General features: G+C 41.0%; 7 protein-coding genes across 10 annotated transcripts in view; 4 read left to right on the forward strand and 3 right to left on the reverse strand.

The window, feature by feature from the left end:
- ptn (pleiotrophin) overlaps positions 1-1,615 on the reverse strand; it is a 45,712-nt gene extending 44,097 nt beyond the window's left edge. Inside the window, exon 1 of the mRNA XM_027004069.2 lies at positions 1,438-1,615. The gene's annotated coding sequence lies outside the window, so the exon portion shown is untranslated. The remainder of the gene's footprint in view (positions 1-1,437) is intronic.
- Positions 1,616-27,856: 26,241 nt separating this feature from the next.
- Positions 27,857-32,669, forward strand: trim35-14 (tripartite motif containing 35-14). The gene is made up of 6 exons (XM_027004063.2): positions 27,857-28,311; positions 30,349-30,444; positions 30,549-30,779; positions 31,423-31,445; positions 31,660-31,775; positions 31,891-32,669. Exons 1-6 carry the CDS (start codon positions 27,916-27,918, stop codon positions 32,397-32,399), a joined length of 1,371 nt encoding a protein of 456 aa, XP_026859864.2. The 5' UTR covers positions 27,857-27,915; the 3' UTR covers positions 32,400-32,669.
- An 87-nt stretch (positions 32,670-32,756) lies between these two features.
- On the reverse strand, positions 32,757-52,575 carry zmp:0000000711 (tubby-related protein 3). Of its 2 annotated transcripts, none has more exons than XM_027004061.2 (12): positions 52,503-52,575; positions 45,526-45,567; positions 44,481-44,532; positions 37,970-38,132; positions 36,684-36,869; positions 36,023-36,165; positions 35,641-35,832; positions 35,440-35,552; positions 35,228-35,345; positions 35,039-35,137; positions 34,658-34,829; positions 32,757-34,506 (listed from the first exon to the last, which is right to left on the reverse strand). In XM_027004061.2, exons 1-12 carry the CDS (start codon positions 52,517-52,519, stop codon positions 34,373-34,375), a joined length of 1,431 nt encoding a protein of 476 aa, XP_026859862.2. In that variant the 5' UTR covers positions 52,520-52,575; the 3' UTR covers positions 32,757-34,372. The 2 variants fall into 2 exon arrangements, with proteins under 2 accessions (XP_026859862.2, XP_026859860.2); XM_027004059.2 differs by having other exon boundaries at positions 36,684-36,872.
- Positions 52,576-65,210: 12,635 nt separating this feature from the next.
- On the forward strand, positions 65,211-89,131 carry slc38a4 (solute carrier family 38 member 4). Of its 3 annotated transcripts, XM_035534269.1 has the most exons (17): positions 65,230-65,318; positions 68,230-68,286; positions 76,950-77,138; positions 77,498-77,588; positions 77,960-78,075; positions 79,196-79,269; positions 79,421-79,513; positions 79,811-79,892; positions 80,044-80,126; positions 80,242-80,300; positions 80,610-80,858; positions 81,078-81,157; positions 81,307-81,407; positions 81,624-81,748; positions 86,700-86,844; positions 87,134-87,231; positions 87,457-89,131. In XM_035534269.1, the coding sequence occupies exons 3-17, from the start codon at positions 77,026-77,028 to the stop codon at positions 87,559-87,561; spliced, it is 1,614 nt and encodes a 537-aa protein (XP_035390162.1). In that variant the 5' UTR covers positions 65,230-65,318; positions 68,230-68,286; positions 76,950-77,025; the 3' UTR covers positions 87,562-89,131. The 3 variants fall into 3 exon arrangements, with proteins under 3 accessions (XP_035390155.1, XP_035390162.1, XP_035390164.1); XM_035534262.1 differs by lacking the exon at positions 68,230-68,286 and having other exon boundaries at positions 65,211-65,318; XM_035534271.1 differs by lacking the exons at positions 65,230-65,318; positions 68,230-68,286 and adding an exon at positions 73,294-73,373.
- Positions 89,132-110,743: 21,612 nt separating this feature from the next.
- On the forward strand, positions 110,744-117,425 carry slc38a2 (solute carrier family 38 member 2). Its single transcript, XM_027033005.2, has 16 exons — positions 110,744-111,019; positions 111,991-112,128; positions 112,373-112,448; positions 112,573-112,688; positions 113,482-113,555; positions 113,651-113,743; positions 114,010-114,085; positions 114,592-114,674; positions 114,767-114,825; positions 115,119-115,259; positions 115,355-115,434; positions 115,523-115,623; positions 116,066-116,190; positions 116,467-116,611; positions 116,744-116,841; positions 117,196-117,425. The coding sequence occupies exons 2-16, from the start codon at positions 111,992-111,994 to the stop codon at positions 117,307-117,309; spliced, it is 1,518 nt and encodes a 505-aa protein (XP_026888806.1). The 5' UTR covers positions 110,744-111,019; position 111,991; the 3' UTR covers positions 117,310-117,425.
- Positions 117,426-120,667: 3,242 nt separating this feature from the next.
- Positions 120,668-131,791, forward strand: scaf11 (SR-related CTD-associated factor 11). Its single transcript, XM_035523580.1, has 15 exons — positions 120,668-120,876; positions 122,408-122,470; positions 122,787-122,932; positions 123,366-123,443; positions 123,529-123,608; positions 123,703-123,770; positions 123,997-124,031; positions 124,160-124,260; positions 125,437-125,556; positions 125,700-125,794; positions 125,890-128,097; positions 129,881-130,197; positions 130,292-130,462; positions 130,544-130,663; positions 131,026-131,791. The coding sequence occupies exons 2-15, from the start codon at positions 122,449-122,451 to the stop codon at positions 131,134-131,136; spliced, it is 3,672 nt and encodes a 1,223-aa protein (XP_035379473.1). The 5' UTR covers positions 120,668-120,876; positions 122,408-122,448; the 3' UTR covers positions 131,137-131,791.
- A 2,479-nt stretch (positions 131,792-134,270) lies between these two features.
- Positions 134,271-144,179, reverse strand: part of arid2 (AT rich interactive domain 2 (ARID, RFX-like)) — a 33,684-nt gene continuing 23,775 nt past the window's right edge. The window contains 9 exon segments of the mRNA XM_035523529.1: positions 134,271-134,712; positions 136,389-136,480; positions 136,678-136,804; positions 138,390-138,472; positions 138,720-138,858; positions 139,414-139,586; positions 141,586-143,571; positions 143,573-144,021; positions 144,112-144,179. The exon segment at positions 144,112-144,179 is cut by the window's right edge and continues 150 nt beyond it. Coding sequence (XP_035379422.1) covers positions 134,601-134,712; positions 136,389-136,480; positions 136,678-136,804; positions 138,390-138,472; positions 138,720-138,858; positions 139,414-139,586; positions 141,586-143,571; positions 143,573-144,021; positions 144,112-144,179 — 3,229 coding nt within the window. The 3' untranslated portion in view covers positions 134,271-134,600.

Consider the following 144,179-nt stretch of genomic DNA (forward strand, 5'->3'; position numbering starts at 1 on the left):
CAGCCCTCTTTCAGGGCAGGCCTCAGCGCAGCCTCTTTTGTGTGCAAAGGATTGAAGCAGAGTTTGGTCTGGCTGGAGTGACTGCGACTCAACTGAGAATAACTATGGCAACCACAGGAGCACCAAGTGTCTTTTTCTTTCTCTTTCTATCTCTCTCTCTCTCTCTCTCTCTCTCTCTCTCTCTCTCTCTCTCTCCATCTCTGGGGGTTTTTTTTTTACAGCAGCAGTGGATCAACTCTGTATTCATCCCATTCACATTCCAGTCAGAGACGACCCACTTTATGGTCCTTAAAACACACATGGCCAGTATAAAACTGGAACAAATTATATACTATACATTGCATACATAAGCAGCCTTACATTTACTCCACAGCTTAAATATACAATAGGAAACTATATTGTACATGTAAGATGGAAAATTGTCCAAAGATAAAATCTTCTAATGTTTTAAAGCAAGTTGTAGTGTCTGTGGAAATCTCTGTGATAAGGAAGGAGCAAGGTGAGAAATTTCGTTACTGCTCTCATATTCTGCTGCAAATCCCTCAGACAAGGACTAAACAAAACGATACTCTCTACTTCTTAAAACTAGATCAGAACAAAATACAGAAATTTAAATGCATCTTGAAATTTAAAAAAAATCATCTTTAAGCACCTCCCATGTAAGAGAATGCAATTTCCTTCTTCCACACCTGACTTACAAAAGAGAACAGTCAAAAGTTGTTCTAATTTCCTTCTCAGTACCCAGACAGCTCAGCCCTCACTGACAAATAACTGCTTTCCCCTTTTCATCTTCTCAAGTTTGGTTTTGTTTTGTTTAGCTTTTGTTCATGTTGTTGTTCAATTCAGACTCTGAATTGAAAAAGAGAGGAAGGTTTGTTCTGTCCTTAAGATAAACACTGCAGGCTAACACAACAATCAGGACATCCTTGATAACACAGAGCAGAAACACGGCATGTGGGGAGAGACAACAGAGCTCTCTGGCTGATTAGAGGAAACCTGGGAGGATCTCACGCCCGCATTTAACATGGGACACATAATCATAAAGACAAGTATGTCATTTCCTAGTCCTGTCCTATCACTGATATGAGAGCAGGCCTTGAACACTCTGAAGGATGCTAGCTCCAGTGGTGGAGTGTAATGAGTTCTCTTGTGCCCCAGGTAGACCAGGGCTCGTCAGGCAGGGATGGAGAGCTGCTTGTAAGACATACCATCGAGCCGAACCTTCACATACTATCCAGAGCATAGAGACTGTCTCTGACCCCCAAATCCCCTCTGAGTTCCCCCTGCCTGTCACCTCCATGCTCAGCCATGACAAAGTATTCACAGCACACAGGTTCCCCCAGGCTGTGGAAAACCTACACGCTGTCTCCCCCTCTCTCTCACCCACTCTGCACTTTCCCTTCTACTATAGCTAACCCTGTTTTGCATGGTACTTACTTTCAGATGGAGTTTCCACAGTTTGGTGTTTCCACACTCGAAGCAGTTTTCTCCTTCTCTTCTCATCCACTTAGTGATGCTTTTTGGCTTGTCGTCACTCTGCCACTCTTACACATTCACTCTCTGGTTCATGCAAACTCTAGCTCTCTGGATCACAGGGTTGAGCTAATGGTATCTATGTGTGTGGGTGTGTTAGTGGATGGTTGGGGGTGGGGGGGGGTTGTACTTTGGCTGTCCTTGGGAGGGCATGCTGAAAGAGTTGCTCTCTGTCTCATGATCACACCCTCATTAAAACAAGGTCACCCCAGGGACAAGACAAAGAGCGAGAAAATAAAAGAATTTTTAAAAAGGTTCCAGGGTGGATGTTTGTCAATCAGAAAGATGGATAGTGTGGGAACAGTGGTAGAAATAGACTGCTCTACCCCTGTGCTATGAGTGGGAAAGCACTATATTCCCTGACAGAGCATGCCGCCTTTTATATGACGCAATAAAGAATTAACAAGATTCCAAAACCTTCTCAGAATTTCTTCGATTTTGGCATTGAGTAGCAATATTAGAAGCTTCCTGTTCCAACACAGGACACAACAAGTTAGGCTATGTATCAAACTATATTCTTTGACAGAACAGACTATTGTATGACACAATAAAGAATTCACAAAAGAAAACTTCAACAGCTTCCCAGAATTGTGGTACAGAATAGTGAGCTGGATATTCTGGTATAAATATTACTTACCCTTACTTACAAAACAAATGATCATTATTTATATTATTATTATTGCAGTCATGTAGCGTGAGTTACTTTGAATTACTTTGTCATTAAATAATTATACAGTGCGTAATCAGAATTGTAAAGCTTTCAGTGCCTTATTATCCATTTGTTGTGTTTGCTGTTATAATTTTCTTCTTTTGCTTTTGTTAATTGCTTCATCACACTGCCTGCCTTCTCTGAGAAATAACATTACCTACCTTATCAAACACATTACCTCTTTTAGGGGCAAGAGGTAATCTGCGATTCTTTTATAGTAATTTGATCAATTTACCATTTAACAGAGCACAGAAGTAGCTCTGAGGGGGCCTCATGTCTGCTTGCTGTTAACACTTAGAATTTTACATGAGCTACAGCTGTGCTACAGGAAGAAGAAAAGCCTGTAGCTGACAGATGTTACTCTCACCCAGGGAAAACCTTTGAATATGCACATTTACATATACATATACACATACACACAAAAACAACAATGATGCTGTATTTTGTCCTGTACTTTTCTGATGCAGTCACTCTCCACTAATTTTGAGGAGCTGCTGATCTATCCAAGTCCATGTTTCCTTGCATTCTTTTTTTATTATCCTTTAGGGTGTCAGACGGGGGCCGTAGCATTTGTCTACCCCGTTCTCAATCGCCTGATTACTGATTGGAGCCACCTGCTCCTCATCATTCTGTCTCCCTATTTATGCACTCGCAGGTCCCGAAGAGCAACGCTGCGCATTAGTGGCCAATGAAACTACGGATATTCCCTCGGTGCATCACACCTCGACCTTCGTAGCATCCCAATGGATTACTTTACCACTTACCGTGATTGTCATGGAAAATAAAGCGCACGTTAGCTCAACTTCGCCTCTCGCTTCTTCTGTTGCCCCCAGTGTCACATAGGGTTTAAATAATTTGATTTTACTGTAAAGCATCTTGGCAGACACCGGTTTTCTTTAACATTTGACATCAGTTGTGTGTGATTGAAGTCTCTGCTTTTACATTGAAAAAAATGCAAAAACTTGCTCTTTTTATGAGTCCAGACTTTTTGGACATTCAAATACATCCTTCAAGAGTGTTGAAAATAACTTCGAATTACACTGGTACTTCTTTACAGAAAAGGAACCCATTTTTTATTTGACAACAGAATGAAAAGCCAAAAGTTAGCTCACTTATCAGTCAATGATTATGATAAAAGATTAGAAAGTTCATTCTGCATACCATACAGAAGTCCAGGTTCAGACGAACAGAAAGAATACTTAAAAAACTTTGTAAAATCAGTTACATAAAGTGATTACAAATCATCCTGAAAGAAGAAGCAAATCCTTTCAGCTATATTGTACCCTCACTGTTCAGTGCAAAGCAACAAGAATCTAGTTTAGCACCCATCTGATGAACAAATGCAATCAGTTCAGCTGATCTACATTAGGCATTTTCATAGTGTGATTAAGCCCCATTTCTTGCCTGGAAGCGAAGCCACTAGGTGTCATTTATCACGATACTGTGTACATTAGCAGTGTGGCCAGACAGTGTGAAAAAAAAGAATGACCAGTGATACAAAATTTTCATATGCACTCCCAGCTCCAGCTAGTGGTGAGGCCACAGAGAAAGCAAGCTCTACCAGCCACCACTGACACTCACCATCATGTCCAAGGTCCATTTTCAGTGCTGATTCTACTAAAGGCACACTGAGTCAACAGAATTCAGTGGAATTTATGGGGGGTTTTGTTCTGGCAGCACAGTGTGGTGTTGCTGGAGCCACAGCATCTAGCTGGATTAAGCTGGATTCAAAGATAAGGCCTAATTTATACTAGCTGGAGTAGAAATTAGGGCTATCTTATTCTGATTGGAGTAGAACCTAGGCCTACCTTAGACTAGCTGAACTAGAGGTTAGGCCTACCTTATACTACCTGGAATAAAGACTAGGCCCATCTTAAAGTTCCTGGAATACAGGCTAAAGCCTTTTTTGGATGGGACAATTGAGTTTCTGGTGCGTTGTGTTTTCTACAAGCCTTAATGTTTGTTGCTGTATGAAAGCAATTATTTACAATTATGTTAGTGTAACAAGATATAACATTCAATCTGTAGCCCTCTTTACACTGGTGTGATCAAACCACATGACTGGTTCAAATTGTCACAACATAAAAACAGTCAAATTGAACATTTGAAAGTGCTGACTTGAAATGCCATTCTAATTTTTGTTTGCTATCAATAACCCAGGTAGAAACTATAGACAATGAAATAGTTGTATAAAGTTGTATTTAATCTCAATTTTACATTTACATTTGCAACCTGTTTTCATTTTTTTAAATGCTTCATTAACCTTTTCTATATATATTTTTTTCAAATTTGATTTAATGTGTTTTGTGTGTTTTTGGGGTCCAATATGTTTATAAAGTATTTCAAAGTGTAAAAATAGCCCATATATGTCAGGTTATATAGGTGATATTGTGCTGAAAAAAGATACCAAAGACTGGCATAGTAAACATTATATAAGTTGGTATATGACAGCAAAATCAGAAATATTCAAAAATCAGAAATATCTCGCTTTTCTCAGATATTTAAGTTTCTTTTTCCTATGGATAATACTCTCCCAGGTACCATGTGGAGTAGAAGATGCAGCTTCCATTAAATAGTTGAGCAACTTTTCATAAGCATCCTTTTTTTTTGTTTGTTTCACATTTTGGGAGCATAAACTGTATATACAGTTAATGCTCGAAAGGGTGTCTGGTGGATCCATGTGCTAGAAAACGAATAGGCTAGTAGCAGCGGACAAAACTCTTTTTTTTTCCAAAGCAAGGTGATATCTGCCTGGAAAATCATGTAGATTTTTATCTGGGTGGGACTAAAACTATTATACCAGCATGAAGTTAGGTGAAAAACAGTAGGTAATCCGGCATGTAATTTTCTGGGGGAGGAATGAGAAAAGCATAGACATGGCTGACACAGACAGAAATAAAATCACAGAGGAGCACCTGTAAAAGAAGAAATTACCCCTGGACACCATGTAAATTTTATTTAATCCAAATATGGCTTAAGATAACCTTAGACTATCCATTAACCTCACATTTAGTTCTGAGATCACTGCTCTGACAGATTACAATCCAATCAGTCAATATCCTGTCCATTAGAACTGTTCCCTCTCTCTCTGTCTCTTCCTCTTTCTCATTCTTCATCTCTCACACATAACCAGAGGCTGTTGTTGAGTATGTTTGACAGACCAGCAGCTGTGTCTCTAATGCCAGTTTTGTAGAATCACTTTCCTAAACTGCTGCAGCAAGAGTCCCAGACAAGGGCTTTACCCATCACTCATATAGGCCCCACTACCAGGCTGACCACAGAGCAACACAATACAACATAAGCATAAAAGTTGCCATAGCTCTGTGATAAAGGCACAGTGAGGCTACAGTTAACCAAAACCACCAGTGGAAAAACATACAATGCCTACAGCGTATGGCGGCGGATTCTGCTCTGAGAGAAGAGAATCTATCACACACACACACACAGGGTGTCAGACACAGCTAAAGCCTGCATTGTCCCATCTGTCTTCTCCCCATGACATCACTCTTGCCACCTCCTTCCTTCTCCCCATGACATCACTCTTGCCACCTCCTTCCTTCTCCCCATGACATCACTCTTGCCACCTCCTTCCTTCTCCCCATGACATCACTCTTGCCACCTCCTTCCTTCTCCCCATGACATCACTCTTGCCACCTCCTTCCTTCTCCCCATGACATCACTCTTGCCACCTCCTTCCTTCTCCCCATGACATCACTCTTGCCACCTCCTTCCTTCTCCCCATGACATCACTCTTGCCACCTCCTTCCTTCTCATTTCCCTTAAAACAATACACTTCATCCCTCTGCATCTCTCTAGTCCCCCTTCTCCATCTCATACCCCTTAGCCTCCTTCTGCTCTGCATATTTCTTCTTACCTTCAACTGTCTTTATCTTTCACCTCTCACCTTTTCTCCTCTCTGACTGCAGGGCCCAGTGTAGGCAGAGAGTCATATCCTTTCAATCTTTGGATGATGTGGTTATTTGTCATTATTTCAGCACCAGTATGGCACTGAAACTTGTGACATGTGTTCAGCTTCCATCTGTCTTCCCTCCTGGATTCATTTTACATCAGCGTACATCAGGGTTCAACTTGCGGTTTTCATTCCAGGCATATTAATGCACTTTCCGTCACAAGCTCTGGACATTTATCTGATTGTGTATGCATGCATGTGTGAGTCTGGGTGCGTGTGTGTGTGTGGTGAGTGATGAAACTAAATGAAATCTTCCACTCCAGCAACTGGTCCTGTGACATATAAAGCATTCCCAGAGGCCATCAAAAAGCCAGACAGACACGTAAAACACACGTACGCTGTAACATAAGAGAACTGAACTAAATAGCTGGCTGAGCTGTGCCCTTAACCCTCAAATGTTCAACATATGTGTCAAATACATGCCTTTCAGTGTCTCTGCATCTGTCTGTGCATCTGTCAGTTTGCGTGAGTGTGTTGGGGGGCAGAGAGTATAAGGTGCTATAAAAGAGAATATCCATACACTCAAAGCACTTGCTGGAAACTCTTACTTACCCTAATACCCTAATTACAACTGTAATCCTCTCTGTCCACACACACACATACACACACACACACACACACACACACACACACACACACACAAGAACATCAACAGCACACTTTTTCACTTTTTAAACATGCCATTTCTTCCCAGTGGTGATGAGGCTGGGATGCTTGATTTTTTCATGAGAAACAATTTAATTTGTTTATTTTCTTTGCCCTCAGACCACACACATAAGCTGTCAAAAGCACAGACTGCATGACTGTTTGTTTCACACTGGAAAGATTCATTCTAAACACTGCTACGAAACTGTTTAGAATGTTTTCAGAGATATAATTTGGAACTTTGTAAAATCATAGTACTGACTATCCAGATAACCATTTCATAAACACCCTGTCAGGAGAAATTCATAGCAGTACTGTAATAACTACTGCTTACATTAGTGGATAAAAGTATACTACTGTAGATGCTGTTTGGGTCTATAACCTGACCTTTTGAAATGTTACACTGACAAAATATGCAAGGAAGAGTCCATGCACAGTAAAATACTCAATTTTTCAAAATCTTTATATCAAAATGAAGCAAGCATACAGCTTACTCTGCACCTTCATTAGCATAGGTGGGTCTTGGTCAGGCCATAATTTCTCATCAACATCACTGATTGTGTTTGTTCTTGGCATTTTGAGAAAAATGCTCCTGCATGCCTTAGAAAACCCTGGATAGACTCTAAAGACACATCACAAAAGGCATCCACCATTGCCTCCAGAAGGTTCTGCTGTGCATAGGGGGTTACAATCTTACTGCCATACTGCCACTGCAAAGCTGAAAAAAAAAAATCCTCAGTTGGATTCAGAAATGGGAAATATGCTGGCCAAAAAAGAAATGGTGAATCTGGTGTGGTAATTGAACTCTCATTATCCCAAATGGCAATGTACTGGCTTGCTCTGGTTGCCCTGGCTTCCCTTCCTTTTGAAAGATGTTAATGTGTAGCTGATCTAGAAATTGAATGAGTTGTAGCATGTTGTGTGAACCCGCGTTGGCAGTGGAGAGCCCCATAATTACTAATGACTTTATATAAGGTGACATTGCCTCCCCTATGGCCAGGAACTTGCATGATGGCACGGTCTCCATGAAGTTGACTCTGTTGGAATTCCTTTCACAAGGTAAATGTTGCAGCTGCTTCGACTTTATATTGGTCTTCTGAATGATCCAGTCAATGGTGCAAATGCTGATGTCAGCTCTTTGAAAGACTCCTTGGTCCTCATCAATTTGGATTTGAATTTACATCAAACAAATGGTATTATTGGCAATTGACAAATTCACCAGGGCAGTCTCTTGCTCAGCTGTGAGAAGTCTCCACCTACCTCCAGGCTGCCTCCATTCTTTAAAAATGGCCATTACTTACCTATGGTAATCCATTACTGTGGTACAATAAAAATGTAAATAAGAAGTTGAGATTCAGTCTATATGTATCAAAGTAACAGCAAGACAAATGACCAGTTTGCCATTCTGAAAGTATGGCAATGGATGGAACCACGCAACAGCTTAGGAGGCACTAGCTGTCCTGCTTCTCTCATAGTCCTCCCATGTATGATGATGAAGTATTTGTATGGACAGTATGCATGATGAACTAGCGTGGGACCTGCAGGAATAAATAGGATGAACAAACAGGGGACATCTGATGGTGAAAACACTAATGGATGGCTGATATCTGGGAAATTATCGGGATGTGTAATTGGTGGATGTGTGAGAATTATTATGATGGCACCCAGCTCTTCTTTTCGAACCATACTCCTCCCAGTCCACCAAGTATTGAAGCCAGCCCCCTTGTCTCTTGGAGTTAAGCAAGTTGATAACTTGTAGGCCACGCCACTATCCACTTCCGGCAGTGGTGAAAGATCCGAGTGACTGGGATCCTCCAGAGACTGAAACGACTTGCTTCAGAGTATACACATATTATAGGATATTTGGTGACTATAGGATGGGGTGTTTCAGCAGAGGTCAGAAGCTTAAAATGCACTGAAATGGGGCAAGTTCAGTAGAAACATGGCATAGGAGTTTTGGGCATAATCTGCCCAGGGCAGGTAGGTGCTCCAGGTGCAATAGTGATCTTGGTAATAGAGTCAAAGGAATTTCCCAAGTTCCTGTTTAACTTGTTCTGCTTGACTGTTGGACTGGGGGGAGTATCTGGATGTAAGGCTCACCATCCCATTGTGCTTGCTCAAGAACTCCTGCCACACCTGTGATGTGAACTGTACATCCCTGTTCGAGACAATGCCCTCTGGTAGCCCACACTGGCTAAAAAGAAGTGTGGCCATTTTCAGTGTTGTAGGGAGAGCAGGGAGATGCACAAACCAAACCCTTAGAAAATCGGTAGTAGTTATAATAATTCAGATACAGACAGACACTCGCAGATAAAATGAGGTGTGGTTTTAATCACTAAGGGATAATCCAACATGGTAGTCAAAATACAGGCAAGGGTCAGAAACATAATCATAGAGGTAACAAAACCTGAGTGCATCACAAACAGGGTATAAACAGTCCTAGGTCAAAATCCAGAAAGACAATAGAATAAGGCAAATCCAAATGGGGCAAATGAAAACAGAAGTGATTACTAGGACAAAGATCAGAAATAGCAAAAGACAACCAGAAATAACGTTTGGTATGCACTGATGGTTCAAGGGGCAATACTTTGCAGAATTTGTGTGGTAATGGCAGGTATAAATAGGTAGTGTAAATGAATGGCAGGTAATATTAATAGCCTAGTGATGATGAACATGGGTGATTGGCTGGAATGCTGGGAGAAGTAGTGATCCAAGGAATTGGTTGGCGTGACAGTAGTTGTGAGTATGTGTAATAAGGAGTGGTTAGGAAGCGGATGCATACATGGAGAAGAGTGAGATTTATTATGGGCAAATCCAGAATCGTAATTAATAGATGTCACGGTAGGCAGGCCCCCTACCGGGAGGGACACGCCCACCCAAGACAAGGACTGAACCATTAACCTGCCCCGTTCACAATCACCTGCCTTTTGACAGGAGACACCTGCTCCTCGTTACCTGTCATTATATATTCCTGCAGGTTTGGAGAGACAGCGCTGGGCATTAGTGGTCAACACCTCCAGTGTTCGTCGGTGCAACGCTGATTCTACTAAGAGGAGTCGTCTTAGAGTGGTTTCATTTCATTGAAATTCTAATGGAAAATAAAGAACAAGTCTACCCTGTCTCTCGCTTCATCTATGCCACCGCCGTCACAGTAAAATAGTCCAGGGTCATAGAGCCAATGCGTAGAGTGCGAGAATACATCATACACTAAAACACAAGCAATGATAAGAACACTTAACTAACATTAGCCAATAGCAAAACAGGCAGAGAAAACACAAACAGCAGCTAGGATTAACAATGACCAGCATGAAAAACAGGGAACAAGACAGGGTTTAAATGCATATACTAATAAGAATTAACAAGACACAGGTGCTACAAATGATGGGTGGAGAATAAACAAAGCATGGAAGCAAAACAAATACATCTGACAGGGTAACCATGACAATATGGATGCTAGGAGGGGCCAAATGTGACAGTATGGTTTTGTTACCATCTGAGACCAGGAGATCACTGAAGTTAAACGCCAAGGGGCAACCACAATCTCTAGGTGAGAGACAGCTCTTGCCTACAGGGAAGAGTGTGCTGTCTTGCTCCAAGTGCATGTAGCACAAGACACAACATATTTCTCACACCAAAATGGCCCGTACATGTTGTTACATTATGGGGCATGTATAGGCAGGTCAGTGAAGATGATGGTTGGCCTGGTTGAAGTCTCAATCCAGGTCTGACTCAATGGTCCCCAGGAAGCAGAAGGCAGACAGGATGGGATCCAGGGATGTGGGTCTGACATCCACACTGAATTGACATGAGAGGGCATCTGCCTTTTTGGAACCAAGCCTGAGAAATTAAAGTGGGAGAAGACAGACAACTGGGCCTGCCTGGCATTGAGCCTCTTCACTGTCTGTAAATAAGGGAGTTATGTAGCCCCTATATTGCATCTATTGCATCTATTTCCCCCTTATTTTCTGGCCCAATAAACAGATACATTGTTGGTATCTGACTTAGGGAAAGCCTAAAGTGACAGGGTTTGTGGGGTAGGCCAGCTCAGCTTGGATGTCCTTCCTTAGTCCCTCCACGAACACGTCCATAAGGGCCACTAGGTTCCATTGCCTGATGGCTGCCACAATATGGAACTTCAAAGCAAAGTCTGCCACTGGATAAGAGATCAGTATTGGTATTAGGGCTATATTATGGCTCAACCACAAGCCCTACCCCACTTCAGGTGCCTGAATGCTGCTTTGAGCTGGCTATACCTTAGTGGGGAGTCAGTGGTCACCAGTGTGGTGCCCCAGACCTTAGCTCTCCCAGTGAGTGGACTGATGATAAACGCCACCCTCCTGATAGTAGCAACCTATTGTGCTGCCTTGCAAACCAAGTGCTTCAGTAATACACAGATTACTCACTGCACTCCTATCATTGGTCTTTGCATACTGTGACATCCCCGGGTGAGTGAGTTAAGGAGTGAGGTGCGAGTGTCAGGAGCAAACACAATTTAATTCAATAAACCAAAAACAAGGACAAAGGTGTCAAATTGAATAAATGAACACTAGTCAGGTGAGCAGGGAGAATGTCTATAGGCACAGCATAGCATTAGTCTGAATGCAGGTTAATGCAAAGCATCTGCTTGAAAACCTGAGGGAATAAATAGGGTGAAACAAACAGGGGACAGGTGATGGTGATAACACTAATAAGTGGATGATTGGGATCTAGGACGTGACCAGGCAGTGTGATTGGTGGATGTGTGGGAATTCGTTTGCCGGAGTGCCGAGTGTGGTGTGAAAGTTTTGAATATTGAAATGTGTGGAAACAGGTAAACAGTTCTTTATGGTTATAGGAAATGTGTGTGTTTTCAGGAATGACTGTAGGGTATGGGTTTGTCCTAGAGGCACCAGTTTAAGCAATCAAGAAAAACTGCAAAATATTGGAATCATATACTTAACAGCCCTATAATCGTATATTTAACAGCCCTAAATACACATTGTGGCAACTTTCAAATTTTCAAAAACTTTCTTGAGAACAATTGAGTCTAAATGTCAAGTGGGATAAGCACATTATCAGCAATACACTTAAAGCCATTAAGAAATTGTAGCCTACCACACTACTGCAATTTCACTACTGCACTACTATGCACTACCAGTATTGTGTGTGTGTGTGTGTGTGTGTGTGTGTGTGTGTGTATGTGTGTGTGTGTGTGTGTGTGTGTGAGTAAAATATATTACATGTTTTAGGTCAGTATATAATGGCTGAAATAAACACCAGGAGTTCTGACACTTATGAAGCACTTCAGGTAAACACATACACACATACATACACACACACACACACACACACACACACACCCTTTACTCTGCTTGTGCCAAAGTTTGCGATCAGTCTACATGTCTCAAAGTTTGCGATCAGTCAAACCACACCTGCTGTCCCATTGTCTAAACTCATCATCAGACTGTTCCCTGTGGAAAGTGTATATGTATCAATTGCTATCTGTACTGTAAAGGGACTGATGGGTAACATGAAAATTAACACCACTATTAAAATTACTGTCACACACAAATCTTCACCAGCACCTATACAGACAGTCACACTCATTCTGGTCATATTCTGATCATACTCAAAAGCCTTCTCTTCTCTGTCTGTCACACACACACACAATGTAGAAAAGCGGGTGAAAGAGACAAGCATAGAACAGAAGAAAAGAGAGGGGAGGGTGAACACATGTGCTCCTTTCTCCCACTTTATCGTGCTTCTCTGCTCAGGAGCCTGCCTATATCTCAATGCCTACTCGGACTTCAGTGCATCTCTGAGAGCAGGTTACATTACTGAGGCCTCTGGGGTGGTATGGGGAGCTCAAACACAACCTTCATTTGGAGCTGACAATTAATCTCCAGCCACATGCCTCTCTGGTCCTGCACTGGAGCGTGGCGTGCCTCAACCTATTACACTCTCTCGTACACATCCACAAGCATGTGCACTTTTTCTCATTAATTTATTACAAGCTTGTTCTTAGTTTAGATATGTCAGATATAGCATGCTTTCTCAGCAATGGCTTTGCATAATCAATTGCACTAGTAATCTTAAAAAAAATTAAGTACATTTTTAAAGTTTCATTTTTTATATGAAATTACAATGAGAGTAGGTGAGTGATGAGTTGCAGAAAATAAAGAACTAGTAGGCCTTTGACATAGTCATAATAAATCTGTGTGTGTGTGTGTGTGTGTGTGTGTGTGTGTGTGTGTGTGTGTGTGTGTGTGTGTGTGTGTATCAAAGCCTTACCATTCATTAAAAAAGGCATATTCATTATGAACATGCACAAGTGAGTTGTTGCCCACAAGGGTGTTATAACTGTTGCACAGAGCAAAGGCAAAATGATCACGATCAGCATGTACTAATGTACTAATATTTCATTATGACTTTATGACATGACTCAAACACTAAAACTATATATCAAGGTGAGCCAAGCACCCAGCATGAGGGAAATGCCTGTTCACACACACACACACACACACACACACACACACACACACACACACAATGCTGTGTATTGCCAGTTGTCCGGCTCTTAGAGCCTGTTGCTTGTATCTGCTCTCAAATGCCTTTGTTTCTGCATTCTCAATGCTTTTAGCTGCTACTGCTGCTTTGTCAGTTTGCTTTTCTTTTGAGTACACTCGAGTCAAGTGGTGTATGAGAATAAAGACTCTTCTGACTTTCACGTGCCTCTCACTCCCTCCTTGCTGCCAATGTCACACTATAACATCAAATCTGCTGTTTCTTTCTTTCACTCTCCCTGCCTTTTCCTCTACAGTGGAAAGGAACAAAGATCAATTCTGAAATTAATCTCCTGCTGGAGGGATTAAGCCTCAGATGAGTCTCCACATCCTAAACTCCCAGAGATATACTGCCAATACCTCACAAAGAACACGAAGTGACGGTGGGGGTTTTCTTCCTTTTTTGTGCTATTTGTTCGCATATTCCACATTAACACTCTCATTAACACATGTCCTTATGCTCACCTGTCCATACAGAAGGAGAGGATAAAACAGAGAGGCAGCTATTGTAAGATACTATATATTTAAAACTATATCTAAGATTTACAAAAACAGTAATAAAATTTCCCATAGCATTAAAAAAGCTCTATCTATCTATCTATCTATCTATCTATCTATCTATCTATCTATCTATCTATCTATCTATCTATCTATCTATCTATGTCTGTCCTTCTATATCTCTAGATTGTAAGAGGTATAATTCATTCTATATAAACTGATCTGCATGATCTGTAAAGTTTTTCAATTGTACAATTGTTGTTGTTTTTGTTTCGTTTTTTTAAGTTTATCTTGACCATGTTTTTGGGGGCACATTTTAAATGCCATATTATTAAAATATAATTACAGATATATATTAGTCTCTCTAAAATTGCATACTCAGCGACAGAGAGAGAGAAATAATTTCCATAGCAGCATAAAGTTTGGCCTTACAACTAGATGCCGTTATATCATAAAGAGAGGGCAAATTCTTCTTAAACCTGTATTTGAGTAGAAAGAACCAAAGGTTCTCCTTCTCATTTTGTCATGCCCAAATATGAATGACAGAGGTGTAGTCAGAGCATTCCGTAGACCCCCTGTAGCTAGACTTAGCATGAGTGTAGTAAAAGCGGAGTAGAAAGATTTACAACAAAACATAACCTCAGTAAGACAGAAATACCTTCATTCAGTCATGCAATTACTTGCAGAAACTAAAATCACTACAAGACTATGAATTCTAGGATGATACTGTTTAATTCATGAATAAAAATATGAATGCAATAATCCCAAATGCCTTTTCAAAATTCCAACTGCCTTTTCACCATAATGAAAATCTGTTGGAACTAAAGCAGAACTGCAGGGCTCTGCTTTAGGCTTACCTATTCATTTCTGTGCTCATTGCCTGACTGCACATGAAGCAAATCCCTGGAGGATGATGTTTTGGTAGTCAACCCTATATGTTCATTTGTACTGACAATCGATCTGAACTCAGAGGTTCATGTGATTGAATGCATGATCATATAAACAAGAAGCCCCATGGCCCAGTTCTCTGTAATGTCTAAATCTCTGACCCTTAAAATCATGCTTATTTTTGTATTTGCAAAATGGGGGGAAAAAATCAATTTCTGGAATAATGGATATGTTCATGTAAAGTTCAAGCGTAGCTTCAGCACAACCTCTCTGCTAGGCTATACCCGAATTGAGGTAGTGGATTTCTGTCTCTGCCTTTTTAGTTGCCCCTATTTTGCTTGGTTTACACAAACTGTGGCCCAGGGACTGCACTACTGCACCTAACGTATAGCTAGTATTTGCAATTATCCTACTGATACCTATAGACTACACACACAGGGGTAGCACAACTCAGGCATGTGTTTAGATGTTAGCATCTCACTAGTGAACTGATCTACCAATGGATTATACTTTCCTCACACATCGAAACTCAAGTCTCGCCTGATCTGACACAAGTGTGCCTTCCCAAAGGGGATAGTTGAGCTAAACTGCAGTATGCTCCTCCAGCCTACCTCAACAGTAGGCAGGAGAAATGGGAACGTTCAAATATGCCTCCTGGTTTTATACCTGGAAGCATGTTTGTATGTGTTTGTGTCAACGTGAGACAAATCCAGAGCGAGAGATATAGATTGTATGTGTAGGCTCCACTAATGAGGCCCAGAAAAGATCTACTTCTTAACATCAACGGTCATGATCATGTGAACTTTAACCGGGCAGTGATTCATCTGGAGACTCTCAAACAACAGACAGTCGGAAATCTCTAAACAAATACCACACAAACACATCACTTGTGCGCCTGAAGGGAGAAGAAGGGAGTGGAGATGAGGACATGCACGTGTGTGTGTGTGTGTGTGTGTGTGTGTGTGTGTGTGTGTGTGTGTGTGTGTGTGTGTGTGTGTGTCCACATGTGTGCAAAGTTTCTAAGTTTCAGAGTCCATTTAATTAACAATGATCTATCTCCAGTTATTTTTCCACTGTGAGTAATCCATTGAGGGCGCTTCACCCTTCCCCGCCAATGCGAAATATGTGATCAGGGCAATCTCTATAATCAATAGTGCTAATATCCATAATAATCTTCTTATGGAGAGGGGCTCTGCTACACATTCAATAACGTGTGACCTTCAGTGAGCCCCAGACTGACTACCAACACCAACAAAACAATTATGCCTCTCACAGGCTCTCACCTAACCACGCAGCCATTATGAACAGAAGGGAATGTAGCTGCTCACCAAACAGTGAGCTGTACAGGGATCAAAGCCCTGCCCTCATTGCATCCAATTAATAATTACAGAGCTGGCCTTCACATTTTAAAGTCTTTGTCACTCCCAATCTCATTCTCTCTGTCAACAGAACTAAAATAAAGAACATAGGTAAACTAATGAACTCCAAACATTCATTACAGGGACAATGCTTTCCATAAAAGTAAGTTGACTAAATGCTGTCACGCTTGTCTAAACATTTCAGTATTTGTTTCCATTCCTACAAACAGCAGACACGGATGCAGTGGGCCAATTTACTATCTCAGAGGCTGTCAATTCCCCCTCATCTCCCAACTTCAGTCTTGTTGTATTTTGGGAGTTAGAGAAATGGTATTACATTACTAGGAACACAGCAAAATCTCCAGTGCTCAAATAACTGGTATACTGCTCATGTATGTCGACCTGGAATTAAATGAGCACTATAGGGATCAATTCATTAATCAAGATTTTGCTGTGGATCAACATGCATTGTGCATTATGACAAACTTATAAAACATCCACAATTCATATTACACCAACACTGTTACAGTGTAAATGTAACATTAATTACAGTGTATGCACTGAGTAACCATGCACTAGAACTCTACTCTGTACAGTGTACACTTCAATACTTTATCATTATGTATGTTCAAGGTATTGAGGCACTGTTACACACTATTACACCACTTCAATACGTTATCATTATGTATGTTCAAGGTATTTGAATTTGAAGTTGTCAAAGGCTGATGAAGTATTTTGAAGCATGCATCAGTGTATAAGTACATTCACCACAAATCATAAGAAGGCTCGGATCTAACCTCCAAGGTTCACACAGTGAATCTTAAGATTATACATTTAAAAACCATTTGACTGTTTGGATATTTTTTTCATTCATTTAGCTGACACTTTTATCCAAAGCAACTTACAACTATGACTGAATACAACTTGAGCAATTGAGGGTTAAGGGCCTTGCTCAGGGGCCCAACAGTGCCAACTTGGCAGCAACCTTCCAAGAACATGTGAAGTACCTTAACCACTGAGCTACCACTGCATAAGTTTTAATGAGTGAGCCTTGGAAATTACATGAAATTATTTGGTATAATATATTAGAATTCTATTCCTTGTGTGCTTCTAGATATGATTGAATTATCTGAATAATTTTCAGGCTGCAACATTCATATCAGTACATCATTACTGACGCCCACGGGGCTGGAACATGTAGCGCCTGAGGCCTAACAGATGTAGCATTAGGCATATTGGTTTCCCCCATTTTGAAGAATCGTTATAAAGACAACATTGCCTCTACCATTCATAAAATCAACACTAATTAAGAAAGATCGATATGCCTGCTAATTTCATTCCAAGGTAGAAACAGAATAATTAAGATTAATATTTTAGAATCTTACATACTTTACCAATGAAAGCAATTAAGATTCTCTCATTAGTTGGTTTATCGGGGCTGGCAAGTGTCATGGAACGCTCGCCTCCTGCGAGGCATGTGGTTTGTTCATAGCCACACCTGCACACACCTGTATTGTGTTATTCTTTGTGTATTTAAACTCTTGTCGTTGTGTGCAGTGTTGTCGGTTATTGTTGGCGTAATGTGTGAACGTTAAATGTTTTTCTTGCCGTTGTTAAATGTAATCGTGTTTGTTTATGTTTCAATTAAATGTTTGTCCATGTCGAAGAGAGTCTGTGCGTCCACACGTTACAGCAAGAAACTAATATAGCAACTATGAGAGCTACTATCTAATCTAGAAAACTCATAGACCAATTTAATCAGAGGTCTTTCAATCAGAAACATTAGGTTTTCTTTAACCATAAAATGTTTCTGGTTAGAAATCAAATTTAGTACTTTGCCTATCACTGCAACATGTTTTGTCATTATCTACAAAGGACAAAGAAAAAGTCAATCCCATATTCTGTAATTTTACACACATCTGGAAATATATAAGGCATGATCATGAAGACATGGGTAAAAATAGGACACAACACCTTTAAGACATGTGGGACAATGATCAGGTGATAATTGAAAACAAACTCCAAAATGCCCTATTTATAATCAGTATGGGATATAAAGGAAAGTAAACTTAAATGTTAAATGTTGCTATAGAGGCCAGAGAAGGGGGAACATTATTAATAGGATCCAGTCTAACTTAGTTGTAATGACTAAGTGGTATGAACTTATACTGAATTTGTACTGAACATATACTGAAAAGACACCAATTACATTTACATTTACAGCATTTAGCAGCCGCTCTTATCCAGAGCGACATATATTACATATGTTTAATGAGGCGCTTTCTCAAATCAAGGAGCCTCATCAACAGATCCTGTAAAAAAATCAGTAAAGAAATATAAAGAACCTGCTGGACAGCCAGATTGATCCTCTACCAATGACTCTTGAATTTTGTTTTAGGGACATCACTGCTGTTCTTCTTGCTATTGCTAAGATTGTACACTAACTAATTAGATCCCAGACAAAGTCACTTCACACCATCACACAGTGCACTGTGTCTACATTATAATATTGATATATAATATAACCTCCTATTTTTTTCTTTCTGTTCCTTTTCTTTTTGCTTTCTTATGCTCAGTTTTTACAATGGCATACCAGGAAAATCAATTTTAAAATAATTAATAAAATAAGGATTGGAGGTCCTTTTCTTTAAAGAGCAGAGTATATAGCAAGCAATCAACAGTAAGTGGTTCTCATTGTTTTAATAACTTTGAGCCTCTGAACTATTTATTCAATCATAATATACTTCTCTTTAAATATGTCAGAGGGTATTCATTTAAGGACTGTAATTAATGTTTTATGTTTGAGTACAAATAATGAGAGTCATTATTAACCAAAGGGTTAATAACCTTGGAACTCCAAGGTTTCGGATGCTCAATCCTCTCTCTTGTAATTATACTTTCATATTAGTGTCAATATAGTTGATGAATAATTCATAGTACTTTCTGAATCATATGGCATTAGACTAATAACTGATAAATAACTTAAAAACAAACCTGGAAATGAAGAGGATAATGTATTATTAAAGCCCTGGATGCATCAACTGTCCCATATTAATTGCTCTCCTAGATTAAAAGGTATTAAGATACAGAAGGTAAAAACTGACTTTAGATCATTTGGTATGATCTTTCCACTCGCCCTAAATGCAACAAGCCAAACAAATTACCGAACAAATTATCCATGTAATACTGTGTCAAGCATCTGGGAACCATACTGGGAGCTTTAATTGGGAGCTGAGACATTCCAGTCCAGGACCCCTGGCAGCGTGTCTCTGTTTCTGCCACACTATATCCGCTGACGGGGACGGTAACCATCCAGTTACCTGAGCAACGACTTCCCCCTCTATTCATCGGTGAGAGAGGCTGTGAGCAAAGAGGAGCGCGAGGGTGGTGGGAGAGTGAAAGGATTGTGAATGGGTCTGCCTTCAACACCGGCAGAAGCCACTGTGCTCAGTCCCACACACAAACAGTCCCATTCAGTGGTTCTCTTTACCCACCCCCTCCAACACTGGCCCCACTGTTCACTTAATAATACCTCTGTATCTGCCCCACTGTTTACCAAATAATGCCCCAGTACCCCACCAGCACAAAGCTGAATTCTCTGGCTAGGGTTCTGCATGACCACCCTAAGTAAATCCGCTGCGACCACAGCAGGAGTTTCCGGAATTCTCAGTCCATACTTTAGCACCGACCTGCACATTTGCACACAGCTCTCTGCACTGTGCGAACGACGGCAATTACAGTATGTGTGTTTAATATTTCAGAAAGCAATAAAGCTGACCTTCATTAGACTTCACAGGCACTTCAAGAAGTCTTTTTCTTTTTCAAGGTCTGTCTGCAGGAGTCGACTACAGGAAGAGATGTACCACGCTGCACTACTCTGATGGGACCTCAGAAGCAGTGTGCACAGGAAAAACCTGACAGTCTCCCCAGTATGAAATAACAACTGCAGTGCTAAATTAACACTTACAATACTCATTTTTGTCCAGCTGGGCTTATAAGCTCTGTAGGTGTTAATTCAACATGGGGATTTTGCTGTGTGCCTTCTTCAAAGGCACAGCAGCAAGGGGAAAGGGGAAAACAGCAGCTCTCTAGAAGCTACCAATCAATGTCCCTGCTGCTCCATCTGAAATTCCAATCAGCAGCATCTGGTTCTTGATGTGTGAAGTCTGAATCTACGGAGCTTCTGCCACCAATCCACAGCCACCCAAACACTCCTCGCGCCGCCCTGGTGAAATAGCACAGGGTATCATTATTTTCAGCATGCATGCTGAGTAAAGTCAGTCTGAGTAAAGCATGTTAATTTTATATCAAAAGCTTGTTTTAGCTTAAAAACAATGTCGGTTGTATCCAGTTCCCACCCACACCACAGCACATTTTCAAGCTGCCAATCATGCAACATAGCAGGGCAGCACAAAACTCGCAGAGATGTACCAGTCCCTTTCAACTGACTAAGGTTGTCCTATATCTGCTGAGGACTATGACATACTTCACAGCAAACTACCACTGCTCTTGTGGCCTGTTGGCCAGTGTCAAAACACAAGGTCATGATTATAAAGCAGAATGTAAAGCTGAACTATTTACAAACCCCATAAAGTGCAGTTATTGTTATTTAAAACTGAAAGTATCTTAAAATGACATTCACTAACCAATGCTTATAGCACCAGTTGTATTTAAAGCTGGCATCTCTTTGGTTGTCCCTCTAGGAACATGACTGTGTTATAAACACTATAGATATGCTAATTTTAAAAAAATAAATAAAGAAATGTTATGTGGTTGATCATTCATTTAGGTTAAAATAGCCTGCTATTAATGCTACTAGTAGCCGCTTTCAGTATACTTAGATGTGTTATGCCAACATCCGTACAAAAACTAACTGTACTTTCTTTTCACTTGTCATCTCCACTGCTCCCGCCATCTTTGACAAGTCGCTCCAGACCATTCATGACACGCAGCTGGCTTGCGGAAAGGGAGCCAGCTACAGAAACATGCTCACCGCTCCGCCACCCTCACAAAACCGCCAGGTCACCTCGACATCCGCACTCCTAAAATAACCGGCAGCACTGAGTCACACGGCCCAGCCGCATTCAGTGCCCACGCGCTCGGTGAGGCGTCTGCTCTCCTGTACGAGCCTCCTGTGGGCCGCAGAGACTGAGTGCCGACTCTCCTTCTAATGGAGCCCAGTCTCACACAGCTCTTGGAGAACACACTCATCTTTACATGCTGACAGCGGACGCAGCCGCCTTCTGCTCAGATAACATCACCAAAGAGAGACAGGTGGGGAACTAATAAAGACAAAAACAAACCAGGAAGAACCATCTGATGATTATTCTGTATGTGTGTGTGTGTGTGTGTGTGTGTGTGTGTGTGTGTGTGTGTGTGTGTGTGTGTGTGTGTGTGTGTGTGTGTCTATCTATCTATCTATCTATCTATGTCACTGTTTTAAAAGAGAGATGAAATGGCACCAAAGAGTGGATGGGTTTGAATTGCGCTGCTGTTCCGGTCAGCTTCAGTTTATTCATCTGAGGTCACTCCCTTAATCTCTATTTGAAGTATTTGGTAAGGTGGGCGGGGCTTGGGGAGGCTTGTGGGAAAAGAGCACACCAAGTAACTTGGCTGTAACTGGAAGTATGGAAGCTGGAAGTATGGAAGCTTGAAGCGTGTGACTCACAAATCTGGTTCTCATCCAACCACCTAGAGCCTCCCCCAGACTTACCACTCTCCCCCCACATGTCCCTCTGCATGTGTGCATGAGTGCACACCCTCCCACCACAGAATTACAATTTTCAATTATCATGTTTGATCAGACTTCTGGTAAACCTTTTAAAATTGCTTTAGAAGGAACTTCTTAGAAATACCATTGCTTATTAGTGCTTTTTTCCTGCTTGTTCTACTTGTCCTTGGCTCATCAGATCTATCTGCCTTTGGGCAACATTGTGAATCCCTCCTCAGTTTCCAGAACTAGAACATGACTGCAATGGAGAAAATGGATCTTTAGTAAGCAGGAGCAGGTCTTGGGAAATTGTGCAATTAATCCAATTTGCATGGAAGTCTGAAATAATGTAAGATGCAGAAAAGGCAACTTGGTCTGATCAAATAGACATTTAGTTCTGGTAAGTGGGTGAAGATAGCCGTCACAAATGCTGAAATGCACAGAAATAGCATATCAATACGCTCCAATACATTTGCTAATGAGAGTTGCTTTGAATATTTCATCAGAGACTGAGTTTTGATAAGACCAACTGCCACGCCATCGCTCAACTACTAAATTAAGTACACTAGTGTGAAGAGAATCAAGAGTACACCGGTGTGAAGAGAAGCAGTTCTAGTTTCTAGTTCTAGCTCTAACCCCAGTGTATCAATAATTCCAACCATATAAATTACTCTAATTTAACTAAAGCCAGTGCATATTTTCCTCATACAGGCTTGCAGTCAAGGCGTGGCATACATTACTTCTTACAATGATCAATTTCTTCCTCTGTAAAACTTGCACTGTGACAAAATAAAAGTCATGTCATTTGGGAGGGAAAAAGAGTCAAAAGAAAATTAAAAACAGTGAGACACTGAAAGTAAACTGTGAAATTAGCCTGTGCCTGAGCGGGTTTACTCTGGGCACTTGGGGTTCCTCCCACATTCCAACGACAATGTGTTTCTAAATTGGCCTTGTGTATGTGAGTGTTCTGCAAGTGGTTGTTCTGGTTGGATCCTGCATGTGCTTCTGGGAAAGGCTCTGTGACCCTGAATTGGATTAAGTGGTTTAGAAGATGAATGAATGTGTTAGTAGACACCTCTTTCTCTGTTCACTTACTTCCTGTTTTACTTTACCTTTCGCTCCATAGGAGCAGTGCAAGTATACTACAGTTACGTAATAATAACTAAAATTGTAACAAACCTTAGTGTTACATATTTATGAGAGATGTATGCACAATAAGACTAAAGATATAACACTACCATTATTGTATTGACATTTTCTAGATAATATGTACACCCCGCCATCACACATGCACACAAACACATACACACACACACACACACACACACGCGCACACACACACACACATACACACACACACACACATACACACACACACACACACACACACACTATGTGGAGACCTTTTTTGATGCCAAATCAAGAGCCATTTGGCATGGATACACACTGACATCTAGTGGACTTAAGAGTGGTGGTTTGAAGAATACAAACCCATAAGGTTTCTTATAGCAGAGGCCTTAAACTCATGAATCCAATTTCTAGTCATGAATTTTGTTATTACTGGTAGCTAACTGAACATTTATTCTAATTCACTGCCTACACTGCCATCACATCTGACTCCTTGGTAAAGACATAAAGCTTAGTTGTTGTTGTTTTTTAATTCAGCAATAAAAGGTTAGACTGTAACAACTAGAACAAGCATGTACTGGAGCAAAATGTAATATGCAAAAGGTTATAATGCAACAAGTTAAACCAGAATGCTTTTCCTTTAAAAACAAATAGCCAAGTCTTCATGGTGAACAGGCAGACAGCTTTTTACAGATGGAACATGATAATGTTGTTTTAGTGGCCAGTTTTAATGGCTGCACAGAGTTGGCCAATAGTGGAAAATGTCTGTGAAGTTCATTTTTGGGTAATGAAACAGATGCTCTCAGTGGGGTTTAAATATAGACCTTGACCAGGATGAAACATCAAATTTATGGTTCCTTTCCTTGGTAGACCATTTGCAGATTTGCAGAAGTTAAAAAAAAAAATAGATTGGTCATATTCTGTAAGCAAGGCTTTTTGCTGATACTTTTGTAGACCCATCAAAGTGAATCAGTTCACCATTACCTTTAGTTAAAAACAACCCCATATCATGATGGCACCTCCATCCTGCTCTTCAGTAAATGGGATGCAGTCCTCCTTAAACCTTTCTCCTGCTCTTCAGAGACATCTCATTGATAGATCTCTCTATATCTACAAGCTTGACACATCTGTCCACATATCTCTGTTAAACCACTCTGGTAAAAACATTCAGATTCTGCTAAAAACTGCTATCATGGATGATTTTCTTTTACAATATGGGTTTCACTATACATTTTCTGAGCACAAATAAAGCTTTGGATATTCTTCCTGTAGTGTTCTTCTAGAAAGAGGCCTATTCTTAGATATGTCAAAGACTGTCTCTCTGTCTGTCAAACCCATGCATTTCAGCCACAGTCTAAAGTAACAGGTATTCCTTGGACTTCTAGAGCTTTATCAAGTACAATATATCTTTTTTCCTGATTGCCTAGAGCATTTTTTCTTACTTGCATGTTGCCTTGCCCTGTTTGGTAATGCTTCCAGTAAAATGAAACCAAAAACTGTACAGGGTGGGGATTTTTGCTATCACTATCCAGCTACTATTATAGAAAGAAAATAGATGGAACTGAACTCAATCGTGCTTTTAAAACAGCAGATAAGTACAACAAATATTCTCCAGTAATGGCAGAAGGACGCTCACTCCTGGAGGAGGAGTTCAAGTGCCCTATATGTTGTGACATTTTTAAGGGTCCTGTGGTGCTGAAATGCAGTCACAGTCTTTGTGAGGAATGTCTGCGGGAGTACTGGGGCACTCAGGCCGTGTTGCAGTGTCCCGTGTGTAGGACACACCAGCTCACCAGACGAGCCCACCAGGAGCCTAGCTTTCACCAGCCTCAGTGAGAACTTTAAAAACAGAAAATGTGCATCTGCGGCAGTTGACATCTGCCCTGAGCACGACGAGAAGCTCAAACCCTTCTGCTTTGAGGATAAACAGCCCATCTGTGTGGTCTGTTACACTTCAAAGAAGCATGAAAATCACAAATGTTCTCCTGTCATCGAAGCAGTCTAGGTACTGAAGGTGAGGAATTTTTGAAATGAAACTGTGGTCTGCTAAAAACTGATCTTGCATATTTTGTCAATAATTCCTAAGGATGCTGTTTATGATTCTAGGAGAATTTCAAGGAGCAAATCGGGACTCTAAGTGTAACCCTTGATGGGATGAGTGAAGCACAGGACAGTTATAAAGAAGAGGCTGAGCAAATTATGGTGAGTAGGGCTATCAATTTAGGTCCTAGCACTATATCATCAAGGTCTTGATAAATAAGGCCAACAGAGCGAGTGATAATCTTCTAAAGTTGCAGGTAGTCTTAGATTCATAGAATCTCTTTTTTTCAGGGTGAGATAAAGATAGTAGAATACAAAATCAAGATAGAATTTGAGAAATTTCATCAGTTTCTCAGAGAGGAAAAGGAGGCCAGGATCACTGCACTGTGGAAAACGAATAAAATAAAAAACGGGCACATTCAAGCCAGAATTGATAAGCTGTCCAAGGACATTTCGGCTCTCTCTGAAAATATTGTATTTCTCTGGCAGCAGATGAAGTATGAGAACATTGCATTCCTGAAGGTATTACACAGATAATCAGTGAATATGAATTAATTTGCTTCCTTTCCAAGGATTATGAAAGCACCAATGAAACAAAAAATTATTTAATCTTCGCATTAGGAAATAAATTGTCCTATCAGAAGTAATCATGGACTCTGACTAATCAAGCAAACCAAAAATTCAATGAGGGCATGTGTTCTAACTGAACATCAAAAGAAAGGGCAAACCCACAAAACCAGTATTACACTTTATACACTACTCACATGCAGTCTGACAGCATGCACCCACTGCTTCTCATTGATTAATTCATTATGGCTGGACTGCCCAAATAAGCTGACTAATAATTTTTCTCTCCTATTCTTCCGATACTATAAACTGAATGCAAATTCAAAAAAGCAATAGAGTTTGGATATGACATAATAGATCTTACATAAGTTTGATGGCAGCTTCAGTCCTCTAAAAAATCTTTGACTGATGTCAATTTATGGTATTTAAAGTTGCATTTTTACTTCGTTATGTAAAATTTGGTGACACCATGCTACTGACATTAAAGCTTTTTGTTAATGCAGTTTCCACCAAGCACACAAAATGTAAATGTATTCTCATATAGATTCACAAGAGCATTGTAACCAATGCATTACCGTTACCTTCCAGACACATTAACAGCATACAGTAGTAGGCAGAGTATTGCTGAAAATCTTGAGTTGATGCATGAAGGCCTAACATTGCACATTTTCTTGTATTTTCATGTTTTTTAGTTCTTGTAGACATACTCTGAAAACCTTAAGAGGTAAATGTGTTATCTTCTGAACAGTGCAACTGAGTACATTATTTTTTGTCTGATTTTTGCTTGTTCATGAATTTTACAATCAGTGAGAAACATAATTAATTTCAAATTGATTCATTTCTTAGTCTATTTTGATTTTAAAAAGGCCTACCTAACATTTACATATTTAATTATTGTTACAGATTAGAAAAGCCTGTACCTCTCATGCAAAAACTGGATTCAGAGACAAAGATAGATGAGATGAATTACATTCAAACCCTGTTCTTCTCGGTTTGGGCCAGAATGCAGAATCTAATTCCAAATGGTAGGTGTCTTTCACACTGTATCCAGTTTTCATTCTTTTGCCCAGTTCTTAGAAATCAATTTAACTTTCTTTTGCTTTTTACACACCACTTAAACTAGTTTATATTGTTTATATAGTTTATTTTATTGAAGTGATTTTATCAAGAGTCAGTCTCTCTCTCTCTCTCTCTCTCTCTCTCTCTCTCTCTCTCTCTCTCTCTCTCTCTCTCTGTGTGTGTGTGTATGTGTGTGTGTGTGTGTGGGTGTGGGTGTGGGTGTACTCTTCATACATGTAGAAAGAGATGGAACCAACATCCAAGGGGAAAAGGTGCATATTGAAAAAAGGCCTGATATTTTAAAAGAGTCACTATATGTGGTTGTGAAGTAATTCCGCATTTTTAATCAAGCACTAGTGTGTCTGCCTAGTTGCATCATTTAAGACGCCCTCAAGGACCACTAAGCACCATATTTTAGAGACATTCCTAATGTTTAACGTGACTGCATGTTCAATGGTATTGTAATAGACGTATAATTTAAGTATGTGGGTTATGCTGTCACCAACTTTGATAAATACAGGAAGGTCCAGTTTAGTGGCAAGAGTAACCAGCACCACACCACAAGGTGTGTTGAAAACGTGGTTTGAAAAACGATCAAAATGTATTTAGCCTGTCCTGTCACGCAGATTTAGACGCTTCGATCTCCTGTAGTTACCTCTGCCACTAAAATCACCTTGGCCATTTTTTTGTTTACCAGTGTGTCTCTTGACTTCACTACCAGAACGCAGAATTTTGTAATGGATGTTTGAAGTTGAAATAGCCTGACCAGCTATTCGTGCAAAGAATTACCAATTATGTGGCACAATTATACTCCACTTCTCTAATAAATCTAAAGGCACTTCTGCACTGCATTTTTGTAAATCGCTCTCGATAAGAGAGGCTGCCGAATGTCATAAATGTAAATGTAATTCAAAGGTTTATCTTCATTGATTTAAGGTCTCTTAAACTCATTTTGTATTTTATATATTTCGTTTGATATGTTTTTATGCTTGCATTTCTACCTGCCTAGAACACTGAATAATTACCCTGTGTAATAGAACTGTGCAAAAAAATCTGGCTTTCTCTGCTTGGTAACGCTTCCGGATAAACGAAACCCGAAATTGTATGGGGCGGGGTTTTAGCTAGCCTATCGGTAAGGGGTGGGGGTTTGCTAGCCTATCAGGATCTAGATTTTGATGTTTCGTCACACCTTTCTGTTGGAGAGGAAGGGGAAGTGTCCTGCTCCTAAAAACCAGCTTTCAAATAAGTACAACAAATATTCTCTAGTAATGGCAGAAGGACGCTCACTCCTGGAGGAGGATTTCAACTGCCCCATATGTTGTGACATATTTAAGGGTCCTGTGGTGCTGAAATGCAGTCACAGTCTTTGTGAGGAATGTCTGCGGGAGTACTGGGGCACTCAGGCCGTGTTGCAGTGTCCCGTGTGTAGGAAGGAGTGCTCACCAGACGAGCCCACCAGGAGCCTAGCTTTCACCAGCCTCTGTGAGAACTTTAAAAACAGAAAATGTGCAGCTGCGGCAGTTGACATCTGCCCCGAGCACGACGAGAAGCTCAAACTCTTCTGCTTTGAGGATAAACAGCCTATCTGTGTGGTCTGTTACACTTCAAAGAAGCATAAAGATCATCACTGTTCCCCTATTGTGGAAGCAGTGGAAGACTTAAAGGTGAGAAAGTTGGTTAAGATGCTATACCGGCAGATGGACACTTTGTACATGATAGAGGCATGTAGACCTACATGGTACTTTTGTAAGCAGATGCAAAGGTTTTGTGTTGGGAAAAGGCATACAGCAAAAGAAAACTGATGACGGACCAGAAGTTATCTTGGATTTATTTTATAATTATTAGCTGTTTTCCAATTTAGAATGTATTAGGTTGGTTTATAAATTATGGGTTTGAGTGACTAACACAAAACAACTGAATGGTGGCTAGAGAGTCCACCTGATTTTATATGTTTATACACTCTTTCCCTGACTCAAGGTTCTGGGGATTATGAAATTAGTTGATTAGTTAGGCTATACTGTCCACAGTAGCCTGAATTTGTGCATATGTGTGTCACCCAATAGGCTTTCTGGCTGCTGCTGGTTTGTTAATTTTGAGGTGAATGATTACTTGTGATATATACCTAATGGCTGTGTCAACTGAAGGCCAGGGCATAGATCCTGTTTGGTCTTGTGTCTACAGTTGTGTGCTCTAAACCTGCAAACCTCTTAGGTCCTAATTAGTGAGTCACTCTGTTTAGATGCGTCTATATAGGGTTGGCCCCAAAACTCAAATACACTTGGCTTCCAGTTGAAAAGTCCAGTGTTCTAGTATGAAATACCCATTTCACTGCTAGTACATCTTGTGACCAAAAATGAATGACTCCAGTTCCCACTCTCTCGACCATAGAGGCGTTAACTCCTATCTGCCAAGGGCTGATGTGGCTATTGGTTTTGTTCCAACCATCAAGGACACACCTGGTACAACTAATCTACTGTTTGAAGACTAAGATTAACAGATGAAGCAAGTGGATCTAGGTGTACTTCAGTTTGACTGGAAAGAACCTGTTGTCACTGGCCCTTTGCTAAATAAAATTGGCTTAGTCCACATGTTTGCTCTGTGTGTGTGTTTGATAGTGTGTGGTAGTGTGTGTGCATGTGCAGGTGCAGTTGGATTTAAAATGGGTTTGTCTATATACAATGCATATTTCACAATGTGAATCTCACTCTCAGCAAGCTTTGCAACCCCACTTATTTATTTATAATTGATTTGATTTATTTATTTTTACTTGGTTGTCTTTACATATAAATAACACCCTCTCTCAATTTCCATATTGTACTTGAAAGTGACTTCAATTAGTGGGAAACCAAGCACTAATAAGGGGTGAGATAATTTCATATTTATTGTACCAAAATATAAATACCAAATAAAAACCTTAGAAAAATAGAAGAGTGGATGAATTACTTCCTCAAGTACTTTCAGAAACAAGATTACAAGTAACTACTTCACACAAGACAATAACAATTAAAGCTTAATTTAACAAAGCTTCACCAACAATAGTTGCACTAAAAATCAGTGAAATCCTTGACTCTAAAATTTGCATTCCAGTAGTGGAATTCAACCAGATTTTCAGAACATAATGCAAAGGTATACACTCCTGAATAAAATGCAAATATTAATAATCCCAGTTTTTCCTGCTGTCTCTCTAACAAAACGTACTGTGAAATATAGTAGTAATGTTCACCACACTTTTACACCTAAAGAATTGAAAATGCTAAATTTTTAGAGCATATTACTCAGTATGTTTCCAAACAAAATATTCTAAATGGGCTCAGTATCCTAACAGGACTGCAGCAGTCAGGCATTCATGTTAACTATTGATGTTTTGTAGTCTTTGTTTTGTTTGTAGTAAAGAGATTAATTAAAATGGAGTAAAAAAAAAAAAAAAAAAAACACTAATGAATTTGCACATTTTTTATCACTTATCTAAAGCCACTTAAAATTGTGAGTGAATACACTATGAGCACCTGAGGATTAAGGGTCTTGCTCAGGGGCTCAACTTGTCACTGGTGGGGCTTGAACCAGCAACCTTCTGAGGAGTAATCACCTACCTTAACCACTGAGCTACTGCTGCCCTGGGACCCTCTTTAATCAAAGTTATCAGATTAAACTTTTAGTATAGTTTTTTAACCATGAGTCGTGTGTTTTATGCCTCATTACAGGCAGAAGTGAAGTCAGGCATTTCTGGTCTGCGGCACAACCTTCAAATTCTGAATAAATCTAAAGCAGAATATGAACTCCTGGCAGAAACTATAAAGGTACCTGCAGTTAAGATTTTATTTTACACACACACACACACACACACACACAAACAAACAAACAGGTACTTAAACAGAACCATGTCTGCTGCTACTGCTTTTAGGATGAGAGACAGAATGTGGAGAAGATGCTTAGGCAAGAGTTTGACAGCCTTCATCAGGTCCTTAAAGAGGAAGAGGAGGCCCGAATTTTGGCCCTGAGAGAGGAAGAGATGAAGAAATATGAGAAGACCAAAAAAAGAATTGAGAAGTTGTCGTCTGAAATCTTAAACCTCTCTATGACCATCCAAGTGTCCAGCCAGAAGATGGAGATGGACGAGATCACTTTTCTCCAGGTAAGACACAACTGTCTCTTAGCTAGTTCTCCTCTGGCTAGAGCATGGCTTACTGCATGTGCCTAGTCAGTCAGGTTGGACTGCAATCAAGATATCCATAGGAATTAACATCCTACTTTTTTGACCGATTTTTAAGTAATAACCATAATGAGGCCCTCAAAGCATTATCATTGCAACAGACATTCAGAGATATTCCAAATTAGTTTTAACTGTTGGTTTGCATATGGAGTATGCGTAAAGGTCATGTGGAAGAAATGATACATTATGAGGTGTCTGAAGCAGGTCTTTTTATTCAAATATATGAATGGGAGCTTCTCTGACAGAGCTGCTCAACCAAGACTACAGAGCAGAGGCTTTAAATACTACACAGGGCAAAGGCACAATGTGGTGAAATGACAGATTAAGTTGCATGTATAAGATATCCATTCAAGCCTCTTTATCCAAAGTCCCAAATGTAAGAGGTGGACGTGTAGCAACATCCGGTCAGTTCGGAATATGTAAAAGAGGATAAGAAGAATGTTCCTGCTTCTGGAATGGTAACAAAAGAAATGCACAATCTAAATTTAAAAATTGAGCAGCATTGGGGTTGTTTCCCATATGTAGTTTTAATTACTATATTTTTTCTCTTTTTTCATTATTTCAGCACTATGCCAACAATCACTATAGGTGAGTAGGGTTTATCTCTTCTCTAGTCGCTCCTTTGTACTTTTCTCTGTCTGCAGTATATTTATTCTGCTTGTAAGAACAATTTGACTACATGATGAGTAGTCTAATTTCTTAATAACTTGACATCAGACTCAGTGGCCTTACTTCAAGCTGCTCGGTGGACTAAGTTGTCATGTGTGTTGGCTACATGTGTTCTGTTCACTTTGTGATTTAGCCCAGCCAAGTACATGCTCCCTGAGCCTGACATGATCTCGGGAATAGACACAGCAAAACATCTGAGATTCCTGAATCTCAATTTACAGGCAAAGATGTGTGAACTTCTCAAAGACCGTGAGTGTCAGCGCAATGATGATGCACAACTGCTTACATCTCAACTGTTACAATTCATCCTCTAGTACAAAAGTCTAAGAGCAAATGAGGATTAATCCATGTGGTCTCTCATCAGCTCCCCAGTTGGTGACTCTTGACCCAAACACAGCTTCCAATAAGCTGGTGGTGTCTGAGGACATGTGCAGTGTGTTCTACGTGGAGCAAAAGCTGACAGTGCCTGATAACCCAGAGAGGCTGTATGTGGGGGTGCTGGGCTCTCAGGGCTTCAGGTCAGGCCTGCACTGCTGGGACGTGGAGGTGGGGGACAATGACCACTGGACAGTAGGTGTGGTCAAGGAGTCCATAGAGAGGAAGAAGCTACTGAAGATGGACCCGTGCAGTGGAATGTGGAGTATTCGCTTCACCAGCGGGAAGTATCGCGTCGGGGTGAAGGCTCGGAAGGAGCTCAGCCTGCCAGAGAAGCCACGGGTCATCCGAGTCCTGCTGGACTGTGACAGCGGCACAGTTACATTCTCTGATCCCTCCAAAGGGCCTTCTGTGTACACCTTCACTGATACATTTACAGAAACACTGTTTCCTTACTTTAATACTGCGAGTACTGTTTGCCCACTGCGCATCTCCTAACCAGGAGGCCTTACTACATTTTTTATTGGTTTTTATTTGGCTCTATTGCATCAGTGCTGTTTTTTGAAGTGCCACAAGATGGCAGCACACACAGATTTTGCAAGTGTTAAGAGAATGCAAGCCCTACTATTCCAGTGTAAACCTGAAATTTTAGATGTATATAAAACAAACAGGAATGGCAAGCAAATTGCCATTGTCCTTTGATATTACTGAAAAATCTATACAATAAAGGTGAAATACTAAGTAAATAAAATCCCCAATTCCCAGCATATACACTTTCTGAAAATGACTTCAACATGAACTGATCTGAGTAAATGCACTCAGTGATCTTTAAAATATAATTTCAGAAAATATTACTTCACAAAATAGGGCTTTTTATTTCCAGTAAACTTCGACTGATTAATCACATACAGTACATAATGTAAACACACACAAACCAGGATTACAGGAGTTCACTAATTTAAAGGGAAAGAACCGTGCTTTAGTTCCCCATGATGTGGACTCGATTGTCAATTATACTGCATCCAGGCACTCTTTGCACTACACTTACAGTTAAGGCCATTTTTAAATTATATTTACCAGCCATTATTACCAAAATACTACATTTTCTCATTGGTATTTACATTTCATGAGGGAAACATTGCACTGTATTTTACTGATAGAAAAACCTATCAAGGCCACACGAACATTTAAAGGATAGATCACAATTTCACTCTGCAATATTTGAGGCTGTCACAAGTTAACATAGGTAAATAAATATATTAAAGGGGCAGAGGGCATAAACAGGCTGTGTGTAATGGCCAAAAGAGGAAACACATTTATTTCTTCTGAAGGTAATATTCCTACAATTACAATTGTGGGGCATAAGGCGTCTCTATTAGATCCATTCACTTCAATATATGGTATAGGAGCTCTTCAGGCAGCAGAGCTTGGACACTGAAATGGCCAGGAGTCATGGTTTGTAAAGGGGAGAAAGTAAACAAAGGATTCCAGCATCGCAACACTTTAAAACAGACAGCAAAGAACTAGCAAAAACCACTCTGACACTGATGTAAAAAATGTCAGTCTTTAGAAAAGGAGTACATTTTAAAAAACAAATGTAACTTAACAACTATACAATACCATTTAAAAGGTTTTAAAAAACATAAAAACCAAACCCGTCACAACCTGAACTCTACATTTAATGGTCATGCTTTCATTTCTGTTCCCAGGAAAGGTTATTGTACAACCACGATAACCATACAAGAGTCAACACTGGTAGAAGTGATGACATTCCATTCTCTTAATTTTTGCAAGGAAACACAAATCTCTCCCTTTTTGCTTTTGACAGTTGATCATCTTATTTCCATTTTGGACATTATGCCTCTATGCCTGATTGTATATCAATAGGAACCACCCTTCCCAAGCTGTCTGAACAGCAGGACATATTTTTTTACTTTCATGAAAAGTTGACTTTTAGGAGAGTTTTGTGCTAACAGTACAGAGAGAGAAAAGGTGTGCTCTGCTGGACCGAATCTCAGTGATGACTGGGAGGAAAAAGGTCCCTGCTAGGAAATATGTGGTTCTGTGTTCAGTTGCATAAAACCTAGGAAGAATGTTATGGGGAAAGTTAAGTGAGTTGCACAAAAAAAATGATCCCCCTTATATGTTTTGTTAAAATATTCCCTTAGGTTCATCACACGGTAGCAAAAGGTTAACCTACAAGACCAAGGTCTCCATAGCAACAATGTAACATTGCTGATGACACGGAAAACAAACTTAAACACTGAGAATTGAAAGAAACTACAGAATAACACCTAAGGAATACATTTCATATGCTATAAGCAACACACTTATTTAATTACTTTGAATGAGGGAAATGTAGCTCTTAACAAATCATCCTAAGTAAAGATGATGTTTTATGCAACGGGCCACTGTTGGTCTGTGTAAAGGAGTGTGTGTGAGAGTGAGAGCATGGAGGTGGCTGGTGTGTGTCACTCGCAAGCAAGTTTGCTGTCAAAGCTGGACAGGCCTATGGCAAAGGCCTGCAGGGCGCACATGGGGTAGTTATAGTCCAGCGTGAACACGTCCTCTGCCACACGCCCAAACTGCATCACGATGTAGTCCGCTGGGGAGACACACACGAAGAGAAGAGCCTTCTCAGAATCCAAACAGACAAGGGAATACTTTAGAGAGGAAGACGGATGGGGAGGGACAGAGGGAAACAGCCATATGAAGACACTACAAAGGGGCAAATGAGCAAGTGTTAGTGAACTCACGATCGTTGTCGTGGACAATCTGAAAGTTCTTCACAGAGGCCTGCGTGACCCTTCCATGGAAGTTAAGCACGTAGGACTGAGTGTCATCGTTCCACACTGGAGCCTTATTGTGCAGCTCAATCAGATTCTCCATTGCCCGAGTCTGCCATTTGCTCAATAATGACTCCTGATCCTGTTAACAATAAATACATATAGGAATTATGAAACTATAATTTAAAACATAATCTCTCATACTGAATTTGTCAAGAAAAAAATCTGGACCATTTGCCACACCTGAACAGCCATGAGAAGAGTGGAGAGGGTGGAGAGTGTCTGTGTGAGAGTGGGTGATTTGTGCCCATCCACAATGAGGAATAGAGCCTTAGTGTATATTCAACTCACATTAGTGGGGCGAACAGGAACGCGCTCAAAGTTCATATTCATGCCAGGGATGATGACTGTCATCTTGCGTGGCCCTTTAAATCCCAGCACATTGGTCTCCTACAGAGAAAACATGAGGCACATGTGTTCATTCAGCTGAGACACTGGGCAGTTTTGTGTGTGTGTAAGTGTGTAACTACATATACTCACATAGCAGATAGCTGCTAGCTCTTGCCTTGTGTTGCTCTCCTCCAGTAACGCTCCTGGGTTCTTGCTAGGGTTTGTTCCATTATCATATACTGTGAACTTGGTCCCCATCAGATTCGACCTGTGGTGGAGAAGACGACCCATGAGATGGTCCGTACACATTGAAAGAGGGAGCAGGTAGAAGGTATTTTACTTTGGCAGATTCCTGCACTCACCTCAGTTTCCCCACAAAGCTCTCGCCTTCACGAGAGAGGTCCGTGGCATCCACAGAGATCAAATAGTTTGAGGTCTTGCTCTTTTTCCTTTTTCTACCAGCCAACAGGAATAGCTGAGAGAAAGAGAGAGGCAGACAATGTGAGAATAAAAAGGCAGAGCAGCCCGGGTGGCACTTCTTGACTACTGCATGCCCCTCTGACCTTCTTGCCATCCTCTCGCTCCAAGTGCATGAAGTAGGTGGGGTACAGGCCGCGGTCCATGCCCTTCTTATCTCTTGTTATCCGGCACTTGACAGTAATGCCCCGCGGGGCCGGCCGCAGCACAAACTCCTCCAGGTTGTCCACCTCAATGGAGGGGGCCTCCACCATGGGTGAGCCCACTGCCACACACTCCTGATGGAGGCAGAAACAGCAGGCTGAATCACCTCACAAGCATGAGAGTGTGTTTAGGTATATGTGCCATGTGGGTATATCCAGTTACATACGCACACACGGCAGGGCTTTTGTGTGTGTGTGTGTGTGTGTGTGTGTGTGTGTGTGTGTGTGTGCGTGCACGTGCGCACAAAGAGACACAGGGTCTCACAGTGCTGGACTTGGTGCTGGAGGCGGAGGCAGGACGCATGGACTCTGTGTTAGGAGAAAGTGAGCGGACTCTATCTTCAGACTCATCATCATCATCATCATCACCATCACTGACTTCATCATAGTTCATACTACCTGAGAGTCCTGAGGAGGGAAGAAGTTGAGAATGACAAAACACAGAGAGATTCTCTGATATATGCCACATCAGTGCCATATATCACTCTTAACCTCAAATATTAGAGCATTCGAGGATAATAATTTTAAAGAAGCTAGGTGGGCTTCAAAGGACAGTCTCTCTAATTTTAATCCATGGGAAACCATCCTGAAGGTTACATTTGTTTCTGCTAAAGTTTTAAACCTAAGACGATTTTTATATTAATGCACTAAGAAGTCTTTGACTGGCAGTTGCCCAATAAAAATTAAACTGCCCATATAGTGTCATATGGGGAGTATTAGGATTGAGCTGTTCACTCTGAGTGTCCGCAGAGCAGAGCTGTGTAAATGGCAAACCCAGCTAAATTGACTCACTCTGCGTACCCACAGCAAACACTGGCGGCTGGGCCCTGCAGGGCTCTGTGAGCTTCTGTGTATACCAGCAGGAGCATGGACTAGCCATTGTGTGTGTGCTGTTGAGGCATGCATGTGTGCGTTTATGTAGTCACCTCGCCTCTGTAGTAGTGTGTGTATGTCTGTTTTGGGCTCCAGCAGCGCGTCTGTGTCTCCGTCTCTCTCTGGCTCCTCAGCTGGAGGGGGAGAGGGCTTCTCTGGTTGGCTTACTGACAGCACCTGTATATTGGTCCCTAGATCAGGTGCTTCTGATCCCAGGAAGGTTGCTGGCCCATCAATACCTGCTGGAGAAGTGGATTGTTTTAACACCACTGCCTGGGTTCTCATTTAGCATAGGAGAAAGGTGTGTTCCTAGATTGATTTGGCAAACACACTAATGTTTTGATGTTCTTTTTTTTTCTTTTTTTTTACTGCTTTCTGTGTATGATTTGTGTGTGTGTGTGTGTGTGTGGTGTAAGCTTTAATATGCCCTAATGAGATAAGCTAGGAGGATGTAGAATCCCCTTGCTTGCCTGTACACTCTGCATCTCTTTGACTGGTCTGATGCCTAAAGCCTGCCAGCCAAGGAGTCTCCTGCACTACAGTAACCACCCTACAGTCCACATGCTTCAAACGTTCTCATACACACAATAGCAAAGACAAAACACCACCACACACAAACAAGCCTGTCATTTAAAGATATGTGAATCTGGTGGCTCCCACTGAGATCTCAGTGTGACGCAGATGCCTAATCAACCTCCGCTGGGCTAAACACACTCACAACCCAGACTCACACCACCATGTTCATTCCTGTTCATACCCTCTGGCTGCCGCCTAAGGCCACTTTCCTCTCTCTCATATCCCACCTCTAATATCTCTAACGTCCGAAGTTGTAAGTGGTATGAGAGGATCCAGGCTGACTTTGACTCCTCTCCTTGCTGCCTGAGGGTCCAAGAGAGTCCAGATATCCTCACAGTCCCCCCACTCCATGCTACAGCTGTGATCCTCCCCTGAGAATGGCCCTGCTCTTGCCACAGGCCTCACACCTGTCAAACACTCAGCCCTCAGTGCAGGACCCTACACTCCTCCACCCTCTACTGACTGAACATTTCTGACAATTTCAAGTCATCTCGAATAGTCTAGATATAAACACTCAGCATTATGAATATCATCAAATCATCCTAAGACATCAAAGGCTCATCTAATAGGCCCTGATTGCTGCTAGTTCATGAATGGCATGGTTTACAGATTTTGAGTTTGCTGCCATTATCATCTTAGAAAACAAGCAGCATTCATGCATATGCCATTAATTCTACCTTATAGCATGCACTACAGGTCTTCATTCAGTATTTTTGAGCTATATACAAGTAACACCTTCTTTAGTCCCTCCCCTGTCTCTCACCATCAAGGATGACATCACTGGTGACGCTGAGGCGCGACTCAACAAGTGGTGCCTGCTCCTCACTGCGGCGGGGCCGAGAGCGTCGCGGACGCACCTCTGGGTTCGGCTGCACCATCAGGGGCTCCTGGCGTTTTCGACGTTGTTTCTGCTCCAATAGCGCCCGCTACACACCGGATGGCAAACAGACATTTAACACATTAACACTCTTGTGACAGTGACGGACTGGGACCAGGCTCCTGTGTCCTGAGCACAAGGTATATACACAAGGCAGATCCTGTTTGAGAAAGCAGTGTTTAGTGAGCTGACCTAATTGTGATGTTAAGGGGAATTCTGGTTTATTTGCCGGAGACACAGCTGAAAGAGGTGTGAACCCTTATAAACCCCAGTAACCACAGAAGTGCATTGCCACGAGTCATGAGAGTCTAGAAGTATGCTGAAAACCCTGAGCTGATTCCTCTTACGCTGATCATGCAGGTCAGCGTGAGTGGAAGAGTTATGTGGTGGCTAAGGATAAAGCAAAATAGGGCTATATAAGTAAATAAATAAATAGCGTTTGGGTACATCCCTTCAGAGGTAGTACTGAAAGCAGGTACATGTTCCTATGGGAACAGACATGGAAGACTGTGTGTCTCCTTGAAATACTTTTATTTCTCTTCTTAAATATCGCTCTCTCTCTCTCCCTCTCTCTTTCTCTTTGCAAGGGCATAGTTGTACACTGATGGCCACTGCAAGGAAGTCTAAATATAAATATAGTACAACAAACATCAGGACTCTAATTCTCATCTTCTATCATTACCCAACTATAGCTGTGTACTGTGAAATCACATTGCAACCTTTGTAGCGCTAACCTAAATACTGTGGAGTTCACGGGGATTTAAAATATGGCTGGTGATTTAAGTTGCCATTATTATGGAAAATCAATAACAGTAGATTGGAACTATGAACTAATTCAGTCACAGTGAGTGGACAGGCCTATTGGGGCATTCAAGGTGTGTTGCAATGGTTTCCTATGAAAGGGATCACCTGACAGTTTTTCCACTAACGAGCTGGACTTATTCCTGGTTAAATATGCAACTTAAGACAGAAGGACAAAATTAAATAGATTGAAAGCTTTTTAAAAGTGCCTAACTTTTGTAATGTATAAAATAGAATATAATCTCCATCTGATTATCACTGTAAAATTATTTTCTCATAAAAAGTCTTGAACAACAAAGGTAAAAGATCCACATGCTCTCAGGATAAATCTCATTAATGGAAACTAAGATAACCAAGTCCATCCGGAAGTTAGGTCACAGAAAGCTTATTATTTTCAATAAAACTAAAAGAATTTAAAGTAAATTAATGAGACAGAGATGTTAGCTTCACAGCTCAGGAAGTGTGGAACTCAAAATAGAACATAAAGCAGTATACACATGCATACAAACACACTGTGCACGTTTACTTCAATCACACACACACACACACACACACACACTCACCTGATTAATTTTAACTTTCTTCTCACATACACACAAAAAAACTGGATGATTTACAATAAGATGTGCAGTGTATACATGAACGCACCCCCCCCCAGCCGTATGACTACATAAACCATCTTTTCCCACCACTCTCTTATTGAACAAGCACACATATTGAGATTTGGAGAAGTGGACATCCTGTGAGAATCAGACAGGACTGCAGGAGTCTGTCAGGCTGGTGGCAGTGCTGCGGTACGCAGGGTTACAGCCAACACTATTTTTATGTCCCCAATCTACTGAAGTTATGTCCAGCTATGCCTGTCCCTCAAATCAGCAAAAGCAGTCTTTTCCATCAGCAATCTCATGCTCTCATATTCATAGGCAGAGAGAAAGAGAAAGAGAGATGGCTTGAGAGAGCGTGAAAAAGCAAGAGACAGAAAACTGAGTATGTGAGAGAAAAAGAAAATGAATGTGGGTGTGTGTATAACTACTGTTGGCAAGCAGAAGAAAAACGTAATGCAAGCAGTGAAAGACAGAGATACGATAAAGACATCTTAGAGACAGCACGAGAAAGGAACTGAGAGAGAATCTGAATGAGAGTGAGAGCGAGGTGAAAGCAGGGGAGATGGCAGCCTCAGTCTTAGGCTGTACCATTCCAGGCACACAGGGGAGAACTAGGGTAATTTCAAACAGGAAAAGGATGCCTGCATGCAGTACATAATCAGATTAACAGAGCTGGAATATTCAGAAGAATTTACAGCAATTTCACATTCAAGCATGTATGGCTTTTGTCACTACGTATGCCTGTCTAGGGATGGTCTTTCTTGTGTAATTGTAGGTGGCAGAAAGACATGAGTCTTTTACAGGGACACTTGATGCACAGCACCAGAATCAAATATTATCAGAGAACATAAAGGGCTGGGCATGATTTAATAACTTAATTACTGGTCCAATTACATTATTCCATATTTCAATATTTTTATAAAGAATTTAATTAGTAATTGCAGTAATCACATACAGCTCTCTACAAAGCTCACTGTTATTGTAGTGTCCATTGTTGGCCAGAAGAGGATGCCCTCTTGCCACCCACCCCTTTTGAGTCCTGGTTCCTCTCAAGGTTTCTTCCTCATGCTCTAGGGACTTTTTCCTTGCCACTGTAAAGGTGCTTTGTGACAACGGCTATTTAAATTATATTTAAATTATAACTTGCATACACAAACACACCATCAGTCCCTTAACTGCCCTTCACATCCACTCCAAAATCTACAAGCAAAGCCACACTCAGAAAGGATATCATTACACAGAGAACACAGATAATAAGGCATTATCACTTTAGCATACCTGGAGTTTATCTGAATTATGAAGATAATATTAAAAATTAATAAACATCATGCTGATTGTACTGTTATAGGTGCAAATGAATAGCATTTATAAGATCCTTGAAGAGCCAGCCATACAAAAAATAACCTTGGTCGGATTTGGTGTGAATCATATGAGATGATAACTGCCAAAAGTAAAAACCCACATGGAGTTAACTTTATTAGGTACACCTACTCAGTAGCTATATCCACAGGCTACCTTTTTTCCCTATTCTTTTTTTGTACGTTCTTTTTACTTATAAGTTAACTGTCTGCAGCCAACTTTATGGCTTCAAAATATTTTGCAATTGAGGGTCAAATATTTTGAGAACCAAAAAGTAGAATCCATAATGAAGAAATCAAAAGCATTTTCATTTATATCAAGAGTTTAAAAATAAATAAAGTTAAAAATAAATAACGTTTTGTAAATCAAATATTTCATTTCTAGTATTTTGAATCCTTTTCAGTTCTACATGCGTCTCTCTGTGTCTCGTTTTAAGTCCAATAAGTTTCTTGCTTTTGACCTGCCTTTGACATGAGGTCAGGACCTAGTGGACACTAAAAAGTGACTGATGGCTCAAGGTAATGTGACCCACAACCACGGAGTAAAGGTCATTACACACCAAACATAATTTTCCCTTGTGATTTATTTGGGCGATGTCAATTCGATTGCATGTATAATGACGGTATCTTAAACGCTAATCGTAATTTTTCGGACAACAAAAATGCGATAATTTTATTCGCCCTCTATTCGAACTTTCACCAGCGACAAAAAGTCATTAACCAATCACCATCGCTTCTGGTGTTGGCATAGCAACATACAAAGAATGCAGCTGGTTTTGATGACAACAAGCTGCTAGTCGCAGCTCTGGGTCTACAGTCAAAGGTTTTGAGACTCGCACAAATTTCGGTTTTTACAAAGTTTTTTTGGTGACAATTTGCATTAATTCTAGATTGTGAAGAGTGATCAGATGAATTGCAATTAATTCCTGCCATGAAAATTAACTTAATCACAAAAATTACTGCATTTCAGCCCTGCCACAAAATGGCCTGCTAACATAATTTCAATGATCATCTCGTTAGCTCAGGAGAAAGTGTTAACGAGGACAAGTTAACTGATATCACAGTCTGGTTGCTTTAAAAGGGTGGTGGTCCTTGAAGTTTTCTTCTGTTAACCATGGTTACCTCCAAGGAAACATGTGCAGTTATTACATTGCATCAAACACAGGCAAGGACATTGCTGCTTGTCAGATAGTGCCTAAATCAACCATTTATCAAATCATCAAGAACTTCAAGGAGAGAGGTTCAACTGCAGTGAAGAAGGCTTCAAGGCACCCAAGAAGGTCAAGCAAGCGCCAGGACCAGCTCCTAAAGAGGATGCAGCTATGGGATCGGGTCACCACCAGTGCAGCACTCAGGAATGGCAGAAGGTAGGTGTGAGTGCATCTGCATGCACAGTGAGGCAAAGGCTTTTGGAGGATGGCTTGGTGTAAAGAAGGGTAGCAAAGAAGCCACTTCTCTCCAAGAAAAAACATCAAGGACAAACTGACATTCTGCAGGAAGTATAGGGATTAGACTGCAGAGGACTGGGGTAAAGTCATTTTCTCTGATGAAGCACCCTTCAGACAGCCGGACAAATGATTGTCCGGAGAAGAAAAGGTGAGCACTACCATGAGTCCTGTTTCATGCCAATAGTGAGGCATTCTGAGATTATTCACGTGTGGGGTTACTTCTCATCCAAGGGAGTGGGTTTGCTCAAAATTTTGCCTAAGAACACTGCCATGAATAAGGAATGGTATCAAAACATGCTCTAAGAGCAACTTCTCCCAATTATCCAGGAGCAATTTCATGATGAACAATGCTTTTTCCAGCATAACGGAGCACCGTGACACAGAGCAAAAGTGATAACCAAATGGCTCGGTGAACAAAACACTGAAATCCCATTGAGAACCTGTGGTCAATCCTCACAAAGAGGGTGGACAAACAAAAACATGGAAACTGTGATCAACTCCAAGTACTGATTAGGCAAGAATATGTTGCCATCATTCAAGATTTTGCCCAGAAACTGATATCCAGCATGCCAAGGCGAATTGTAGAAGTCTTTAAAAAATAAGGGTCAACACAGTAAATATGAAATCTTTGCTTAAACTGGATGCATTTGTCAATATAAAGTTAAAAAAAAAAAAAAAACATGAAATTCTTATAATTGTACTTCACTATACCATATAAACATCTGACAAAAGGATCTAAAAAAACTGAGGTAGTAAACTTTGTGAAAACCAAAATTTGAGTCTCAAAACTTTTGGCCATGACTGTACAGAGACAGCAAAACTATCCTTGTTTCTTTTTTTCCCCCCAAAATCTGATGTACCCAGTATAGGCATGTTCCTTTTTCTGTGAGCAGGAAAATAACGTCTTCATCACGTTGATATTTTGTTCATCTTGGCCATTTTTCTCCCGGCGAAAAAAAATTAACCAGACAGCCAAATTTCCCAAATAATTTGCGATGCGTTCGCTGTGTATAGTTTGTAGACTAAAGAATTGTGTATGAATATTTCACATTTTCGCTTTGCTTTTTCACTTCACATTCAGTGTGTAACGGTCTCGAAATTCACACTACCCATTACGTCAGCACCAACTTGCCACTTAAGACTACTGGAATGACAAAAAGCAAGCACATGAAATCTGTCTGTTGCTACTTACATAGGAAGCATTCCTTTTTTATTTTTAATTATTAATCAATGATACCTGCAACATTACCTCGAGGAAATGCACAGAACCTTGGCCATCACCAAGAATGAGCTGTAAATTAATATTATTATATAAGATGAAGTATCTTTAAATTATAGCAAACTAATAGAGTCCCCATTTTATTAGTCAAAATATATACAAAAACAACAAATCATGTCCACATGGTTACTGTGTGAATATTTATCTTACAAGCCTAAGCCTTTGTATGACAAGTGTTTGTGTATATTGTAAAAAAGATGTACACAGATAGGGAAAACACTAAGTAGAATCTGAATACTACAACTGAGTGTGCTGGATTACAGTTGGAACTAAACTTTGCATTGCAACAAATCTCCTGCATCAGATGTAGATACCACTTTTATTTTGTAAGAATCGATAAAGTTCGCCACCTACCTAAAGACCTAGCTAGCTTTAATATATTAGTTTTTCTAATATTTTAATTTGTACAAATAACATATTAATGTATTAGTATGGCTTACAATGCATTAATTGCTTTTTTAACAGCTGATTGACTACCTCTCACTTTTTTAGCAGCTGGTTTTAGCATCTGATTCACTAATTCCCACCCATTCTGTGAGAAGGCAGACCAAAATTCTAGCAAAAAACATTTTGTACTGAGAAAAAGCAAGTCTGAAAAACACATGTATGTAACTGACAAGGATTCATCCAAGAACAAAATTAATCATTTATGTGAGTAAATTACAAAATGAGTGGTTCAACACAGAAAATAATCTATTTACAAACCAACTTTTCAAACTCTTGGCATAGATAAATGCCCTCATTTACAAAGTTCGCGGTTATGGATTCTGTTCAATATAATCTAGACTATTTAATCAATGACCTGATCACAGGAAATAAAAAAGGGCTGGTGGTGTCTGTATATTTTATGTATATATAGATCTGATCAGTAGATCCAATCAGCGTTAATGGAAAATAAATAAATACCTGCTTCTCCAGCTTCTGCTGTCTGAGGCTGTTGCTGTCATCATCCAGTGCACTGCAAACACAAAACCTTCATTAAACATTTAACTACACTTAAGTTACAAATGCACATCCTGTGACTGCCAGTCATCTATGTCTTATTATGATGTAGTCAGCAGCACAACAGTAAGTCTTCATTGTCTTCAACTGCTAGACCACAACAGAGGATCAAAAGCATCCTCATGCATTCATAAATGTTTACTTTCAGACCTTCTGGATTTCAGACCTGCTGAATTAGTAATTTAAAGTCTTGAAGTTGTAGAGTTTATAGGATTTGTGAGTGGGGTGCAGTTTTCAAGTTGGTAACATGTTAGTGACATGCCAGTTCGGTTGCAGGTACATTTAAATGGGGATCTATGAGTGTGATAAAAAAGTGTTTGAGTATTTGAATGTTTTTGCGGTGTTAGTGGAGAAGCCTGAGCTTGATTTGAGGCATCATGAAATTGCTAGGGAGGAACGTGAGAATGCCTGAGGATGGCTGATGTATGGGCTACAGGGTGTTATGGAGTGTTTATGTTGTTATGATCATGTCAATCAATAACAGAAAGATAAGACCAAATCATCATTCTACATATAAAACAAAACCATCAAAAAACCTGACAAGCTTACAAAGTAATACAAACGTAAAAACATAATAGAGAATATTATTTCATTAGGGAGCTGACCAGTCAGTGGAGCTCTAAACTGACTTAGTGGTACTTGGTAATGCTAGTAAGTCGCTCTGGATAAGAGTGTCTGCTAAATGCCGTAAATGTAAATGTAAATGTAGTAAGCGATAGGTTTTAGCATAAGTGATAACAGATGTTACATTAGGGCATGAGCATAGAGACCTGTAACTAAAGGCAGTAATTATTTCTGGCCTTACAACCCTCAATACATCACTTTTTACAAATCATATTTGCTAATTACAAAACGTGATTATAAAGAAAATAAAGAAGTTAACTCTAGCTGTTCTTTAACTTTTAACATGAATGAGTCGGTCTAATGGACAGGTGTGTTTCTATCTCACCTGGCTGTAGAAGTAGAAGAGAAGCTGGAGGAGCTCGAGGGTCTTTGTTCCCAACGTAATGTCAGACAGACACAGAATAGAGAACACAAAATGATAGTAGGTTAGTCAATCATAGGGAAGCTATGGTGAGTATCTGTCACTTCTTGGCCCTCTTTCACTGAGGCAGCAGGACTGACATCGCCCTGTACCTCTGTGCCTTCTGTTCCAAGTCCAGCATGCTGCTCCTCAGGATGGGACTCCCCTTTAAACCTGCAGCACTAAGAGAGTCGCGTCCTGACTTAAGTCTCCGATATCTAAATGTTTCATGGTGTGTGTGACACAGGCAAGGTGGCAGAGCACGTTCCTGCTGGTGTGGCACCTACTTTGCAACAATGGATACCCATGTCAACATGTCAACATTCTGTGCAGCCAGCATCCTCTAGCTCTGACAGAGCTCTGACAGCCACTTACTTTAAACACAACACTACCCATACACCCACTCACACACTCACCCACCAACCTTTACCTATTTGCTCACTGGAAGACTAGCCAAACATTCCACAGTCATTTTGTATTTTATGGTCATTGTATAGAAAGAATAGTGAGAGTTCCAATCATTCGTATCACAATATCCTGTACTGTAATATGCCCCTATCACATATACTCTCAGTTGTACTCGGAATAAATTGTAGCCAGGGCTGAACAAAACTTCCCCTCTTCCCCTCAGCCTAGGTGATAAGCATAATAATACTGACTGATCCAGAGAGAACCACTACATTTTAGGACTAATAGTAATAGGGAGGGGAGGGGAGAGGAGAGGAGAAGAGAGGAGAGGATGAAATGGACTGTGTCCATATGTCATTGAGGCAGTAAGATGCATCACAGACAGCACTGACAAACTTCTCACCAACGCAGTGAACCTCACACTGCATGTAACCCCATAATAGTAGAGAGCGAAACCATGAGCATCCAGTGGTTTTAATGACTCTGGTACCATGTTTTAGGATAGATATCCCTTCAAATGTTATATGTGAAGACTACATTTGACCCAATACATGACCTGACCTGTGACAGTCACCAGTATAATATAGGCTCATAATTATAGTGCCAGTATAAGGTTTTTGCATTTTCCCTGCAAATAGTTATTATCCGTTTTCACATATGTAAGTTAATACAGCCAAGTGAGCTTTTCCAAGCTGAAAATGATGACTGAAGACTGCATCGTGCTGATCTCCCACCCAAAAGAGTCACAATACACAAGCATCAGTGACACAATCACTACTAAAGTGAAGACAAAGGCTGCATGTTATTACACAGAAACACACAAAGACACACAGCCTCCACCTACCCACACACAAGATCAACAATAGCTGGAGCTATAATCTATAGCTCCAAGTCATTAAATTCAAACTTCAAATCTCACTGTCGCAGTTAACTAGAGTGCATAGGTGAGTAGACATCTGACACCTGCGTAGTTACAGCAAACAAGTCCAAACCTGACACAAGTTTAGTATCCTGGTCCAAAATAAGGGACGTCGCACATGATACATGGAGACATCCAGTAAGGCAGCAATATCACATCACCCCAATCTACCACCTCCCTCTGACTCAGCAGCATCCCCCACCACACCCTGTATTGTGTATGCGGGTGTACCTGTATGACCAGCGACTGTAGACAGGCTGAGAAGGAGTCTTCACAGAGTCCATGGTGTGTGTCAATATGAGTGTGCCAGCGTGTGGAGACCTGATATGCACTCAGACTGGGTGAGGCAGTTCCACCTGTGCTCAGGTCCACCCACACCCCTACCCCTACCCCTGCAGGTGAGCTCTGAGATCTGGCAGTTGCTATGGCAACAATGCCTCTCAAACATCCTTTGAAAACCCAGGCCACCATAGAGCAAAAAGCCTTTGGTCTGGAACTGTGAGTGTAGCGAATACATCTTGTTCAAACAAAAACACATCTGACAATGCCTGTCATATTCCAACGGTCAGTTCAATAATAAAAATAGCAGGACTCAGTTTTCATGATTTAGGCTTATATCCAGTGGAACTCTGAGTTGGTGTGTGTGATTGTGTCCTTTATTCATGCTCATCATCAGTTAGGCAGCAATACCACAGGTTAGCTGTAACTCAAAGTAAATTTCAAATCAACGCCATACTCTGCCTTCAGCTATAGGACCATTAAGAGTTTACTTCTCTGTTACCTCAAACAACCTGCTATAAACCTGAGATCAACTGAAGGACAGAAGTTCTAAAATGTTTTTTTGTATCATCATTATCTAGCATATTTAGTTTAAGCATTTGTCAAATATCCAATAGTTGTAATTCCATTCATTTCCATTTAAGGAGTGCCTGAGGTTACACACAGAGGAGTGACGACATCCATAGAAGGAAACCATCAGAGGGAGCTTCACGATGTTGCTGGGATACCTGGACTTCAGGGAATATCTTTCTGCGTATGAGGTTGCATATCAGTCAATTTTTAGCATTACCTACAGACAGTCCCCTCTGGAGATAATTAACAAACTCTGTTCAAACAAAACAAGACCAAAAGGAAAAACATTCCAACAGCAGTCTCAGCAGAGTCCAAGCCTGTGGCCCCTTTGCATGCTGCCATAGCATCAGTTCATAAGAGAGAAGAAAATCAGGCTGACAGAAACTAACATAAGAGTTTCTTGTACAAAGCAGACAAGAGAGGAAGCACTCTAATCAAAGGCTAATCAAAGTATTCTCTGTTTGGTTAACCACAGAACATACTCAGATACATACACAAGCAAACTTGCTGGGCGCCACTAAGTGACTCAAGTCTGTTTACTGTACTTGTTTGGCTCTCTCACAATAGACAATGTCTTATAGCATACAGCAAATTGAAGCTACAGTGGTGTGAAAAAGTGTTTGCCCCCTTCCTGATATCTTTTTTTTTTTTTGCATGTTTGTCACACTTAAATGTTTCAGATCAAACTAATTTAAATGTTAGACAAAGATGACACAAGTAAACACAAAATGCAGTTTTTAAGTGAAGGTTTTTATTATTAAGGGGAAAAAAATCTAAACCTACATGGCCCTGTGTGAAAAAGTGATTGCCCTCTAAACCTAATAACTGGTTGGGCTACCCTTAGCAGCAACAACTGCAATCAAGCATTTGCGATAACTGGCAATGAGTCTTTTACAGCACTGTGGAGGAATTTTGGCCCACTCATCCCACCCTAACCCCCTGTTAAAACATAAATGAACTGTGGTTTATTACATCCTTGGAAAGCTAAGTTAAATTTCTCTAGCCACACCCAGGAATGATCACTGCCACACCTGTTCTGAATCAAGAAATCACTTAAATAGGACCTGCCTGACAAAGTGAAGTAGACCAAAAAATAAATAAATAAATAAATTAATTAATTAAAATAAAAAATCATCCTCAAAAGCTAGACAGAATGCTGTGAGCCAAAGAAATTCAGGAACAAATGAGATAGAAAGTAATTGAGAGCTATCAGTCTGGAAAAGGTTATAAAGCCATTTCTAAAGCTTTGGGACTCCAGCGAACCACAGTGAGAGCCATTATCCACAAATGGCGAAAACATGGAAGTGGTAAACCTGGCTGACCAAAAGGGGCTGGCTGACCAATACTACCCCAAGAGCGCAGCAACAACTCATCCAAGAGGTCACAAAAGATCCCACAACAACCAAAGAACCATAGGCCTCACTTGCCTCAGTTAAGGTTAGTGTTCATGACTCTGCCATAAGAAAGAGACTGGGCAAAAATGGCCTGCATGGCAGAGACGAAAACCACTGCTGAGCAAAAAGAACATAAAGCCTCGTCTCAGTTTTGCCAGAAAACATCTTGATCCCCAAGACCTTTAAGAAAATACTCTGTGGACTGATGAGACAAAAGTTGAACTTTTTGGAAGGTGTATGTCCTGTTACATCTGGCATAAAAGTAGCACAGCATTTCAGAAAAGGAAGATCATACCAACCGTAAAATATGGTGGTGGTAGTGCGACAGTCTGGGGCTGTTTTGCTGCTTCAGGACCTGGAAGACTTGCTGTGGTAATTGGAACCATGAATTCTGCGCACTTGGGTTCTGCAGCAGGACAATGATCCAGAATACACCAGCAAGTCCACCTCTGAATGGCTTAAACAAAATTAAGACTTTGGAGTGGCCTAGTCAAAGTCCTGACCTGAATCCAATTGAGATGCTGTGGCATGACCTTAAAAAGGCGGTTCACGCTCGAAAACCCTCCAATGTGGCCGAATTACAACAATTCTGCAAAGATGAGTGGGCCAAAATTCCTCCACAGTGCTGTAAAAGACTCATTGCCAGTTATGGCAAATGCATGATTGCAGTTGTTGCTGCTAAGGGTGGCCCAACAAGTTATTAGGTTTAGGGGGCAATCACTTTTTCACACAGGACCATGTAGGTTTAGATTTTTTTTTTTTCCCCTTAATAATAAAAACCTTCATTTAAAAACTGCATTTTATGTTATCTTTGTCTAATATTTAAATTTGTTTGATGATCTGAAACATTTAAGTGTGACAAACATGCAAAAAAATAAGATATCAGGAAGTGGGCAAACACCTTTTCACACCACTATATAACCAGTTTAGGTTACTTCAGTCTAAAATTCCTGCCATCCCTCATCACCACAGATTAGGTTTAATCATTCTTTAATTTCCTTCTTTTTTTTACTAATGATGTCAACAGGTTTGTGGAGTTAGTCATATCATTTACATTGTTTGCAATAAGAATGATTTCATTACATTTAATGGCCAAAAACAGCCATGTAGCCACTAGGCAACCAGAAACAACAGCATGATTAGAATCTATCCACTGTACTAAGAAACAGAATTAATATCCAGTCTGTAGGACTGACTGAATGGTGAGGCATGGACATTCTGGTTATTAGTTCTTTCTGACCTTATACTTAATGAATAAGGTCTGAGCCAGCCTCTCATCTAAGGCAGCTTGGTTTACCATTTCTCATTCTCTAGATGATGTTTTGGGAACTCCTACTACTGAGCTGTATAGGCTGGACTACATCTATCACTATGTCTGCTCTAAACAAATTTGAAGGTGGTACTACTGCAATGTGAGTCACCATATCAGTAGGAGGAAAAAGACAGGGGGTGGAAAAGTGGTTAAAAAATAAGACTTTTTCATGGCACATATAACTGTGCCTCCTTGGACATAGAGAACCAGTGGAGATGAAGGTGAACACGGTTGAGTGTGGTGCTATAGAAACCTCCCCATCACTTGCTCATGTACATTACTGTTCTGTTCCATACTATGAATGGACTGTCTACATAAACAGAAATTCTGTACAATTAACATAACTTTGTGCCCCTTCGTATGTTTGGAGTAAATAGAAACAACTTTCTGATGTTCTAAACAGACATCACTGCAGTTCCGATTCAAGCTCCAAGGCATAAACACTTTCTTTCGGATGAGTGTTATTTAAACCTTTTGAGCTGAACAACCAGATTGTTAGCGGGAATACACTGCCAGCATTCATGTCTAAATCATTACAGATGGGAAGACTCTTGGAGCAGAAGTAAGAAAAGGTCAAGGGCTCCAAATTTTCACAGTCCCCTTACAGGAGCTTGGACAAAGGACAAGGACCCAAATAGGGATACAAAAACATTACTTTCATGACCACCCCTGATTCTACAGATACTATGCAACATTCTCTGGAATACAAAATGGTGTGTTTCGAAAAGGCAGGGGCAATGGATAAATTCAAACCACAGCCTGCAATTAAAATCACTTTCAGCTATCTTGCATTCCATCGCCCTTCATCAGGATATGGTGTTTCAATTTTTTCCAGGACACAGCCATGTCAAAGGTAATCTAAGGACCAGCAAGAAACAGCGGCAATAAAGCTAAACTTCCTCACAGAACAGCAAAATGCATTCAGAAAATAGATACCACTAAACGGTATGCTTGCTAGCCATCTAGTCTGCTTTGTCAGCTACAAGTACCACAAGAAAACTGAATCAGGTTACACAATCATAGTTAGCTATCTTAACACACTAACCGCAAAAGAAATACAGTAAGATACTAGTTATCAAAGCACACCTATGTTCTATATTATACCTACCTGTTTCTGTTGATGTTCTATCAAAACAGCTAACCCTAGCTATCTTAGCGTTACATATTTCAAGTCATTTTGTAAAATTACAGACCAAAATATTTTCAAAAATGTTAAAGCGCAGCTGGTAATAGCGGAGCTTGACGCAACATTTTTTTGTCAGCATCTATGCTTGTATCATAGCTAGCTATGAATATGTATTAAACCAGCATCGCATTTTACAGTAATAAAAGAGTATAATAATAGCAATATGATTAACTTCTAAGTTCATGGTCTAGCTATAGCTATCTGATCTCGTTAAGTCAGACTGTTCTTTTTATCAGCTAGATAAATTAACCACAGTCAGATAGAATATCTTAACAGTCAGCTAGCTAACCAACAGTACCTGGGTTGCAAGCTATTCGGCTATGGGACTGGACGCGAAGTACCTAACCTATCGCTATCTATTAAACCTCGTATTTATAAATAAACAAATAGATAGATAGATAGATAAATAAATAAATAACAGAGCATCAGGTCATGCATGTTCGCTGGCTATCCATATGTATTTTTCCTTTCTGTACCGAGTAAAATACGTTGTTTCCTTAGCTATTGTTCTATATGTCTACATATTCAGGAATATTTGTTCTCACAAGTTATCTAGTTAACAACAGAAAAGGGCAAAAATGCTTGTAGGCTACCCAGCTAACCTAACGTTTACTATGGTTAGCGAAGTAGCTAGCTAGCTAGGATAGCAATATAGCTAGTTTAAGGTTAGCTGGACAAGCCGCAGCTTGTCGAACATGCAATAGGACTCACTGAAAAAGTTAATAAATCTACTGTAGCTATTAAGTTAAATCTCGTGATGACTCCTCATTGTGCTTTATTTTATAAGTGTGCGGAAATTCCACTCTCATCAACAAATTTGTCAGCGTTTACCTGATATAGTAACTCATGTTTATCCACGGTTGCTATGGATCCCCAGCTGTTGCCTTTCCCCTCCCAGTGCAAATAACTGTCCTTGTGAAAAAAAGCCGCCAGTTAGCTCTACTCTATCAGCAACACATATTTACAAGACACTTGGCCATTGGCCGTAGTGGAGTGAAAGACAAGTTGATTGGTTGTAGTGAATCTGTTGCCAGATCAACAAGAATTCCATATGTATTGATTCCATTTAAGATTTTATTGGGGAACATGAAAAAGTAATGCTCTTCGAGTTTTCTGGATGGAAATTATCTCAGGAATGTAGCTGGTTAAATTATAGAAAAATGGTTCAGGCTTATTTGTTATTTCACAGTAACGTTTTGTTGACATTATATTTTCAAAAGCATTTACTCGGTAATTTTTACTAATTTGGCTTAATATTTGCTCTCTTTTTTACTGTGCATATTACAGTTACAGTCTGAAGATTTCTGTGGCTCAGAAGAAAAAGGGTGAAAAGAAACTTTTTAACATTGCAAAAAATGAACCAGCTTCACGAAATTAAATGGATCCTGGTGTAAGCTAGGTGCTGACAGCATGTCCCGTTAACCCTGAGGTTACCAAATCTTTTAAACTAAAACTACCTTTCTCTCGGCACAGCTCACAGTGGATTTTAACAGAAATTTGACACAGTGATATTCAAATTATAAACTGATCAAAATATGGTCATTTTGGTGTAATTGTTGTGCATTTTGTTTTTCAAAAGTGTTTGGGAAGACTGACATTCAGATTTGTTACTCTGTTGTAATATGTGCAGCAGTCCTAGGAGAAGTATTAGAAAAGTAATAATCATAATAATTAAAGCATGATGTATAGCTAGTTTTTGTAGACTGGAGAACTCAGCACAAACTACTAGTGCTTCTTCACCTTAACAGAGAATAATATGATATTTCATCTAAAAGAATTAAGTCAAAAAGTCATGCATGACAAGTTTTCTATAATAGAAGATATACAACTACTGTTGTATGAATACAGTTGGTATTAATTGCAACACCTAATGAGAGAATACTGCTTTCTGTCTGATGACGGTACAATTGCTGATTTGAGTCTCTGGGCAAAAAAGTGTGTTCTTTGAGACTACAAGTAAAATGCAATAGGAAATGTAAATTATAAACCCTAATTCTATAACATATGGAAAGATTTTATGTTATCTGCTTTGGATTCATCACTAAACATTCAACATTCAAAATGAAGGGAATAGATGAATGTGATGAGGATAATTTAGCTGAAGGGAAACGAGGAAGGCTTATGTCTAACAAACTGTTAGCTTTCACACTGCAGGACATGCACAGCCGCTGGAGGTGAGGTGATATGCTTGTTTGTATGCCTTCTGAAACTACGCAACACTTTTTTTTTCTATTAAAATGGTGGCATAAATAATGATAGAGGTTCATGGCATAGATAAAAATACAAGCAATTACCTTGAAGCTGGAATTTTGTCTGGACGTTTGCCTATTTTTATACTGACTTTGTGAAAATTTGTTTGGGAGTGATAGCTAATAAAAGACCCTACGGGCCCGAGTAAGACCCAGAATTATTTACAATAAGAACTTGATGCAGTGGGAGCAGGCAGTATTATGGCTTTGAATGAAAGGTACCATGATACAATGAAATTATTTAGACACTAACAGAGCTCATGTCCATTCCATGCTAGACACTTGTATAAAGTGTAATCAAGGACATTAACATCATTATCATGGTTTTAAAGATGTACTTTATTGTAACTTTGCATATCACTACTGACACGTGACTGCCACAGATATAGCACAAACACACACCCACAAACTGCAAAACAAATACAAATTCTATTAATTGTTCTACATCATTCAGTGGGAGGTGTAGATAATTTAATGCATGCATTTGATGAGGGATAGTATGCAAAGGTGTGTTGATTTACTTACTTCTTTTTATCTCAATTTCATTGTTATGCCAATTCTCACCTGTTGGCTATTTGTCACGGTAAGCTGGCAGTCCAGGAGGAGGGACACACCCACTCATTCACTCACACACTCAACATACCTGCCATGGTCCCATCCACCTAACCTTTTAGATGGAACACACCTGTTCCCCATTTCTCCCACTTTTGTTTTCTCCTATATAAGCCCATAGGTTCCTACTCTTTGAACTTTCTCTTGCGCCCTCTGTGCTGCTACTGTGCCACAACACCTACTGACCCTGGAGGGTGTGACAAGCACATGCATCCTCTGAGACACATGAAGCCAAGCATCATATTTTTTCTGAATGGCTGACCACCATATCACATGTTCAGAGTGCACTTGGAAGAAACCTCTAACTGCCTTGGAGGGCACAAATACACATATGTCCATGATTAGCTGATGTTGCTGTGATTGACAGGGACAGAGTAATGCCATCTCACCCACATCTCACCCACCAACAGTACAAGCAGTACCATTCTTGCTCTCTTGGACTCCTGGCCATAGATGGCTGTGGCATCATTGGGGTTCAAAGCAGTAGACTCTTGATGGTGAATGCTTTTCTGTTGCACCACTTGGGAGCCACCTGCTTTCTTATTGTGTAGAGAGCAGATGGCTGGAGTTATAGGACCTGAGTGTTGATTGCTGATGGGATTGGTAGTTTACATTTCCTGCCATGACTGGCACAGTGTGGTCATGACAGGCCTCAGTCAGTTGTGGTTGACCAGCCAGGGGTACAGATCTAAGTTCAGTGCCATGATTGACATGCATTTTGTATTCAGTTTGTCGGATATCTTTTCTTTTATTTCCTCTATATTTATCTTTTGGCACTGCAGCTTTGCACTGGACTAGGAAAACAGTAAACCACCAAATGGCATTAAACATTTTTAATGTCCTAGGTTTTTAATCATTGCTCAGTTATCTTGTAACACTTTGGTATCAGAAGTGGAATCGGGCCTCAGCTGAATGTATGTGAGATTAAAAGAACTCTTTGCAAAATAGGTCAGCGAAACATACAATCCAGCAAATATCAGAACTTGTAGTTCGTGAGAATGGTGAGCACAGACATGGCAGTGTTGGTCAAAGAGCATGGCAAAAAAGAGGCAGCCAGGTTGGCAGAGGTCTACCTTTCAGCACAGGAGGGAGTTCGTGGCAACAGTTTCAACCAGTGGAACCCAGAACTAAGTAGCAAATTTGTTGGGAGTGATGGGGGGGTTATGGTCAAGCCTAAAGAAAATCCAACATTTATAGCAGGCCGTCAGACAGATTTATCAGACAGGAGGAGAGGTGTTACTGTTGCGGGGAGAAGAGACACACCAAGCCATATGGTCAAGTGAGGAAAGTGAAGAACACTGTTGCCTGGTATGTGCCTACACCAGACGTATCACATTCAGCTGAACCCATGTCTAAGAATTTGATCCAAGTTCTTGTGAATTTTCAGGCAGCTCATGACCTTGTAGATACTGGATGTCCACAAATTCTAGTTCTAAAGAGCTGGTATCCAGAAGCAGAAGAGAGACCAGACCTTAGTTAAAGTGTGTTGTGTATATGTGGATGTGAAAATGTTCCACACCACAGAGGTGTTTTTAACAGTTAACAGTCAAACATTTTCCAAACAGAGACAAAGAGTATAAGGGACAGTCGGTGTGAGTTGCCTTTCGCTGAATCAGTGAATGAGAATGAGCCAGGGAAGTCACCTAAGTCAAGGAAAGAGAGACACAGGAGAAGGTTGGTGGCACTGAATTAAGCCAGTTGAAGGTTTTGGAGGTAATTGCCTTATCTAGCTGTTTTCCATAGTTGGTGTACCAAGACACATAATCACTGATCAGGATATTAATTTCCATTCAGAGCTTTTCACGCAGGTCTATCAGCTGCTAGCTATTAAGGGTATTATCACCACCCCATATAACCCCCAAACATCTACTGTAGCATCTATTGTATTCTACTGTAACAGCTGTTGCTGTTGCCAACCGGGGACTAGGAAGTCACCAAATGGCATGACCCATAGGAAGTTCTTCTCAAGACAGGGAAGGTGACTTATGAGATCTGCATGCCAGAGAGGGCTAAGTAGAAACAAATATTCCATGTGAACTTTCTCAAAGAATTCCATCCTAGAGCAGAACCTATAAAGAAGAAGAGTACTTCTCTACTAGCAACAGTCAACAAGTAGGAGATGTATCATCTAGAAACAGATTAGAAACAGCAGTTGAAGGAGCTACTTGATCCAGACATGACCTGTTAGACAGCAGGTCTGGATATACAAGCCTGATCCAACATGACCTCAGTCTTACAAAGGATGCCCTGCATGTCAGAAGAGCTATCACAGCCCTGAACGAATGCTGACTGCCTTCCTCAAGTAAGTGGTGTAGTCCAGTGGTGTTGGTGACTTAAAAATATGGGACCATCATATTTTTCATTGATTTCAGACACATTATTGCTGTTTCTATAATCAATCCCTACCTCATGCCCCACATTGATGAGCCTGTGGAGTAGCTGGGGAATGCAAAGTATATCTCATCTATGTATTTGTGCAAAGGATACTGGCAAGCACCACTGAGCCAAGAGGGAAAGAATTCACTGCATTTAGGACCTCTTATAGTCTTATAATCTTTTTTGGGTTTAGAGTCTATGGCCTGTAGGGGGCACCAGTGACTTTCCAGAGACTGATATATAGGTTGTTCCAAGGCAGCAGTGTTTTATACAGCAGTATATGTAGGTGACATAGACCTCTTTAATGAGTCTTGAGAAGATCTCTGTAAGCATCAAAAACAGGTCTTGGGATGGATTAAGCATGCAGGATTGACCAGTAATCCGAAGAAATGCGCCATTTCAAATAAACAGAAATTATCTGGGCTTTATTATTGGGGCGATCTGTCCACAAGTATAGCCCAACAACAACTAAAAACAAGGTGAGGTCTTTTTTGAGGCTGGTGGGTTTGTATCACAGGTTTTTACTTAATATTTGTCCCAGAGCCTCTGTCCTTTCACATCTCATCAAATTCACAGCACCAAATAAGGATGTATGGACTGAGCAGTGTGAAAGGTCTTCTGGTACTAATGATATGGTGCTGCTAAGCCCAGACTTTAAGTATTCATTTATCCTGCAGACACTTCAGGTGTTGGCCTTTGAGTGGTGTTGCTGATTCCCAGGGAGACACATTATTCAATTATGGAACAAGAGTGTCTAGCTATTAAATGGGCACAGGATTCCCTGAGATACCGTCTCATGGTGAGGCACTGCTTGTTGGAAACAGATCACCAGATACTGCAGTGGCTGGAAAAGATGAGACTGAGCGGCTGGGGTACATATGTAAGTTCAGTGCCATGATTAACATGCAGATGTATTGAGATTGTCTTAGTTTACTGGATATTGTGACTTTTATGTCCTCTTTATTTTAGATATTTATTTATTTGGCACAGGAACTTTGTACTAGACTGGGGAAAATAATAAGCAAGGCATCACACCTTCTTTGTCCTAAACTACCCTGTAACTGTCACTCATGACAGCAATATATTGTATATTAGCATAAGAAATGTCATGCACATAATGAAAGGACTGTTATACCTATTGTGAAATATGCTGGTGATGAATTGTTAAAGTTTAGTTGCAGCTAACTCCAAAACCCTTGTAAATATGACCAGTTTAAACATCATGGAAATTCTGACCAAATCACTGTTTACATAAATCTTTTAATGTGATACATGGGGAAAAAAAAAACTATACAAAAGTAGTTGACTAAAAACTAAAGCAAGATCTAAATTGTCAGCTCATTCTTTACTTATACCCAATTAAAGACCATTGTGTAAACTGAAATAACATTCAGCACATGAAAGAAATGTTAAATGTTTTGATCATTCTGTATAGACAAATGGTTCAAGATCCCTCATACCAGCATGCCACCAGATTTGGAGGAAAATACTTGCTACTTGCTCAAACACATTTGACTTATTACAAAACAAAAAAACAAAAAAACAAAGCTTTGTGCTTAATATGTTCATACATATTCTTGTATATATAATTATCAAGAAGGCCACTCTTTTATATGCTGTATATAGGCCTGTAGAACTGCTTATGGCACCATGTGTCTGACTTCCTATAGCTGCAGGCTCAGTTCAGAAAACAATTTTCTGAAAAATATGTTTTCTGAAAACAACCTCTTTCTGTTAACTCCAGAGTGGAGCAGCACCTGTGTACACGCACTGTGACATTTTGATTCCACACCAAAAACAGTGCAGCTCCAGGGATCTTCTACCACAGCCTGCTGGAGGCCAACGACACCCCTCAAAGTTGTTATCTGGAGGACATGAGAATTATGAGGTTGAGTGCAGATTTGGAACAGTGAGAGGAAGTGGCCAGAGAGTTTTTGGGGATGCTGTTACACACAGATGACACACAGAAAAACACAGATGCTGTATGTCCCCTAGAGTCCTACTTTATTCACTCTGGAGTTTATTTGTGTAGCTATCTTTTTTTTCCACAGTGAGGCAGTTGAATTGCTGCTCCTCAAGTCCTACCTAAACATCCTTGTTAAACATTTGTGGGTATGTGAATATTTTCCCACAGAATCACAATTTTCTAATATTTTCTAACCTATACACTTGTAGGTTCCTACTATGTACCATTATCCACAGCACAACAGCACCAACAACAGAGAAACACTTTTATCAATTGTTTTTGAATAACAGCAGGCCTTAATATCACATTTAATTTTCATAACTGCCTTTATTGATTACAGTATGTCCAAAGCATTTGCAAAGTCAATACAGTGTCACAGAAAGGCTGGGTGGTGACCTAAGAGCATGTTTTCCTAAGCGCCCAACTCTGCACATACTCACAGAGAGAGACATATCAGTTGGTGTTTATGATTTGATTCTGGAAAATGACCAGCATATGACAGTCACAGACAAAGTCCCAGTGTGTAGGAGACCTCACAAGGTAGTGAGGTTATGGTGTTCCAAAAGCAGCTAGAAAACACAGCATTAGTAAAACTACAGAACTCCTGTTAGCCTGGTTAAATCACTGCTGTCCTTAAAATCAAGGGCACTGTGACTCACAACACCTTATTATGAATGAAATCCAGATCAATAAGCCATACTCTAATGCTAGGAAGGATATTTCCTAAACAAATTCTATTACAGATTGACTATTACTATGATTGTGGTTATTTCAGTAAGGCTGCTTTTTTTGAGGTCTGAGGAAAACTATAGCCCTTGTGGGCAGTAGTAGCTCAGTGATTAAGGTATATGACTAGTAATCAGGAGGTTGCCAGTTCAAGCCCCACCGCTGCCAAGTTGCCACTGTTGGGCCCCTGAACAAGGCCCTTAACCCTCACATGTTCAAATACAATTTGGTCATACTTGTATGTCCCATTGGATAAAATTGTCATTTTAAATGAAAAACTGAAATTATACTAACAGTAATGCCAGTTCTACCCATTCAATTTTCATATATAGTAAACATGCAAATTTACATGCAATTTTAGTTTCAAACAATATAATCACTATGACTATTGACTATTCAACAATTTTTTCTATCGAGAACAGCTGTAGCCTACTTATAAGACATCCACGGAGCGCTTGTGGATATTGCTCATGCCTAAAAGAAAACTCCAATATGAAGAACCTGGAGAATGCAGCAAAGCCCAATGAAACACGCTAGCATATGTTGTACACTATTTTCATCAGCATGAATGACCTACTCTGCTGCATTTTATCTAATCTCTGAAGTAAGGAATTCCATTAAATTCCTTGAATTGCAATTAAAGGACATGATGCACTCAGGTAACAGCTAATCTGCTTGGTAACTTAGATAATGTTAGCTAGCACAGTTAAATTTTTCTAAGTGTTTGAAAAAAATGTATGCATTACATTTGTTTATTTGCTTGCTTGCTTGTTTGTTCCCACCGCTTTCTTTCCGCCTTACAAGAGGTGTGACCACTATGGCACACCAGCATTTAGTAAAAGTTTAAAAAAAAAAAAGTTAGCATGGTATCCAACGGGGTTCTTTTAAGTATTCAGTTCTATAGCATTTTTGTAGTGTAAATGTCTTAATCGCTTAGTCATTGATGAATGTAGTATAGAAGTAAGCCTACACAACTTCAGAGATCCCCTGTCTCATGTTAGCTTTGCTATTTGCTGGTGCATATGTTTTTTTTCTAGAATTCTAGGACATTATAGAATAATATTATGGAGACCAATCTGGGACACAGAAGACCTGTGGCAGATGACCTATGTGTTCGGGCAGCACAGCAGGGGTGCAAGAGCTCAGCTAAATATGCTGGTACTAGACCATGTAAAGACTTGTAGGTCAGCAGCAGTTTAAACTGCATGCAAATTGGAACAGGTTGCCAGTGTAACCGGAATAAAATTGTGGTAGTATGGTCTGATTTTTTAGAGTGGAATTCTAGCAGCTGAGTTTTGCACAAACTGCAGAGAGTAGATCGTTTTGTTTTGGATAACAATGAGAAGGGAGCTACAGTAGTCTAAGCAGGATGATATGAAAGCATGAACCAAAGATTCAGAGTTTTTCATGAAGAGCAATGGGCAAAGACATATTTACATTACATTTCACATTTACATTTATGGCATTTAGCAGACGCTCTTATCCAGAGCAACTTACAAAAGGGCTTTGTCATTTACTCATAGAATACATCCTAGCCAGTAGAGTAGGTTAGAGTCCAACATACCAATGATCTAGAATACTGTAGAAATACAAGGATCACTGCTGCTGCCTAGAAGTACAAAATACATAAGGTCTATCTTAAACAATGATAAGTGCAATAAACAATAATTACTAGAGTTTGACAGACAACATCAGTGTAATAAACAATACCCCACAAAAAGTACTAGGTTAGTCAATCAATATAGGAGCACGGTCAGTGGTCATTTACATGTTCCACGACTAGAGGGGTCTGTGTTTGGAGACTGCTAGGGACTTGATGTCTGGACAGCAAGTGGAAGTTCATTCCACCATCTGGGAGCCAGGACAGAGAACAGTCTCTATGCTTGTCTTCCATGAGATTTGAAGCATGGTATTTCAAAGTCGAGCTATATTTTGAAGATGGAAAAAAATATTTTGACCAGAGCACTAATGTGAGGTTTCAAAGAAAGTGTGATTACACATCAGTGTAATTATTCTTCTTAGAGGGTCATTAGCGAAAATACTTTATCTTCTCAATATCATCAATGTTAGCTAACATAGCAGACAATCAAAAGTATGATACAAAGAAAAAGAGAAAAAGCTATCAAATCATAACATACAGATAGGCTGCCACTTGCTCTATGTTCATGCTCTCCTGCATGTAAGGATGGATTGGAAATGTACATCAGTTTTTTGGTTCAGCACACTGTAGCAAGAGTTTTTAATGTGACATGTCAACTGTCACATTTTGTTCTGACTTCTACCATTCATGCCTAGTAAACTGAATTTTTGATCAGGGAAAGAATGTGTTCCAGCTGTGCTTAGCTTTGCCATGCAGATCACACTGTTGCCGGATGGTTTTTTGTTTGGATATGATAAAGAAATGCTTGACCTGACTATGTGTGTGTGTGTGTGGACTTGCATACATGTGTTAACGTGCATGTGCATAGGCACACACTTTTGTGTTGTTTTGCATTAGCTGGAATAGATGTGTGTGTTTGAGGAACAGTATGGATCAAGCTGTATACCTGCTGTACAGAAATGAACAGGGTGTTTTTCCTGTCTGTTCTTGGACATATATCTTTTTGTCACAACAGCAGGATTACAGTTAGGAAAACTAGTTCATTGTCAAAAGGGTATCAGGTTGAGGCTAATACATAAATATAAACTTGTTATCTAGTATTAACCCATTTTTGTAGATTACACTGGTTTACTTTTTGATAAAAGTCTAACCTTAACCAAAATTAATTTAATGTTATCAATTACTCTAAAGTCTGCTGCTTTGAATATAGGCCTTGTATTCAAGAACCATAACAAATAATCTGGTTTTGGAAAACGTTTACAGCATTCTCTAGCATCATATTAGGACAAAACATGGTTTCTTTGCTAGCAAAAATGTTTACATTTCTTATTTCAGTCATTTTGGACTGCAATACGTAATGTCATATTAATTTCACTAAATGAATGCCCTACACCACTTAAATGTCCCTTTTAGTTTTCCAGCTCAAAAGGCTTCTTGTTGCAGACCTAGAAGTTTGGGTACTCTTAAAAATGTTCTCTCTAGTACTACTTCCATTTCTACCCTACAACTCTCATTCTCACACCATAAGATTTTATTGGTGGTAATTTTACACTTAAAACTGTACATCTACAAATTTTTAATGACATTTTTTCCAGTCTGTTGAATATATTATCCATTAAACATTTACAGTGGTTCAGAAAGGTAAGAACAAGCCCACCTATTAATAATTTTTATTTTCAACATGCTTAAACAATAGGTTTACATAAAAAGTGTAAACATTCACAATAAGAAGTAAATCAAATAAAAATAAAGAACTATGAATATTTTTACATTTCTTAATGTAAATGTAGTCTTTATTTTATTTAACACGTTATTTTTCTGCTAGTTCCATTGATACATTTGGAGACAGTGTTCATTGAGTGTTTTTCAGCCCCTCAGGGCAAATGTGTACCTGAACCTCACATGTCTGCTTGTGTGCTTCTCATCAAACAGATGGTTGAACATATTGTAATTAATTAATGAGGCTTTTGTTAATGAGGGCCCTCATCAGCAGAGCAGGAGCAACTACACCTCCCCAACCCAGCCAGCCATTGTCTCCTCAGACAACACACTGCAGAAAAATAACTGTCTTAAAAATATTACATAACATTACTTACATAATGGGGGAAAATACAAAGAAATCAGGGAAACAGAAGAATCACAGCAATGGACATTAGTTGCTTTCATGTGAGATGTTTCCATCATTGTTAAATTCTGACATGTGGCGTTGCAACTCTGTGCTTTCTGATTATCATCTAAGATGGTAAAAACAAAACATATAGATACTTAGAGACCTGCTACTTGATATGAGAGACCAAAAACTCATACGAACACAAGTTTGTTAACTGTTTGTTAATTAACTTTGATAGCTTAAGACCTTTCAAACTGCCCAAAAATGTAGACAGACTTAAAAAAGGGCAACTATCAGGTACTGATTATGCAGAACAGACAAATGGCATCAACACAGAGCATGCAAAGTGCAGACACAAAGTGATTCTTTTTCGCATCAAACTGAACAAGTGTCATGAAGATGGCGTGAAATACATCTTGATGATGTCATCACTGTGTTGATCTGATGACAACATGTCATGGTGAATTACTATAACAAAGAACTATGACTCTATCTCATGTTTCACCCATGTCAAGAGGACAAGGTCTTAAACCCTGTATACAGAGAGATATGTCTCTCTGGAAACAAGGAAACAGGAAAATTATGACAAATGTATCTAAACAAATCCTGGAACAAAAAAAAAAAAAGAATATTTAAGATATACAAAATTCTTTGTAAATAAACCACCATAAGTCAGAGCTGTTAAGAAGAGGTGTGATGTGCATGTAACATCTCAGAATACATTGTGCCAGAATTTCTAGGAACAATATAAAAATGTGTTTTTTCACTGTAGTCACTGTAGATCATTTTGTTTATGGCTGTATGTACAATGTAACATTCAGTGTGCAATAGCACCATAAGGCTCCACAAGAACAGTACTGAAGCTCCTACACTACTTAAATGCCTCATAGAACAAGTGGATACATGCACCAATGTCATTGAAATGAGGAGCATATCTCATAAGAAATTATTCAGGACCATAGCCCAATCCCTGTCGGTTTTCATGCCCCAGGGATGAAAGTCTACTTTTGTGAACTAGGACGACATAGCTAATCTGCCAAATGAAACCTCATCCACAAATAAAATTACTGAGCCAAAATATTGCATGCTGCTATGTCATGCCAAATGTCAGTAGAGCAGGTATGTAACAATAAATGAAAAGGTCACTTTTTTTCCCCCCACTTAAATTACCTTATAGTATAGCATTTACAGAGCAAGATGTCTCCAAGAAGAATTTTCAATAAATTTGACTTAAATGGTGATCAAATTAGAAAAAAAAATATGGAAGGGTTGTAATTCACAAACTTAAGAACTATGAGCTTTTGTAATGGAGGGTGCAGAGACAAACAAAGTTTTATGTGAGCAAAGCCACAGAATAAACTTAATGCTATCACAAAGGAAGGCACATATAGGTTCCATAAATACTCTGGTCCTTTACTTTAAAGGCCAGTTTTCATATCTAACCATATATTAAAAGAGCCAGATTGTTATTTACTTTACATTGTAGTCTATGGGAAAATGCGCTCTGGCTATGCTGTATTTGTTAGGCTACCAGAGGCTTATGCTTAGGAGGGAACTTCTTACATGATAACGGTATTGCAAAAAACAAAATAACAAACTTCTGCATTTTGTCAGCTGTGTTACAATAAAGATAACTTACGATAGGCCAAACGCGTACTCCACTGAAGGCCATCAGTTAACAATTAACACTGATAGCCAATATGAAAACACAATTCGAACATTTAGTAGCAAGAAGCTAACGAAGACACTACATAGTCAGTCACCTCTCCCATTACATTTCTTCTGTCATGATAGACAAGCTCCCACAGGCGACCACTATGCAAACGGTCCCGTCAAGTGCCCCCTGTCTTTATGGTGTAATCTGATGCTCGAGGGGGTTACCATCACATGGTGGAAATTTCCACGGTCGCGTCTCCGTTAAATGGGTATGGGCTGGAGGACCCAGTATCAGACGTCCGCCTCTTCCTATCGCTTCTGAGAGATTTGGAGTAATTTACCGACGAATCAGGTGGGTAGTCACAAACAACAGTTTATTCAAATGTCAGGAGACGAAGTTATATCTCTGTGCTACCTCAGCAGATGCATGCAAAAAAAAAGTGACTCAATTTACTGCAGCCCAGCATTACCCACACAGGTCAAAATAATATATAACTTGAAATATATAGGTTGTCCTGTGAAATACAACAGTTGGGTTTTAACGAAGTAAGTTCATTTCAATTACTTGTAACTGGCAAATTATCTATAAAAGTAGCCGTTGAAGAAAATAACCTTATCTGTCTAAATTACTCAGGGGTGTAACCCCGCAGGAGGTAGAGTAGACTACGTTCTAGTGTTCCTAAATGCAAACACTTCTCATAACTTATGTAAATAGACTATGTATAAGCGTGCAGCATTCGGGCTAAAAGGAGGTCGAATGCTGTCGCTGGTTTAATTTTTATTTTATAACATTTTGACATTTTGTCTTCGTACATGTAAGACACAAAGCATTGTATATTACAGCGCGCGTGGCAGCTCTGAAATGTTTTACCTCGTTACATCTGTGAATCATTTATGCATTAGTTGCCCAAACAAAGCTACCCCATGTTTTATTGCCTACATGTACATTGAAAAAAATGGATTTGCAGAAAGTAACAATGGCCAGGGGGAAAATTTTTATATATATATATATATATATATATATATATATATATAAAAAATATTAAAAATTGTAAAAGAAAGTGTAGGCTACCTAGGGCTAGGGGCATTTTAGGGATAAAAGGTTTGATTTTACTTCTGTGGAGAAAATACTGATCATCACTAAAACGCTGAATCCGTACCTTGCGTGTGTGAATTGTTTTAATCACTTTTAATGCATTAAAGCAGGTTTATACATGTCGCGAGCTTCAGAAAGGTGGGGGTGGGGCTATTTTTGTAGATTCGCCCGCGAGAATCGTACTGTCTGTCTATGCATTGGTCAGTAAATACGTCTGGTTGCTTAATAAGAGTATGAATTAGCTTTTTGTTGTAGTGCGTTGTATTGTGCAGGTGTACTTTAAAACTATGCTGGTGAAAAACACTGGATTTTCTGACGAGGATTGTACCATTTCAAATGTTTTCTCCTTGGTTTTTTTTTTCCTCGCCACATACGTGTGACACAGCTTATCCACAATAATTTAGCCTAATGGCCATTATACAATTAAGGCTATTTCAATGTAAAATTCGTCTCTAGTTTCTCAGAAACGAAATTAGCTTAAGTTAAATATTTTCTGGTAGCTGATACTGTAGTAACTTTGGACAGTCTGGAACATTCAGGGAATAACAGTGAAAGTATAAGACCCACCCACTGGTTAGCATTTCTCTCATGGATTCTCACTGTAGCTGACGTCATGTCAGTAACATTAATATTAAATGAGTTGTCGATACGTTTCGATTATATTCATTTGAATTTGTTCACCTCCCTAGTTATAAATTAATCGGAGTTTAGTTTGAAGGGGTTTTTTTTGTTTTGTTTTTTTCCTTTATATTTTTGTGGTGTATCTGTTTAAATGTTAAACCAAATTTCCACTCCTGAAGGGTTTCTTAGACCTTTTGTCTTCCACTGTAATTTGGAAATGTTAACAAGGATAAAACTGCAATAGTACAATTGGTTTTCACAAATGGCACCACTACATTTTAACAAGGTTGCTCTTTCAGATCCTTATTCACTAAATAAAGTAGATTCAATCTTGACGAATTGCTGGAACTGGTATTTCTGCCATTCCGTGTTATCTAACTGTGAATCTGTGAATAAACATTGCCGCAAGATATTGTGTTCTTTAAGGAAACCTCAGAGAAAGAGTTATAGGCACAAACAAGCTGAAGAACCTGTCATCTTCAAGTACAGCCTTGCCTTTTGAGAACACCCTTGGGTGACAAGACATCTGGAAAGGGTGCTCTGGCTACAGGTTTCTCTATTCAAGTGATTGCCAAAAACAACCACACAAATACAGATCATACATTTTTCACACTTTCTAAGATGAGCTCTGAGCGAGCCAATCAGTGATGGTGCGCTGTATATGTGCATCAGATAACCCATGGAAGGGGTCCTGGGCTTTATTCATAAAGTGCCCTTGTGTATTCTAAGATTTGCTAAATCCAGCCAATTTTTAGATCAGTAATAGCAAGTCGCTAAAAGATACTAGTAATTGCTCATGTACATTGTCTTGTGGCATCATCATATCCATACTTTCACCCAGAGCTCTCAGTAATTGTCGTTAAGTGGCCTCCATAAAGTGGGCCAAACCTTTGGTTGGATTCAGTGAGTGTCAGTTTACCCAAGCTCATCCAAACCCACAGACCATCATGAAATATTTAGTCACCGATTGGGTAGGGGTATAGTGTGTAAAGCTATATATAGGTAGAAATGTATATCTAATGGCTTTCACATATCCAATGTGTATTTCATCTTTATCTCAAAATACAAGCTAAAAACACATTCTGTAAAACTGTTTTTGCTATTCCAACCAACAGTCAATCTTTAAATATAAGAATGCTATTAAAATCCATATAAAGTATTACCGCTTGCTGTCTAAATGTAGCCTTAATGCAGAAATGGTTATGTTGTACATATTCCACATTCATGTCAGCACACCCCAGACCTCAGGCACCATTAGGGAAGTAGGAGGAGGTTACCTCTCTACACTTAACCATGACACAGACCGCTCCAGAAGGGTTAATTCAAGTGAATTTTGGGAATGTGTTTGTCTGCAAAGTTCTGATCTTTAGCTGGTACAGAAATGAGCCAGACTCATGCCTGATCTTCAAGAAATAGACTAACATTCAAATTGGCAACCCGAGTTTTGCTGGAACCAGCTTTCAGTACTGAAATAATATTTATTTTTTTGTTTCAGTTGCATTTCCGTAGCAGCATCTTATTAGGAAGGTCCTTTTCTGTTTCTCAGGTCTTTCAGATGAACTTCAGTGTAGACCAGATGGTAGATGCAGTTAACGTGACAGGGGTGAGTCATCAAATACTGATCTACTTAAAACTGTTAGCTCAGAAGTATTTGTCAGAGCTTAATTAGTGTTTTAATAAGTTATATTTAACATTATTGATTTTTACATTTTTACAAATTAGGCCCTAGTTAATCATGAAGTCTGCCACTCTCAGTCCTGTGTTTTTTCTGGTTAACAGAAATGAATATATATCGGTTATTAAATAATGTGAGCAAGTGTGATGCTTTGACTTATCTCTGCCATGTAATTCTATTGAGTGGACTGCAGAGATTTTTGGGAAATGCAGGCCTGGTTTGTGGTTGTTTAGGCATGTAGTTCAAGGTTTTATTAATAACAGAGCAAACATGGTTCAAAGCTTGGTGTATGTAACAAACAAGGTCATCCAACTTCATATGTGTAGTGGGTGGGGGTTGGGGTTTTGTGACATGTCTCCCCTAATAATTCCTGCTCACACTACTCATATGTTAGGTTTGCTGGTGTATGCAGTGTCTACAATACTATATGCTATACTATGTTAAGTTCAGTAGCTGCATAATTTCTAATCTATAATTTCTACTGAAAATTTAGATTAATTTAACAATGTTCAAACAAACACCTATAAATTATGACACCGATTTGTACTTATTTGCTTTTGGTTTTGTAGCTCTGCAGTACAGGTGAACTGTGGTCTTATTATGATTATGGTGACATCTTACTCATGGCATGGTCAGAGAAATGTATTTTCATATGGACACTTATTTTTTTCTGAACAGTAAGCACACTGTGATGGCTAAGATTAAAAGACCAATAGAGGGTTGCATGGCTGCAATTAATATACTGTAATATTATTAACATTACATTAATTGTTTTCATTAAAGGTTTGTGTAAGATACTAGTGTCTGTTCTGTATTTTAGTTCCATTGTGGTATTTTATAGAAGAGCCATCTGTGAGTTTAACCTGTTGCTGTGTCACTGATCCTCCAAAAGAGAAGCAAATCAATAAAGTCCAATAAGTTCATGGCCAGAGCTCTTGCAGTCCTATGCATGCCAACCCTGAGGAAAAGTTCCTCTCTTTTCACAATTCAAATTTAGTGTTAATATCCTTTTTTCTGGTACTTTTTTTTTTACTGCTGATGTGTGTTTTTACAGTATTTCTTGACTCATATTTGCTATTAACAACTTGTCTGATAAGGTATCTGTATAGCTGGACTTTTCTGAAGCCAGTATCCCACAGTCATGAAATCAACAATGTCACCTGTAGAGCAACCTGTTCCAGTCTTGGAGACACTTGCTCTCTACACACCTGTTAGACTATTTGAACTAACATTTATCCTAACAACTTGTGACTGTGCCAGTAACCAGGCCCTGCTATGTATTATTTTATGCACTTCAATTTCTTTAAATATAGGACTAAAAATTATGCTTGCTGCTTCTGTTTCGATTAACATATTTGTCACTTCTAAAGCTGTTGTGATCATTTTAGATATTTAATAATCATAAGTTTGGTAACAAAGTTTGCACACCAAATTATGCATTTTATTTCCGTTTTTATTTTCTAAGAAAATCATTGGGTCCTATTAAAGAACAGTACCAATGACCTTCAAATGTTACTGTTGTCCTTTATTGTTTCCTCAGAGAACATATGTTAAGCAAAAATGTAAACTCCTACTGGACCATTAAACCCATCCATTTAGCCTAGGGAGGAGACAGTGTTTAACTATGTGCAATGTGTTATCTGAGCTCAGTCAAAGCTGCTGCATCAAGCAGTATTTGCTTGTAGACTGCAGAGAGATGCCAGCTAACATGTAGGGACTTGTAACAAGTGTGCAATGGGAGCATCTTTTCATCACCTCTATCACAAATCGTAAAATAAGGATTTTAATAGGGTTTATAATTAAGTTATGGGTTTTGGCACTCAACCCTTTAAATAATAGCCCCAGAGATCACTTCAGGTTTTTTTGGGGTTTTTTTTGTTTGTTTTTTTTGGATACTCACACCTATGCCAGAATAGTAGTAACATTTTATGTGTAAAATGTCTGAAAGCCTTAGCTCAAAGCAGTGGAGACGGGTCTTGTTATTGGTGTTTAGAGAATGTGAGAGTCCACAAAAAAAAGAGTACTACCTGGTTATGAGTACACTCTGCTGTTTTTAACCAGTCTAGTTTTAATGAACATTACATTCATGGTCCCTTAATGTATGTAAGGCTTCATGTTCTGAGATCCACCCCAATTGGTTTGCTTAGTGAGCGTGTGACTGTGATCTGTAGCGACTGGCACCTGAGTTGCGCTTGACTCCCAGTATGTTCTCTTGTTGCCTGCCAATTTGGTTCCTAACATGAGGCCCTGCTGCCCCTTTCTCTGGAGTCCCTGATAAATGGCCACCATTAGGTGCCGCACAGAAGCTTGTGTTTACTATGGAGTCAATTACATTTACATTTATGGTATTTAGTAGATGCACTTATCCACAGTGACTTACAAAAGTGCTTTGTCATTTACTCATAGTCATAAAAGTTTAATTTACACAATTAAAATTTTACACAATTTGTTTCTTTTTATGGTCACAAGACAGAACCAGACATTCTTAGACTGCTACTGGGAATGGCTGAAAATTATATTCCTCCCTATGTGGATGAGGACTGATCTATTGTTTTTGAAGACTGAATTAAGCTTGACTTATGGTTGGCACATACTATCCTACTGCAGGTGTGGACAAGAAGGGTGAAATTTGGCAGATGTGGAACGTTGCATTACAGTGAGAAAAGTGGGTGCTCTGGATCAGTCTGGATATGAATTAAAACCCCCTTTATGTCTTAAATTACTATTACTAATTGCTGCTTAGGGATCAGCTTGTTGGATTATTTGCAGGAAGATTATTTGAACAAAAAAGATACATATGTCTGTTCGTCTTTTCTATTTGGCTTGTAGTCCAAAAAGTGAAAAGTTGTAATGTGCTGCTTTTTTGTTTTAATTTACTCAGTAATAAAACATGTCCAGTAAGTAACCCTTTCTTAGTCTAGACACCTGGCTGTTAAGAGAGTTGGTACCAGGGCCAGGTTTGCCAAAAGCAATCACGTTTCACACTGAACTCTATCATTTAAGATGCTGTTAACACTTCTATGTTTGTAGTTGCTTCTACAGTGAACTCCAGTGGTAAATGAGGCCCAGATCCTCTGGCAGAGAAAGGATTACACTATTAACCCTTTGAACTGGCCTTTAGATATCAGCATAAACATCTTCACTCACACAAAACTCATACCCTCCCTACTCATACACACACTGCTACATTACATGCTTTGTCTAATGATTCTAAAGCATACAGTGTTTTTTGAAGGTTTTTTGTTTGTTTCAGGATTGTGGTGTTTACTCTTGCTCCTCTTAGTTTCTTCAGCATTAAAGAGCAATCTCTATAGTCCTTCCATATGGGCTTTTGATTCCATATACAAATAACAATGCTGTAAACTAGGTTCAGAATGTTCTTCAAATGCTGCTTTCATTTAATTTAAAACCACACAGTGTATTTTTAATGCTGAGCAGAGAAGTGGAATTGAGATGTTATTTCTTTGTAAACCGACAGGTGTACTCACCATATATTTGGAATTAAGATGAAATTGTGACCTTCTATCCAAATCACCCTCATTTGGAGAGAAGGCCCATTTATTCTTACAAAGTTAGTTCAGAGTGGTGTTTTCTGTTCAAGGATTTAAAATTAAGAAAACATAGATTATGCCTAATTTTGGCCCGTAGGGCTTTATCTACACTGTTTCTTCTATGAAATCAGACTGCAGAGCAATCAGAGCTACCTTCCATCGGCATGCGCATGTTGGTATGATGTTTGAGCTTGCTTTACTGCTGCATGTGTTGGCTTGACTCCACTCTGGTGAAATGAAAGATGTCGTTCTCTGCACCGTGCCCACACTGGGACCTTGGAGATGGTTACTTTTTCAAATGTAATAGAGCAGGTTCTTTTTTGAACAGTGTCAGGTGTTAAGGACAGCACCCAAAGAAAACTGTAATATCAATATGTATGTATAATAAATGTAATTTTGGCCATAATGTGGTGTGCTAATATTCACCTTTCACCTCCCCTCACAGTTTCACAGATTTCATGATCTGCCCCTTTGTTCTGAGTGAGGCAGCATGGCTAGCCATAGGTTACATGCGTGTGTGTTTGCAGAGTCTGGTGTGGTTTTGGGGCCATGTGTGGCACCTGGTGAGAGTTTTGGCATGATAACAGGGTGAAGTGTAAATTCACTGCTTCGTTTTTGACCCTTGAGCCAAAGCTAGTGATTGGCTCTGTGTTGTACCCTGTGGTTTGGAGAGGGCTGTCTCCATATAAGGAATGACACTCAGCATAGGAAAGCTCTTTCTCCTTGAGATGAGAAATGCATCTGCATCAACAGTAAGAGGGAATTTATTTGACCAGATAATTGGATATTTTACTGCTCAGGATTGAGATTATTTCATACAGATTATATGATGGATTGTGTAGATTTGAAATGGTTTGTCACTAGTTACTTGTGTGATTAGACTGCTTGTTTGCTTGTAAGGGTATTTGCAAAATTGTAATGTTTTACAATATCAGATAGCTTCAAAATGATTGTTGGGTTGTAAAAGTGGCAGTTGTCTATACACATCTATTTGCTTTCAGTGGATGCTACAATGTCTTTTAGTTTCTTTTGACATTAACACATTTCATAGAATTTGCCAACTCCAGCTTTTAAGTAGTAAGTAGTTAGTACTGTCGCATTTACTAAATCTCAAACAACACTTTTTCTGAGATTTGTGATGTTATTCCTAAAGATGATAAGTGGTTAATATATGCATTGAGGGAGAGAGTATACAAAAAGCGCATCCCTCTCATCCCAGAACAACAGAGCAAACATTAACTGATGCAATGCATGTTATCTTGTCCATATTTTCGGATCCTGTGTGTTCTCTGTCTAATGACGCAGGTGGGGGTGGGGAAGGAGCATTGAGGCAATGGCTCACACTAGAGTAGCCCTGATTGGCTGAGAAGAGCCCTCCCTCTACTCTTTATAGCTGCCACTCACCTGAGGTAGTATAAGCAAATTTCTTCCTTCCTCCTGTCAGCACGGAACGCTAGCCTGATTGTGAGTACTTTTAAAAGCCATTTAACAGCTTCGTTCACACTGTAACCTGCCACATTCACGTGATACTGAGTTAAAAGCCATTTGGAATTCAGCAGACCCATGTTGTTTTCATGTCCAAGACTTTGTGTGTGCAGCTGTTTGCTAATTCTGAGTTCTGTTAGAACGTGTGTCTTCTTGCCCCAAGGGGATTTGCGGCTTTGTGGTTGGTGTCAGAGCTGGGTGTGAGTGGGGGATATTACCCCTAGTATGAGCTTACATTGAAGAGAGTTTTTTGTTTTGTTTTGGGGTTTTTTCTTGTTGTAAAGCACAGTAGCATCACAAAGATGCCCTTCAGCAGCCCTGCCCTGAAAGTCTCCAGATTGAAAACTTTGGCTTCTCTCCATGTGTGTGCTGTTTAATTTCTATTTTGTACTGAAGTGAGTTGATGTCAGAAAAATGTATTTAGCTATTTTAGTTGGAAATACAGAGGCGATTGTGGCATGCTAAATAGTTTGTTACAATGATAAATTGTTTAAGCTGCAAGATGGATTTAGAAAGATTTTGGCTTTCCTAAAATGTAAAACTATATTTCAGAAACATACAATAGTCAACATAGTACATTCAAACATAATTACAAGTGTATCTTGCAGCTGTATATCAAGAATCCAAAGACTTAATTTAACTGCACAATTATAGCACTATTAGAACTACTGTAATGAAAAATGATGATAAATGAACTTTAAAAGGCTATAAAAGAATATTACAAAACTTATGAATGTTGAGTGTGCAGTTAAAACGAATCAATGCAGCTTGAAAAATGACTTCCACTGGAATTTCTATATAAAAATGAATCACTCAGCTTTAACCATATTTTTTGGAGAAGTGGTGTTCTCAGAGGTCTATGAGTGATACTAGTTATGGAGTGACAAATAAATAATTGCAAAAATTAAGTTAATTGCATAGAATAGTTGAAGTGTAAAGCCAGCGCGCTTCTGTCATAAAGGCTCTGTACTGCAGCCATTTAAGATAGTTTACTACCCGTATTCCATACAATGCTGGCAGGACAGGTTTAACAGGCTCCACAACACAATGCCTGGCAAATATTAGCCATGCAGCTTTGAAAGTTAATTTAAAAACTATTCCTTACTTTCAAGTCTTGTTAAATCTATTTTGGAGAGAAATCCTGACACTCCATGGACCTGCCACTGAGTTCAGACTCTAAACCTTCGTTCTTGTAACTACATACCTTTTTGATATAGGTTTCTCTGTAGTTTTAAAGAATCTGATTTTGTTGCAACAGGGTTCATTTGTTTGAAAGAAACAAAGTATGAAAAGAGGAGGCATGCACTGCTGCCATTTGTCGGAAATTGGGGGGGAAACTACAAAGTGCTAATGATATACAGTGTCACAATGTCTAGGTATATTCATATGCAAATTGACCACACCTTCCTCACTTCTCCCACATATTGTTTTGTTTCACCCAGTGATGTTTATTCAACACATGGCTGCCTCTCTTATGGGCAGGGAGTGTCTCAGTGGAAAGTTTTCAGCTCTTGGTCCAGAACAATCCTGGCTGCACACGTTAGTCCTATCAAAGAAAGCTTTGTGTGAGGAATAGGAGAGTTGTGTGTAATTTGATGTACGACTGTTTGGCAATGTGGTCCCATTTGCTGTCTCATAAAGTGTTACATAATGCTTTCCTCTTTCGGCACTGAGGGGCAGGAGAGAACGTTTTGTGGTTGACCAACAGTATACCATTTTGACTCCAAATTACTCTTGCAGGGCTTGAGTTTTGATAGATTTCAGAATGGTGTCAGCAGGAATGATCTTCACAGAATCTGTGAGGTGGAGGGTATCAAACTGGTGAATTTATGGGTTATATAATATACTTGACGGTGTTGCATAATATTTTATGTTGTGATGGTTTTTCAGAATTGCTAACAAGGATTTCCAATTCTGAATTCACGTTTTCAAAATTTCAGTCAAGTCTATAACATGCACCTTGGTACAGCAAATCATATTATGCCCAAAATGCACAAAACCTTCCAGGTCAGGTGTTGGGCCTCACCTGCCTCCTTTCCTCAGCTGGCACAAGCTTTTAAAAGCCTTCCATTATCCAAGAATGAAATTAGGACTATTATCTATCTCTGGGAACGTTCAAACCAGAATAAATACTTATTTATTATAAAAATAATGTGTCTGTATAGTCTGTGTCTTCTGTTCAATGCACAGGTCATCAGTAGTCTTGGATAATGTTTTATCAGGGCCCTAGGTGTAAGGCTTACACTTCAAACACTTTAAATACTGACAGTGTGTTTGCAACGATCCTTATTTTAAAGTATTGTCAGAGATGACACTTCTCACTGTGGAGCTTTCCAACGTAGCACTGAAAATTCCTGCACCTCCCCTTGAAGTATGTAGCTAATAAGCTCTGTGCTGCAGTTTGACAGGCCTCCCTCAGTGACTTATGAGATGGTCTGAGCTTGTGGTCTTCCACCATGTTGAATGAGACCACGCATGCATAATTGAACAAAATTTCCTTTCTTCTAGATGGTCATGAAATTCCTCAGTACTGAGGTCTCCTCAATAGGTCTCCAGCTGAGACAGGAATTGCCTATGATTGGTCAGATTACATAACAATCAGTAGTTTATTTATAACCATTATAAAGTTTTTTGTTTTGTATGTATTTAAGTATAGTATTTGTGACCTATCAAATTGTTGTCTACTTGAGCACATACCCAAGAGTATGCAGACATTCACAACAAATACAACAAAACTGGAGCAACTCCTCGAAGCTCTGATACTAGAAAAGTTCTTGAATTATATTTATGAAACAAACAGGAAACCTACTCTGGTAAACTAACCTCCAACAAACAGAAATAACATTTTAATAGCTGATAAACACTTGCTATAAAATTGGGTGATTTAGAAAGTGTTGATGTTTTTTAATTTAAATTCAGCGCATTGACATCTCAGGGGCTGTTCTATTTCAAATGCTGTATAAAGTCTCTGTATGGAAGACTGCTCCTTTTTTGTATAAAAATTTACACTGTATGAGGAGTTGCAAATACAGTAAAATAATCGCTGTACAATGTCTGAGATTACTTCCCTGTTTGGCAGTGTAACAGTGCCATAGAAACAGCAACATCACAGCTTGTCAAAAGCCTCACACCATGGTGACCTCTGTTTGAGGATGTGAAGCATGTCATTTGTACAGTTCAAAAATCACTTTTAAAATGCTACCTTCGTTACCTGTCTTTTAGCGATCATGCTTTAGGCAACCACCCCGCCTGCCTCCCTCTGTTTTAATTGGTGTAAGTATGAGGCTGCCTCTGCAGCTGCACTCTAGATTTTTTTTTCCTTCTGAATGTGGATACAAGTTTTATATTTTGATCTGTTTCCTACTTGCCTATAGACGTGTCTTATCTGGTATTTCGAGTTCCACCCATGTGTTGGCGCTTGCTTTTTCAACGCGACATGTAACCACAGTTTATGCTTTTGAACACATCTGGAATAAATGTGCACAAGGTTTTCCACGTAATTGCTCTGGTCTGGGTCGCAATCCCTGACCGGTGTTCCTGTGTTCTCTTTCCCAGTGAGTGGTTCTCCCCCCTGCCAGGACTACGAGACGACCCTCCCTCTGCACTGTAGTTTTCCCTCTATTTGTGTGCCATGGACCGTATGGAACTGAAGCAAGTGAGCACAGAGGCGGACGACGACAGCAATGCCAGCCTGGATGAGCGCCTCACTGAACCCATGGACTCTGAGAAGACCACGATGAGCAGGTCAGCAGCCACACTTACCTGCTACCCATTCCACAATAAACAGGTCAGCAGCCACACCTACCCGCCACGCCCAGCTGCTACCCGTTCCACAATGAGCAGGTCAGCAGCAACGCCTACCTGCCACGCCCACCTGTTTCCTATTCCTCTTTGGGTTTAGCCTTTATCCCATGGCCTTTATTCCACGCTGTTAATTGTATACGTCATGCCTTCCTAATGCTTTCCAGAACCTGTGAGACTCACACAGCACTATAATCAGATTGTCGGTAGCTAGACACATGACTTTCGTGTCCATCTTAAATTCTCTGTGTTCAGCCTCTCCTCGCTCCCAAAATCACCCGCTTTCAACTTCCTTTTTGCAGTCAGTATATGGATGAGGAGGATGAAGAGAGTCAGAAGTTCCTCACCCATGGAATGATGAAGAAGAAGTTTGAGGAGTATCATGAAGAATACGTAAGTACATGCCTCAGTGCCGAGAAAGAACTAGAATTGGCTGAACTTCATTTTGCAGTAGTGTAATCAGTTGATGATTTCTGATATGCTGCAGGCAAAGCATATTTCAAACACAATTTAGTTGTTTGTTCTACTGAAGAGATTAAAAACTCGATGATACAGGATTAACTGCAGGACCACAGCCAGTCAGTATTTTTGTGTGGTAAATACAACCAACCCTAGTGAGTCCACTCTGTACCACTGTGAAATTGGTACACAACCAGATACTTGCATAATTACACTTAAAGCAGCTGTAATCAACACTTTGCTTATTAGAATTGATGGTCTATTTATGTCTTGACCACCCCTCACCCCCTCTCTCTTTCCTGCAGCACCCAGGACATGCTTCTTTTGGGATGTCTGTTTTTAACCTCAGTAATGCCATCATGGGGAGTGGGATCCTGGGTCTGTCTTTCGCTATGGCCAACACTGGCATCGTCCTGTTTCTGTAAGTGTGCTACTTACTGGCTCCCGGGCACAATATGTATGCTCTGGATGGGGTTTCAGAGCAGCGCCCAGTGGGCTAGTTGGGGGTTGAACTCCCACACTGCTGTGCAGGCTGGATGGGTTTCTACTGTGAAATGTGTAATGTAGCTGAGGCAGACACCAGTGCTATTTTTGCTGGTGGAACTCCCATTCACTGGCCTCTTTCTATAAACTGTGACTGTCTGCTGAGGGGCTAGGGTCATTGAGTGAAATATATCTACATGTATGTGCGCGAGGGAGCCTGCGAGAGAGAAGAAGAGACAGAAGAGTAGAAAGAGACTGAAGTAAAAAGAATAAGTTAAGATGACTGGAGGTCGTTTTCTTTTGTTTGGACATAGTGACCCCGGCCCAGCTGAGTGACAGTGGGCAGCTGAACAGCTCAGCCTCTCTGACCTCAAATTCTGCCCATAGCGTGAGGATGAAGAGCGCATCTTTCTCAGGTCTTGCGTCATCGTGCACAGATCAGTGTTCAGTCCCACATCGGCCACTCAGCTCTGGCCTCTCACGGCAGGCGCTATTTCTGTGACACTGGGACTACAGGTGGCCAGTGTCCGATGACCCATCAGCAGTTCGAGCTGTGACGACCAGATTCGGAGGATTCCCTTTATCGCTCCTTGATCTCTTTATTCCTCTTTCATGCTCTCTCTCTGTTTTTCTTGCTCCTGCACACTCTCATACTGTGACAGGTGGGACACAGTTTTGGGACACAGTGGTGGGACATGAAAGTTGACAGGGTCTAAATGGAGACATAGACAGGCTGTTTCTGGTAGCTAGATTTACATGTACCTGCTCTGTTTGCCCTGTTAGACAATATACAGTATGTGGAGTGTAGGGAGGACTAACGGCAGACTGATGAACCCGTAACGCCTTGGTCCATTGTGTGTCACCTCACAGACTGTGACTCGTTCTTTTGAGACACGGACCCAGACACCAGGGGAAATTTTCAGTCGTCTTCAGAATTCTCGAGAAAAGCCGGGAGGAAACCCAGAGTGCACTAGGCACTTTGCAGCATGAAAAATGACAGGTACATGTTCTCATAAACAGTAAATATTGCCTGAACATGTTGTGGCTTTGCTTTGCAGTGTTCTCCTTTTGGGCGTATCTATTCTGTCACTCTATTCCATTCATCTGCTACTGGTAACAGCTAAAGAAGGAGGTAAGCATCTCAGTGATTTACTCTTCTGGAGGCAGGGGGAGTGGGTTTGGCACGCACGTATGTGCAATGCAAAGAGTTTATAAATAGTACTGTAGCCTCTGTATGTATGTATGCATGTATGTGTGTGTATATATTCTCCTCTCGTTGTCAGGTTCCCTAATCTATGAGAAGTTGGGTGAAAGGGCATTTGGCTGGCCAGGGAAAATAACAGCATTTGGATCCATAATCCTGCAGAATATAGGAGGTGAGGAGAACTGGCAAATATGTAGGGATAGCTTTTACTCTTATTTAAGGGGTGTGTACGTGTGTGTGTGTGCATGTGGTGTTTTGTACTGGGAGACAAATTGCTTCTGTGTATGTACCCTGCTCATCCTGTGACCCCATGTGTCAGCGTGTAGTAATAATTAGCTCCTATGAATACTCACATGCTGTTGAATTGACCTCTTCCAGTACTGATGGATGCAGAAGGTGGGAGTGTGGTGGAGACAGTTGAACTGTCCCATGGGAGCAGGTTGTGATTGAATGAATTGTCTCTGTTCAGCCATGTCCAGCTACCTGTTCATAGTGAAATACGAGCTTCCTGAGGTTATCCGAACCTTTCTAGGGCTAGAGGAGAACTCTGGGTAAGTGCAGCATGCTGAGTGTGAGGGCATGCATTTGTTTGCCATTCTTTTAATGACATTTAATTGGTCCCTAATGAGTGCAAGTTTGATTAGTTCATGTGATTGTATGGGGGGGGGGTTTTGACATCTCTGCTCTCTGGCTCCTCTGCAGTGAGTGGTACCTGAATGGTAATTACCTGGTGGTGTTTGTGTCTGTAGGAATTATCCTACCTCTGTCCCTGCTCAAAAACCTTGGTAAGGCGTGTGTATATGTGTGTGTGTGCTTGTGTTCATGTTTTTCTGAGGTATATGATTGTGTGAATTTATTGTGTTTGTATTTGTGTCTTACATTTCTTATACTCTTGTGCAGGCTACCTGGGCTACACCAGCGGGTTTTCCCTCTCATGTATGGTCTTCTTTGTGGGGGTGGTAAGTGTTCCTTTGCTCTTTTTTTAATTTATATAGCTTTATATATAGCTCAAGGTGGCTTTACAGTTGATACAAAACACAAAGTGCAGCAGAGATTCAATAGTCGTGCTCCAGTGCAAATCTGTTACAGGTGAGCATTCAAAATGTTAGTCGAGTCAAGCTATCCAACAACATTAACTGTGTCAGTCGGATGGTTGTGGATCCGCTATTACTTAGGGTTCTGTATCAACCCCTCTCTCTCTTTCTCTCTCTCTCTCTCTCTCTCTCTCTCTCTCTCTCTCTCTCCATCATTTCCTCCATGACTCTTAGTTAATTTATAAGAAGACTCAGCTTCCATGTCCTCTGCCATTCTTTTTCCACCACGCATCTAACGTGAGCCTGAACGGGTCAGAGCTGCTGGGGCCATACGCGCTCCACAATGGCTCCACTCTGATCGGTGCTCACTTGGACCCCTACCCACCTGCCGCTGCCACCCACGTCTCTGGGGACAACTACATGTCCCACCCGGATGACTATGAGGACGTATGCACGCCCAAATACTTTGTGTTCAACTCGCAGGTGAGAGCAATGGGTATGTGCTTAGAATGTGAGGTGTGAGATGTATACATGTCCAAGTTAGATGATAACACTTATACTAACTGAAACATTTGCATTTACTAAAGGTGCGTGGTGAAGTAGCTTAGTTCTAGTGTAGCAGCAAACTATTAAAACGAACTCTTAAATTATATAACTTGAATTGTTAAAGTGAATGGGTTCTGTCATGGTCTTTTCCTCTAGACTGCATACACTATTCCTATTCTGGCTTTTGCGTTTGTGTGTCACCCAGAGGTCCTTCCCATATTCAGTGAACTGAAGGAGTGAGTAGAATAGTTTCCCATCTTTCCAGCAAAAAAGTACACAATAAAAAATATAATTCATCGATTTGTCAGTTTAGTGTTTGTTTTGTTGTTAACTGTTGTGTTACATGGTGTACACCTGTTACACGTGTTTTTGTTACACATTACAGTCGCAGTCAGAAGAAGATGCAGAATGTATCCAACTTGTCGATCCTGGCTATGGTTATAATGTACATGCTGTCAGCGCTGTTTGGCTACCTCACATTCTATGGTATATTCCTTCACCTGCACAGACAGAAACATTCACATAGTCAGCACACTTCTAAATGCCATGCTAATCTCCTTTATCAAAATGTTTAATGTCCAAATGTTTAAGGGCTTCACGTCCAAAAACACCAAACTACAGGCAAATTAGACAGGAGCTGCATGTTGATGCTGTGCTGAGTTTCCATTCCCAGTCCTCTAACACATCCACTGTGGCACTCAGATAACGTGGAGGCCGAGTTACTGCACACATTCATCAAGGTGTACAAGTTTGACACCATGCTGCTGATGGTGCGTCTAGCTGTTCTGACTTCTGTGACACTCACTGTTCCCATTGTCCTCTTCCCTGTGAGTACCCCACACACACACACACAAACAATGGGATTCATAGCAACATATAAGAGCATTGTGTATTCCCAGTTACAGTTTTATGTTCCAAGATCATTCCCCTAATGTTCCTTTTAGGTTATGGAAACATTGAAAAATATTGTTCTGTAAACTTTCGCTGTGTCCAGTTTTCTTCTGTTTGTGGAATTTTTTTTTTTTTTTCTTGGTTATCAGAACATTCCTTAAAACATTTCTGTGATGTTATAGGTCAAATGTTCTGGGAATGTTTTTTGCTATCCAGTTTTACAACAAAAAAAAAATACTGAAAGGGACATTCTAATAACGTTGCAAACAGTATTTAACCATAATGAGCTACCATTTATCAAGGAAATATAAAATTAAAAGGATTCCTTTAAAATTATGCTCTTTTAAAATTGAGTATTTCCCCCTTAATATTTTGAGAACCATCATATAATGTTGTGTAGGGTTCTGAGAATGTTCCATATTAGTGTGTGTCAACATATTTGTTTTAAGCAGCAATTTCTTTGTCCAAATTATCTGAATTTGTTAAACAACACTTTATCAGTTATACAGAGTAAAGAAAATCTGAGCTCAGTTGATGTTTAATGAGATGTGATGATGAGATAAAATCAATGCTATCTTGCAGTCATAACAACCTTTTATCACCATTTTACTGTGTGCACACACATGCAAACATTTACACAACAGGAAAAGTACTGCACTGAATTGTGCTGAGTGCTGAGCACATTGAAATAGGCTACAAGTCAAGCGATCTAATTTTTGGGTTGTTGGTTGTGAATGTGCTATTCAGTACTGCCCGGCAGTACTCTGGGCGTTCTACTGTTTTCTCAAACTCCGTGGCCAGCCTGTTAAGTGCTGTCCAAAAGCACACGCTGTTCCTTCATGAGGTCACTAAATAGTAGCAACCTGAAAAATCCTCAGTGGAATTAGTCTCTTTTGACAAGTCAACCTCTCGCTGCTCCACCCCTTTACCGCTCAACCTCTCGCTGCTCCACCCCTTTACCGCGCAACCTCTCGCTGCTCCACCCCTCACTGCTCCAGCTTGCGTCCAACTTCCCGGGACTCCCTATGAGATGCATCAGATATGAGGTTCCATGGCACATCCACGCATTTTTTGGCACACACCCCACGATTTGTGTCGCTGCCACATGGTGCCACGCATCTTCCCTGGCAAGGGTGAGCAAAGGCAACAAGAGTGAGATCTGCAGTAGGGCCCTAAATGGATGCAGCTATATTGGGGTCCTCCATGGGCGCCTCTAATGAGCACATTAGAAGTGTGCCTTGTAGCTTTGGCCCTTCTTGGCTACAGGACATTTTTACACGTGCTCACATTTTCCTGTTTTTTTTTTCACACCTCTTGTCGGAAAGGTTTTTATGTTCATCTTGCTTAGCTGAAGCAACATGTGTCTAAAGGTTTATTATAGCTTATTCTTGGTGTAGAAGGGACTTTAAAATTGTTTGGTGTATATTAGTTAGGAGTCGTGTCTGGGGCATTTTACTATCTGAATTTCTTGAAGTTAAGAGATTGTTTTTGGTTTTGATTAATGGGTTATTCTTTAGCTGCCAGGAAACCTATGTATTAGCCCTTCTCAGACCTGTTCACAGTTCGTTAAGCAAACTCTTTTTGTTTGTGTATCTGACTTGCTGGCTGACTGTCTGTTGTGTTTGTCATTTCCCCAGAGTTCTCTTCACAGGCAAAGCTGTGAAACATTAAACAGTCCACTTGGTGGAGCTGTTGTCTAAAAGCGTAACCCTTACGACTGAATATTTAATGTAGGGAAGAATAATTTAGGCAGGTTACAATTCAGCTCTGGCACCAAATAGCTTCTTTTAAATGTATATATCACGAGCTGATTTCACATACACAAAATCGCGCTTGTCTTCTTTAGCTAGATAAACACAGGGTGTGATCACATATTACTTGATACACATATACACATGGAGATACTTGAGGTGAGGGAAGATTGAGAGGGTGGGGGTGGATGGAATATTCCACTGTACAGAGCTTGTGCGGAGAGCATGACCTTGGGCAGAATCAGACAATGCAGTTCCACTCATCTGCCACTGGAGGGACTTCAAGTAATGACCTCAATTGGCTTGAACTAACTGGAGAGTCTTTCTGTTTTCTGGTGTGTTCATTTCTTTCTTTTTTTTCACTTGAATTCTTGTATCGTATAGTTCTGAAAGTTGGCTCTCTGTTTGTAGTGTAGTATGTCAGAAAGACGGTTCAGAGAGGCCATTTGAACATTGGCAGCAGGACTGGAGGATATACGAGGCATTTTGTGTTCTGGCATTCCTTGCCCTTAACATTTCTAAAAGGTCACAGCTCTTGAGAGACAGAGAGAGAGGGAGAGAGAGAGAGAGAGAGAGATTATATTTGCTTTGTCTCTGGGCTGCAGAGACCTTGGCTTAGTTACAGTAATGCCGTGTGATTTAAACCTTTTTATATTATCATTTGTCAGAACAGGTTCATCTACTGGGCTTTTTCCATTCCATTTCCATTCCAAACACACGTGACCTGAGGCATAAGTTTAGTTTATCACACAACTTGACTCTTGTGATGACTTGATTAGTCAGCATAACTTTTGCATAAATCACATGCTGCTGTGTGTTTTGTAGTCATGGGCTAATTATATGTATAATGTGCTGAACTATATTCTCTAATTCCAATACAGACATGATTCCTTCCACTTGTCCCAGTGACGATTTTCTTAACACACGCACTTTGTACTAAATATAGATTGCTATAATGCTACATTTTATCTAGAAATGTGTGATTAGTATATTTGAAGGCCCATTACTATTGCAAAAGTAAGATTGAGTTGCACAATTTCCAGGAGGCCACTTTGCTGTGAGTAGTGTCAGTGAGGATTTCCAAATGTAGTGGAAGTTCAATCTATGACTTGGAGGTCCGTATGGGCCGTTTTCCAAAAGTATGCTAACTCTGTGCCCTCAGAGCATGCATGCGTAATTACTATGGCAGTAGATTGAGTCTGACAGCCTGCAAGGCTAGCAGTGGAAAAGGTCCTGCTGACAGACAAGGATGTCAGAACATTATATAGAAAGCAAATTCCTTATGGTGTTTAAAACTCTGTAGTTCTAGTGGGAAGGACAGTCACACTGACTCCAAAACTAATTGTCCCAGCAGTTTGCTGTACTCTCACTGCCAGCCTGTGGTTCGGCGCAGTGGCCCGCTACCGTGGTAAGGGGCAGAGCGCAGAGGGCCACTGGGTGAATGTCACGCTCCCTCCCTCACAGCTCACTAGAGTGCTGAATTATTTCATCCATTAGTGCTGGGGAACCAAAATGTCACACCCAGGTAGCAACCAGCAAAAGTTCCTTTATGTAAGAGCCTGTTCAAAGAGTACCCACTAGTATCACCCTACCGTAAATCCAGCCCTAACGCCTAGCAGGAGGAGACAGAAAAAGTGCACTTTGCCAGAGATTTTTCAGTAGATGAGTACACTTAAGAATGTGAATCTTAGGATCTTAAACTAAATAACAGATTTTTTTTTTTTTATTCATTTTTAATTTGAATAAAATTTGTTTCAGATTGGATTATCACTGCATGATTTCTCCTTGTTAAGTGAAGCGCATGTTTACTGTGGCCCATTCAAATAGCACAATTACATTGTGTCTATCAGAAAACCTTTAATTATAAAAAACTTTATAAAAACTTTAAAAGGTTGTTTTATAAAGTGGTCTTTACTTATTTTTCTGCTATTATTCATGCATGGGAGGATTTATTTAATAACTACTCTGTTACCTGGTGATTATGAACCTACTTACTCAAAAACCTACTCACTTGTAAGATTATACAGATTATAGAGATGCTTGTACTCCATTATCATTGCCTTATAAGCGGTGGTGGAATTAGAGAAAGCCTATTTGCAAATAATGTTTTGAAAAGACCTGGCAAATTTTAATATTTTCTGCTCCACTTTTTCATATTTTGTTTCACTTTATTTTGTATTATCTAAAGCTGCTCACTCCCTAAATAATACATAGTTCAATCAGCCTCTTCACATAACTCACAGAGACATAAGTCATATGAGGTGGTGTGGGTGAGACTCTGCCACACCTCCTGTGAGCTGGCTGATGCAACTCTCTCATGCCGTTTCACAAGATGAAGGCACAGCAGGTTAATGCAGGGCACCAACCCCCACCCTGTGTCCTGTTCTTCACCCTCTCACTGTTGAACTTTCCCCCAGTCCACTGCCTTTCCCAAGCCTGAAGTCTAAGCCGATAAAGCCCCGATCCTGTGACAGCTTCAGCTAATTACCTGCATTCTCATCCACCTGTTCCTGTATTTACATGTTTGTCTTTAAGTATTTACACTGTTTGGGGGGGGGGGGGGTTGCGTGCATTCATGCATATGTGTGTGAGGCAGAGGTGAGCTCAGGCCACATTCCAAGTTACAGTTTCTGCTAGCCTACTGCTGGTTCAAGAAGGTTGCCCACTTCTTAGAACCCAGTAGAGCCCATTACCCTGCTTAAAATAATAATAAAAAACAATGATCTTATTGCTTTCATAACTTTTGCTTTCTCCAGCCACATTTCTTTATTGGAATTAAGATCAATGCTCAGTTTTAATTAATGAAACGGTTATTATTCATTTGTTTTAAGTTAACCACAATATCCTACAAAGTTCCTACAGAGAGAACTATTCAACCCCCATTGTGCATACACACCACTGCCACCTTATTTGTGTGTGTGTGTGCGTGCGTGCGTGCGTGCACACGCCGTTATTAAAAATATACGGGTTCTGTGTCTGTATTAAAAGTTTGCATTTTTGTAGAACAGAGAAAGTAGTCAAAATCTTTTATCATTTAACCTATTGTAAAATTTATGAAGCAAGACACAGCATCACAGACAAAAATTATTTTAAAACGTTACACTTGGTTTTTGTGTGTGTCTTGGTGTGCGTATAGATTCGCTCATCCATCACCACGTTGCTCTTTGCTGGGCGAGAATTCAGCTGGTTCAGACACATCCTCATTGCTGCAGCCATCTTGGCCTTCAACAATCTTCTCGTTATCTTTGTCCCGACAATCAGAGACATTTTTGGTTTTATAGGTGAGTCATGATGTCCTCCTGTGAGTGAACACTTGTAAAAATGGCAGTCACACGTGGACTATCTTCACATCTACTGTCAATGGCTTCTTACAACACACAACACAAACATCACCATTAAAACCATAGTACTAAATGGCTCATAGTTTAATATGAAAGATTTTCCACAGTTCATACAGTATAAGGAAATGTGAGAAATGACCAGTGAAAATGAAGATTGATCTGCGATCTAACCATGATCGAAGCTTGGTGGGTTCTCATCTCCTCTGTGTTCCACCTCTTTCTCCCATAGGTTCCTCCGCTGCCACCCTGTTGATCTTCATCCTGCCTGCGGCCTTCTACCTGCGTCTGGTGAAGAGCATACCACTCAGGTCCCCCCAGAAGATATCAGTAAGTGCACTTTATTACTTGGCTTCAGTCTACACAACCTCAATTGATTTGTGCTGTTATTTCCAACTGCTGTTAATATTATCGTCCTGTAACACAGTATGGTGATGGCATTAACATCATCCCGTAACGCAGTACGGCGCTGGCGTTCTCAATTAGACTCTCTCCACTTTGTTGCATGGCTTTGCAACTTCGTTGCTCACGTCAAACCTTCCTTCCCATCTGCAGGCAGCCATCTTCCTAGTGGTGGGCGTCATCTTTATGTTTGGCAGCCTGTCCCTCATCATCCTCGACTGGATCCACAACCCCCCCGGGTCCGGCGGTGGTCACTAAGCAACCCAGAGCTTACCACACCCCACCGTGACCTCCCCAAAGACACAGACCGAGTATTACTCTGAGCCATGTGACGGTCAATTCACAGACGTCCCACACAGTATTAGTCGCAGATGTGCAGCCTTCGTGCTCTGTCTTTCCCACTCCACTGCTCTCTCTGTCATCACATCTTCATGATTGTGTGCCATTTAGGTTTTTTGTTGTTGTTGTTGTTGTTGTTTTTTTTATATTGGTTGCACATGGTAAATGGAGACTTGAAACTCCAGCCACAACACAGAGGAGGACTGGAGTAATTACACTTGTGTTTGCTCTGTCCTGAGCCTGAGTGCTCTCCATCTGGATGAGTGTGTGGGAGAGAGAGGGGGATGCTGAGTCTGACCTGGCTGCCTTCACTGCGGGAAAGATGCCCTCCATGCTTGGGGAGGTCATTTTCTCCATGTACGATCAGCACTTGTAGATTATCTCAACATTTTTTATGTATGTTTATGCACATGATCATTCACTTAGTCTACCAACAAAGTTTTTTTTAACCAGTTTTATTTTTGTTTTTAACTTTTTTTTAAATAACTGAACAATAGTATTTCGAAGTGTATGTAACTAGAGTCGTAGTTACCTGTTGATAATCAAGTAGTATCACTTTTACTTTCAGAGTTTTAGTGTCTTATGGGCTATATGCTTTGTGAGGGAAATGGTCCAATCTTCTTTTTCCACTTGGTGGGGGGGGGGAACCCTCTCTAAACGTAACAAGAACTAGCTGCATGCGCAGATTCACTGTGACAGATGTGGTGTGCAGTGGACACTGCTGTTATGTGCTGGAAGAGTGCTGAGCCAGGACTCGTCAAGTGTATTGTCGTTTTGTTTTTACTGAGTCATATACGGAGCTCTACAGATCACCTCTATGCAAGAACATTTGCACATGCTTAACTGACTTGACAAAAACAGAAGGCTTTAGTATCTTCAGCTGTAAAAGCTGGGGGTGATCCTCAGTATCCAGCGTCATTCCAACTTTGGTGCTGTTGCTGTCGCTCTGACTCTGCAAGAGAGATAACATGAGATTTTAAAAAAAGATAAAAAGCTTTAGCAATACGAATGTGAACCTTTGTCACGCCAATAAAGCACTATTGAACTGAACTGAATTAAAATGAGATGGCTACCAGTAACCCTGAAATCCAAACATCAGTCACTCGCTGAAGCTCGGATACCGGTAGATACGTTGCGTATTTCAGACCTGTGTCTTCACTGTGGATGGTATTGCTTTGTTGAGTAAAAGCCAGGGTAGGAAGCTAAATGCTCACAGAGCAGAGGTCAGAACATGACTAGGCACATTTTTTCCTGTACTGTAAAGCTCACGGAACAGCAGGCATTTGCTAGCGGTTTCCCAGCATCGTGCTGGCATAAGACTTCTGGCAGGACTGTTCAGTGGATTAGGGCACTTTTTCACATTTGGCCCGGGTTTCCACATCACAAATAAATTTTGCTCAAATGACTTCTTTAATTATTTCTAATCTATTATAGTCTTCCCAGGAAATAAAAGTGCAGTTTGGCCATTATTGCATGGCATTATAAATCAGCCAGAAGTTTGGATCTCTCTTTTCTTGTTTGTGCCATGCTTTGCTGTATCAATCTGCCCTTTGTCTACAACTTTGGGAACACAGACATCGTGACACCAGACACACAAGTGTCAAAGCAAACACTGCAGATTTCACTCTGAGCATGTTTCGTTCCGATCCAGCCAAAGTGGACAATATTTATAGATCCTTTGTTGATCTACTTGGATATAAACAAATGGATATTTCAAATGAAATGGTATACTTTTTTGCATGTTTTGGATCATGGTCTTTTTTTTGACAGTTGTATATTCTTTGTAAATAATCTGCTGTAAGATACACTTGGCTATTGTAGGGTGTTGAGGGATTGCATCTCAAGAGTTTACCAGTACAATTTTAGCATTGTGTGTTTTAGATCTGGGTGTTTCTTTCGTTCTTTGTTTTTCTTTGTCTGTCTTTCTCTTTCAAGCTTGCTTTGTAAATTTGTTGAAAAGTTGTTGTATTTCTATTATGTCATCCATGGCTGTTTTTATGAATGAAATGAAAAACTTAAGTGTATTTTTGTTGTTGTTACCTGATTGTCAGCTAATGATGATGATGATGATGATATCTGCCAGGCAAAGAAGCATGGACGTCTGTATGGAACGTTGCTTTAAACAGGAAGAACCTTCCTGTTCTGCAGCTGTTTCTCTGAAGAACACACACCTGCGAGGCCTGGCCTTGCTGGGGAGCTCATTCACACACACTGGCCATTCAAAGCTTTTCACTCTTTGTAAGCCAGGCAGTAGTCATCCTCACATGTTTATCAGCTCCCATGTTTCCACTGTCTGACGTCAGCATCATGCTTCTTAGGCTTCAGCTCTGTGCCTTGACTTTTTCCCTCAGGTGTTTAACCAAGGGAGTCCAGCTGTATCTCTGGAGGGTTCCTATGTTGGTTTTCTTTCCTAATACCTCAGTAGTCTTTTCACAATTTTTATTTTTTATATTTATTACTCACATCCAGTTGACTTTTCACAGTGCTAGTGATGATGCAAAAACCGTAAAGCTAAAACACCCTCCACAGATGATTCTCAACTTACCTTTCTCAACCTTCTACCTGAGTGCCATTTAACCGCCATTTAACCCATGAGAAGCACTGGCATACTATTGGCCAATGGACTCCGACTCCTATGGATCAACTCCTCGTGATTCTTATATTTGCCATATCCCAGGGTTTTTTTGTGTGTCAATCAAGCTGTTTCAATATAATGAAATAAAATTATTAAGAAACAAACTTCTTTGTGCAGTCCTGGTGTTATACTGATTTTCCTTACACATGCAAAATTCACCTGAGAGAATAATATTCAAGCAATGAATGCAGCGAGAGTTCTGAAAGGTATGACGAGCAGCTGTTGCTGACAACATATTAGGAAAGGGTTAGATCTCTGCAGGAATATTACAAATGTGCAGTTTGTGAATATCACTGATGTTACTGTATATTATTATTTTCATTATTATTATTATTGCTGTTGTGCAATACTACATTCAAATAATGTTTTAAACTGTCGATTAGTATGTATGTGTAATGTGGAGCAATCACAAGGCAGACGCGTACACTGAGAAGAGCGAGATTTATTAAGGGCAAATCCACAGAGTCGTTAGTACAGTCCAGGCTCAATAAACCAACACGGAGAGTCCGGGAATACACAGCAAACAGGAGACAAAAAACACAACTACTTACACTCTCTCTCTCGTTCCTTTATCCAGCATCTTTTACACAGCATCCTTACACACCTTTATCCAGCAACAGAATATCCTGTAATCTCCTCTTCTACTGCACACATGCACAGACACTGCCTTCTCCAAACTCATTCCCTCAGCACATGCACACATATACTATTGTAGGCTTTACTGTAGGTAGTGGTAGCGTAGTAGTTAAGGTCCATGATTAGTAATACGAAGTTTGCCAGGTCAAGCCACACCACTGTCAAGTTGCCAATGTTGGACCCTCGAGTAAGGCCCTTAAACCTCAATTGCTTAAGGTGTATTCAGTCATGATTGCAAGTTGCTTTAGGTAAAAGTGTCAGGTAAATGGAATAGTGTTGTTAGGTGTCAATTATGATGGTGATAGAAAAATGCTGTATTTGTACAGTGTAGTGCATGTGCCCTCAGTCACATGGATTAAGGATGAGCAGCTGTGTCTTATCTATGTTTCACTGTCTTAGTATGTTCATGTGACAACACTCTTTTGCCTCACATTAATGAAACACCAGCTTTAGCCTCACATTAACCAAATACCAGTTTGAAACATTGTGTAATCACAGGAAGAATGATTTCACTGAGAGAGAAGGCCAATCTGTATGGTTAACCAAACAGCTAAACTCAATTTTACAAGTGTGTTTGCATATTAGAAGGTGTGGTGCACCATTCACGTTGTTAGACAAGTTGTTGTGTCTTTCAGGTTTCATTAAGTACCTCTATTAGAGGTACTTAAGTGAACTGATGATGTTGGTTCGACATGAAATGTTTTCTTTAGCAGTGTCCCATACATGTTTAACAATGTCTGGTTGAAGCATTCAACTGGATTTCCTCAGAGATGGTAATGTGTAATTCTCACTTTCTGGATTCCCACATCATCAAAAAGTTCTTTTACAGTTTGACAATCAAAATCTAGACCTTGATCACTATAAAGCCTTTCAGGTATATTATAATGGACAATGAATGTGGTCCATACATGCCTCTTGTAGTGGTTTAAAACTTTAATAAATTGTTAGTCCCAGTTGATAAGGTTAATTGGGGTGCCACCCTGATTAACAAGGAAAATTAATTCATTTAAAAATTTTTATTACTGATTAATAATTCAGTCTCTTAAAAGTCACCAGTTCAATAACATGATTATTTCTCATCTGCCAAAAGTTAGAATATCACTCTTGACTCAAAGAGGTAATAACTAAGGTATGTCTATTGAATAAACAGATATAGGAAAACGCCTAAAAATCATTGACTTAGCTTCTACTAACGACCAGAGGTAGTGACTTCACTAGAACCACTATAGTAAAACAAACATAACAATGTAACCAAACCAACATTAACCCAAATGATTTGTAGTGGACCAAAGTAGCTAACCAGACTAATAATAAGAAGAAAACAAATGGGAAGAAAATGATTTAAGTAACCTATGTGAATGACCAACCAGGCAGTCTACTTATCAACCGAACAATGACCAACATTATAACAAGATTTGTGGTGAGAGAGCATGTCTAAAGTGTAACAGGGAGACTCAAGAGAGAAGGGGAAACTGTTGAGAAGCAGCTGTAGGAAGAACTAATTATAGGATTGAGGAGGCTGCATCGCACATGGGTGGAAAGGGTTACTGATCTTATTTTTATATATAAACAGTAGCATAACTATTGATATCAACTGATAACTGAGTCCTTACAACTGAATGGGCAAAACCATGTCAAACCACCTGATTGGCATGGAGTGAGAGAGCATCTGTTTTCACCATAGCCATCTGGATGGCACTAAGGGAGTGTCTCGTCTTCCATTGGCTTGCACAAGCAATGTAGGTCATTGATGATGAGATCACTAGGCTTCCGTGGGACTGGAGAGAGTCCTAGGCGTTTCCAGATAGGCCTTTCAGAAGTAGTAGTTTTGGGTATTAGTGGTCATGTGTCCCTGCCTTGCTTCTGAATAATTCTTAATAAACTTTTCATAGTAAATCTGAGAAATGCGCTTAGTTCTTTCGAATTAGTGGGTCTTGGTCAGGATCAGGTAGTCTAGGAGGACTAACACCTCTGTCACATTTAGGTCTCCCATGCACTTTTCAATGAGTCTATAAAAGGTCAATGGAGCATTTGTGATGCCTTGCAGCATTCTATTAAACTTCTAGTTTTGAGGCCTAGAACTGAGAACCATCTGGGCCCAGTTAAAGTAGAAAACAGCTCCTTTGGCAAAGTATAGGAATTTCAAAGTCTGCAAGCTTCATGAAGTTGATGCAGAGTCTAACATCACCATTCTTTCTTCTTACCACCTCAAAAGGTGAAAAGGGAGACTGACCCTCTGATGACTCCAGTATCAAGGATCTCACAAAAATGTCCCCAGACAGCTTCATGTCCTGAGGACAAATTGGTCTAACTATGTGTTTGAAGGAAGATTCATCTTTGAGGGTGATGTGGAGCTTTATCTTATCCGTGTGGCCAAAATCAAGGTTGTGCTGTGAGAACACTTCTGGCATGGAGTTTACCCTTTGGGCATTATTTCCATTCAGGTGGCAATGGAGAGTCACCAAAATTGATATGACTGAGCTAGTTTCTAGGTCTCTAAAGAGTGTGAGTTAGGCTGGTTAGCTTTACGTGACAGATTTCCTGACTTGCCTTTAATTCAGCAGTTGTGTTTCTAGAGAGGGTGGCCTTTGGAAACTGACTAAGCCATATAGAACTTTACATGTTCAACTTGTGTGTGAAACTCTGACTGTAGGTCAGGGACAGTAATTATTACAGTGACAGAGCCAGGAAACTTCAAATAATCAAATATTTATTCATTGATGTCATTCCCTGTTAAACCACTAAATATAACTGACCTTGAATTTTTTGTTTTCACTCTGAACTACTTCCATTCTGAGATTTTGAATTTTAGGATTTAGCCTTGACATTAAAACATTTTAGGATTTAGCCATTAAATTCTGGACTTTTACTCATTAACTGGTAACTACCTCCTGGCTGGCTCGCCAAGGTTATATAACCCACATTATAGTGTGCCAAATGAGTAACCTCCAGATGCAAACAGGAGTAGATAAAGGCTAGTGAACTAATAAACTCGGTTTAAATTTGAGGAAATTTTAAACTATCATCAATGTATTATCTTTTTCCTGCAAATTACCAGGATTTAGAAAACAAAGAAATAAAAAAACAAGTGCCATTCAAATATGTCCCCAGGCCCTTGAGGACATCTTTTAACATAACTTTTTAAACAAGTTATTTGTACATAAGCCAAATAAAATAAACTGTCTAAATCAATGTAATCACTGACCTGTGTCTTGGAGTTCGTTACAATATGTAGTTTGTTTCTATGTCCAGTGTGTGTGTGTGTATGAGTGAGTGGGTGGGTGTGTCTGTGTGTGTTTCTGTGTATGTAAGTCAGTCCTCTCTGTTGTGGAAAGCTGTCTCCATTCAATCTCTGCTCCTTCGGTGGGCTCACAATTAATGATATCTGGCTCCAGTGAGCTAGTTCTATAAAAACCTCCAAAAAGCGTGAGCTGTGTACATTATAAGTTGTACTGTCTTCTTTTAATTCAATTTATTTGTTTTCTCATTGGCTCTTACTTTTTTAGTCTTACCTATGAGTTAATAGATGAAACTACATAAACTAGGAGGCGGAAGCATCGATAGAGATTTGTGAATGGGTGTCTAAGTCCTCCAGGTGAATAGCAAAAAAAAAAAGAACAAGCCATCTATTAACACCTGCCCTAACACCTGCTCGAAACCGCTTCTGAAGCAGGTGAGAACCTGGCCAGCAAGAGCCATCTCTGCTCGTCAGGACTGTTTTGAGCAGACGACTTGGATCACTTTCAAGGAGCCTGCTACTGACGGTGGCACTGTTAACCTGGAAGAGTATACAGCATCAGTGACTGGCTACATCAGCAAGTGCATTGATGATGTTACTGTCTCCAAGACCATCACCACACGCCCCAACCAGAAGCCATGGATGCCTGCTGAGGTGCGCATGCTACTGAGGACCCGTGACTCAGTCTTCAGAACAGGTGGCAGAGAGGCTCTCAGGAAAACAAGAGCCAAACTGTCACGTGCGATCAGGGAAGCAAAGCATGCACACGCACAGAGGATCCATGGACACTTCAAAGACACTGGTGACACACGGCGCATGTGGGAGGGCATTCAGGCCATTACTAACTACAGGAAAACATCACCTTCCTGTGACAGTAATGCCACCCTCCCAGATGCACTGAATGACTTCTATGCACGGTTTGAAGCGCAGAACAATGTTGCAGCAGAAAAGCCCATCCCTCCGCAAAATGACCAGGTGCTGTGCCTGACGGCGGCTGATGTGAGGCGTACTCTGCATGGAGTTAACCCACGGAAAGCTGCTGGACCAGACAACATCGCGGGTTGTGTGCTCAGAGAATGTGCTGACCAGCTTGCAGATGTCCTGACAGACATCTTCAATATCTCTCTGAGCTGTGCCGTGGTCCCAACATGCTTCAAGACCACCACCATCGTTCCTGTGCCTAAGAAGCCCACGGTGTCGTGTCTCAACGACTACCGTCCCATCGCACTCACATCCATCATCATGAAGTGCTTCAAGAGACTCGTCATGAGAATCATCAAGACCCAGCTTCCCCCTTCTCTGGACCCCCTGCAGTTCGCATACCACTCCAACCGCTCTACAGATGATGCCATCTCTACCACACTTCATCTGGCACTCACACATCTGGATAAAAAGGGCACCTACATAAGAATGCTGTTCATAGACTTCAGTTCAGCATTCAACACCATTGTTCCTCAGCATCTGATTGGATAGTTGAGCTTACTGGGCTTGAACACCTCCCTCTGCAACTGGATCCTGGATTTCTTGACTGGTAGACCTCAGTCAGTCCGGATTGGGAGCAGCACTTCCAACACCACCACACTGAGTACTGGTGCTCCCCAGGGCAGCGTACTCAGCCCTCTGCTGTTCACACTGCTGACTCATGACTGTGCAGCGATGCACAGTTCAAATCACATCATCAAGTTCACCGATGACACGACCGTGGTGGGTCTCATCAACAAAGACAACAAGTCAGCATACAGAGAGGAGGTGCGAGAACTGGTGAGCTGGTGTAAGGTCAACAACCTGTATCTGAATGTTGACAAGACAAAAGAAATGGTTGTTGACTTCAGGAGAGCAAGGTGAGATCACTCGCCGCTTGCCATCAACGGCTCCTCAGTGGAGATCGTCAAGAACATCAAGTTCCTTGGTGTTCACATAGCGGAGAACCTCGTCTGGACCCTGAACACCAGTTCCATCACCAAAAGAGCCCAGCAATGTCTATACTTCCTTCGGAAGCTGAGGGAAGCCCATCTCCCATCACCCATTCTCACTACCTTCTACAGAGGTACTGTAGAGAGCATCCTGAGCAGCTGCATCATTACCTGGTTTGGGAACTGCACCACCTTTGACTGCAAAACCCTCCAGACAATAGTGAGAACAGCTGAGAAGATCATTGGGGTCTCTCTTCCCTCCATCACAAACATCTACATAACACGCTGCATCCGGAAAGGCACCCCACACACCCCTCACATGAACTGTTCACCCATTTTTGCCATCTGAACTGTTCTGGCTGCTACCAGTGACTGCTATGTTCAGGGTAGCATGTCACTGATTCCTATGCACAACTCGCTTTATATATGCCCAGTACTGTGTACTGGACTAAATAATTGCACTGTCTACTCATTTTGTATTTGTCCTGTCCTGTATTTATTATTGTTTATTTCATGTTTATTTAATGACATTTTTGCACTATATTGGACTGTTTGCACTTGTGTAGCATGTTGTCTGTTGCACTGTTGTTTTGTGTTGCACCATGATCCTGGAGGAACATTGTCTCGTTTTTGTTGTGTACTTGTATATAGCTGAAATGACAATAAAACCTCTTTGAACTTTGAACTTGGAAATGTCGAATTGTTTGAAACAGAAGTCGTTTTTAGTTTACTTTTTAAGTAATGTTACATTAGCATTTGTTCATCAGTCATCAGAGTTCATCTACTAGTTAATGTTTTTTTCACTTGCATTTCAATGTGATTTAATTTCAGACAATTATTTGAGATTTTGTATTATGTATTTTCCCTTATGTCGAAGTTACACAGTCTTCAGCAACATTCTCTGACACAAAGATCCTCACACATAGCACAACACAAACTGGTTGACATTTTAGCAAAGCAGTGCACAGTAATGGTGTCACAGATTGCCCAAACATTAAATTTTTCAGACTCAAATTGTGATTCAGGTTTCAGAGATGTACTTAGCAGCACCTCTCCCAAGTCCTAGTGCCCCTTTTTCTCAGTATATTGTACATTTGGAGACACAATGGCACTGTTGAATAATAAAATAAATGAGAGCTATTGATGATTTAACCTAATAATGCATGCTTATTTAGGGCGGCTAAAGAACATTAAAGGTGGGGCCCCTAACACAGGCCTAATGACAAAACTGCTAGGTGAAGTCATGGTAACTGGATTACATCTACCTCTAACAATACTGTCAAACACTTAACTACCTAAGGGTTAACTACCTAATGGAGTACAATGTTGACGTCAAAACGAAAGAGAAGAAAGAAAGCTTTCGTAATGTTTTGGTTTGAGTAACTGAGTGAAAGGACAATGTGTGCAAGTGTGTGAAGGGGGGTGCCTATGTAAATAACATTCTTTTCCTACTCAGTGTAAAAGGTTTTTGTACTTTCTAAGTACAGGAAAACATCTCAAAATTACTGTCTGTGCTAGCATCTATACAGTTGCTGTGGGTAGAGATTACACTTGGGGAAAAAAAACTGAAATATACCTTTAAATCAAAAGTAGTAATAACATACACATATTAAGTTCTTTATTTAACTTCTTCCAAATGGCAGGGAACTATGACCTTGTCAAGGCAATCATTCTGGAATAGATGATTGGTTGAATGAAGAGTCTACTGACTTGGAATGGGCAGTAAAAGATCTGTCAGGGCTCAGACTGTAGACTGAAACTGTTGGCTCAGGCTGTAGACTCAGAGTGTAGACTCAGACTGTAGGATCAGGCTGTAGGTGAGTTTACAGGCTCACGCTGTACTGTTTACAGTATGCACTAACATCCATCAGGGCCACATAGTCAGATGTGCTCCCTCTGCTCTTTCTGCAGAAGACATGCAGACCTTGACAGAGCTTCGGTGCAGCTGCATATTCACACTCATCCTCTGCCTTGCTTCCTTCTTCTCTCTAATAGATTCTTTTCTCAAAAATCTTCTCTCTATGCTGGTCACGCCAATACGCTAACAGTGTGCTAGGAGCAGCAGCCAAGCATTAGATGCTGCCCCCCACCTGAGCGGTGTCATCCACTGACCCCATAATTCATCAGTCTGCCTAGACCCAGCGAGGGCCTGTCTTCAGCAACATAGTTCTTGACAGAGAATAGAAACCTGTTCTCATCGAATACATCACCTCCACTGAGTGACTGACAACCCTGACCGAGATCGCGCTGGCCCGGTTTGTGCCAGGGACTTTTCTAAACATCACCGCCCAAGTCTGCTTGTTAATTTTAAGATACATTTGCTGTGCTTTTTGCAGAAATGAACCTTTTTAGTTTACACTCACTAATAGCTTCATAAATTAAATTTGAGCTCTATTCTGCAGTGTTGATTCTTATTTAAAATCTTTTTGGAATCTTTTATGCTCATCAAGTGTGTAAGAGTCAGAAATCTGCGCCAATAGCAGTGCCACTCAAGGCAGTCCTGGGCAAACAAAAGTAACTGATGTCTAATCAGTATTATCTTTCCATGTGACCTATTTGTCTGCCTTCTTGTGTTTTAATCCTCAATAAGTTGTATTTAGTTTATATAAATCCACCCTCCTGAATCCTAATTAAGAGCAATATGGAAACAGCAGTTACCTGTTGAGAATTCTTCTAAATATTTCTACATATGCTATTAACTTGATCAACAGCAAATCAGTGTGACAAGTCATTTTAATAAACTGTATTGCTGGGCCAAAAGAATCACATTCTTTACAAAACACATTTTACTAATTTCCCATTTCTCCAGGGAACATAATGAAGTGTCTTACCCTCTGCACTTATTTTAAAAGATCATTCATGGCTTGGTTGGCTTTTAGTGGCTTGATCTTTTATGACTCAATAACACATACTAGTATTGTCAGTGTTCACCAGTTTGATTAAAATGTCTGTTGACACTGATAAATGATCAATGATTTTCCAGATTGCCCCATCAAGGGGCAATGTCCAACACCATGGAGGTGTGTGTGTGTGTGTGTGTGTGTGTGTGTGTGTGTGTGTGTGTGTGTGTGTGTGTGTGTGTGTGTGTGTGTGTGTAGGTGTGTGTAGGTGTGTGTAGGTGTGTGTGTGTGTGTGTGTAGGTGTGTGTTCATTTGCAAAAACAAGTTTTTCTGGAATAGACCAGTGGGGTCACTGGCATAACGGTAATATTATACTACCAAATCAACATTTACACAGCATTATATTAATGCCCACGTCTTATACAGCACCTTTATGTGCCTATCACTAAGACAAAAACACACCTGAAAGATAGATTAAGAGAAGCTTCATCTACCACAATATTAGGATTCCATGGGATATTTCTGCAGTCCTTTCACTATGAAAAAGCCCAAGCAGGGTAACATTTAATCATAACATACAAAAAGGCTTTATCGAAGGTGTCAATATGAGAGTCACTTCAAGGAATGTCTCAAAATTACAATATACAGGGAAGTTAGGAACTCTCATTCAAAAGCAGAAATGTTAATGTATTCACATCTTTTCATACTGTGAAAAGGCACTTCATACAAGTGTTTGTACTTATAAATTATTTCCTTTGTGCTTTCTATTTTGATCCCACTCTATTTCCTAGTTAAACAACACACTTTTCATTCAGTAGAGAAGTCTGGAAAATAATGAAAGAAACTGAAAAACTGGAAAAATGTAACTAGTGTTACATTGTCTGAGGAGGTCAGGGCACTGCAGCAAACTCAAGTTTAAGATCTGAACTATTCATCAAAATATCACAAGGTAGTACCTACAAGCCTCACTTTGACTTAGTCAGAACTTTGACGTCTGATACCTTCGTACTCAATAAATCAATTAGTCAGTCAAGTACAGTCAAGTACAAGATTTGTGCACCCCACTGCTTTTCATCATAGTATTATTAATGGCCTGCATTGTTGAAAGCTTCACAATGACAAAAACACAGGAATGTGCAGATCCACCATTGACAGGTCTGAATTCATAGAGAAAACCTTCTTCAGCTTTTGCAGTTGGCTATCACCACTAACATAATCCTTTAAAAAAACCACTGGTACTATGTCAACAGAGTTCTTCATTATGCAAATACCTCCACAAATCTGTTTATAAGGCAAAATGGCTACGATTCCATAATACCTTTTTTACTGATTTGGTATCATTCGACGGTAGAGAGAAGAGTGAGACGTTAACACACTGTACTCAATGCTTTTCTTCTGGGAGCAGTCTTTGGCACACAGATGAGCTGGCAGAAGCAGCTCAGATGAAACACTTGTATTTTTCGAACTGAATGTCGGAATCATTTTGATTAATACACTAAAATCAACTTTTTGCATAGGTCAGTGATATTCATTTTGTGAAAGGTCCCTTTGATAAAAACCACCTGCTTCTAACTGTGAGTCTGTGACAAGTATAGTGCAATCTCATATGAAAATACAATGCTTTGTTTACTAATGGAGTCAGAGCATGATTGAAACCTGACTCTCACCCATCCTACTGGCTCAAGCCAAGACCTATCACTTATCACAACAGTCATGTGACCCCACATACAGTTGCTACCTCACGATGACTCAGGAAGTCACTCTCCACCAGCTGTTCTTCCAAGAATGCTGACACACGCTGAGTAACCGTCATCACATGTACCTTCAGTGACATCACATGTACCTTCAATCACATGTACCTGGTGGATCCATACTAGAGCTCTTCTGATGGATCTGGTAACATACTGTATGATTCTGAAAGGCTTTAAGCTAACACATTATCCAAAAAATAGAGCTACATGTCTGTACACAGTCACTGTGACAAGGTGTGGTGAAAGCAAAAATATATTAAAGCATGCACTGCATAGATGCAATGCACTGCATAGATCACTGGAAACACCACAGTACTGTAATTTAAAGGCTATTATTACATTCACAATAAGTAATAAAGTATAGTAATACATCAAACATTTTTGTTCGTGTGTGTAACTTATTATCACCATGAATGGCTGAGATCATGACTTGTGACCCAGTTGGGTAATTCAACATAATCACTTATAATTCACTTATATTTTCTCCAAATTTCCCACACACCAGCTAATCTCCCCATCATACCACACCTACTAACCCTGGAGGGTGCAGCAAGCACATGTTTCCTCCAAGACGTGACACCAAGCACCACATCTTTTCAATCTACTGTCTATGCTGAAACAGATGGAAGTGGAACACACTCAGAAAGTAGCTCTAATTGCCCTTGTTAGCCAGCACAAACACATCCACAACTGACTAGAGTCACAGTGAATGTCAGCGGGCAGAGTAATGTCATCCCTCACTGTCTGAGAGCAGCGCCAATGTGCTCACTTGAACCTCTGGTCACAGATGCCCGTGGGCTCAAACCAGCAAACGCACGATGATGGGGCAAAAGCTTTTCTGTTGCACCATTCTGGGGCATCAGTTCCAAGTTGCAATACCAATACCCGGTCTAAGTCTCATATGGGAGTGCCAAATTTTCCTATGGTGCTCACGTCTTACACCAGAGCAGCTCCTTCTCACCAGTACAAGTGCTTTAAAATAACACCCTGTTTAGATGACTTTATAGTAGTTATAGCATTACATTTCTTTAATAAATGCAGTTAAACAAAACCCAACAGAATTCTTTTCATTATTTTGGATTTATTAAACACATTGTGACATTATGGAACCAGTCAGACCCTTGCGAATATAAAAGGAGTTTTTATTTACAGCAAAGCAATCAACAGTCGTAATAATGAAACAGGCAAGAGTCAAAGCCAGAGCAGTCAGGTGAATACACCCAGCGGGCAGAACAAAATCACAGAGAAAAAAAACAGTCTAGGATCAAAATCAGAAGACAATCAAAGGAGGCGGACAAATGCAAAGGAGCAAGCGAATGCGAGAGTGAAGGGAAAACAAAAGGTCAGTAACACACGCAGGGAAACATTCAGTATACTACAGTAGCGACAATACTTCGCAGAGAATTTACGGAACAGGAGGGAATAAATAGGTAGGCAATAATTAGAAACATGTTACATTAGTAATCTGGTAAGGAGGATCTGGTGAGGTTGTGCCAAGGAAGCTGTAGTGAGATGTAGGAGTTATAGTTAGGTACGCTATGAACAAAGGGTGACTGCATGACACAGGATGAACTTGAGCATGTGCATATGCTTTTAAGGCCCAATCAAGAATAGCTGAAATGGTGCTGCTTATGATCTGCTCTGATTGAAATAATAAAGACATATCAGTTGTTTTTATAGCGAATCTGGTGTCATTAAGTGAAGTGTGGTTGCACAACTGAATTCTGGCATAGACGTCAACATTGATTCATGACTCTAGCAAATTGAGCAATAATTCAACCAATCTAGATTAACATCATCGTGTTACTTTAGCTTTTTAATGATTTACAGATGACCCAATGTAGTACTGGAACCTGGTGACATAACTGGGTTAAGAAAAGCCATCACATTTTTGCAGCACAAGGTAATGGCACTGAAGTGATGGAACGGTTGTCTGTATTAGTGCATCCCTGTATTTTGTTCGTGAGTGTATGTTTGGGTGTGTCTAGGTGAGCCTAAGGATAAGACCATGGCTTGATCTAGTCATTACATGTGAGATTCTGAAGCTGATTTATTGCGCAAATCTCTGGTTGAGATTTGAACAATCCCTGCACTGATGTCAGGAGCAGTGGTAGCTCAGTGTACTTGACCAGTAAGCAGATGGTTGCCAGTTCAAGCCCCACCGTTGCCACTGTTGGGCCCCTGAGGAAGGCCCTCAACTGCTCAAGATGTGTTCATTCATAATTATAAGTTGCTTTGGATTAAAGTGTTATCTAAATACTGTAAAACGCCAGCACTCAGTAACTGCCAATCTTACACTCTTCCCCAAGTGATGAATATATTTCCACTTTCTGTGTTTGTTTCTTACTTTTGTTCTTCCCTTCTACTAACTTTGCTAACTCATTCATTAAACCATCTGTGTAATCTTTACTTGCAGAGATGCAGTCTTTACTTGCATTCTATAAATTGACTTATGCAATAAATGAAGGTTTGAAAAATTATGCTTGAGACTCCTCCCCCCAGGTTAACATGTTCTCTGCTTGCCACGCCCGTACTACCATTCTCTGGGGTGATGTGTCACACCTTTCCACCTCCCTGTCTCCTCCTAGTTCTCTATGACTCCTGGACACCACTCCTAGGTCAACAATGCACGAGTTCATTTGTCGTGAATGGGGATCACTACTTCCTCAGACCTGAGTGATTTCTGAATAATTGATTGACAGTTCATATTTTAAGCAGTGTTTGTTTTTTGTTTTTTTTGTGTGGTTATATATTTGTGGAAGTCTTTTCATTTTTACTAAATCACAGCTGGCACAAATACTTGAAATGTATCCATCATATCCTTCAAGTCTTTCATGTGCTGCCTCCCATAAGAGTAAACCATCCATGCCAATAGGTGCCTTATATTATCATTTCTATAGGCCCATTGTTGTAGTTCACTGCTCTGAATTACACAACAATTCATTAGGCTTGGCACTGTGTAACAGGGATTGATCAGATCCACAAAAAGACAGTCACTTTAAATGGCAAAACTGTAAGACTCAAGAAAAGGTCTGCAGAACATCACCAGGGAAGTTTCCAGGGAAGTGGCCAACACAAGCACCCATAACTGTAAAATAGAGAAGTGCAAGGGTGAATATATATATATATATATATATATATATATATATATATACTCTAGCTCTCTGTCTGAGAGGAACTGTTCTATCTACTAGTGCTTTCACCTGACACCTTCATGAGGCTAGAACTTTTGGACATGCAGTTAAGTGCATCCAAGGTTGTGTCAGATTAGTTCAGGCCAGTAACTATCCGCCAAATCTCTCGACTGGGCTTTTCTGTCTTCTCTCCTGATTTATTGATGAGATATGCAGCTATCTCTTCTGCTCTGCACAATAGGCTTTGAGTTGCAGTGGTAAGATGGTTGCGCCTTAGAGCATCTTGGGTAATATATCCGGTTAGTCTGTGTATAAGAAGGGATGAGAAGTCTCGTCTCCACACTGGAGACTTGGTGAGTGGACGAGGGGCAGTGACATCGGGAGACCTTGAGGACTTCAGCCTGACGTAAACCCAAACTCCACTGGCTAAAAAAACACTAACACAGTGTCACACTACAAAAGTAACATTGAAAAATGCAGAATGACAGAATGTGCTTAACCACGAGTTTTCGGGGGTTTTTTTAATGAAATGTAATGCATAATTCTGTTACCCAAAGGAGATTTACACGTTAGATTTCAATGAAACCTGTATATTACAGCTCTTAGGCTAGTGTCTTCCAAGAGTAAACAGTACAAACATTTTTGTATGTTTCACAAACAACTTAATCTTGTTCTATTTTAATCTTTCAGAGGCATCTTTTAAAGAAGCTAGACTCTGGAAGTAGATTGCTACATTCTTTTTTGTTGGTTCTACTGTTTTTCCATTGTTTCACATGTTTAGGTAGACAGGATAAATAATGATTGACCTGCTCTATTTAAAGCTAAAATAACCTCTAGGGAAAACTATGTAGAATTCTCATTGTTTTGATGTAATCACATTCCTTTCCACAGAGAGCTGGAGTTCTAAAGGAATGTGTTATTTTTCCTGTCTCGACATTTGGGAAAGAAGCGTCTATGCAAGACTGACATCACTTCCTCGTGCTTCTCACTGCTGATGGTAAAGAATGCTGCACAGGACATTGCTGCTGGTTTTTTAAAGTGACCATTTTTTCAACATACATGCAATACGCCTGAATGATAGGGAATGGAAGAATCACTAAGACCTTCAAGTTGCTCAACTTGTCTCTACACTGTCTATATTGTCTGGGGCTTTCATATACACTTACAAGGTGCATATTTTGTGGTCTCACAATTTTACATTTTACACCACTACATCCCACCATCAGTCTGTGCCCATTTGAAAGATCAGCACTGTCTCTAAAATAAAGTAACTGCTAACATTTTAGATGTGCTCAAATCTTCATTCTACAGAGTGGTCCATGTGCTTCGGAGGGAATTTGATGAGGACAGTGTATCAAATGTCCAGGACCTCCTGATGAGACTTCAGTCTGGGAGGCCTGACTACAGTGGATTTATCTGCCTCTATCTGATCCACCCTAATCCTACCGCACTCCACTGGCTCAGACCTCTGTCCTGTCCGTAATGAACCTCTCATACACACACACACACACACACACACACACAAACACACACACACACACACACACACATAAATTCAGTGTGTTTATGCACTCTGTATCCAGGCCAATTCTCTATGAGGACCGTAATGGAAAGTTTTAGGGAAGCTCAGAGGGTGTTGCCCCTACTCCCTCACCCTGTTGCCCCTACTCCCTCACCCTGTTGCCCCTACTCCCTCACCCTGTTGCCCCTACTCCCTGTCCTGACTCCTGGAATGTGGCACTAAAACCACTTTCCCAGCAGTAAGAGGATTAAAGCCCTAAAGCTTTGAATCAAAAGGTACCCATGCAGATTTCTGTTCCCACCAGAAAATATCAGCACATCAAAAGTTTGACAGCTATCACAGACATCATATCTCATTACTGACAGCTTTGAACATTTAATATTTCTACTAAACCATGTTGTACTTCAATAACACTGCAGAAAAGTGTAGAACACTGTTGAAAAGCTATGATAACGCATACCTTATTTGCATTTCTCTAAGAATAGATCACGTTTATGAGCAACATCCTTCTCCCATGTGGAAAACATACAGAGATGTATTTTAGCTTAGGATATCATTCGAGCATTTGTGTGTTTTTTTAAACAAGTCATCCACAAATTGGAATTAACTTTATGTCCTTTCCATCACCCGAGTAAAGGAGATCCACTCCACTAACTCACCACAGCTTCAGATCCACACACTGACCCAGTAAATAGCCAGTTTGTTTTGAAAACCGCAATTTTACAGAACTGAGAGTTAATGGCAAGAACTCATTAAATGGAAGAAAAGATTAGAGTAACAGGTTTGTGTGATAAGATGTTAAATATCTGTGTACTCTACTGTTGTCTTTAGCACATCATATGCATCAGGCATCTCAGAGCCCTATTAAACCTTTATACTATTTTGAGACACTACATCTGTATAGGATAGACACTGTGTGTTTATGTACCTAAGAAGTCACTGACAGAAATCAGGATGTGACAGAATATAGAGGAGTGTCAATTCCTTTCCTTGTGTGGCATTTTGCCTTTCGTTGTGATGACTGTTCAGCCCAGCAGATATGCAGAAGCCAAGCTGCCACTGTAGTAGGAGTCACATACAGGTTATAGCTTTTCAAAGGCATCAACATGCATACCAATGCCACTAGAGAAGAGTACAGAGTTCTACAACTGTCTCTGTACTATATATGGTAATAAGTTTGTTCTTTTCAGTTCACATCATTTTAAAAGATGTACGCTGTGCCATTGTCCTAAACTGTTTCCAGAAACCAACACATGTTGAACGTTATGTTGTATATTACATGTAGCTATATAAAGAGAAATGTTTGAAATTCACAGCCCAAACCTACTGGCTGTTATCCATTCCCATGACATTAATGCCAAAAATGATTATTATTATTATTATTATTACTGTTATTATTTTAAGACAGGTCAGTTTTGACTGGGTTAAAGATTGGGTTAAAATACACCAGAAAGTACATGGAAAGACCATAGGTGTGCATTTAATTTACTGTTATTAAAGTGTAATAATGTACAGGCTCATGGGCTCAGGTCATAGTTCTGGTTTAGAGGCCTAGAGGCACCTGTTTGTTTAATACAGGGGGGTGCAGAATAGAAAAGCAGTTGTATAACATCAGGCATGGGGCCAGGGGAACATGAGATACCTTCAGTCTAGCACAGAGGGAGACTAGGTGGAGATTCACACTATCGCAGGCCTCTGGACTTGAAGAATCCTTAAATACACAGAGTTGTTTTCATTTTCATTTCTTTTTCTTTTCAATGCAATCTAATCAGGTTTCACTCCATTGTGTCATTGAAAATCTAAACCATTAGCTGTTCCACCCTGGCTTGCACTATATACTCTTGCCAAGGCAAAGTTTGAGAAAATAAGTATGCATATAACAGCACAATGCACACTGTTAAATGTCTTTGAGACATATCTTTGGAGATATTAATAATTAATTAATAATTAATTAGGTATTTAAATGCTAAATTCCAACTATCATCTCTTCAGTTGCATCTCTTGAGTTATAATGTCTCTTACCTTGCGTACTTGTACCAATGAATACTATTTTGAATTCTTCAAATTCTTTTTATGTAGCAGTTATGTAGCAGTTTCGATCTTTAAAGCTCCAATCTTTAAAGATAAATTTAGGCACAGGCATCATTAGATGGAGTATAATGAGTTAAAATAAGATGAAAATGGGTAAACATGTCTCAGTACACAGTATATTTCACAAATCAAGTAATAATGTTTTTATGGTAGTTTTGATGAAATACAGACATGCAACTTGAACTCTATATTTACTCAACATATTGTATAAAAAACCTGTTTCATATTGTAGTTTTGGTGTTCTAAAAGGTGTAGTAATCTCAAATACTGAATGAGGTTCATCATTTCACAAAATACAGGCTTTGGGGTGACATGCGTAAAGATGAGCGAAACACGAGTGCAAATGAGTATCTTTACTATGTTCACAGAAAATACAGTAACAAACATTTCAGAAAGGCGAGAGTTTCCCGTCTTCCAGAGGCATAGCAGACTCACCGCAAAGCACTGGAGAGGTGCTGTCAATCAAGCTGCACGGTGCTGGGCTGTGTGCACAGGTCCCACTAGTGGATGTCAGGCCCTCATACCGTCTTTATGGAGTCTGTTCTTGACAGTTGGGTCAGAAACATGCACACCAGTAGTCTGCTGGAGGTCATTCTCAGGCAGGGCTCTTCCTGTTCCTCCTCACACAAAGGAGCAGATAATGGTCTTGCAGCTGGGTTCATGCTCTTGGGTTGATGGGAGACACAGCAAAACTTCTAGTGATGTGCCCTCCTGGAGGAACTGAACTTTCTATGCAACACGAATAGGCTGCGCATGCTGCCTCATGCTACCAGTAGCGACAAGGACACTAGAAAAATGCAAAACTACAAAGCTGAAGAGAAGAATCAGTCAGGAAGGATGAAGAGAGAGTAACTGTCTGTTGACACCATCTGCAAAACCATTCCCTTTTTGGGAGTCTTGCTTGTGTAGTTGAATCTCCAGTGCGTCTGTTGTCACTTTCAATTTGAGCATTGTAGCTATTTTAAATAAAACAAGCCCGTAGTACTGAAATCCCCTGTGAGGTACCATAATGTAAACTTACACTCAAAACAAAAGATGTAGAGAAACAACATTCTGGGGACCTAGTGCTTAAACAGTGGTTTAAATTAACACCAGTTTAAGGCTCAGTTGAAAGCCTTCAGATACATGTGAGAGTATAAGATTAGGAAAAAAAAGGGTGAAACATTAGGGCATGGAAAGCCTCAAAACTAAACTACAGTGTTTAGTACTTTATATTAACTTCTTTCAACAAATGAAAGTCTTGCAAATTAGCTCATAAGTTGATAAGTGATCTCAAAAACAGGCAGTTAGGTATGCAGTATGTAGCAGTAGTCCACCAGGATTGCGATCTGTCACCCCCATTACATTCTCTCATATTTTGTGCATTGTATTTAGATACTGTATTTAGTACTTTAGCTCCTGAGCTGCTACCATGTACCTTTTAAGATGAAAGAACTATTGTAACAATTATTAGAGTTTCTCTGGACAAGAGCTACATTCTGTAAATATAAATATAAAGCATGAACCATTGGGGAGAAAGTGTATAAGACTTCTCATACTTCCTCTTTTAGACTTCACAGGAAGAGGTTGATACTTGCCGGAAGAGGCTGATGCAAAAATATGTCTCACTTTTGGCTCTCTTTTATAGATAACGATGTAATGCAGCTTCTCTGTGAACTAGCTTCACCATGAACACTTAACATGCGCTGTGCTAGCCATGATTTTCTGAACCACTCACACAATGTGTAATCACCTGTCCTACATTAACAGCTTAGAAAGCTTTTCTTGAGGTGTTTTTTTTCCTGAAAGCTTTTCATGTGGTGTAACCATAATATAGGGGGCATCACAGATGTCTGTGCAGGCTGCTGTAATTAACCTCATAAAGGTTCATAATTCTGAGTAGATAACTGCTCACAAATTGTTCTACTCCCTGAAGTCAACACCTGTTCAGAAAAAAAGTTTGTTTTATTTCACAAAACAAGATGATTCAACACACTGAGCTTGTTTTTCTAGCCCTTTGCAACTCAAAACAATATTTTTTTCTAGATTAAACGAATATTTAATTAACTTCAATGTCAAAACAAACTATGAAACAATAGCTAGACAATACAAAACTGTCTAACATGCTGCAGTGTTTGTACCAATAACAAACATTATTATCCACCACACCAGTTGGGTGGCTTTGATGTGCATGCTAATTATATAATACATAAGGTATTATATAATGTATATATAATATATAATATGATCATCACAGGTGAAATGTTTCCATGCTAGAACAAAAGGATCATTCTATTTTTTTTCCCACACTCTGTATAGCACATGAAATAATGTGTGTGTTGATCCTGTGGAGTCAGTGTGCCTGGCAGGTCTATTGTCCCGTGAGCCATACTACCCAGCTTGCTCTGCAAAAGCCAGCAGCAGCTTTTAGGCGTCGGGTAATTCGGGACTGGGCGGAGTCCTCCTCTGAACACCACCACTTTTTGGCCAGGCAGCAAGCTATTGCAGGCCTCTGTCTAGAGGCGCTCATGTGAATGATATGTATAAAAGGAAGGAAAAACACAGTGTAATTAGTCCACATCACACACAGGCACACACAAACACACATTTTATCACCCATGGTGCTCTGTCCCCATGCATGTTAGCAGTAATTGGCTCAGTTACATTTCAAGGCATGCACACACACACACATACACATACACACACACACACACACACACACACACACACACACAAAGAAATCATTTTAACATACATGGAGGAATAAGCACAGGCACAGTGAACCAAAAATAAATGTTAAGAATCATGCTTTTGTGCGAGTAGTACAGTTGACAGCACTGGTATCTTGGGGGCAGCTAAGGACATGGGTGGTTTTACACACAGTGGAAAATGTGGGAATAATATACATAACATACACTTGACAGTCTGAGCTCCCAAATATAAAAATAGTTTTGCAGTAATTTGCAGAGTGACATCACCTATGATAAAAGTTTAGCATGTTTCTGTATAATCTGACAATGAATCTCTTTTGATAAAGACATTCCGGTGTCATGGGTTCGTATCTAGTCAGTACATCGTGACTAGGTGAAATGAAATTCATTGATATACTTGGGCTTCGTGGTTCTCTGTAATCTAATCCAATTAAACTTCTATCGATAAAAATGACCGGCAATTATGTTATTTTACAGGTCACGCTAAACACAGTTTGAAGTTTAGTGTTTGTATAGCGTTTGAAGTTTAGTGTTTGTATACAACCACATGCCACTAGTGTGGGATCTATGCCAAGACCACTCCCTCTGCATCCGTTCAAGCTGATGCAATTCCCTGAGCAAATATAAAGACAGACGACCGGCCGGCCGGTGTTACAACGTTTCCTGTTCTAGAGCGCATCGTTAAGAATAGGGGGGAATTATTATATTGCTATAAAAATCTAAATTGTAATATTGATCATTTTCTTTATTATATTAATTACAGTTCTTTGGTCGTATTTAAATGGTATATTAGCCTGTTTGTGAAGGACAGGACAAATTATCACTGATCACTGGAACATTACCTTGTAAGTAAGGAAGAATCGTTTAATATTTCACCCACGCAACGGGCACCAAAGAAAAAGGATTTTTGTGAACCTATTATAAAAGGTAAGATTTATTCCTGCGTTTCTTGAAATTATTCCGGATGTAAGAAAAATCCTATCAACGTCGACCTCCATATTACACGTTAAAAAGAATATAATAAATACCGAGAAGGTCAATTTGTCTTTTTTGTAAATATTGTAAAGTACTGTATTGGTATATACCTGGTGTCCTTCAAATCCAACCAAATGATCCGCAGTTTGGGTCAGGCTGAAATATAAATAAATAATTTGAATGGGTGTTTGATGCGACCGCAGTCTCCTGATTTAATGATTTTAGGATAAAATATCATCATGACAGAAATCTAATATAGTTGGCTTTTTAACTGGTTTGATTTCGGATGTAATCATTTGGTAGGCATTTTCTTATGCTCTTGGGCGGGGAACATTCTGTGATTAGGCTTGAGTCTAGCGCGGGGGCGAGCTGGCCAGACTTCTGAGAGTGCTGCGCAAACGGTGCCTAGCGCACGTGCCATTGTTTCCTATAAGCGTTACGTATTTCGTGTAATATCTTGATTTGTTACTATTTACGTGGTTATTTTACTTATCCCTCACATATATTGTTTAATTATCATCCTTGATTTCTTAACCCATGCTGATTTGTGAGCAAAATTCGAAACGAAAAGATAGGGTAAATTAGGTTTTGGGTTGTTGTTGTTGTTGTTGTTGTTTTTTTACTACATACAGCAGTTGATTGATAACAAATATCTGCGACAGAGCATATGCACACAATTACGGGGTGCTGAAGAATGGGCGAGGTTGTCAGACACTGTTGTATTCAGTCAAACTGATGCCGGCTTGGAATTTTCCACTCCTCGCACGGCTCTCTGTATCAAGTCCCCGCCTCCATGGCAGATGCGCTCTGGTCACATGACTTGGCATTGACGTTTTTGTGTATAGATTATTCTTTTGCCTGGAGACGCGTGTAGGCTTAATGAAAGATGAGAAATGAGCGCTTGTTCCGTTTTGATTTTGTAGAATGAACAAAACACCTGGCAAAGCAGCGATGAGTCGTTTCAACATTTCACCAGACGAAGATAGCTGCAGTTCTAACAGCAATGAATACGCTAGCGTTAATCATCAGGACTGCGCCGGCAAAAAAATCCCGATTAGCAGGTAAATATCTCGACTGTACGCAATCGTGTGTGTGTGTGTGTGAGAGATATATATATATATATATATATATATATATATATATATATATATATATATATATATATATATATATATATATATATATATATATATATATAATCTCACACACACACACACACATATATATATATATATATATATATAAAACATACGTATTATTGTATTTAGTGTACTATGAAGTGAGATTTCGTTTTTCTGATTGCAGTCAGTATCCAGATATGGATCCTGAGAGTCAGAATTTTCTCCATATTTATGGAAAAAAGAAATATGAAGTTGAATATGTAAGTATTTTAAATCATATATCAGATATGCCAAGCAGCATTTCTGCAGCATCAGAACCCAGACACTTACAACTCAGTTTTGTTTGTTTGTTTTGATTGTTTGTTTTTATCTTTCTTTTATCAGCACCCTGGCACAGCCTCGTTTGGAATGTCAGTCTTTAATCTGGGAAATGCCATCATGGGCAGTGGGATCCTGGGCCTGTCATATGCCATGGCCAACACAGGCATCGTCCTGTTTGTGTGAGTACCCTCTGATTGATTGAGACGTCTGCACTGTCTGTTGATAGGGTGGTTTCTTTTAGAGTAGTCTGATGCAGAGATATAAAGGCCTTAAAGCTTTACTGGTCAGATCAGACTCAATGGTGCCATGTTTAAAGAGTTGATATTTATGTATTTCCTTTTCTATGTGGATTGTGATGCCAAATGTAGAGAATTATTGTCTTCCTACACTTTTTACCTGTCATGTTAATTCGGGTTGTTTAATAATGGAAGTTTGCCCCAGTTTCAGAGCTGGCTTGTGAGTAGCTTATATGCATCAGTTCATTTAACACTAGGGAAGGGAAAGAGTGTGTTTGCAAACATTTGGGGTGTTTGTGTGTGTGTGTGTGCACATGCGTGTGCATGTGGGCATATGCACGCATGTGTGGATGTGAATGTGTGTGAGTGAGTGTGATTGAGTATGTATTTGCCTGTGTGAGTGTTTGAATGTATGTGTGTGACAGAGACAGTGAGTGTATGTGTGTGTGTGTGTTTGTGCATGCAGGTACAAACTCGCAGCAAGTGTCGCATAACCACACTGCATTACACACACACACACACACACACACACACCATGAAGCAGCATGTGCCTACTCATCAAACTTCTCACAAAGTGTTGAACAGTCCGTTTTTTAGACTTTCAGGGAACTCTTCTGTTCCTCCTTGCAGTAGAGAAAGGCTCTGCCCTTGGCGGTGAACAGCACGAGTAATATGCATGATATGGCAGAGTGGGCTTAATAATTCATACTGTGCTCCTGTGCTCTGTCTCCGGTAGCATTCTGCTTGTAGCTGTGTCCATATTCTCCCTCTACTCTGTGCATCTTCTGCTCAAGACTGCCAACGAAGGAGGTTAGCAACAGCTACTCTAACATTTTTTTGTTTTCCTGTGTTATAACCCACATAGAAATCGTAGGTTTGAATGGTGCACATCCTCCCTGTTTCAGGTTCTTTAGTCTATGAGCAGCTGGGTTACAAGGCTTTCGGTATGCCAGGCAAGCTGGCAGCATCCTGTTCCATTACCATGCAGAACATTGGAGGTAAGAAAACACTGCATACCCACTGTACCGTCTATAAGATATGTATGAACTGCCTCAAATGGCTTTTGTCAAACAGCATACACTTAATGAGCCTTATTAAGTGAATTATACTTTAATTTTCCATGAAATATCATACACATACATGTACATCTACTCATTTTTAGAAACATTTATAGAAATATTGTGGATTCTAGGCCATTTTTGTTAGAAATTTAGGATCAGTGTTCTAAATAAAATATCTTCTGATCTCCCTGGTTAAACTCCAGCCATGTCCAGCTACCTCTACATTGTGAAGTACGAGTTACCAATTGTCATCCAAGCATTCCTAGGAAAAAGTGATGGGTAAGTGTCACTAGAGTCATATTCATTCAATTCTATATATGGGAGGAGGTCTACTTAGTGGTGGCTTGTCCACAAGTCTGCTTCATAGTGCTTGGCTTTCATGCATTTGTTTCAGTACTGTGTGAATTTTAACAGGCAGTGGCTGTTAAAGAGTGCTTTTCAAAGGTGAAGTGTTCCATTGTACTGCAGGCAGGCTGGGACATATTTCAAGTGCCCAATCAAAGAAGTCTTTTTAGAAAGCCATGCGCTGAAGAGAGCTGTTAATTGTGATGACCTAATGCATGGGCACTATCCAGTGAAACTCTGTGTTCCCAGTTAGGAAAGTCTGCCTGCCTCCCCTGAATGCGCTGTCCTATTAATATACACAGATTCAGCTCAAGGGTTAGAGTTCCGGGTTGATGAGAGCTTGTATTAAAGAATCCCCAGTCAGACAATGTTCCCTAGTTTTATATATCAGTATCACACTTGTTCAGATGATTGATGGTAAATTCAATGTTTTCTTTCAGTGAATGGTACACTAATGGAGACTACCTAGTACTTATTGTATCTGTCATCATCATTTTGCCGCTTTCACTACTAAAAAATCTAGGTGAGTGTCTTTCTAACCAAATACAGGTTTTCAAGGGAGATATTGCCCTGGTTTTAGCTTGTCATTAATATTGTCCTCCAACTTTATCACAGGTTATCTCGGCTACACAAGTGGCTTCTCATTGTTGTGCATGGTGTTCTTCCTAATTGTGGTAAGTTAATGAATGTTTGTCCTTAAAACATCTACTTTTGCATCATGATGGTTAAACCCTTGAATTGCTTTAAATAAAGACACAAAAGAAAACAGAGATCTTACTGAATCCTACTGGGTGATGCTTTGAATATTAGCACAGAAGAGGCAGACAGCTCATTTATGTGTGTTTAGACTGGGGCCAAGAAAGGCAGAAAATGGATAACCATAGTCATAGTTACCCCCCCCCCCCACTATTGATGTTTTAGAGAAGCACCTTTAAGCATTTTCACTGGCCTGCTTGTTACTCTTCAGGTGATCTACAAGAAGTTTCACATCCCTTGCCCACTGCCTGACGACTTCATCAACGTAACGGTGAATGGTGTGCTGGTACACCTAAACACTACAGACAGGGAGGGTACCTGCACGCCCAAGTACTTTGTCTTCAACTCACAGGTAGAGCTTCAGAGATAAAGTCTGCTTCCTTTAACCATTTGTAACTTTATACTCGATGTGTGAAGATTTGTTGTTTTTGGCCACTCTCTGCACAGACTGTGTATGCTGTTCCCATTCTCACCTTTGCCTTCGTGTGCCATCCAGCTATTTTGCCTATGTACGAGGAGCTCAAAGAGTAAGTCCAGTCAGACTTCTGTTTGCCAGAAGACGACCTTTTAATGGCTGAAGCTTTAGCATTTCTAAGTATCTTTCTCACTCCACAGTCGTTCTCGGAAGAAGATGCAGGGTGTGGCCAACGTGTCATTCCTGGCCATGTTTGTCATGTACTTGCTGGCTGCTCTCTTTGGCTATCTGACCTTCAGTGGTAAGCGAACAAACCCTCACTTCATAGCACCTTCTCTCACCTGAGACTTAAAACCTCATTCACAAACACCCCACAGCTGCTACAAAATACTGATCATTACCATTTCATCCAATTCTATTAAAAAGTGTATTTGGACATAATACCAAATAAAAGAATGGTGTAGTGACAGGGGCCTTGGTGTCAGCTCCAGAACATCTTATGTAAGGTCTGAGAAAGTAAGAGGGACTCACAGCCGTCCACTGCACTGTTTGTTATGGCAGGAATACAACACCGTGTGTTTGCAGGTGCTGAAAGACTGGAAATATTATGCAATCAGGACATTTATTTTTCTCCCCTGTGTAGTAAAGCTTATGTGAGACTCAGAACAGAAAAATGCTCAATGTCTCAATATGTGCAGATCAGACCTGGTTACCCAGTGGTAAAATGTGTTTGTACTTTCTAGATGCCGTTGAGCCTGAACTTCTACACACGTATTCGAAGGTGTATAAATTTGACGTGGTGTTGCTGATCGTACGCCTGGCAGTGCTGACAGCTGTCACTCTTACTGTCCCTGTCGTGCTCTTCCCTGTGAGTATAGCAGCTCTGTAATTACTTACTATACGAATAATATTTAGCCACTTAGACCTAACAATATGTCTTATATTCACAGCTGTATCTTGCCAACTAAGTAGTAAAACCTCTGGCACAAGAGAGCACGTAATACCTCATAACAGTGAACGTAATACCTCGTAACAATGAAAGTTCAAAATGGATTCGAGAACTGAGGGCGATGCAAATGTCCCAGAGGGGCTAGCATGACTCATAGAAATGTGAAACTGAAATGTAATTTCTCTGCCATTTCAGATCCGAACCTCAGTGAACCACTTGCTAGGCGCCTCTAAAGAGTTCAGCTGGATTCGCCACGTCATCATCACGTTCACCCTGCTGGCTGGAGTCAACCTGCTCGTCATCTTTGTCCCTACCATCAGGGATATTTTTGGATTCATTGGTAGGCGTATGTCCACAACACAGTCGGCACGACCGAATGGCTGGTTTCGTTATGGAATAAATAGAATCTGGTCAAGCATCTGTTGAACCTAATGTAGTGGTCAGTAGTAACACGCATTTGTTCCCTTTCAAGGTGCTTCGGCTGCTGCTATGTTGATTTTCATCCTGCCCTCTGCTTTCTACATCAAACTTGTGCAGAAGGAGCCCTTGAGGTCTTTCCAGAAGATAGGGGTAAGAAGAATCTGATGCTTCATTCTTAAAAATATTTATGTTATACGTACTCGCTATCTCTTATTAACAGTTGATTAACAATTATACATAAGTTCTATGGTTTTCATGCTAAATTCATAACAATTCACTTTGGGGGCCAAAAGGCCACAAATCAAGCATAGAAGTTGGAGCAAGCTGGTTCAAAGTTTGGCTTAAAAATATGTAGCCACTGCTAAACATCTTTAAGCCAGCATACCAGCAGACCTGGGTGCCAAAATTACTTCTTAGTCTTTAAGCTCCTTTACAAAAGTGTGTTAAAGTCCATATTATTAACTAGGATGTTTACTTAATGCAGCTTCTTTGTTTTTGCTGCAGGCCTGCTTGTTCCTCGCCAGTGGCTTCCTAGTCATGTTTGGTTGCATGTCTCTGATCATCATGGACTGGATTCACAATGCTGTTGGTTCAGAGGCTCATGGTGATGGTCACTAAGGGGCGTGGGCTCATCATGAGTGACACGCAGGCTGGACAAGTCTCCAGTGGTGCTAAGCCACTGTATGGTCCATCACTGTTCTTATTGCTAAAACTGCGCAAACGAAAAAAAAAAACCAAACTGCTCTTCTTTCAGCTCAGAGCAAAGACTTATGTACCATTCTGAGAGAATGTGCTGAACTTTGTACAGTATGCCGTTAGGCCACAAAGATGGTCATTCTTATATATCTTGCTATGATCAATTTTTCAGTGGGCTTCTGCTCCTCTGCTCTTGTATTTTGTAGTGGTACAGTTCACACATATAGCTATGCCTCACTTAGGAAGTGCAGATGTCTTGAAGTTGAGAGATTGAACTTGATTACTTCATTCAGGTTTAGCTACTCTGACTAGCAACCAGAGCATGACCAGCTATGAACTCACAAAGCAGAGGCAATGAGATCTTACTCAGCTAGAGGCTAACAGCTTGGCATCTGACTTGTCTTTTTACCTTTGCCAAAACATTTACAACGGTTTCCATGTTGAAAAGCACTTAATATTCAGCACATGTGAATGTTGTCGGTTCAACCATTGTTACATTGCTTTGAAAGTATTTGTTTCAATGCCATTTTGACTGTGCTATACTAGTTGACATACTTGTAAAATCTTGCTTAGATATACTAATGAAAGAAATGTGCTTATTCATAGTTGTTCACTTGAGGTAATGGTTAGTCGAACAGCAGTATTCATTTACTGTAACACTCACCATAATCCTATTTTAGAAATAACATGTTTTACAGCAATAACCTCTTGGCTCAGAAGGCAAGACTGAAAGATTGATCGCAGTCCTTCTATCAGTAAGAAGGCAGTAAAGTTTTTCTTTAGGAAAGAATGCAATTTTTTAACCACACAAAGTGGTTTTAAAGTATTAGCGAAACATTCAAAATCTGTGATGCTTTTTGATGGCAGAGACTTATGTTGCTAACCTGATGGTACCATGTCCTAAAAGGAGCAGGCAAAAAGAGCCTTTTACAATGTTTGTACAACTTTATTTGCCATCTCAGTGTTAGCCATTGGCAGCTTTGTGTATTTCATTCATTCACTGGGAAGATGACAGAATGTTATGAGGACTAGGATGACAGTTGCTTTGTCTACTGGATGGTCTGTTACAGGGCACTGAAAGACATGGGCCCCTTCATGCAGATTTCACGTACACTTGAGCAAAACATCACTATGCTTCCAATCACTAACCTCATATGTCATCAAAGAAGTTATGGTCCAACACTTATTTATGGAAGATCATCAGTGTAATTTAATCTATTTTACTATATTTATATATTATTGTAAATATGTGTATATAAAAACCTGATGAAGTGTGTGTGATTGAAATGTGTATGTATGTGTGTGTGTGCGCACGCATATATATATATATATGTATATGCATTTGTTTTTGTTTTATTTAGTTTTTTTGTCTCTTCTTTGCTAGTTTTGCTCAGATTGTTTCCACTATGAGCTTGGCTGTTGAACTGATTGGTCCTAAATATGTACTGCACACTGGATTTGCGGTATAGACTGTCTGTTGTTAGATCAGTGCTACTCTCCCCTCCACCACTGGCTGGAAATACGAGACTGCATTTGGAGTAGTTCCTTAAGAGAGCACAAGACGCCCCCGACTCCTATCAATTCGTGGGTTGGCCCTGGGACACACTTCTTTTACACTACTACTAGAATGCTGTGGTTGAACAAGAGGGAGCTAGCGAAGCAACCCTTGAATATTAGAGGCCGGTCTTACAAGTGCTACATACTTGTTTCAGTGAAACACTGTGTATATCCTGTAATTAATGTTCAATAAACTATAAAGTAACCCAACTATTGTAATGCTCCAATCAGTCATTTTCAGAGAGAAGATTCTGCAGACCCCTCAGTATGAAGTCCAATTATGTTACATAATAGTACATACTGAGACTTTATTCTTATTCTTTATTCTTATCTTAATATTACAATTGACATCAATTTAAATAATACAATATAGTCTAGGAAGCAAACAATTATTCATTACACTTCATATTATAAATTAAAATAGAACAAACAGTGCTCCCAAGCTTTCCAAAGAAATTGCATCTTCGGTTAATTTACATTTGGCTGCTTTTGCCTTCCCTGCCTACACACTTATTGTTAATGATGTTGAGACTGATTCAGTTCTGCTCATTCAGTAATTGGACTAATTTTGGTCTTAATTGTGTTTTAATGTGCATGACGTGGATATCATTATAGTCTGAATTTGTTTTGTTTTGTTTTTTTGTTGTTGTTGTTTTGTTTTTGGCAAACCAAAAGGGAATTAGGCATTAAAACACACACAAACGATAAAGAGCCTTTTCTTCATTAGGCTTCCATACTTGAATTTGAGGGGGGAAATGTGCTTGACACAGTCAGGGCAGATAAGACATTAAACAGCATGTTCTGTAAAATATAAAGCAAGAGAAACATAAAGCTCTGTTAGCTAGCGACACAAACCTGTCTTTTTTTATTCTGTACAAAAGCGCCCCCTGCTGGTCTGTGGTATTTAACACTCCTGATAAGAACGTCACAGCTAATATAACAAGCATGATTTTTGTTATTTAAATGTTTACTTTTGTTTGAAAGTGTGATTTGCACATCTGAAAATCCTTGATAGATCATACAGCAGAAGATAATATGATTTTATAATAGTAATAATAATAATTTATGTTTAGAGAAATTTTGTAATAAGTGCTTAATAACAAATGTAAATATAACAGTAAAAGCAACACAAATAACATTGTAAATGAGTGGAAATAAAACAGTATAGGGCCATAAAATATACAAACATAAATAAATCGATAGTTGCACTTAAATTAACAATAAATGAACTGAATGAATAATAATAAAATTTAAAATGAAAGCTCGGGAGAAGTAAACCAGTAAAACATGAGTGGGAGTAAAAGTTACACAATTAACTAAATTAATTATTTTATATTATTATTATTATTATTGTGCATAAGATATATATATATATATATATATATATATATATATATATATATATATATATATATATATATATATATATATATATATATATATATATATATATAAACATTATACACAGGTTAAATACTCAAACACACATAACCCCAAAGACATTCAATAATTACTAGTTCAATGCATTGCAAGTTGAAATACAATACACATAGGCCTACACATTTTATTCTTGCACACACTTCAATGCCGCTTCTACCACGGACGTTCAGTGTGGGCTTACCCGAGCGTTCTCCTCGTCTACAACAGATCCGTTAAACGTTACGACAAACATTCGACGTGATGACGCAAGGTTTCTCCCAGCAACCACTGCTGTCTCAGGCAGCGCCACTATGCGGTCAAGAGTGAAAGTCCCAATCCCTGACCCACATGTGGCCGGGGTATTTTTAAATCCATAGATATTAATTGTACAGTTCTGTGCATTAAGGTGGATCTAGTTTCTGTATATGTTGTGGAGTAGATCGCTTGCTATTTTAACAATCAAGGGACACTGGTGTTAAAAAGGCTAGCTGCCTAGCTAGCCTTTCGGCTAAGGTAAGTAAATTTTGTTGACACTGATGTAGCCTGCTAACTTGCGCCTAGCTAGCAACAAGCGAACGTCAGTGATTGGACGGAAAAAGTCTTCGCTTAGCTAACTAGCTAGCCAACAACTTTTAAAAAGTTAGAGCACTTTAACTTAGGGTAACAGAGGCTCGCTTACAGTAGCATCTACGCGAGTCTTTCTCGATAGATATGCCGGGCATTATGATAAGCTAGCTAGCTGGGGTAGTTAGCTAGCAGTCGGACTCTCTATTACCGACAGAGCAAAACAAGTTTTCAGCCAAACTTGGCTAACGCTAGCTAGCTAACACTTGTCGCCAGCGAGATTCAGTTGCAGTTGAGCTAACCATAGTTACCAGCTAGCCATCTCTCTAAGTAATTTGGTGTTATTCTGGGACCTTTTGTAACGTTAAATTCCGACTAGAATATTGACCGAAACGTTAGCTAGCTAGTTTGTTGGTAGAGTAAGATGTAGCTGCCGTTTTCAATAATAACTAAGCTAGTTGGCCAATGCTCACGTAAGAAGCTGTCACAAGTGCCGAAGCTTTAGCTCGCTAATCCTCGCTAGCTAACCTAAAGAAGTGTAGAAGGTCCTGCTGGTTTTGGGCCTACTTCGGTAGGTGAAAGGTTATGGTGATGTGACAGTGTTATCCCAAGTTTAAACAGTTCTTCTAAAAAGTGAGTCACAGTTAAAGTAAAGCAACGGCAGTTGTCCTTTGATGTAGCTAATTATCTAGCTAGCTAGCTCAGTAACCCGACTGTCTAGTTAGTTACCACCTGGCAGGCAGATACGTATTAGCTAGTTAGCTTAAAAAAAAAGTTTATCGTGTCCCTCGAATTTGAGAACTTGCTTGCAGCTATTGTATTTACCCGAAAAAACCGTGACCTTGCAAGTTATTATTTAACTGAGCAGTGGAGTCTACGGCTTAGGTCCTTTTTATTTAGACTCGTTTTCCTCTTCCAAGAATGTTGCCAGGCTTTTGATATGTAGATAAAGATCTCAAAGAAATTGCCAGCATTGTATCGAGTGACAGAAATAAGTAAGAAATATTAGTCAAAGTTAATTTGTACGAAATTAAATAACTCGTTGAAAGCGTGCCAGAAATATCTATATTTTTTCCATGGTTTATTTATATTAGGTAGGATTGCATTAAAATGTACTAATGAACCCATACATTATATTGTTTAAATGCCAGCCCCCAACAGATCAGTAATTTGATATGTCTGAGATTAGTCAGTGGGCTCACAGCACAAAATGTTTAAAAATGAAATAAAATTTTCATTTACACATACGTGATCAAATCGTATTAGTCACGTGTCACTAACTTTAAGCATTGAACCTATTATAGTAGTCTGAGGTCGTTTCCAATGTTAAAGATCACATATAAGAACAGGATACAAGATTTTTGGAATCAATAAATGTAGCTGTGAAGCAAAAATGTGGCCAAGAGTACATTTAATGTTGCCTAAATACTCTATACTCTAAATAGTCAGATGTGGTTTTAGTGGTTTACTGTCATTTCAGAGCGAACTCAAACTGGAAGCAGCAGACACACTGAGCCAAAGATGCCCATAGGGCCTAGAAAGGGTAAGTGGACTGTTTTGTATGGAGGGGAATATTTATTGAATAGTCCTAAATTAATAGCAAACTATTGGTTGTCAATTTGTAGATTTGTGATCATGCTGAGGTGTTTTCTTTGATTCTATTTTGGGGAAAAAAAGACTTTCTCTTTGGGGGGAAGGGGCAGGGTATTTGTATTCTTATAAACCAAACCATTACTAAACTGCTTTCTCACAAGAGAGCTAGAGTACTTTGGGCATGAGTTCACCACCAGCACTAACTGTTTGTCCTGGAGGGTGAGAGAGAGGAAACCCTTTAAGCCTTCTGTGCTGTGTGCTGTTAGGTGTGCAGAGTGTAGAGGATGGGTCAGAAGATGATGAAAGTCAGCGCTGCCCTATTTGCCTGAATGCTCCCAGGCTGGCGGAGCGCGCTGTCCCTGACAGCTGCGGCCACTCCTACTGCTTCAGTTGTATCCTGCGCTGGGCTCAGGTTTGCTCATCTCAGATAGACCCATGTATATATCCTGACTGAATACAACACACACATGTTGCCTCAGAATATATAAATCAACAGATAGATCAACGCTAAATATTTTGTTCCTGCTGTCCACAATTACATAAATACCAAACATACACTTGCAACACACCAGTATTGCAAAGTGACAAAGTGGCTTGTTAAATTGTAGAACAGCTACCAGTCAGATTTGGTGAGCTTCCTTATGTAGTATCAATGCACCTATACCATGTATGTATTGCAAGTGCACTTACATAATGTGCTTATAAATGTGTACTAAAAAGGTTTGCGCTAACATTATTTGATTATTCAAGCAAGGCGTTACAAGGCAATTGTTCTTTTTCATGGTGCACATCAAACCAAATTACTGAGATTACTTACTGCTCTTACTGCATGTTACGGTGAGCAGATGGCGCAGGTCTGCCCAGTGGACCGCAGGCCATTTAATGCGATCTGCAGACAGGACCCTTTACTGGGCTACATCAAGGTACTTGCAACACTTCTTTGCTTTTATCATTTTGATGGGGACATTTCTCACTTGTGGACCTAATGAACCTATGATGTACTTGCAGATTCCTGTAAAAACACCCAGTACATCAACCACAGATGTATGCAGCTATAAAGATGGTGAAACAGGGAAAGGTTTTTCACTGTACGTGGCGACTTTGGTTTGGTTTGCTGCACCCACCCTTACCTCTTTTATTATGGCTTTATTAAGTGGTAATATGTTTTTTTTTTCTTAACAGTGGTGTTGACTTCAGGGAGAGGAAAACAAAAATTGGAGGAAACAAAAAAAGGCTCATATGTCAAACATGTATGTATTTTAAACCATGTTTTTACATGAAAAGTTGCTAATTGAAGGAAGTTCTGTTAAATCTGCACTGTACCCGCTTGGCAGTGTTTAAACATGATTTAATACGCTGCTAATGTTTAATTGTCTTTAAATGTTATTTTTAAAATACTTTATGTGCAGCAAATGAATTATTGCCAGGCATTATTTTCTCCTGATATTGTATTATGTATGTATTGACTCCTAACAGGTGATGGAGACTCTTCAGTGCTGAAGAAGAAAAAGGTTTATTATGCTTTATATTGCATTTTTATGTCATATATTTGAATTGAACAGAATCAATTTCTGTGCTCTCTTTAAAGTTATTTCTATACAGAAATATATGAGGCAAGTGGGTTTAATTCTTTGTTCAGGTGAGAGAAGAAATGTGCCGCTCACAGCTGCTTACTCAGCACATTCAGCCTGGCCTGTCAGTCCAGCAGGGTCACACACTCAGCATGCTGACCCAGATTATGTAAGTAACCTACCATAGTTGGAACAAAATGACAAAGACCCCATGAAAGGGGTGGACCAAATACTGCAAACACCCCATGAAAGGGGCAGACCAAATACTGCAAGCACCTCATCCTTTAAAAAATGAAAAGGCGCACTTTTTCAAATGTATCAAACCAAATTGTGTTCCATCTTGCAAGCATTTGTAAAGAGCAACAGCGTTTGTATTTGGAAGTTCAAGAATGGATGTATTGGCAAGACTGCCAAAAATGCTCCCTCAGAAATCACCACAGAATAGAAATAACATCTCTGTGACCTATCAATTCCAAGTCTAATCAAAACCTTAATTTTAGAAACTGCTTGTATCCAGGGCAAGATGCAAAACCCAGTGCACCAAAGCCACATATCATCTTTCCTTTCATTTCCTCCATCCGAGTGTGTTTACATTTAAAAGAAGCTAAGGTTTTGTGTTGCTCACTGTTAATGAAGGTGGTAGTTCCATAATTGTAATGGCCATCATCTCATAGGAGTTATTAGGTCTGATATTATATGATCATACAGTGCTAATGTCTGAGGTATGCAACCATTTTACAAGTGCATATGCACCGTTTCCTTAAAAACACTGATAATTCCAAGGAGGTGATGTCCCCATGCATATCACTGTGGTTTGATGCACATCAGAATGAAAAGAAATGGCTTACATAGCCATCCAATCACCAGATGTAAACATCATTGTGCTTTATGGAAAGTTCTGATCTCTAAAAGAACTGCAGAATTTTATTCTTGAGGAATGGTCAATTACCGACAATTCATGACGTATATGATGGCATTTCATGAAGGACTGAACATGTTCTGAAGGCAAATGGTGATCTTGTTCATTATTAGGTGCTTGATGTTAATATATTGTTAAGCATTTCAGTTATTTTCTCCAGTCATGATATTTAGAATATAGTTACATCACTTCAGTAGTTTGTTGTTACATCATTTAGAAATAATTCTAAACATTCTAAATGATGTAACTATAACTATTCTAAATGATATTTAGTTATGGTTAAGGCATTTCACATGATGTCCTTATTTATTCAAAGCCTCACAAGGGAATCTTTAATTATTTATGGAACCCATGTCCCTTTTGTTTACAGATTGTCTATAAACATGTAAGATCTGTGGTCTAACCATTAGTGGTATTGATGTTTAGTGTACGGTCTGTGCCTGAGGAAGAATCAGTGGAGGATGAATGGAGATATTGTCGAAGGAAAATGACCGAGCACGATTCACTGCCTGTTTCCATACCAGCTTCTCCTACCCACCTGGCAAGGTGAGATCCCACTCACAGCGCCTTAATATTTGGTGGTTATGTCTGACATTGTTCAGTGAGAGCCAACTGGCTGGTGTAGTAATGACCTTTTGTTTTAAAGTAACTGTACAGTTAATTGTGGCCGTGTTACTTTTGGGGATTAGTGTTCTCTCTAGGCAGTGTCCCCATGCCCATGGACTTCCCCAGCAACCCTACTTCATGTCTACCTCTCCATGTCCGCTGGGTTCTGGATTCTCTGGTAAGTACCATGAATCCTGGCCTAATGTAAACATTATTCCGTGTATTGGTTTGGTTGATAACATTCAGGGTATCTATCCATTCTTTATTTCTCAGCTCTTTATGGAAAGGTTTGTGCAGTAACATGTCCCAAAGGCGAGGAGAGAAAAGGTATGAGAGAGTCTGGATCTAAAGGTGCCGCCAAACAAGCAGAGAATCACACAGCTCAGCCTTCATCCCGGCAAAGTTTTAGTGGGAGTGAGGAGCCTTTATCCGTTCAGAATCAGCTGTCTGACACGGGCTCCTCTTCCCCTGCTGGCAGCTCTTCAAATGACACACATGCTTCCACAAGCAAAGAAAGGCTGACTGGCAAACAGCAGAAGCCGGGGACCAAGAGGAAAGGACGCACAAAGAAGAAGGCTACCCGACGGGCAGTGCTTGAAAGCGAGGAGGATGAGGAAGGAGAGGAGGAAGAACAGGAGAGTCAGGAAGAAGTGTCACAGGAGTTGTGGACAGACGAGGAGACCAAAGCAGATCACAGGCCCAATGAAGAAGACACAGGCATAAGTGTAGATGTAGACTCAGGTTGTGAAGGTGGTGACGGAGGTGAGCAGGAAATGGACACTGAAGATCTGCAGAATGCAGCAGAAAGTGGACGTGTTTCGCCTTTGGCCAAACAAAAATCGACAAAGAGAGAGAATGTGGTCAAGCCAAAGGACAATCAGATATCATCTGAAGAGGAGCTAAATACCTCTAGAGAGGGGGCACCCAGAGGAGAACCAACAGCATCTTCTGAAATGGAACACCAGTCCTCTCCTCTCTCTGATGAGCACATACAGGTACAGGAATCTAGTGACTCCTCTGGCTCCTTAACTTTACATCCTCAGGCCGATTTGACTACTTCGCTGAACTTTTCAGACAGCAGTCTAAAACCACAGCCTGAAACTGTAGAGACAGGTGAGCATGCAAATGTAACAAATGACCTCTCCAGATCTCCCACGTCTAGAAGCATCTCATCTTATCCTGCTGAAGACTGGTTGCTAAAAGGTCTAGACCCATTAGGAGGCCCTGAGGCAGAGCAGAAGGACTCTCTGGACCCCAGTGACCATCAGGATAACACTGATTCCATCCCAATGGACTGTGACTCACCTGTCTCAGAGGCCACTTCCTATGCTGCTGAGATGCTGATGGAGAGTAATAATTATTCTCCTGCACCTCAGATCTCTTCTGCTTCCCAACTCCTCACCCAGGACAAAGAGCAGAAGGACCAAGCCCTAGAGCACAAGCTGGAGCCTCCAAAGGATCATAGCAGCTCAGACAGAAGAGACGGAAGGCAGCGCAAGTCTCGTTTCCACTCACCCACAACCACCTGGTCTCCTAAGAGAGAGTCCAGAGCGGAAGGGTCACGGAGGTCACGGTCCAGGGATCGAAGTCGCTGTGTGAGTTCACCACGCAAAAGTCGAGGGCACGAGCATGAAAGGGAACGTGTCAGCTCCCGGCGGAACCGCAGCCGAGAACGACGGAGCAGGAGGCGATCTCGAACTCGCTCCAGGTCCCGCTCCAGGTCCCGCTCCAGGTCCCGTTCCAGGTCCCGCTCCAGGTCTCGCAACAGGCCAAAAAGGAGAAGCTCATCTCCAGAACGTGACAATCAAGGTGCACAATCACCACGGAAAAGGGACTCTCGGGGACGAGAGGGCTGGCGAGGTGGGCATTCCTTCCACAAATCCAGCTGGAGGAACAATCCAGAGAGACAAAGTCAGTTTTCAGCAAGAGAGTCTCATTCTTCAGGTAACGGCAGCCTTCATGAGACTTCACCGGATGGAGGTCACTCTGAAAATCCACCCTGGGTAAAGGAAAGATCGTGGGGTAATGCCAACGGCAGAGAGAGAGAGCAGCGCTCGGAGGAGAGCTCCGCTGACGCTTCTGCAGACTCTTGGTCTCGGGGAGGTTGGACTTCTGAACAAGGGCGTGGTTCCGGACGTGGCCGGGCTGGTCAGTGGTCGTCCAGCCTGCAGGGGGAGTCGGCAGATAACTGGCGACAGCAGCGCAACTTTTTCTCAGGGACAGCAAACAATGCAGGGAGTGATTCTTACAGTCGCTTTAATGAGAACAGACCTGGAGGGAAAAGGAAAGAGACTGAGACCTTGGATACACCACTGGACCGGTCAGGATGGTCTCCTGCTTCCAGCTGGGCAGTGCGCCGGACTCTCCCTGCTGATGTTCAGAACTACTACTCCCGAAGAGAGCGAGGGCCTGGCACAGGCGGCAGCATCTGGAACAGACAGGAGGAGCAGCAGCCTGCAGCTGGTTTCTCCAAACCCACAGGTAACTGTTTTCACCATTATCTATTATAATCCTTGAATACATTACATAAATCAGAAGCCCTTGAGAGGTAGGACACATACTCAAATAAAAGTAAATAAATAAAGTGTGTGTGTGTGTGTGTGTGTGTGTGTGTGTGTGTGTGTGTGTGTGTGTGTGTGTGTGTGTATATATATATATATATTGTAAATTAGGAGCTCCACTAGATTTAGGTTCTTCTAATGTGGTTAGTATGATTATGCGTGGTTTGCTCTTCCAGTGGAATTTGCAGATCATTTGCAGAGTTTAAAGACTTAAACAGGATGGATTTTCACTAAAACTTTGGGACCATTTCTTTTCAGCAATATTTCCACGACGCCATTAGACATTGGGTGTAAAAAAGGCGTGCTAGTAATATGTAATAATTACAGATGTCTATGGAATACTGTGCTCCATAGAGACAGTCATGAAGATAAATTGATATGATTACTAAGTTTTATCAAATTGGTGTTCCTAAAAAACTGGCCTGTGTAATCCACTGCTTAGCTTCTGCACTTAATGCAGGTGGTTAAATGCTATGAAGCAAGGAATATGATTTAACTGGCTGACGGCACTAACTAATCATCACATCCTTCTCTATATATTCCACTTCAATTTCAGAATGCACCTGTTTCAAAATAAAAATGTTTGGACATGCCCTTATGACTTTATGATTATGTAGTAATAGTGCTTGACGTAGCTTCCCTTTGCCTTAGGTAATATGGTCTGGTGTTAGAAAATCCAGGAAGTGCTTAACATTTAAATAAGAAACATTTACATATTAAATATTTGCTGACTTAAGTAGTTGCATGTTACTTAACCTTTTGTCACCCATTCGTGTTATACGTTTGGAGTCCATGCTTAATTGCTAATGTAGAGAGCATACGCACCAGCTCCTCATTCTTGAATGTCATGTGCATCTGTTCCTGTGCACAACTGGCGTTCGGCTTCCTCTAATTCTTAAGTTGTGGGCAGTTTCTGACCACAAGGATGACTGCTGGCTGGCGGTTCTTGTGTGGCAGACCACTATCGGCCCAACAGTGTCGAAACGCTGCCGTGCTTGGTACTCTGCTACCAGGGCAAAAGGCAATGTTACTCTTGAGTTAACAATGGCACACCCCCAAACAACACCCTGTCAGCAGTCATCCTGTGGTCAGAAGCTGTCCAGGTTCGCTGTCTGGCGTCGACAAGGTAGTTTCACGCTTGACACATGCTAGGGTTGTTTTGAGTTTATCCTTGCTTCTCTACATTTCAATCCTATGGAATTTCTAAAATTAATCCAAACCTGGTCTAATAAGGACTTTTTTAAGGTAATTGACAACTGACATTCCAATCTAGAGACCATTCCTACTCCATGCCCTGGAAACCAGCTCTTGTAACTGTTAGTGTTTACAATTTAAATAGAATTAATTACATGTAATGTACTGCTGCTGGAAATGTCTTATAGTGATTATATTGCTACACAGTATTGGCAGTTTTGCTACAGATATGATTTGCAGTGAATGTGTTTTGTGAGGGGGGCCATTTGCATATTAAGGCCTTTTGTGGTTGTTTGTGCAGACAAACTAGTCTCTGTTAAAAACAAAACTTTAGTGTACTACCATAATTTGTGATAGTTAAAAATGAACAATTCAGGTGTTTGTCATCAAGATGCTTTAACATGGCCAGAAAGGTTCAGTCAGTGCTTCTAATTATCCAAAATGGAATACCACCTGTCAAGTTACGTTTTGTTGTATGTATTTGTGTATATTTTTTGCTTTTGTTTCAGATCTCCCGCAGAGTGAGCCGTGTACCCATCTACCTAATGAAGCAGTCCCAGCCCCACCCGCTGCTCTTCCCCACCCGCTCAGTGTGCTTGGGGTCCTGCGCTACCCACTGGGGCCTGTAGGTCCTCGGGCCCCAACTGTCGGCCTTCAGCCCGGCCAATTCGCCATGCCCCCTCAGATACCTCTGCACCTGCATCCGTCTGGGCCTCCTCTCCAGATGCCGTCGTTGACCGTGCAGGGTCTGCCCCCTCCCCCACCCCCTCCACCCCCCGTCCAGCAGGGTGGGCTCACCGTCCTGCCAGCAGACAGTGTCCCTCAGGTTGGTGGACAGAAGCCTTATTGTTTTTGTCTTTCAGAATAACGTTGAACGGGAATGAGCTGCAGGATTTGAGTGCATGCGTGTTTCCAAGCAGGTGATCACGAGTTTCCCCGCCCCAGGGAAAGGGCCACCGAAAGCAGCTTCAACCAAGGGAGCAGCAGGGCAGGCTCACCCCGGCAGCACACCCAGTGTGGCCCAGCCATCCTCCACCACCCAGCCTCCATCTCATAGCAAGGCCCATGCCGACAGCTCCAAGAAGGAGAAGGTAAGGGCTGGCTGCTTAAAGCAAGAACCTACTTCTGCTAGTTTAGCGGCGCGCTGCTAAACTAACGTTCACTTTCTACAGAAATTACAGATTCAGGAAAGGGCCGTCAGTGAGGTGAAAGCAGCCATTAAGCCATATTATCAGAAAAAGGACATCACCAAGGAGGAGTACAAGGAGATCGTACGCAAAGCTGTAGAAAAAGTAAGTATGTTGTCTGATATATAAATTATTTATTTATTTTTTGGTCGCAGTAACCAGTCATGACTAATTTCTCTCTTTCAAACTGGGACATTTAGTTGACACTAGAGGGCCTAGAGATTTTTTTTTCTGTCAGTTTGGGAGGGGGTGGAACAAACAAATCAACTCTACATCCATTTTACTTTTTTTGCGTCCTGCAGAACTGAGAAATGTTGCTGAAATGTTTACATTGGTGACATTACTTCAAATAGAGAAGTGCAGCACTGAGTATTTCTAAGTGGAAACGTATTCAGGAAACTGATGCCTGCCTATTTTGTCCATGGTTTAAAATGACTGTAATTCTTTATTTTTTCTGTCTTTTGCAGATCTGCCACAGCAAGAGCGGAGAGGTAAACGCTGATAAAGTGGCCAACCTTGTCAAAGCCTACGTTGACAAGTACAAGCACGTTCGCAAGAACAAATCGGACAAATCCTGAGGGGGTGGGGAGGGTTCTGCCGCTCACACAAGTGCAATTCCTCCAAAGTGGCCTGTGCCACACAGGCCAGAGTGACTGGAGCTTCTTTTCATATTTTCAGACAATAACAATTTTCTATAGATTGCATATTTTTGGTTAATTTGGATTTCAAATAGAGCAACTACCCTTTAATTGAATTTTGTTCTTGTTTCCCTTTTGAGGTGGGAAGGGACTACTGTAAACTTTAATAAGTGTATGTGCTGGGGGGTGGGCTCTGTACACTGTACTCTTGATCTCTCGCCGTGTTCGAGGGCGGTGCCGGCATTTTTCACTTTGTGCAGTAGCTGTAAGTGCTGTAAGAACTGACTGGTATTTCTGGTTGTTTTCTCTCTCTGGACATTAATGAAGTAACAGCATTCAAAATTAATCTTCGTTTTCCTTTTTAAGTACATAGTGATTCAAGTAAATGTGCGTCGGCTCCGTTATTCTGTTCAGCGTGGCGGGAGCTGGAGCTGGATGTGTGTGTGAATCAGAGACAGAGGACGCGGACAGCTTGTCAATATGAACTGCGCTGTTGGTGTAGACGCAGGTTAAATCCCTATACTGCTGTCTGTTCTGCACAACCAATGTATTTATTTACGTCCCACAGCAATGAAATAAACAAGCTGTCTGTTAATCTTCATGTTTTACTTTACTTTTTAGAATTGTGGGGGGGAAATAATTTTAAATATAAAACTGTTTAGAATTGAATTATGTGCAGGTAAACAAATGTTATCCCTCTTAATAAAGATGAACTTGAAATAATTGGAGATTAAATTCTTAAGCTTATGCACATCTACTATTGTCAGAAATGTATGACTGTATTTATAAATATGTTTACCCTGTATTATTGAGCAAGGAAGCATGGAGATTAACCTTTTTTTCCTTCAGAGAAGGAAATAAGTTCCAATTAAATATTTTGATCCTGGAGAGGTTCAGGACCTTTTAAGTGGCAAGAGCAGAAAAACACAGAAACCCTTCCCTGGCAGAAGTGGGCCTTCTCTTTCCATTTTAATGTGTAACTGCAACAACAGTGCTATTTCCACACTTGCTTTGCATGCGAACAGATTACAGAGCCTGGGTTTATAGTTTGATCTAACAGACTTTGAAACTGGTGTTCGAGGGTGCCAGGATGCTGGGCTTTTATAACACATTTGCTATGTAATGGGTGAACTTCAGGCAGCTCAAGCCATAATGATAAATGACCAGCCCTTAGTAAATGAGGTACCTTCAAAATGCAGCTGTGGAACACAACCAGTTTTGGCACACAAAGTGCCACACACTTGTGTATATTGATTATGACAACCACAACAGTGCTTCTGTCTATAGTAAACCAGTGAAGAATCCCAGTTCCAGCTTCATCACTATGATGGTGAGCTCAGGGGGTAGTGTAAACATGAGGTGATAGACCTATGGCTCCACAGGCCAGTGGGGGATCTATAGCATTCAGCTGGCACCCACTGGGTCCAAAAGTACCTGTAGATCAATATGTTGCCAGAGTATACCATATTATAGATCAGGTTAATCAATTCATGGCCATCATGTACTCTCAAGGTGCTGGTCAAAAAGTTTTTCATATTGCAAGAGTGGCCAAATAACATTTTCAGCCTAATGTTCCATGACCTTTAGCACACCCTTAGAGATTTCTCAGCTTTGCCAAAAACATAAACCTTCATCAAATACTGGTCCAATTCCAATCGAATCCTGATTTGCTGAAACTGTCCTACAATACCCTTGTGCTACCAACACTGTTGTACATACCTTTATACCTTTTGTAGTAGATAAATAAAAGTGTGTATATACCTGTCATCAACGTCTGAGAAGGTATCTACTGAAGTGAGAACTGAAGAGGTTAGCCTATGTCAGGCTCATCTCACATCTGTGTTTATTAGATTTCTCAACATGAACAGACCAAAAATAATTAGAAAAGAAAAAAAAATTACAAAAAAATGGTGAAGAATGACAGGGAAAGCACCTTTGACACGCAAACGCCAAACAAAAACATCACGAAAGAAACCCTCGTTTCAAACAATGGCAAAAATGTTCAGTCTTTTATTTAAAAACTATAAACAGTCACCCAAGTAAATTAAGCCAACCTAGAACAGACTGTTAGGTATATGTATATAATCGCACACCCTACTGACACTGCAGAAATGGTGAATGGGGACACCCCCGCTCGGATGCTAACACAACAGGCAGTTATAAATGTTACACAACACACTGTGAGGACAGCCCGGGAAGCAGGGAGCCGGAATGTGGCATGGGATTAAGAATGAAAAAATAGTACAATAAAATTCCACACTATATTAAGATAGAAAAAAGGTAGGGAGGAAAATATTATATGCACAGAAAGCAAATAACACAGGAGAAAACCTGTATAAAACTCCATGTATTTAAACCAATTTACAAATACAAAAAGAATTTGGTACGGGCGGATGGCTCGTACAGGGACGCTTACAGTGGATACATGTTGGGGGGTTGAGGGATACCTTCAATATTTGTGTTTTTTTGCTCTTCTACAAAATAACATGAGATATATTATTCCATACTCTTTCAGCCAGCAAAATGAGTTCTACAAGTTATAATAGTACAAAAATGGAAAAGGATGGGGAAAGAAAAACAAAAAAATTTATCACAGTTCCACAAAAAAACCTGTCTCCCATCGCCTCCCTAAACTTTACAGCATCAGTACCTTTGTAGAATATTTACACATTTTTAAGTACATTCATCCACTGCTGAGTATAGAATCACATCTCGTACAAGTAACCAGAGATAAAAAAAACCAAAAAAAAAAAAACCAAACCAACCCTACCAAAGTAATGCTTCTGATACTCCACAGAGTGAGCTCTCCAGTGGCTGCAGCGGCATGAAAGATGAAATTTTTTTTTAACTTTATATTTATTCACAAATATTTACAAGAATTTCATTTAATCATATTGGTATTTATTTCAATAATAAATAAGTGAAAATATAATCGGCTCAAGTAAGAAAACCAAAGCTATCAAGTTCTAAAGGAAAAACAAAAATCTAGCCACACCTCTACTGCCCCTGCTCCACCCCCTCACTGACCCCTCCCTCCCATAACTCTCACCACCCAATCCAACCCCCTCCCCCCCCCCACCACCACCATTCCTCCAGGACCAGAAAAATGTGCTCGTTTGGTTGGGAGTGGAGAGGCGGTCTGGGGGCAGGACCGGAGAGGTGGCACGTTTGGAAAGAGTTGAGCGTGCGCTGGTTTCTGTGTGGCTGGTGGAAGACCCGTGGCAGTTTGTAAGTGGGGAGGTTGTGGGATGGTGCAGAAACTCCAACGCACAGAGAACAGAATGGAGGGCGTGGCAAGGGGAAGGAGGGGCGTCGCCCTGTGGCCTGCCAAACGACGGCATCTCGTGTGCCAGCAAAGGACGAGATTTCATTTTCCATTTCAGCGATTTTGGGTTCAGCTGGGCTCAAGCCTGTAGAGAGTGCGTCAGTTCATAAAGGCATTTAGCGAGTGTGGTGGAGACCTCCATACTGCTGAGTGCCAGCACCGAGAGGTGGCTCTCATGCCGCGTCACCAACCTACACACACACACACACAAAATCACTATTACACATGCTGATGATGCATTTTGTATAATAAATACACTGCCTGGCCAAACAAAAGGTCACTACCTGGATTTAACTAAGCAAATAGGTAAGAGCCTCCCATTGGATAATTACTGCATGAGTGATTATGTTTCAGCTGGCAACAAGTTATTTAACCCTAGCTGATGCAGTGAGTAGCTTCTCATTTGTTGAACAACCATGTCGAAAGACATCCTGTGGTCGTGGAAAAGATGCTAATCTGTTTCAGAAGGGTAAAACTATTGGCATGCATCAAGCAGAGAAAACATCTAAGGAGATTGCTGAAACTACTAAAATCGGGTTAAGAACTGTCCAACGCATTATTAAAAAGTGGAAGGACAGTGGGCAAACATCATTGAGGAAGGAATGTGGTCAGAAAAAAAATCTTGAATTATCATTATCGGCAATCACTTAAACGTGTGGTGAAATCAAATTGTAGAAAAACAACAGTAGAACTCAGAGATATGTTTAATAGTGAATGTAAGAGCATTTCCACATGCACAATCCAAAGGAATGCCAGGGATTGGGACTAAACAGCTGTGTAGCCTTAAGAAAACCACTTGTCAGTGAGGCTAACCGGCAAAAACGGCTTCAATTTGCTATGGAGCATAAAGTTTGGACTCTGGAGCAATGGAAGAAGGTCATGTGGTCTGCTGTGTCCAGATTTACCCTGTACCAGAGTGATGGGCACATCAGGGTAAGAAGAGAGGCAGCTGAAGTGATGCACCCATCATGCCTAGTGCCTACCGTACAAGCCTGTGGGGGCAGTGCTATGATCTGGGGTTGCTGCAGTTGGTCAGGTCTAGGTTCAGCAACGTTATGAGAATGAGGCCAGCTGACTACCTGAATATACTGAGTGACCAGGTTATTCCATCAATGGATTTTTTCTTTCCTGATGGCACGGGCATGACAAAGGATTCATCGGGTTCAAATTGTGAAAGAGTGGTTCAGGGAGCATGAGACATCATTTTCACACATGGATTGGCCACCACAGAGTCCAGACCTGAACCCCATTGAGAATCTTTGAGATGTGCTGGAGAAGACTTTGCGCAGTGGTCCAAATCTCCCATCATCAATACAAGATCTTGGGGAAAAATTAATGCAACTCTGGACAGCAATAAATGCTGTGACATTGCAGAAGCTTGTGGAAACGACGCCACAGCGAATGCGTGCCATAATCAAAACTAAGAGTGGTCCAACGAAATATTAGTGTGAGACCTTTTGTTTGGCCAGGCAGTGCATTTAATCCGTATACAATTTTTTAAATAAATGCAATGGCTACATTTATCATGTGTAAAGTTTAGATTTAAACCTGAGAGGACAGTCAGGCACAAAATCTAAATGTTACTGATATCTTAACTACATGTCACATGTACGTGTGAGTATCTGGCTTATAAACGTGACCTACAGGCACAGCAGCTGAAACTTGCCTCAAACGCAAAATGCAATAATGGAGGGACACTATTTTTCAGAAATAATCCATATCACCACCATTAATGAGGTCAATCCCAAAAAGGCACGAATTATAACGTACAATTGAAACGGACACCTCAGATTAGTCGGCTATGACGTTACTTTGACCTTTGTGCATGCATTCGTAGCAGTGTGTTTACACAAGGAGTGTCACTTACTTTCTACCCCAGTCTGAATACTTGGCGATGTTCTTTAACGTTAAGGCAGCAGTTAATCTAATGTGTTTGGTCATCGGTCCCTCTTTGTCATCCTGAGAAATGGAACAGACAAGGTGAGAGAGTGTTTGCCTGCGTACGATTAGCGCCGTTAATTCTCCACACCGCACCACCGACGCATCGAAGGGGAAAGGGGGAAGGGGGAAAAAAACAAAACAAAAAAAAACCTCAGCACAGGGGGCAGGAGATTTGGACGGGGAGAGGAAAGGGCAGGGCGCCGGCCGCTACTCACGGTGAAGTCCCTGAACACCAGGTTGCGTGAACCCCGGCGCAGGGCCATGAGGGCAGCACTGGGGTGATTGACTATAGCCTTCTGCGGCCGGGGCGGCGCCGGGGTGCTGGTTGCCAGCGGGGGAGACCTGGACACAGCCACAAACACAACGGCCTCAGCGCCACCACGAAACACGCCTCACTCTACACAAGGATGCACTCTCTGGGGAGGAGAATTAGCTGCATGTTATCTTTGTGGGAGAGGTTTTCAATGTGTGTGTGTTACATAAACACAAAACGCAGGGCAGTAATGCATGGAAGAAATGAAGCAAAAAACATTTCTGTTGTTGCTGCCAGAAAACAAAACCGAACGAATGACACACATTTGAATAAAAGCGCATTTCGCTCAATGCTCAGACACAGAACACCCCAAGATGCTTCCCACAATTTAAAAAAAAAAGAAAAAGAACGTGACAACTTGTGTGGGTGTGTGGCGTGTCAGCCAGGTCACTATGCGAGTACACACTTGTGTGGGAGTGTGGCGTGTCAGCCAGGTCACTATGCGAGTACACGCTTGTGTGGGAGTGTGGCGTGTCAGCCAGGTCACTATGCGAGTACACACTTGTGTGGGAGTGTGGCGTGTCAGCCAGGTCACTATGCGAGTACACGCTTGTGTGGGAGTGTGGCGTGTCAGCCAGGTCACTATGCGAGTACACGCTTGTGTGGGAGTGTGGCGTGTCAGCCAGGTCACTATGCGAGTACACGCTTGTGTGGGAGTGTGGCGTGTCAGCCAGGTCACTATGCGAGTACACGCTTGTGTGGGAGTGTGGCGTGTCAGCCAGGTCACTATGCGAGTACACGCTTGTGTGGGTGTGTGGCGTGTCAGCCAGGTCACTATGCGAGTACACGCTTGTGTGGGAGTGTGGCGTGTCAGCCAGGTCACTATGCGAGTACACGCTTGTGTGGGTGTGTGGCGTGTCAGCCAGGTCACTATGCGAGTACACGCTTGTGTGGGTGTGTGGCGTGTCAGCCAGGTCACTATGCGAGTACACGCTTGTGTGGGAGTGTGGCGTGTCAGCCAGGTCACTATGCGAGTACACGCTTGTGTGGGTGTGTGGCGTGTCAGCCAGGTCACTATGCGAGTACACGCTTGTGTGGGAGTGTGGCGTGTCAGCCAGGTCACTATGCGAGTACACGCTTGTGTGGGAGTGTGGCGTGTCAGCCAGGTCACTATGCGAGTACACGCTTGTGTGGGAGTGTGGCGTGTCAGCCAGGTCACTATGCGAGTACACGCTTGTGTGGGAGTGTGGCGTGTCAGCCAGGTCACTATGCGAGTACACGCTTGTGTGGGAGTGTGGCGTGTCAGCCAGGTCACTATGCGAGTACACGCTTGTGTGGGAGTGTGGCGTGTCAGCCAGGTCAATATGCGAGTACACGCTTGTGTGGGAGTGTGGCGTGTCAGCCAGGTCACTATGCGAGTACACACTTGTGTGGGTGTGTGGTGTGTCAGCCAGGTCACTATGCGAGTACACGCTTGTGTGGGAGTGTGGCGTGTCAGCCAGGTCACTATGCGAGTACACGCTTGTGTGGGAGTGTGGCGTGTCAGCCAGGTCACTATGCGAGTACACGCTTGTGTGGGAGTGTGGTGTGTCAGCCAGGTCACTATGCGAGTACACGCTTGTGTGAGTGCGTGTGTGCGGTGTGTGTCAGCTAGGTCACCATGTAAGTACACACTTGGAAGTATTGGGATTGCTTCCTTGCGATTGATCCTCCAGCTTCAAGGCAGCCAGCAGCGCTTCCCGTGAGCAGTGTTTGTCCTGCAGAACGTCAAGACAGAACAGTTCAGGGCCAGGCTGTGCTCACCACCACCAATACAAAATTACTACCATTAAACCTCCTGCAGCGGTGGCTGCCTTTCACGTCACTCCTACAGGTGTAGGTAAATAAATCGGTGCTCAGGCTTCAGACACAGACACACACACACACACACACACACACACACACACATCCAGACTAAACCATACCGAGCCCATCCAGGGTTGGGCACTGTTCTCAACGCCTCACCTGTAGATGAGTGATGAAGGAGAGTCTCTGCCGAGGGAAGCGATCGCAGCCCTCCCACAGGCACTGGCCCGGGTACACCTCTGTGCTGCCATGCTGCGTTGCCGCGTGGTAGAACACCTGCGAGGGCGTCTCGAACCACCTGAAAGACCCCACAGGACCCGGAGGGCAGGGGTGGGTGAGGGAAGAACATCTCGGAAGGTGCTGGCTGTGCTGGCTCACGAAAACTGAGAACATGCTTCAAAACACGTTTTAGGGACCGAACCCTCTAATTGTCTTCGTTCAGGTCTGAAGCAGTTTTTGGTTTCAAACTGTCTTTTCTGTAAACAAGTTAACGACCAGTAGTTACTGACAAGTTAACGAACAATGTGAGCTGTAATGGCCAATGTGGAATCACCATTTTGCTCAATTACCTAAGACTCCTTTGCTCTAAGAAAACACAACTCCAAAATCATGAATGCGTTTTCAGATGCTCTCGCTACTTGCAGACCCTTCCGCTACACACCTGCAGTGACTCGTGTGAGGCTTTGGTGGCTCATGTTTTTTAAGCCTCTAATTCAATAATACTTTTCTATAGAACTACACTCATTTTAACCAATGTGTTTTAACAGAAACCCAGAACCTAAAGATTAGGATGCTAGGAAAAGTTCTCAAAGAGGAATCAGTCGGGTAATCATTCCGGTTGGGTTCTTCGTACCGTTTACAGGCCTGCCATAGACATTTGAAGTTCTGCCCAGGTTTGCGAGTCTGCTCCAAGGGAAGTGCTGTGGCTTGTGGACCCTCAGATAGAGGAAGCGAGCTCTGATTGGCTCCCTGTGCAGATGGAGCCCCTGGGGGTGGAGACTGCGTTGACTGTGTTGATGCAGGCTGCTGCAAAACAGAGAAAAGGGGAACTCCCTTTACATGCTGAAAACTGATAACGTTAAACGGTCTCCCAAATTTTCAGCATTTGTGCCACCACTTGTGCCAAGGAAGGCCACTGAAAAACCCTGTTACAAACGTTACATACTGCTTTATTTTAGTTTTCTGTTAAAAATAACAAAAATCACCTGGGGCAAACTGATGGCATCACCTGTGCTTTACAGAGCATTTTTGCCACATCTGACTAAAGTTAAATACAAAGACTGCAAAGTTACGGTCAGAAACACTAATGCAAGAATGCCAAAAGTTGTTATTAATGATGTACAGAACATACAGATGAAAAGGCACAGGAATATAATTAACCTAAGACAGTACCATCTGAAAACTAGCCATCAAGACATTAATAATAACCACTGTGAAGAATTTTACACACAGAGGAAGAATTCCATCAGGACAGTGAGACCATCTGACTGCGCCAAGATTCGCAGTAGTAATTTTCTGGTCTAATAGTTTTTATATTTAATATTTCATTATTATAGACTGAACTTCTGGAAACAATACCAAAGTCACTGACGCCAACAGCAACATATCTGTACAGTGCTGTTAAGCAATTAAAACTAAACTGTCACAGAGTAAATCAAAAAGTAAAAAAAAAAATCTTAAAAAAAAAAAAAAGTGACTAAAACGCAACATTGAAATCCTCCATCCAGTCTGCTCAGATGGCTAAACATTTGGTTGCTACATATCGAACAGCAGGGCGAGCACAAAGTCAACAAAGGGAGGAAACACCACAAGACAACACCAGCACATTGATCAAATATCAGGCAACCTGCCATTAAACATACATAACAAAGCCAGACATCCTTAGTAAACAGACCTTTTATATACATAATACAAACTGGAGTCTGTAATTTAAAAATTCAGAGTAAAATGTTTTAGTTCTATGATCACCATCATCATCATCATGACGCAATGACGCCTGAACTGACGAATCTTGGCCCTGTTTCCCGAAATCATCGGAGTGTAAAGATCATCTTAAATTTGATGGCGTGTTCAGTATAATACATGCTCCATCATTCAAAGATGGTCTTCGCTTCATGATGCTTCTAGGAAATCCAGCCCAGATCTTAATGAGACTTCTGAACTGACGGAGCCGATGAATTTGAACGAGACTTCTGAACCGATGAATCCGATGACGTAGCTGAATGAGCGACTTCTGAACTGATCTTAACCACTGAATGTTTGAGGCATTAACACTTCACATCCAGCCTGCATGGACACTGCACGCTGCCATCTTGGCTCACGCACCCCAAGATTACATATCAGATGTCTGAGCAACACTTCAGCGAGCTGTACTAATGTGAGCTGTGTTTTTCTGAGCTATTTTGTTTCAAGAGGCAGTTTTAAAGTGATGGTGGACAATAGCACAAGTGACATCAGAACATGTATTACAATACATGCAGTTTTTGCTGGAGTTCAACTGGACACAATGCACCAGCAAATCACTAGTTCCACATTTAAAAAACATTTTCAAAGTACAACAATTAAAAGACTGAACTGTTTAAGAAGAATCAAGGGGCAAAAAGAAATAACTGGGGGAAAATGAACAGATTCAAGAACATGTATTAGAATAAATCACCCAGTTATATATTTCTACACCATTTTTATTTCACAGTATTATAGCACTTTGTTGTTTACAGGCCATCTGTAATCGATGTGGTCAGAGTTTCAGAAGTTGTGACAATACATCATGAATGTCTGATTCTAATATCATGAAGTTTGGCTAATTATACATTTATAATAATTCTGGGTCATGTACTGTAAGAAGAAAGCATTTCTGGCACACTGGTAATAGATGACCCATAGACAGCAATGTATAAAACTGCTGCAAACAGCAAGCACATAGCAACGCTACACACACATTAATATAGAATACTATACATACACATGCATGCATGCATACACACACGAACAAATGCATTCCCACGGGTGTGTGCGGAGCTCTTACCTGAGTGGCAGTGTCTGGAAGGGTAGTGGGCACACTGGGTCTCTGCTGTGCTGCGTTTTCTATTGCTACTTTTGCTACTGTGCTTGGGTCTGCGCCTGCCGGGACTGCCACCATGGTGGCGCTGCTGCCAGCATTGTTGGGGTCGCTGATGGTCACTATCCTCACGCCCACCTTGTTGGGGATACCAGAGACCACAGCGGGCCGGTCCCAGTCCTCCGCCGGCCTCTTCAGTACTCTGTTCTCGGCCGTGCCGTTGGTGGGCGGCTCGGTCAGCGGGGAGCCGGCGCCCGCGGGGGGCGGCGCGGAGTGGTTGTGAGGTGGGTGCTGCTGCTGCTGCTGCTGCTGCTGCTGCCTCGGGCCCGGAGGGTCAGGGAGCTGGACCGTGGGGCCGTTGGTGATCTCGGCGCCGTGGCCGCAGCTTTTGGGTCCGTTGGCCAGGCGCTCCGGCGCCTCCGCTTTGGCAGTGCCCTGCTGGGGGGTGGGAAGGGGGTCGGTGAGAGCCGACGCCACGTGCCCTCGCGGAGGCAGCAGCACCTCCCCGTTGCCCATGTGTCTGGAAGCTTTGTGATTTGGAATGTTTTTGCCTGGGTGGGTTCCAGTGCTGGCGTCCCCGCGTTCAAAGTCACAAATGCCGTTTACCAGGAGCTTTCGGGACTCCGAGGGCGGGCCCCCCGGCGCCGGCTTGGCCGGGGCGTCGCTGCCTTGCGTGGTGGGGCCGTTGAGGGCCTCTGGCTGGCTGTTCCCTGAGTGGTACGGAGGTAGACTCGAGTCAAACTTGCTCCCGTTGAGCAGCTTGGCCCCAGGTCCGTCCACCTCCACAGGCTGCCCGTTGCTGGCTTTGGTGGATCCTTCCGTTACCATGGAGTTTTCCATCACCTCGATCTTCCGCTCGTGGATGTGGAGTCCTGTGGCGTCCTTGGCCTCCTCCTCCTTTTGGCAGATGATTTTGTCGCCTCTGAACGGCGGCACAGGCGCCGCCGTGCAGGTCGGTACAGCGGGTGGTGGGGGCGGGGTCAGCTGCAGGCCAAGCGTCGGGGGCGACGCACTGATGGCCAGACTGGTCTGAGGCACCAGCGGGGACGGCGCCCCCTGGCTGCTGGCGGCGGCGTTTGAGAAGCTGGAGTTTGGCACTACCGTGAAGGTGACCTGGTTGCTGGGAGTGGCCTGTAATATAGTGGTGGGGTTCGAGGTGGAGAGGATCTGGCCGGGTAAGATGGAGATGGGCACAGTCTGTACGGCAGCCCCAGCCTGCAGGGAGCTTTGCACGAGCTGGACGTTTAGCTGCTGGGTCTGCGGCGCGCCCTGGCCGCTGCTGGTCACCTGGTAAACTACCTGCGGGCTGGGGGCCCTGGTGCTGGTTGGAGGAGGTACCTGGGGGGCAGGGAGAATGAGCTTCCCTCCGGGTGTGGTGGGCCCACGCTTCGGAAGCAGCAGCTGTTTGATCAGGCTGGACTCGGTGGAGGTAGTGTGGGCGGAGGCCGTGGGAGGCAGCGGGGGAGGGGCCGGCGGCGGCGGCGGGTGGATCTGAATCTGCTGCTGCCGTTTGACGGACAGCATCTGGCTAACGGTGGGAGGAGGGCCCGGAGCCTGGGCGGGGCTCGGGGACGAGGCCAGCACCTGCGGGCTGGTGCACGAGGTGGGCTGTCCGGGGGAAGAGGGGGGTTGTGGGGAGGCGGCCGGCTGCCCGGACAGCTGGATGGTCTGGGCGCTCGGCATGCCTGAGGGGTTGGCCAGCACTATCTGGTGGATGGCAGGAGCAAAAGCAGGATTGGGCTGTGGGTTGGGGCTGACGATGACCAAACTCTGCTGCTGCTGTTGCTGCTGCTGTTGGTGCTGCTGGACCTGCGAGGCGGGTTTGGGGGCGGGTTTGGGGGCGATGTTCTGGAAGGTGACGCGTGGCCCTTGTGCATTCTGTACGCCCGCTACAGTGAACACTTGTCCGCCCGCCACCAGGGACGTGCAAGGGGCGCCGGCGTACTGGGGGGGGCGCCAGCACCACCGCCTCCTGTGGGGGGGAGCCCAGCGGGCCCTGCGGAGCAGGGAGGTGCTGCTGATTCAGGGGGGGGCACGCTCCCTGCACCCTGCCTGCCAGGATGTGGCCCTGCGGCACCCCCTGTTGGATCAGCGTGACCGGAGCGTGGTGAAGGACAGGCTGTTGGGGCGGAGGGGCCGACGCAGCGGTGCTGTGGTTGGGGGCAACGGGAGCAGTGGGGATGGAGCTCTGAATCATGGCCGTCTTCAGGATGTCGTTGGGCCGCGGCGAAGCCACCGGGCACGAGGGCGGCGCCGGCGGCGGGTTGGCGCCGGCGGGGTTGGGGACGTGCTGGGGGTGGGGGTGCGGCGCTCCGTGAACGCCAAAGGCAACCGGTGGTGCTGCCGGGCCGGCAGTAAGGCTGGGTGCTGGCGCCCGAACGAACTGTCCCCCGGGCTGCGCGGCTGGCGGAAAGGGGCAGAGAAGGAGGTCAGCGAAACTGTGAAAGGGCCAAAGCACTTGGCGATCTGCGAGGACTGGCGCGGGCAGTCTACCTGAGTGGGAGTGCGCCGGGGCCTCCGAGGGAGCCTCGTGCTTGGGCCCCGGAGCAGGACACGCTGGC

Source organism: Electrophorus electricus, chromosome 2 (genome assembly GCF_013358815.1).
Source record: "Electrophorus electricus isolate fEleEle1 chromosome 2, fEleEle1.pri, whole genome shotgun sequence".
NCBI classification, from domain to species: Eukaryota; Metazoa; Chordata; class Actinopteri; order Gymnotiformes; family Gymnotidae; genus Electrophorus; species Electrophorus electricus.

Coding starts and splice junctions, on each gene's coding strand:
- trim35-14 (XM_027004063.2), top strand. CDS start 27,916: ATGGCAGAAGGACGCTCACTCCTGGAGGAGGATTTCAACTGCCCCATA. Junction 30,445..30,548: donor TCCTGGCAGAAACTATAAAG/GTACCTGCAGTT, acceptor TACTGCTTTTAG/GATGAGAGACAGAATGTGGA. Junction 30,780..31,422: donor ACGAGATCACTTTTCTCCAG/GTAAGACACAAC, acceptor TCATTATTTCAG/CACTATGCCAACAATCACTA.
- zmp:0000000711 (XM_027004059.2), bottom strand. Junction 44,533..45,525: donor TCTTCTACTTCTACAGCCAG/GTGAGATAGAAA, acceptor TTGTGTTTGCAG/TGCACTGGATGATGACAGCA. Junction 38,133..44,480: donor AGCAGAAGCTGGAGAAGCAG/GTATTTATTTAT, acceptor TCCGGTGTGTAG/CGGGCGCTATTGGAGCAGAA.
- slc38a4 (XM_035534262.1), top strand. CDS start 77,026: ATGGACCGTATGGAACTGAAGCAAGTGAGCACAGAGGCGGACGACGAC. Junction 79,893..80,043: donor GGGCTAGAGGAGAACTCTGG/GTAAGTGCAGCA, acceptor GCTCCTCTGCAG/TGAGTGGTACCTGAATGGTA. Junction 87,232..87,456: donor GGTCCCCCCAGAAGATATCA/GTAAGTGCACTT, acceptor TCCCATCTGCAG/GCAGCCATCTTCCTAGTGGT.
- slc38a2 (XM_027033005.2), top strand. CDS start 111,992: ATGAACAAAACACCTGGCAAAGCAGCGATGAGTCGTTTCAACATTTCA. Junction 113,556..113,650: donor CAAGACTGCCAACGAAGGAG/GTTAGCAACAGC, acceptor TCCCTGTTTCAG/GTTCTTTAGTCTATGAGCAG. Junction 113,744..114,009: donor TACCATGCAGAACATTGGAG/GTAAGAAAACAC, acceptor GTTAAACTCCAG/CCATGTCCAGCTACCTCTAC.
- scaf11 (XM_035523580.1), top strand. CDS start 122,449: ATGCCCATAGGGCCTAGAAAGG. Junction 124,261..125,436: donor AGCATGCTGACCCAGATTAT/GTAAGTAACCTA, acceptor ATTGATGTTTAG/TGTACGGTCTGTGCCTGAGG. Junction 130,463..130,543: donor ACAGCTCCAAGAAGGAGAAG/GTAAGGGCTGGC, acceptor CACTTTCTACAG/AAATTACAGATTCAGGAAAG.